At 33.0% G+C, this 142837-nt stretch overlaps 3 protein-coding genes across 4 annotated transcripts; 2 read left to right on the forward strand and 1 right to left on the reverse strand.

Annotated features, from left to right (window-relative positions):
• Positions 1-24677: 24677 nt before the first annotated feature.
• On the forward strand, positions 24678-88334 carry LOC129223750 (polyribonucleotide nucleotidyltransferase 1, mitochondrial-like). Of its 2 annotated transcripts, none has more exons than XM_054858110.1 (23): positions 24678-24934; positions 38556-38694; positions 43544-43649; positions 47558-47607; positions 51945-52008; positions 53532-53693; positions 56472-56658; positions 57242-57293; positions 57376-57433; positions 57853-57949; positions 58809-58911; positions 59919-59989; positions 60098-60134; positions 60236-60392; positions 65616-65779; positions 67877-67948; positions 69059-69122; positions 69980-70063; positions 74593-74676; positions 76499-76605; positions 80096-80151; positions 82533-82611; positions 88082-88334. In XM_054858110.1, the coding sequence occupies exons 1-23, from the start codon at positions 24747-24749 to the stop codon at positions 88277-88279; spliced, it is 2379 nt and encodes a 792-aa protein (XP_054714085.1). In that variant the 5' UTR covers positions 24678-24746; the 3' UTR covers positions 88280-88334. The 2 variants fall into 2 exon arrangements, with proteins under 2 accessions (XP_054714085.1, XP_054714086.1); XM_054858111.1 differs by lacking the exon at positions 24678-24934 and adding an exon at positions 37761-37799.
• An 8901-nt stretch (positions 88335-97235) lies between these two features.
• Positions 97236-98156, reverse strand: LOC129224380 (nascent polypeptide-associated complex subunit alpha-like). The gene has a single exon (XM_054858822.1). It carries the CDS (start codon positions 98051-98053, stop codon positions 97400-97402), a length of 654 nt encoding a protein of 217 aa, XP_054714797.1. The 5' UTR covers positions 98054-98156; the 3' UTR covers positions 97236-97399.
• A 334-nt stretch (positions 98157-98490) lies between these two features.
• Positions 98491-123768, forward strand: LOC129223902 (60S ribosomal protein L23a-like). Its single transcript, XM_054858279.1, has 5 exons — positions 98491-98597; positions 107304-107610; positions 116349-116525; positions 121594-121663; positions 123705-123768. The coding sequence occupies exons 1-5, from the start codon at positions 98564-98566 to the stop codon at positions 123717-123719; spliced, it is 603 nt and encodes a 200-aa protein (XP_054714254.1). The 5' UTR covers positions 98491-98563; the 3' UTR covers positions 123720-123768.
• The last annotated feature ends 19069 nt before the right edge of the window (positions 123769-142837 follow it).

Consider the following 142837-nt stretch of genomic DNA (forward strand, 5'->3'; position numbering starts at 1 on the left):
TTTGAAAAACGGTGTAAAAATTGCTTGATGCAAAAATAAATAAATAAATAAAAAATAATATAAAGTAATGTTGTGATACAATTTTACAGATAATGCAAAAAATTAAAAAATATCATCCATTGCTAGAAAGGAGTATTCCCCCCCCCCTCACGTGCAATCTTTTTATACAGTCACAGCAGCTTGTACATGAACAATACCTCTATTTTTAAATTTCTTAGCCAAAAAATTATATTTTAGTGGATATATTATGCCTTTTTGTTAAAATATTTTAAAAGTGTATTGTTTTTGTCAATTTAGTCCAAAACCCAAGAATTTTAAATAAAATCTCAAGAACCCAAAATCTTGAAGAAAAACCCAAGCTATGGCAGCCCTGGTCAGGTCAAAGCTTGTGTATGAACGAAACTCTCACTCTTGATTTCTTAGCCTAAGAATTATATTTTAAAGGACACATAGTATATTTTTTGTTGAAATATTTAATAATTGAATCGGTTTCATTAATTGAATCCAAAACAGTGGCGTAAGCGGGATTTCATTTCGGATAGGGTCCAATCAGTGGGATAGCAAGGATTTCATTACAAGGGGGAGGGGGATGTCTAAAGAAATTTGACAAATTAATATGGAGATCTTCTTAAAAATAAGCAAAATAGATTTTAGAGATGAAAATTTTATTTAACTATTATTAATGACAAGTAATAATTTTGAATGCATTTAAATTTAAAACAAGCAGCAAAGTTTAATGCAAAATAGAAATTTGAAAATTACAACAAAATTACAAGAGTAATTTTCAGTTAGACATACAGCCATATTTTTAATAACCTCATTGGGAATTACATATTTATTCAATACTTAGTTGCCCTACAAGAGTGAAGCAGTGTTGCCAGATTGGGGAAAATGTCCCCATTCTGGGGGAAATCTGGTGCTCTCTGGGGAAATTTTGGGGAAATGGCTTTTGAGGGGAATTGTTTGGGGAAAAAAATTTTTCTTGGGGAAAACCAGGGGGTAAAAAAACCTCAAGGAAAAAAAAGATTTTTTTTTGTATTTAGATTCGTGTCAAGAAGTAGTAGTTGCATTGTTTGTATCAAACAGTGTTGGTTTAGCTTTGCTCAACTTTATGGAATTCACATTTCGCATTATGTGGAATATTATGCTACGGAATTCGCATCAATGTTCTGCGTAAGTAACTAGTTGATAAGTGAGACGGGTAAAAATAAGTGTGATGAAGAATATTCTTGGATAAATATATACAACAATCAAAGTTTAAATGTACATACAGAAGCAGAGTAGTAAATGCAAGTAGAAAAAAAGAACACACATTTGGCTATTTCTTATCTCTCGTTCAGGCGCTTGTATTTATGACTAGTGGCACCCGCATGGCTTTGCTCGTAGTAGAAAATTAAAAGGTCTTTTGGTTCCCCTGTATAATTTACAAAAAATGCATGATGAATTTCTCGCCAATTGGCTTGCCCACGTTATGGTTCCACGTTATAATAGCTTGATAATTTACTCGTCCATCTTATGATAATTTTGCTCGGGAAAATGATCTTAAAATTAGAATAGAAAAAGAACAAAATCGAATTTTTGAAAAATCGCTTAAAGGTGAACACCTCCATGCTACAAACAGCAGCAGCTACATGCAACAGAGAGATATCCAGACAGAGAGACTTTAACTTTATTATTAGTACAGGTAAAGAATGATATAGTAGACAAAAAAAAAAAAGCGAAAATGGGAAGAAAAAATAAAGGTGGAGAATTTTATAAGAAAATTTGGCTATTTGGGGAGAAAAAATTTTTTTCAAGAGACAAAAATTTTTGAGGAAGTCGATTCATTTTCTGAAAATATTAGTGGAAAAAATAATTTTTGAATTTGGGGAATTTTGGTAAAAAACATCGCTTTTTGGGGAAAAATTGGAAGGAAATTGGGGAAATCTGGATTTGACCATCTGGCAACACTGGAGTGAAGTCGCAAATAAAAATATCAATATCGTTATCTTATTATCATGATGCACTACTCTGAAAAAGGTACCAGTGAAGCTAATCGGCTCACTAGCAGAAAGTTCTTTGCTACGACGGGGGTGCGCTGAAAGTAATTTTTTTTCCTGACCTCACTGGTTCTGTCTTGTTCCCAAGCTAGATTCTCCACTTCCCCACGAAGCCCATGCAGGGACTATATTCCAAGAAATTTAGAGGGAACTTAACAAAGGAGAAGTGCCTCTTGCTAGATTCTAAACAGATATATATGTTTTCAGAATTTGCATCTACGAGTACTTCAAAGATACAAGAGTAACCAATGTTTTGGAGACTGGAGAGAATATTTTGCACACTAGAGAAAAATTGAGAATCATTGCAATAAAGCTCAACGCCTTACTTCTCCCCCTCATTTCGTTTTCCCCTTCCCGTTTGGTTCATTTTACTACTTCAATACTCCTTCAACAAAAAATTTTCACTTATTGTACTGCAGACATGTAAAAAACATATTTTTCCTTGTTCCATTTCTTTACTTAAGTATAATGCTTGTTTTCAACACAAGGCATTTTTTTCTCCGATCATATATTTACACTTAGTCGTTTCTGAGGTGGTCCGCCCCCCCTCCCCCCTTGCTACACTACTGGTTCAAAACCCAAGAATTACAGGCGAAATCCGAAGATCTCCATATAAAACGAAAAGTTGGAGGGGGAGGGGGGGGGACCCAACATCTGGCAGCCCCGCCTGCCAAACCTTGTGTCTTGATTTCGTTTTAAAAAACGATTCTTCGTTATTTTGTAAGGCTTTTGTTGGTTATTTTCTGTGTTGGACTTTTTTTTATGTGGTCCCTATTCACTGCATTAAAAAAAAACTTTTTAACTGTGATGCAACAACTATTTTTGATAATTACTAATGAAGTTTTCAGTGATTTTTAAAAAAAAAACTTACTTTTTATTATTCCAACACACAGAAACAGGTTTGAGTGTACACCCTTTTTACTATTTGAATTTTAATTTCCTTTCATCATTTTCCATATAGGCTATTTTTTAAAAAAGGAGCAACTTAAAATATTTGAAACATCAACCTCAGTGTGATTGCATTGAAAAAAGAAGAAAAAAATTACTCTAGTAGAAATTAACTCTTGTTTCTTTTCTTCGTAGTCTTTCTGCATCCTATGAAACTTTGCATCCAGTAATTTGTACCGTCTTTCTACAAGTTTTCTCCTGTCATCCAACTCGCAATACATGGAATTTCCTTTTTTGTTAAAATCTACTCCTTGAAATCTCATCATTTCAATTTCACCTTGTAAATCAGCCATTTCCTCTCTTGATTTCTAAAAAATAAAATTTTAAGTATATTTTAATAGTGAAGTAAAATGCATTTACTTCAAACATGCACATCACATATTGTCTTGCACACCATCCTTTATTTTTTGGGGAAAGTGTTTTTAAAAATGTATTGACTCAAAACGTTACAACCTAAATCAAACTAAGAATATAGCAAAATACTAGTTGGCATGATGAAAACTTGGTCTGGAAAGCAGAATACCGAGAAATACTATGCACCTTTGTCCAAGAACAATCACTGATAACAACCACTGATTGACAGGATGAACAGAAGTAGCTTAAAACAATCTCAGCACAAAATGCCTAATTCTCTCCACAGAACATTATGAGGGGGAGTATAAGCAGTTGGATTACACTCAAAATATTTTTGCATTCTGTTACAAATTTATCACAAACTGCTCATGTATCACTGTCAGCTCGAAGTCTTTGCAGAACCTTGCGAAAATTTCTGTTAGCAACTTTTTTCATGCCCGAATGATGCACTATATTTTATCAAATTATAATAGTAATATTCTGCCAACCAGTGATTCAAGAAAACAATTGGCATTATACTGATTATTTCCCAAATTTTGAAACTAATACTCAGAATATATCTATATATCTGAACTTCAGAATTAGTTGTAACTGCAATGAAAATTAAAGCACTAATGATACAAAATAATATATTGGGCCCCTTTTCCTATTTTACTTTCAGCAAGCGTATTGTTTCATTACTTAAATTATCATTTGTTAGCTTGTTTAAATATATAGAGATCATTATTATGAAGATAATAGAACATGATTTATAAAAGCCAAAAAAAAAAAAAAAAAAAAAAGGCCAAAAAGACCGGCTTTTTTAATAAAAGCCAGCTGGTCTTTTTTGAAAAAGGTCGGTTTTTTTGCAGCCCTGGAAGATCAATATAAAAATAACTTCTTAATTTGTGTGAAGAACTACTGGAAGACATTGGTGCAGTTTTAGGTTGATCGTCACAAAAGTCAGGCAAAAGTAACCAGCAACACAAACCACTTGTCAGTGAAAATTATTGATAAAAGACAGTATTGTACTTGGTTAGAAAACAAGTTAAAGATGAACATTTTGCAAAAATAGTTACTGCACAAGCCACTATCAAATAAACATTAATGATACAGGCAATGTAATACTTGGTTAGAAAGCAATAAATAATGCACATTTCATGAACATAGAGTTATAAATTAGGTTTACCTAATCATATGAAAATTATAGATTTATTTCGTAAGAAAAAATACATTACCTTTCATAATACAAAAGGGAAATATCAAATGTTTTCTCACATTCAATTAACAAAAGCAAATGCCATGTTATGGAAAACACTGCATGCTAAAAAAGTTCCTAAACATTAAATTAAATTATGTTTCTAATTAATTTTAAAATCACTCAATTTGTGAGTTCTTATAAAAATAACTCAATTAAAAACTAACAGAGAAACTTTTGTAAGATTATTTTGGAAATGATTGCAGCAGCATGAAACGTGTTGGCGAAAAAGCTTCGTTGCGTGAAAAGAAGTCTGAGCAGGAATCGGAATGGCATACTAGGTTACAGGAGAAGGTAGTTTGAGTAAAATAACACTAGTAACAGAAAATAAGGCTGTCAAGAATGCAAATATGATAGGTTTTTTTTTAATTTGTAAAATGATGAAAAAATCTTTTTTTCGGCAAAGAGTCGATAATTTCATGCTATTTGAGGCACCTCTTAAATATTTTCGAACGAGCTAATATTTTGCACATATCATTTTTTTGTCCATTGAAACAAAACTGGGGGGGGGGGGGGGGGCGGGAGAGCTAACTTTTTACAAAGTTGAAAAATAATGGCCACCCTAGTGCCCACTGTACTATGTGTTCAGATAGAATAAGATTTTGAAACAAAACTGTTTCATACTGTATAACCTAATGTCTCCTCCATTAAAAACACAGGTAAAGGTCTAGTTTTAGGGACATTTAATATTTACATTATAAAGTTCAAAATTTTAAGAACTTTTTGACTAGCAGTCAAATTTAAATCAAGCAGTAATTTGTTCCTAAAAAGAGACACTATAACTAATATACTTGTATGGGAACAGTTTTAATAATTTTTAAAATCAGCTGCTCCATTGTCACTGGAATGTTTATAAAATTTTCTACGTCAATTGAGCAGTATCCTAATGCCCCGTTTACCAGCTGAAAGTGAGAGTGTTTTATATTTTTCACATTTGTACCTCAGAGTTAGAAAGACGCAAGTCACATTATGATAATTTTACTGTAGAGAGGAAAAACTATTTTCTGGTCCATGCAAAAAATGGGACGAACGCTCTTTCAACCTAGGTAAAAAATTGAAAAGATTTTTTTTTTTTTAAATAAAGAATTAGGTTCACATGGCTACGTTCAGAATAGGCATCTACATACAATGCAGTAATTAACAGAAAATCACAATTTTTGGACTTTCGTCACTCTGGCTTTGAGGTACAGATATTATCAAGTGCAAGCTTCACAAGAAGAAATTTTGAAAATGAAACTTACTTTAACTTCAACCGAGTAAGAAGCAATTTCTTTGTCCCTATCAGCAACATCATCTTTTAGATTCCTGATTACTTCATTTAATCTTCCTTCTTTAAGTTTCAAAGCCTCCAATTCATATTGACACTCTGAGAAAGCATCTTGAAGATCTTTCTGAATAGATCATGAAACAGTAAACAAGATACAAAATGAATAAAAATCTTTGTCTAACGAAGTAGTGGTAGTAAACACAACGTTAATAAAGCACAAATTCGACTTCACATCCAAAAGCTCACTTTTTTGCATTGAAAAAAGGGTTCCCTGAAACTTGTGTCTGGATTGATTGCTAATTTGTATTTCATAAACGTTGTGTTTGTTACTGTTACACTGTGCATGATATCATGAAAATGACTTAAAAGAATAAATTTGACTTTTATCAAAAAGAATTTAAACTGACCACCATTCATTGCAATCTTCATTGACATAATTTTTCAATAGTGACAACTGTCAAAGAAAAGTTCTACAATTAGATTTTCCATTGTAGAATGCATAACTCATCAAGAAAATGAAGGATGTTTTGTGGAAAACACCATTGTGTCGGAAATTTGCATTATCTGCTAAAGTTACTAAAATTTTGGTAAGTATCCCTATCTGTTGAGATGAATAAATGCAGCAACAACCAACAAAGTCGACATTAGTTCCAGATGTATACTTCCAATTGCAAAAATTTTCAAAATCAGATGCAGAGTTAAGACATTGATAGCTTGAAGCACAAATAAAAATGAGTCAAAAAATACAAAATTTAACTTTTTATACGGGCCCTAGGTCCCCTAACTAATATTTAGAGAAATAATCTTAATTGAAAACTATCACTGACACAAAAAACTTGACATTTGTGCAACCAAAACTGAAGGAGATATTCCAGTTCAAAGTTTTAAGGGATTATATGGAAGATGAGATTAGAACTTATCATCCTTTCCGAAGAATGACTGGTCGTCAAAGTAAGAAAAACAAGGTAATTATATTTTTCATTGCTATTCAAAAATAAATGCAAATGTCATGCCGTGATATGCAAAAACACACTACAAAACCTCGAACAATCTGAAAAACCAGTCTATGCACACATATAATTTTAAAAACACTTGTTAACCGCTATATTTTCCCCCAAGAGATGTTATTGACAGCGAGTGAAAAGTGGTGTAGACGCTGCATATATTGGTCGTACTAATTTGAAACTTTTTGTGTTGGAATTATTTTTCAATGGAGATTATTTCCCTAAATATAAGTTAGAGGAATTGGAACCCATATAAAAAGTTAATTTTTTTATTTTTTGACTTAATTTTATTTTCACTTCAAACTTTCAATATCTTAACTCGGCATCTGATTTTGAACATTTTTGCAATTGGAAATAAACATTTAGGACTAACAGTTGTGAAAATAAAGGCCTTACAGGTAAAATGGAACAACCTGTATAATAAACTAAGGAGAAATACCTTTTAACATAAGTGTGTGTGACGTGATGTAACCATATTTTTTTCAACCTGTATGAACATAGCATTTTACTAAACAGGGAAACAAATACGCTCAGATATCTGAATGGTCAAATTATCCAAGTGACGAGTGATCGTGGTTCCACCTAATTTTTGTGACCTAACCATTAACCAAGATGCTTCGCCTATAATTTTTTCAGTTGAGAAAAGGCTAACTCTGATTTTTTATATGTTTTAAAGAAGAATACTAACTTACCTATTTTGAAGATAATTGTCAATAGCCCCCCATTTTCAAATCTGATTTTGGGGGTGCTCCCGTGACTCAATTTTGGATATGTTAATCAGTATCAACTACTAACTCAAAAACCGTCAAATAAGCTTCTGTTGCAATTTTGCCCATGTTAAAGGTATTTTTTCCTTAGTTTGACTGGACTACAATCCAAGTATGGTAATATATATATCTATCTGTACTTTACAAATAAAAAAAAGATCAAACTGAACCTAGTGACAATAAAAAATATAAATAAAATGAAAAAGTACAGTTGCTTTTCACTTAAGTACCATTTTGAAAACTTACATTTTTTGTGATATACATGTTAAGCTCTTCTTTCAGTTGCAATCCATCATCCATAGTAACATCTAGTAGTGATACTTCAACTTGGTTTTTAAACGCTTTAATTTGCTCCTCTTGTAACTGGATTTTCTTTTTCAGAGAAGAGTTTTCAAGATGTTTGTCTTCCAGATCTTTCTTCATACCTTGATTCTGAATAAACAATTTCAAAAAACTAACAAGAAAACTAGTAAATTACCACTGAGTTCAATAAATATACAAAAAGAAAACCATAATCATTTGCTCTAACTAGCCATTGCTTTTAAAACCTATTACTTGGCCAGGGGTGGCCTGGCCTGCCGGGACATGTCCAAGTGCGCCCTTCAACAAAACGCACCCATCAGAGGAAAGGGAGAAGAAAAGAGCGCTCCTCTTCAAGGGCACCACCAAAATTTTGCAATAACCTCGTAAATAGTTGGGTACAAATAATGAAATCTTTCAATATTTTGAGACGCCCCTAGATAGAAAAGTCTTCCACTAGAGAATCAACTATATATCACTGTATTAAAAAGAATGTTCCCAGAAAAAACTACAATTGTGCGCGCTTTGGGATGTGTTAATGTATTAAGGACATATTTTAGCAAGCCTCTAGGTAATGATTCCCAAAATGTGCACCTCCTCGGGGAGCCACAAAGCCTCTACAGGCGCCCCGCGAAATTTTGCAATAAAGTCGCAAATGATTAGGGACTTATTAATAATGAAAGTTTTCAATATTTTGCTGCGCACTAAGATGGCAAAATCTTGCAATAAAGAATTGGCTCTATTCACTGTATTTAAAAGAATGTTGAAGAACTTCCCTGGCAAATCCTCAGCCCACATCTGTGACCGTTTTGGGATATAGCATGCATTAGGGGCGCAATTTAGTAGGGGTCCGAACAGAAGGTTCAAAACTAAAAGGTCCTTGGATAGAATATCCATGTAGGTCCAAAAGATCTGACCGACAAAAAATCCAGCGGACATAAGTTCCACAAATAGAAGGCCCCAATCATTGAACTAGAAGGTCCCGATTTCGGAAAGTTAGAACCAGTGTTGTTTGGTTTAAACCAATTGGTTTTAAAAAAAAAACTATGCGGTTTTTTTTAAAAATGTTTTTTTTAAAAAAGGCCAAAAAAAAAAATCCATTTTACAGGTTTACATTGATTTTCCCACACATATTGAATAAAAAACAAATTAGGATAGGAAAAAGCTTCAAAGCTAGTCTTTTTGTTCAAGGCTTTCAACTAAATGAATTTTTTCTAAAGACTGTTGGAGAAAACAACGTTCTTTTGGTTTAAAGCAAAATATTTTTAATCTGTTACAAACAAAAACTGTAAAATTACATTTATAAATAAATATACAGGGTGTCCGAAAAGTCCTTGACACATTTAACCTAAAATACCATTGTTATGTGTCGAGGACTTTTCGGACACCCTGTATATGTAATGTATTCAACTCATTTCAGAAATATGTGTATAAATCTTTTTACAATTACATAAAATCAACTTTACACCACAATAACATATGCATAAATACATAGCAACTTTTACGTTATAAATAAATATTATTTTTATGTTATTTAGTACTTTGAACAAAAAGCAAGTTTTGAAGCTTTTCCTGAGCCTAATCAATTTTTGAGTTATGAATGATATCTAAATGACGAAAATATATGCACTGCACTTTTCTGAAGCTGGTTTTAGTAATGTTGAAGACTTTTAAAGACGGTTGCATTGCATTTTTCAAATTCTTTTTCCTGACTTTTCCACCACTCAGTCACTGTTGCAGAAGATATAACGTTTTTGGCAAAAAAAAATTCTTGAAATAGAATTTACTACACATTTATTTGTTCTAAAGAGTTTGCATTTAATATTTTTTAAACTTCAATGCTGGATGCAAAATGTATGCCAGTAAATAAGCTGTAATTTAAGCCATGTTACACCAATTTTTGTATTTTTGATTTGGTTCTTAGTTGTAGCGATAGTCGATGTCTTTTCCAAGTCTTTCCAAAATAAGAATGGAGTCGAATATAGAGCAGCACTTTTTTTTGAAACTTTGTCAATACAACAGCAATCGATTTTTTGACTGTTCAATCATGTACTGTTGTACATTTTGCTTTACTTCAATATTTGCAACATTGTGTATATAAAAATCAGCGTTATGTAAGATCGGAAAGAAAAAATATGAAAATTGTTCTTTTGAAAAGATTATGCTTAAAAATATAACTTTTACCTTTATTCGATAATTATTCATATTACGCTGGTTTTATAAAGTTTTTTTCTTGGATCTTCATCATATTTTATAACCCGCATCACAACCACTTCTTGAAGTATTTCGTATCATAAAGGGTCTATATATACATGCATACTAATATGTTAATCAAGTCAAACATTTCAATCAATATTTCTCCGCAGAAAGCTATGTATATTTATTTAAATTATACATAGTATAATTAAATAAATAATTTAAATTATACATAAATAATTTAAATTATACATAGTACTATGTATAGTTATTTAATTTAGTCACAAGATTTTGTTCTTATCTCTTTAATTAATCAAGAAGTTAGGTATAATGTGACTATTGAATAACTGTTAATTACATGGAATCTTATTTACCTTCCGAAAATTAATTGTTTTTCTCGCAAATAATATTTAAACCAAAAAAACCCGGTTTAAACCAAAAAAGCCTGGTTTAAACCAAAAAAAAAACGTTTTTTTGGGGTTTTTTTGAAAAAAAAAAAACGTTTTTACCAACCCTGGTTAGAACACTAGGTCAAGTTTTCTGAGTAGGTTCGGCATGAGGTCCTGATTTTGAGGCTTAACCTTTGCTTCACACTAATTTAGTTAAATGTTAAATTTAATTAAAATTGATTTAGTGAGACTCGACAGGAAATCTTCCACAAAATTTTTGCCCAGGAGAGCCATAATTCAAAAAAAAAAAAAAAAAAAAACGATTGGAACAAAGAACCATTTAAACTTTATGTGTGTTTTCAACCTAATAACAGAATAACTAAGTTTATTAATCATAAATACTTATAAAGTAAAACTGTCTTTTCCAATATTCATGAAAATTTCTAAATATTGATGCTATTAGAGCATAGACACACAGTAGCATTAATAGCCTTTGAAGATTATCCTGTTCGAAATATGTAATGTCACAAAGCATCAAAGAAAAACAAATATATAAATTTAAGCCATTCTTATGAATAAAGGTCAAGATTCAGAAAATTTCTAAGTAGCCAGTGGCCACTAGACCCAAAAAACTTGGTGGTCACCACTGTGGGAGAGGTGTTCTTACTATCATGATAAAACAAAGAAATAGGACTTTACAGAATTACATTTTAAAAGCTATAAACATGCATTTTTTTTTTCAAAATAAATAGATAAAGAAATCAATGAAAAGTCAGCAGGAAATTACATTTTAGATGAAATATACAAAAAACACAATTTTGCTGATAAAATTTCTATTTTCCAGAAAATAACTAATTTAAAAAAACATTATTTCTCCCCCTTTTTATGTTATTTTCAGTAGTTTGCTCTGAGATAGGCATCCAATTATGTTTTCTAGAAACTTAGGCAATTAAATAGTCTTGTCTGCTTCTATCTTGCGAATGACCAAACATAGCGACTACGCGAAAAATTTAAGACAGGAAAGTAATTTTAATAATTAAAAACTCTCAAAAAACAATAATTTCGGTAAAAAAGTCGGTTTTTAGTGCATTAGCGTCTAAAGCAATATGGATAAAATAATATTTTGAAGATAAAATTTGAAGGAAAAAAATTTGCATTTTTCAAGACAATACAATAATTTATTATCCAGGGGGGAAGGGGGGAATACGGCACATTTTGCAGGATTGTTCAATAGTTTGCATTGTATTGCAATAGATATCCAATTCTATTTTTGGAAACTTAGGCACTTAAAGAATCTTGTCTACTTCCATCTTGCGCTAAAAATTGAGATTTAGGTTTTTACATTTGTAGCATAAAAAATAATCATAAAATGTAAAATCCTCATTAAACATCAATTTAATTGAACTGTTATAGCTTTTAGCACATTAGCGTCCATGCAATTAGGATAAGATGAAATTTTAAATACGAAATTTTTCATTTCTCAAGAAAACTGTTTTAAATAATAAAAAATAAATAAATAAAATGCTTTACAGCACATTTTGCATTTTTTTATTAGTTTGCGTTTGAATAAACATCAAATTTTGCTTTGTTTTTGCAAACTTAAGTACTTAGTTCTTTGCCTACTTCTATCTTGTGAGTGACCAAAGATGTTTCACACGTAACTGCAAAGTGTCCCCGTTCTGGTCAAAAAACTATCTTCCTAAATGTGTTTATCCTTAGGCGTATGCTTCCATAGCGATTTATTTTCTTCCATTCTCTTGCGTTTGTGCAAAATTCCTGTTCATTAAAATTTTTTTAAAACTACTTTTACATTATAATGTACACTTAGTACTATCTACTTTTACATTAATTTCTTAGGAACAAAAGGGGGGTGGGGGAAATGGCGACTGAGGGCATTTTTTTAGGTAGCCACTTTTTCAAACTAGGTTACCACAAGGCGAGTGGCGACTTTTAAATCTTGACCTTTACTTATGAATAAATATTTATTTAGAGCAAATATATAGTTAATATTTTAAAAAATGAAAAATTTCAGTTCGAGTTAAAATAGTAATAGTAACAAAATACTGAATTGGGTTGATAAAAATCTTTTAACATGGAACAAAAAAGCTTATAACTTGTTTTTTTATTCATCTTAGAAATTTTGAACAAATGTCATCTTTAGCAGAAAAATCATAGCTTTTGATGAACAAATAATGTTAATATGTGCAAATATTTTTTCACCCTCATATTAAAGCATTTATGTGAAAATTCTGTTTTATCCCCCCTACAGGAGTTTGCCCTCCATAATGAGATGAAAACTACCCTATATGTTATTCTGATGCATAAGCTATATTATTGAAAATTTTCATAAAAATTCATTCAGCAGTTTTTTCATGAAAAAGTGTTATTTAGATTTAAAAAATGCTCCTTAAAAAAATCCACCTGTTTATTTATTATTGTATAGTTTAGCATTTTTAATTTAGAAATTTCAATGCTCTGAAAAATAGTGGAAAATATTATATTTTGTCCACTATTCCGAACGGTTATTTCTGGTGTGGAAAAACCGAAAGAAATATTACGATGCAGCACTTATGTAGAGTGTGGCGTATACTCACAGAAATATGGTAAATAGAAATCAGCCTCGTCTTTAGTTGAACTCTGGGTGTGCATTGGGGACGGGGAGGGGGGGGGGGATGATTGAGGTTTATAAAGGTTTTCATCAAAGAAACTACTTAAATGCTCATTTTGATGAAAAAACTCACTTCTTTACTTAAATTTGCTACTTTGGCCAGAGTAACTGTATGTTGTCCTTGAAGATCTGCTTGTTCTTTTGATGCGTTATCCAGTTTATCCCGCAAATCATCAATTTCAGATGCATGACTTTTTAAACTTTGTTTCAAATTCTCCACTTCTATTTGTAAGCCATGTTTTTCTTGCTCGAGAACCTAAAAAATATTTCACATTAACAATATGATAAAATACAGCTAATTGACAATATTTATGAAAGTAGTGTGATATGAAAGTTCTGAAAATGACGCAGTCAAAAAATTTTATTGCCGGGGATTTTTAAAATTTAAAACTTCAGATTCCTGCAACATTTCTAATTGAAACTATTAACAATTTTAATAAAATTTTCAATGAAATAAAAACTACCCTGTCGCTCAGAGGGGTTTGAGTGGCGGCTCTTAAGGGTTGATTTAACATTGCACCAATAAGCCAATGTTTTGTGCCATATGAAACTGACTGATATCAGCAGTGGCTATTAAAGAAGGGTAGCCAGTTTGAGAGGTCTTACTCTACTAAAAAAAATTTTAAGGGTTGCAAAGCAAAGTTTAATCATATTTCTGATTGGATAATGTTAATTAGGGGCAAATCCAGGATTTTTTTCTCACTACCTATTTTTGTGAAAGTACTGTATCAATAATCTATTTTTGTGAAAGTTTTTTTTATTAGCATTGTGTTTGGGATCTTTCAAAGGCACATTCTACTTTTCGTTAAGAAAATTAGAGCAATTTAAATGGTAGTTATAAAGGTTCAAATGTTGTTTACTATTATTTCTAAAGACTTTTTTCTTGGGGGAGGTAGGGAAATTACCATTGTATCTCAGTTCAATAGGCTTTGTAGTGTGTACAATTCAGGAAATTATCATCCTCCAAAACTGATGCTACGTTGCGTAAATGCAATTTCGCGAAAAACAGCTAAAAATGAGTATAATACTATGAAAAAGTTGTTACCTAAGCGATTGTTCATATAAATCATCTTAGCATTTCATTTTATGAATAACGCGTGTTTTAAACAGAAAAACAAGTTTTCTATTTTAGAATACAGATTTTTGTAAAATTTTCGATTTTTTAATATTGTTTCTAGAATGTCCGGATTTTCAAAGTTAGTTTTGTGAAGCTGCTGATTTTCTAACTTGATTTTTGTGAAAGTACTGATTTTAAAATAAGATTTTTGTGAAGGTACCGAAAAACGGTAGTAAAATCAGCCTGTATTGGGCCCTGTTAATATTGTTTGTTTTCTATATATTTCCCACAAAAATGGCTCACATTGATTATTAGTACGGTGCAAATAGACCGAAAAAAGGCCTGACCTCAACATCCAAAGTAAAAGTTTCCCGTCAACTCCAAATTGTTGTATACTGTCCACATATTGTTTGGTAAAAAGTTACACCGTTTTCAGCGTCGGGTTTTTAGGGGAGGGGGGGGAAGAAGTTGGTAAATTAGTAGTTTTTATCAGTTTTTCCGAAATATTTAGAAAACTATGTTGTTTAGCGCGAAAAGTGAAATATATAAAATAATCTACACTAAATTACGAACAAAATGGTCCTAAACATTTTTTTGTAAAGTGAACGGTTCCAGAGTTACAATAGGTGAAGAATAGAAATTTTTCGTATATTTTTAGATTTTTCGGAAAAAAAAATCACTATCACTCAGGAAACTAATTTTTTGTATGAGGAGTGTTTTGTAAAAGCAAATTGCGATTTATGGGGCAGGTGGTATGTTTGTGATTAGCCCTTGAAGGAACGACAACCTCACCACCTACTCAAGAGGCTCTACTTTTAAGGGAAAAGAAACATTCATGGACCGTGGTTATATAAATCTGCGGCGGGGAGAAACCCAAACTTTCTCTAGACAATGCCGCAATAACAATGAATATATTTTAAACATAGATGATTTTAATTTATAAAAATTCATAACAATTATGATTTATAATTATATCATTTTTAATAATAATGTTTTTAATATAAGTGCAGCTTTTGAAGTTTTTTCTTTAGAAAGTAGGAATATTTGCCTGTATATTACAACCATATTTTATCAAACTTTTTGACATTCGTAAACGAGTTCAATACTAATGTTTAATAAAAATGTAGAACGTTCAATGTGACATATTGTGATGAAAAGTATTCACCAGGATTCAGTCCTCTTCAAGCATACTACCGTCCTCTTCTAGATCTTCGTCTATGATATTAGTGCCCCTGTTATTACTTCTTAGACCTGAGCAATTACTGCACATGCTTGAGCAGTTCAGACCACTACTTCGACACTCGCAGCCATGAACACATTCGGCTTTTTAAACGCGCTCGCGCACTATGAGGGAAAGTAATTCCTAGGGAGTTGCAGAAGGTATTGTTGTAATTGGTCTCAGGTATTCACCAATCTTCTTCCACTCCCACTGGAGGTAAATTCTTTTCCTCATCCAGCCGCTGCTGAACCTGGTATTAGATTCTATATGAATGCTGCCTGGTAGCTGTTGAAGTGAGGGTAAGTCAGCTTGAACAATGAATGTATGGGCTGCTTTGCAATAGCCTGCAAGTAACACTGGTAGCGACAGCTATCTAGATCTTCAGTATTCTTTGCTCCAAACATCGCAAGAAAGAAATACTTTCTTCCTTCAGCCACCGCACTGGGGTCAGCTTTGGAATCGTTAAAGATTTAGAAGCTTTGTACGAAGAGCGTTGTTGGCTTACACTTTCCTATACGGGGAAATGTTTCCCTTCTTGTAGAAAGATGGTACAATGTCACATCCTGTGAAGGGGTATATTGCAAAGAGCACACGTCGAAGAAACAAACTCAGAACATAGATGCAAAGGTTGTCTCAATGTTTAAATATGTATTACACAAATGTAATCCGTTTGATATGCATATGCTTCCTAATCCATTGCACAATTTGCTAACAAAAGCACTGGTTTCCCAACATACAAAGGAAAAGAATATTAAAATTTTTTAAGACCGGCTAAGAGATGTATTGTACATAGTGGAAAACATGATGCGAGGACAAAACAGTAAGAATATCAAGCACCATCCATAAAACAAAGTTGCCACCATTTCATTGCACCAAAGTGCAAAGTATAGCTGCTACGAAGAAAGTTACTAAAAAGATATCGAACCAGTCATCTCACCGAATGATACAAATAGCTCAGGCTCGTTCGTATGACATGCAAGAGCCCTTTCGTTATGAGCTATCTGAAAACTGTTCATTGTTCAATGACCAAGGGCTAATGGTAAAACCACAAAAAAGTGCATTGTTAAAAGAGCTGGAAACATCTTATGGTAGCACCAGTGATGATACCTGGTTCAAGTCTGACGATAAACCTGTTTTAAAGTCGACGTCATGAACTCTGAACGAAAGGTTATGACAAATGAAAATAAAACCTTTGGTGGAGCTGTTTCAGCTTTTTCATCATACATCGGGAGCATCACCAAGAACTGTGGAAGCGTTGATTACAATTTTGACAGTTATCGCAAAGTTTCTCCTAAAAAGTATGAAAGGGTGCAAAGACAAGGTAGCAGCATCGTTATAGATGTGGTCAAAATCTCAGGAGATATTCCATTGCCTGTCCAACTCAGCAGCTTTTGGGGATCTTCAAGAAACAAACTGATGTTGCAAAAGTTAATTGCTGATACAGTGACACCTTCTTTGACTCAAACACCACATAATACCAACCACACATTTAGAACTTTCATGGTGATGAAGAGGATGATGTAATAACTGTATATCTGTGCAAAATGGAAAACAGATAAATCACGCAGAATTAAACTGTCTGACAATAGAGGAAGCTGACTTCAGAATGTTGATTCATTCAAAACATGTGCATCCCTGTGTGGGTTCACTAAAATCGTTATTGTTAGCGTCGACACTGATATAATGGTGTTAGCTTTGTTTCACTATCTTATTCTTCAATTATTTGGTGTTCAGGAACTTTGGATGTGTACTGGAGTTGGTGATTCTACACAATTCTTATCTGTTAATGTTATTCACCGAAAAATAGGAAAAAACTTATGTTCATTGCTTCCTGCCATCCACGCACTATCTGGATCAGATTATATAAGTAAATTTGGTACCAAAAAATCTGCTCTTCATTGTACATCTGTAGAGTATTAGGAGAGTTTTGGCGTATCATCTGACTGGATTTATATAGAGCAAAGCCTTAAATCTGCAGAAGAATACTTAGTGCAAGTACTGCGAAAAGGGTTTCTGTAAATCTTTAGATGAACTTAGGTTATGGATATGGCTGCATCATCATGCGAAAAATATTGACACTAATAACTTGCCGCCTACTACCAGAAGTGCTAAGGGCCACTTATTAAGATCATATTTCTACACATACCTACAACGACATTGCAAAGTGCAACAAAAAAAAAATAGTTATTAAGTTATAGCAGTAGTAAAAATACATTGCTATTCGCCTTAAAAACACTAATTGTAACTTACTGGCAAAATTTTCATTTTTGTTGGTTAAGTATTAACATAAATTTGGGCTTATATGGGGACGAAAGCACGCGCCCGCCATCTTTGATGGCGTCATAGTTAAACAATGTACGAAATGGCAGATGTGTCCACATAAGCTCTAAATACTTTTTAGGACACCTACTAAACATTTCTAAAGAAATATTCTCCGTACTCAATCTTCCTATCGAAGTACTAAGCATTTATGAGAACGAGCGGCCGCCATCTTTGATGACGTCATAGCAGGAGAAGTGACCAGATGGCAGATGTCCACCCGAGTCCAAAATACTTTCTAGGACACCTACTAAACATTTTTGAAAAGAAACTCTCCCTACTCGAACTTTCCTACAAAAGTGCTGTCAGAACCTGTACTATCACAGGGAGCAATGGGCACGTAAAGGCAGGGCCGGACGGGAGGGGCTACTAACCTCTCTCCCAGTTTCTCAGAAAGATGCAGCCAATTTCAGTTGAGTGGTGAAAAAAAAGAAAGGAAACGTTGTTAGTATTAAAAAAAAGATAAATAAACATGATAGCTTCATAGGCACCGCCAACATACTTGAATCTTTAGTTTCTTTTTAAATATGTATCAGCATGAAAATTACAGCGAAGAGGCGAAACATACAGAAGCTTGCTGCGTGGAGAAAAAATATGAGCCGCCGAAGAAGTACGCTTTGAATAGAAAAAAGTTAAATGCAAAAAGCAAGATTTAAAATATTCAGGGGTGATTGTGAGTTCATCAAAAAATACCTGAAAGTTTCAAAGCGAGAACGGGTGGGGGGGGGGGGGGGGGGGTAATCACTTAAGTAAATCCCTATTACTTAAGTGCACCTTTGCCATAATATTAAATAGTTCTGAGTCAAAATATTGTTTGTACATTTGATTAAATTTTTAATGGGTTACAAAGTTACTTTTGAGCTGGTGTTATACAAATTATCTTGACATTTGTCCATCTTAAGGGATAGGGGTCCATCTTAAGGCTCTTGCAGGTATATTTGATGAGTGTTATATAATTTAAAAAAATTGCGGAGGTAGGAAGATAAAAGCATAACAAAAAAAAAAAAAACAATTCCGGTATTTTCGGACATAAAAATACCGGAAATACGTCCGAAAGTACCGGAAATTCGGTAAAATACCGAAACACAATCACCCCTGAATATTGTAATGAATTGTCATACCAGTACTTCTAAGTGTTTGAATGTAAAAAATAAATAAAAAAGGGGAAGTAAACCAAAATTCATCAAGAGATTCTGGAGGCATGATATTTAAAATGAAGTGGGCATAAAAAGGTCTCACGGTGTCACTGAAAAGTATCGCATCAGTTCAAAATATTAAAAGCTTTTTTTGATGAATCCCAAACGCTTTAATTTCAAGCAAACGTAAACATCAGGCTAGAAATTGAAAGTTTCACTACGGAAAAGTGAAAGAACTCAAATGGTCTTGTAAAAAAAAGCTGGTAGGACAGGTTTTCCAATAATTTTTTTTTATTAATAGTTTAATCAAATAACATATAGGGATTTAGCCAAAAAAGGGAGGGAGATCCTCAAACCTTTCCCTTTATTTTACACCAACAATGTAGCCTAGAAGTGAGTTTTAAAGCTTATATTTTTTAAAGCTTTCCGGAGAAGAGTTCCCAAAGCACCCCGTTCCTCATCGACTACCGTCATCAGAAACGGCCAACATTTCGTATTTTGGACTTCAATATTTAAAACCTTCAAGGAGAGTGCAAGGAGGATAGAAGGATTCTATCCTCCTTGGGAGAGTGCCCCTCATAAATCCTGGAAAAAACTCCAGATGGCTTACAATTCCGTTTTTCAGATTTCGATTTCGTAAATTTTCTAGGAAAGTATCCCAAAACCTCTTCAATCCTAACATTACCAAAGATTGTATGGAATGCACTTTTAAGATCAGTAATGCATACTACTCGTAAGAATGCATTTTTAAGGAAAATTTCCCAATTTACAAATTGGGAAATTTTCCGTGTTGACCAATGAATGTGGGTCATTCCATGTCAAATCAACCAATCACTCAAAATGACCATCTCAGATTTTCATGAAACTTTCAGGGATTATACTGTTTGACATTCTAAATTCAGATCTACTTTTTAAAAAAATCTATCTTTTTTGGTTAATGAGTTATTAATTTTTTTAATGAGTAAAAACTCAAGTTTTTTTTTACTCATCTGTTGTGCTTAAAAATGCTACAATTTTAGTTCTATGGGGTCAATACAGTTGGTTAATAGCTCATTTTAAAGAGAATTGCATGAGCTTTAATTTGACATGTAACTTGCATATTTCTCTTGAATTTTTAATATTTTTTTTAATTTTAAAATTTAAATTTTTTTTAAGTTAGTGTTTTTTAAAAATTTTGAAAAAAAAAATATGTTTTTTAATATGTTTTAATAAATACATCCTAAAAATTTCAGAGTGGGGACATGATGGGATCAGCAGTTATAGCAAATAATGCAACAATACTTTTTTTGTTTAAAAATATATATATATATATATATATGTTTTTTATTAGACACTTTTTTAGATTATTTTCTTTTACTTTTTTAAAATCATACTTTTTAAAATTAATCTCTTACTTTTTAAAAAAATTTTCCCCCGTCAATTATATGAATGGTCTAAAGACAATATTAAAAATATCGATTTCATATATTCAACAGAAAAAGATTACGAAAAAGAATTAGCATTTCTGAAAACAAGGTTTGAAGAAGCCATAACAGTGAAAGGAACTCAACAGTTCCACAATTACAGACCAAAAAACAAAAGCACAGTTTTCGCTAAATATTATTCCTTTTCACACCACACAAAAGAAGAGATAATAAGCAAACATGATGATACTGATGATTTGGATTTGAATGATATAGTTGGTTTTGTAACATGTGTATATAATAATGAATGGTGGCTAGGTTGTGTTTTAGGAATTGAAAATGAGGAGGTTAAAGTAAGTTTTTTACAACCTCATGGACCTTCTCCATCCTTTAAGTACCCTCATATTCCTGATGCATTGGTTGTAAATAAAACGGAAATACTAACCAAAGTTGACCCTACAACACAAACTGGAAGGGTTTATAATCTCTCAGAATCTGAAAGTTCAAAGGCGAGTAAAAAGCTACTTTCCAAACTGAGGAGATGAAAGACTTATCTGCCACAAGGTATTTTTATGTATCGAATTCTACTTTGTGTTTATACATTTCAAAATTACATCCTCGAAGTTTCTGTGCTAGTTCTGTTTACTGAACTTCAAAGGAATAAAAGATAACCAAAATTTAAGATTTTTTTGAAATTTAAAGGTTTTTTAATTAATTGAACTATTCATAGTTTTACTACAAAATGTTTATAATATTAGTAAAAAAAACTAAAACATGTATATTTTGAAATAAATTTAAATTGTTAAAAATAGTTTTGTGCACTTAAAAAAGTATTTTTTATTTATTTATTGTTTTTAATTTTTAAACAAAATACTAAGTAGCACCATTGCATTATTTGCTATAACTGCTGATCCCATCATGTCCCCACTCTGAAATTTTTAGGATGTATTTATTAAAACATTAAAAAACATATATTTTTTTTTCAAAATTTTTAAAGGACACAAACTTTAAAAGATTTTAAATTTTAAAAAAAATATTAAAAATTCAAGAGAAATATGCAAGTTGCATGTCAAATTAAAGCTCATGCAATTCTCTTTAAAATGAGCTATTAACCAACTGTATTGATCCCATAGAACTAAAATTGTAGTATTTTTAAGCACAACAGATGAGTAAAAAAACATGAGGTTTTACACATTTAAAAAATTAATAACTTATTAACCAAAAAAGATAGATTTTTTTAAAAAAGTAGATCTGAATTTAGAATGTCAAACAGTATAATCCCTGAAATTTTCATAAAAATCTGAGATGGTAAATTTGAAAAAAATTTTTTTTTTTTTGGTTGATTTGGCATAGAATGACCCATCTTTACTCCCTCAACAGCACCAAAGATAGTCTAAAACATCGTCTTTGGAGCTGTATTTTGAAAATTTTACAGGGAATCCCTTTACATAACTTTAACTTAAGAGATATAGCAAGAGCTGTCATAAAGTCTCAATTTCAAAAAATATACCGGTGGGAGCGCCTCTGAACCGTTTCCCCCTCCTAACATATGCAAAGACAGTCTAGAATGTATTTTTAAAACTATACAAATTAAAAAAAATTCCAGACATCGGCCCCGAACTTCGTCTTCCCTTAACATCAACGTTCGAATATTGAATAAAGCTGCGTTTTTGGAGCTTCAATTTCGTAAAATTTTCTCAAGAGAGCCACAGAACCTATTTTCCCCGTAGCATAACCAAAGATCATCTCAAGCATGGTTTTAAGACTAAGACCCTAGGAAAACATTCCGGGAAGAATCCCCCCCCCCCCAGACATTTCTACTTCTGAGTGATTATTATATTTACAATTAAGTTCAGATTATCAATACTTCTACTAATCACTCGCTCTGAAACCATAACCGTAATTCTATCCCTGTATTTAAATTATATTTGAAATAATTAAACGACCGTCCGTTTCATACAGGGGAGGTGTAAAAAGTAGGGGGTATTTTTTTTGACTTCATGACGGCCCTGCGTCAAAAAGACATTGGCTGATGTTCACATAGGGGATGGTGCCAATGTATCCATTATTACTTGTGGTTCACCTGAAGCCCTTCGAGATGAACCGTCTTTTCTGGCTAATGTAAGTAATACCCCTTCTGCTATATGGGAGATTCCTGACCATTTCCCTTTTTCTCCTGCCATCAAAAATAACCTACATGTACGTTTTGAGACCTTAGATTTAAAAAAAAATTCTAGGGGAGCGTTTCCTAATTGCTTGTTCCTTATATCATTAAGGATCATCAGAAATTTCGTTTTACATGTTCATCACAATTATATAGTATTTCCACTCGATATCACGTGAAAAAGTTCCTCCTCTTCAAACGGTATTGCATATAAGATGTGCCAGCAGAGATTGGCATAAGAGGGTAGGCGGGCAATTTCTCCTCAACAAACTTATCAAAGGACTTCAATTTCAAAAACCATTCCTAGAGCTTCGAATATCGTCTAAATTTGCTTTTTGGAAACTTTAATTGAGAAATATTGCCTGGAAAGAATTCCTGAATCCCATCCTGTCTCCTAACGTTAAGGACTCAAATTTCGAAATTTTTCCAGAAGAATCCCTTCTTCCCCAAATATGCCTAGGATCATCTAGAAATAGTTTATCACTGCGTTTTGGGAGCAACAATTTCAAAAAATTTTCGGGGAAGTACCCCTGAACCCCCCAATAATTGTGCGAATATTATACTTTTCACTAGATATTCGTTTTGCTAATCTTTTTTTTCCACATGTAAACGCAATTCTCCTTATTTGACTGCTCAAGTCTAGTGTGATGATCTTCCAAATTTTCCTCTTCAAGGAGCGACGCTTAAGGGGCCAGCTGGTCTGTAAATGCCAGGACCGGTTGATGCTTGGTCCATCCGCCACTGGGCGAATTAAACCTTACAGTACGCCAAGAGGCCATATAGCTGATGGAGTTCTACTGTATCTGAACGAAAAATAAAAACTGGAGGCCATGAAAGTGGAAAATCCAGAAATTAAAGCTACCAGCCAGAATTATGAAGATAATTTACAAAGAAATTGGCAACCACGCCAATTTCCTAATCACCAAAATAGCCATTGAACAGATTAAATAGTTCTACTCACATCGTTTTTCATTGAAAGATCATTCAGCTTCGCATCAAGTACTTGTTTTTCTTCCAGCAATTGTTTACCAAAAGTAGCAGCTAAATGTATATCTTTATCTCTTTTGCGAATTTCATTTTTGAGGTACGATATAATATCTGAATCACTTTCATCCTAAAAATAGTAAATAAATGAAAAAAATTAGAAAACTAAGAAAAAAAAAATATTAAATTGTAAAACTGCAATTGACAGAAATAATTTTAAGAGCAGCTTTACGTTTTGTAATACATTTTCAGCGTGTGACTCCATTGTTCTCAGAGTCTACATTCAAAAATAATATCTTGAATTTCTGATCATTTTACAATTCACAAATTCACCAAGACAAATTTGAAAACAAACTGAACTGCCACTGCTCGTAGGCTACGGCTACGAAAAGTTTTCAAACTCCCGCCATAAAGTTCTGTTTTGTGCGATGGCGAAATGGGATTGGGGAAGGAATTGGAACCAAAAGAAAATGTATCAAAAATAGTTTTAACGTGATTGACGAATATTTATAATTTTCTTAACCTGTTTTTCAAAACTTTTATACATGCTCGTTTGCTTACCTTCGACAAGCACGACCGGTAGCGACCGGTTGGCTGCGGTTAGTAACCGGTTGCTCACTGGTAGACTGGTGAGGTTCGTCGAACGCAGCCTTTGTATGCATCGTCTTATGTAATTGGTTGCGTTCGACGAGCTCAACCGGTCTACCGGTAATTAACTGGTGCTAACCGCAGCGTTCTTGAGAACTACCCGTTAACCGGTTGCTTCCGATGTCGTTTATGAGCCTCACCGATTGATCTACCGGTCGACCGCAACTCTAGCTGGTTGATTGGTTGATGGAACCACGTGTCATTTTTGACCAATTATATGTATTTTTCAAATGCGTGTTACTCGTCTGCGGTGATCAACCGAAAGCGTTCGATGAAGCATTGTTTACGTTCGACGAGCACGACTGGTAGCGACGTGTTAACTAATGATCACGTGCTCCAATCAACTGCTTTAGAATGGTAACCGGTTGATCATAGAACGCTGCGGTTAGTAACCGGTATACCGGTGAGTTTCGTCGACCGCAAGGATTGGTTCGTGAACAACCGGTTAATAACCGCTGACGTCATTTTTATCACGTGATCAAACAACCGGTCGCTACCGATCGTGCTGTCGAACGTAAGCATTCTAAATGCTGAGTAACATCTATGTTTACAATTTCTTTGAAAACCCATGTGCGAAATTACTAAACAACTGATTTTCGACGCATTCTTTATTCATTTATTATGCTCAATGTAACAGAACATTCTATATGTATTATTTATATTTCCGTTTAAATATAACAATGTACCGTAACTTAAGTTTTCTTTTTTCATGGAAATACACGATTTTTAATAATATCAAGTATTTGAAGCTGTACCATAGATTAACTTTTCGAAGAAAATGTCACACTCATTGGAGCAACAATAAAAGCAATGAAATTGAAATTCCTTTAAGCAGGTGAATCATGTTCAAAATTAATTTTTCAGGCTTTTCTTTTCTTTTTTTTTTTTTTTTTTGTTTATTGTGCTTTGAGTTTCCCTAACTTTAAGTGTTCAACTGTTTTGAAAGCTGTATATTGTATTCCAAACGCAACGCATAATGCAATTTTAATCTGATTCTGCAAATTATAGTACGTTTCAATCTTAATTCCCCCCCCCCCCCTTAAGTTCTCAAAGTGGTTCGGATAATTGGAGCTCTACTGTGCTTATTTAGTACAAAAATTATCATTAACCTGCTTAGTATCAGGTTCATTAATGTATGGAGTCATTGTAAATGGGATTGGATTGCTAGGGATGGCCTGTTTTTGAGCTCTACACGGGTCAAAATGGTTAGTGGTTTGACTTTAGGGGCTTTGGAGTCAAAAAACTAAGATTGAATGGGGGGCATGGTTCAAGCATCAGGTATTGAGAGGAAGATAATTTTTTGGGTATTGCTAGAAATGGAAATCAAGTGTCGAAGAAGAGTAGTAATTTTAACCATTGTGATTTAGGAAATTTCAGGTTTTCAAATAAAAGCAATTTGGGCATGCTTAAAGTTTACTATATTAATGCTTGCAGTATTAGGAACAAAATGGAAGAATTAAAAAGCATAATTATGGATGAGAAATTGGATGTTATTTTAATTACAGAGACATGGGCTATGGAATTTGATGTAGATTTATTAAATATACCTGGATGACCGAGCCTCGCTCGGCTTTAAAAGAATTATTTTTTGTCAAATCATGTTTTTTTAAGGTTCAATACTTTTCCAAATATACTTGAAAAGCTTCACGTTAACGAAATATTAAGCACTTGACCTTCTTATAACACTAAAGTACCAAACAAAGAAGATTCTGAATGTAATTAAAGGGCAATTCCATTGTGACGTTGAGACGCTATTTTTGAGAGTTGTATCTGAGTTTTACCCAGTTAATAACTTAGTAAACATGAACAAAGTTTTAAATGATGTTAACCTATGCATTTGCTTAAATAATTAAGCTAAAATAAAACTGGAAGTTTTCAATTAAAAAAAAAATATATTTTAAATTTTGTGACGGGTGTGACGTTTTCGGGACATGAGTTTTCACTTACCTTTGCATTTGTACAATTTCCTGTGAATTTTTTAATGTTTCATTTCTGTAGCTTTTTTTTTTTTCTATTGAATGAGATTCAGATGAAACTTAAAACACAAGATTTATATCACAATTAAATTTTTTTACCTCGTAGGAATTTTTTTTCTGGCGTGACAGGTGTGACAGAATTTGTGATGGGTGTGACAGTGTGCCAAGTTGGGAATTTGAGAAGCAAATTTTTGAAGAACAGTGATCAGTACAACTATTAAACTGGACAATATTTAACATATACTTACATTTTATTGGAAATAACACCTATATAAACATACATACAACTGTTTTAGAACTTTCAGTAGCCTGTATTTGTTACAAGGGCTTGTGAAGCAACTTTTTAAAGTAGAGTACAGACAAACAGAAGAGTACATACAAATAGTGAGCTTGACAATAGTTAATACATACTTACATTTTATAAGAAATTAAATCCTATACCTATGTGTACCATTGTTTTAGAACTTATAATGGCCTCTACTTGTTACAAGGGCTGGTGGAGCAACTTTTTTAATAATTACCGATATTTTTTCAGATGAAATATCTTCTTTTTCTGGCCAAATCCAATTGGGTCCACTAGCCTGCATATATTTTAAACTTACTTCTTCTTTCGTGATGTCAATGTCCAAAACAGTAGCATAATAAAATTTATTTATGCAGTGCTTCGTACTGCTGCCTGTAGTGGTAAGTGAAACCAAAACAAAATTACCAATTGTAAGCTCAGGTGGTTGTAGGATCCTGCTAGGAGGAAGATCTACTGTTTGAGTTGAAGTGACAGCTACTTTTTTCAATGTAGACTTAGCAGTCTTTCCAGTTAAAAGATTTGTAGAATCGCACACCGGAAAGTGGTGAAACGATTTTATGCCTTCTATTGCGCTAGATTTGTCCCATCTTGATGACAACATTGCCTTTGACTGTAGTATTTGATGAGCTGTGACGTAAAAAGATGTAATATTGAAGAAAAACAGCTTACTGTTGTAGGAAAGAAACTTTGATCTCTTCACCATCAGAATCACAAAAGAACTCTCACAAAGAGATAGAGTTATATGAGATAAAGTTACAGTTTAAAAATGTAAACCACATTTAATTCTATGGCACAGTTATGTCTATATAAAATTAATCTTATAATTTCTATTTATCAGAAAATTTATGAAGAATGAAAGAAAAATGAAATACTAAATAATTACAATTCTTGCCAAATTCAAATGTTTTGAATTTCAGGATTTATTACTATTTTTTAATCTTTTAATTTTTTGTAAAAAAGAAGTATGTAAACTGTTCTATTAAATTTAGGAATTATTTTGAAATTTAGAAAGTGTTTCGAGTGTTGTCACACCCGTCACAAACTTTTTGTCACACCCTCACGCCAAAATTTTCATATTAATTTTTTTTAATCAAATTTTTTTTGTGTCATACTTAATCAGAAGCACAATAATTAGACTTTTATGAAATTTCATGCTTTTTCATGGAATACTGCATTTGCTATGCTATATTAAGCATCTTTTCTGTAACGGGTGTGACAGACAGACCTTATGAGTATAGGGCAGTTCTCAAAAGGTGGGAGCAAACACAGACCTCAACTTTGAAGCTTCAACACCAAATAACTTTCATTTTAATTAGCTCAAAAATTTTTGAGTTAAATTATAATACTGTATAGAGACAAGAATTGATATAAATTATGGAAAAATGCTCTTTAAATGCCCTTAAAAAAATATTTTCTTTGCTAAAAGGCACAATTTTGGACATACCAAAACGTTAACTAAGCAAATGTACCATTAAAGAAATTTTTTTTTTTAATTATTTCCTTACGTTTCAAAAAAAAATTTAAAGGTATGAATCTTACACTGAATAATTTTTTGTTAATATTTTACACAAATAACAAAAGTAAAGACAGATTATTCACTTTGTAAACGATTTTAGAAAATAGTAAGTTTGAAATTTGATGCATGTCCAAAATTTACAATGTCCGATCTTTACAATGCTATTTTTTGAGAACTAAGTATATGATGTTTTCATTTCAAAGGTGTTTATCGAGCCTCAGAATCAATTTTTAATTGTTTAAAAGTGTTTTCATAAGCTTTTATGCAGTATCTTAGAAGAAAAATATTTTTTTTTAAACGTACATGTGAGATGTCCAAATGGCGTTACGATCTTGACTCCGATAATTCTGTCCATTTATTCATAATTTTTGATGATCTACTGTCTTCTAACCTCAATAAAAAACGTTATTATAATGTTATCTTCTTTAATCCATTGGTATTTTGCATAATTAATATGTTAGACATTGAACAATACATAAATTACAGTAGAAACATGGCTGGTTATGATCGAACCGAAAGCCATTTTGCGCTAAAATCGCCAAGCAAACCTCCGTTGGCGACAATACAGTATACGATAAGCTAAAGGTTACCAGAGGGGAATTCCAATTTGACAAACGTAGTTTATCGTCAGCTGTACCAGTTTTGGCGACTTTATCACCTGCGCTAGCATTTTTTTTTCCGCTTTTATTATTTTAGAATTTTTTTTCTCTTCTTTCTTTTGGAAACATAGTTTAACGATCTCCAAATAGAAATACGAATTTCATTCTTCAATAATTTTTTAGACATCATTTTAATTCTTATGACATTAGAAAAAATATTCATTATTAAAACTGATGTCACTTTTTACAATTGTATTATTTTTAATTTGAAGCTTTTTTTTTTAACCTTGCAACAATTTCTTCAAAATCATTCCAAAACTTTATTATATGTAAGGAGCAGCATGTATAGCCATTCAAGTATTTCATTAATATCCTCTTTATTATTAAATTGCAGAATTTAAAAAGTAGTAAATAAAATTTTCATTGGAAAAGTTAAAAATCTGATTAACAATTGTCAAAAATGGTGAAACTTACGTTATGATGATGTCCGAAATCCGTTACCTACAGGACAACAATGTCCAAAATCTGTTATCTACAGACTGCTGATTTAATTTGCTAATTAACAATTTTTACAAATACCTGCTGTCTTTTCATGTTCATATATTGTGTTCTAGGTATGCATACTATAGAATAAAAGCAAAATTGATGTCAAATTCGAAAATTTTTGAAATTGCTCAAAGTTAACTTTTTTGTTCCCACCTTTTGAGAACTGCCCTATATTTGTATTACAAATGTTCTTTAATGTATTTTTAGCAAATATTAAGTACTTTAAAAGATAGTCAAAGGTTAGAAATGACAATAAATGTACACAAAATAAAAATGCTACTGTTTGAAGTATTGTTTCAGAGAGAATGAAAATTCCCTATTTTTTCAAACTGAAAGTTTTTTATGTTGCACTAACTTTAAGCCCCAAAAAATGAAAAACAGTAAATATAATGAAAATATTCTTTATAGTTTCATAATCCTCATATTATTACCTTTAATTTGACATATTATTTATTGCAAAAGGACAATTTTGAAATTTTTACCCTCATGTCCACTTTTTCGTGGAAATGCCCTAAATCAACATTTTGCTTTAAACTATGTGTTACATTTGTTTCCACTAAACAATTTTCTTGTCAGTAATTAAAATATTTTGATCCTAGTTTTGCTATGGTGAAATCGGTTGTTAACTGAAATACTTCCTTTCATGCTATAATTTGTTTCACGATTTTATCCCGATCGAGGTTATCTTTTTGAATAAGTACTTTTAGTTTTTACGCTAGAAAATGCTACATACAGCACGATATCCATCAAAACTGGTGATCCACAAACCATTCCAATAAATGATAACAACTGTCTTAACAAAACATAAACAATCTCAAGACATACGCTTCTTCGAAGCAAAATTTAGATGCGTGATTTAAAAAACATGTTGAAACAACTATTTGAAGTGTAAAAAGGAAATAAATAAATAAAATAAAATAGGATGGTCAATCAATAGTTTCACTTAAAAAAGAAAAAAAGCCTTACATCGACTTACATAGTGCTTTTGAATTTGTTTTCAGCCAAGTGTATTTGAACTTAGCCAAAGTGGCCAATATCAGCCAAGCCTGGAAACCCTAAGCAAGTATAAAATTTTAAAGCAAGAAGAGACAAATTTTCATTGTTATGGTTGCAAATCGTCTGCCTGATGCGTCAATTCACAGTTTACTTCAAGACTCAACTTATTAGACTTTATATTAAAAACTGTTTTTTGTGAAAAATTGCATTTTTACAGAAAAACACTGATCTAGATGAACTTAGAATGCAAAACTACAATTAAATTCAAAATTTCATCCAAATTGTTAGAGCCGTTATCGAGATACGAAATATAAATATATATACATACCCACAAGAATTGCTTGTTTAAAGATGTAAGATTGCTGGGTATACAAATACAAATGTGACGACCACCAATAGGCTCTTGGCCCCAACTAGGCTAGTCCTAGTCAATTTATTAGTCCCCAATGAAGATCAATGGCCCCTCTTACAGCTATCCACCCCCTTGCTCATTACCACCTCTTACGGTAAGCTGTTCCAAGTGTCCACAACCCTACTAAAGTGGTAGTTTTTCCTTATTTCCGGGTTAGCCTGAGATTTGAATAGCTTAAAACGATGACCCTTCTTCCTGCTTTTGGTGCAAAACATCACATTCATTTTGATAAATTTAAAGATCTTAATCATGTCCCCTCGGATCGTCTTTAACTCCAGGCTATACATATTAAGCCTATTAAATCTGGTACCTATAACCTAAATCTGAAAGTCCCCTTACTAGTCTAATTACCTTTTTTGAACCTTTTCCAATACACGAATATCTTCCCTCAGATAAGGCGACCAAAACTGCACAGCATGCTCCAAATGGGGTCTTACTAAACTCTTATATAAAGTCAGAAGAAAGTTGTTTCGACAAGACAAGAGTCGGCAAAACAGTTGGTGGAGTTATATTTTATGTTAGATATAATTTTATTTGCAATGAATTGGTCTCAAATGATAAACCTGCTGATATTGATATGGTTTAGTTGGAGTTGATGAACAATAAGGGCAAAAATATTGCACTTTTTAAACATTCATAGGCCACCTAATTCAAGCCAGGGACAAGATGAACATATGTATCATACATGTCCAGTGAGGGATCCGTCATCATAATGGGGGATTTCAATTTTTCGGGTATTGATTGGAATAATTTTTATCCTAGTAATGGCACAGAAGAGGAATTTTTAAAAGTAATTGATGACTTTCTTAAATCAAGCTGTAACTCACAGGGGACTCGAGAGGAGGTGATTTTGGATCTAGTTTTCTGTGACGTAGGAAGTTCTGTTCAGGGGTTGCGTGTAAGGGATCACATTGGAGATACTGATCATAACAACATTAGGTTCTGGATTGAATTTGAAGTGTACAAAGTTGAAAATTTTATGTTTCTACCCAAAAAAAAGCAGAAATACATGAAATACACCGCCAGCTCAGTCATTTCCAGCCGATAGCTGCTTTAGCCATGGCTAATGGGCGGGTAATTTACTGAATATACCATTCCTTGCCTTCAATCTTCGAGTTGAACCGAACCATTGTTTCGGTCACTCGTCTGGTCTGTGCTAGTTCTATATTAGTTACCAGTTTGTTTGGCACTCTTGGCTTCCTTAAGAGGTTTTCCATCTCCAGCTCAGTCACTTTCCTATGCCGGGCTGATGAGTGCTAATAATCACAAAACTGTAGTCCTCGGCTGGAAATGACTAAGCTGGCAGTGTATTTCATGTATTTCTGCTTTAGCCCTGGCTGATGGGCGGTAATTTACTGAATATACCATGCCTTGCCTTCAATCTTCGAGTTGAACCGAACCATTGTTTCGGTCACTCGTCTGGTCTGTGCTAGTTCTATATTAGTTACCAGTTTGTTTGGCACTCTTGGCTTCCTTAAGAGGTTTTCCATCTCCAGCTCAGTCACTTTCCTATGCCGGGCTGATGAGTGCTAATAAGCACGAAACTGCAGTCCTCGGCTGGTAATGACTGAGCTGGCGGTGTATTTCATGTATTTCTGCTTTAGTCCTGGCTAATGGGCGGTAATTTACTGAATATAGTCTGTTGACTAGTTTGCAATATGGGTTCAGAAAAGGTAAATCGTGTGCTACTAATTTATTGCATTTCTACAACAAGGTTAGCTTGACTTCAGATAACAAAAAGTGTCTGGATGTTGTTTAGATTGATTTTCTAAAAGCTTTTGATAAGGTACTGCATGTTCAGGGTGGCGACAGATCAGGGAAAAGTCAGGGAACTTTATCACTCAGGGAAAAATCAGGGAACTTTGAAAAAATAACAAAAATTCAGGGAAAATTGATCAAAGAAAAAAAAATGAAGTACTTTGTTTCCCTGCGAGTTTTCCGCCAGTTATTTGTTTTAAAAAAGTTAAATTACTGAAGTGAGATTACACAGTGCCGCATATTTATGCATCGTTTTTCCTCGAGGTCAAAGTATTCAATCTTAGGATGAGCTTCCTAAGATTACTTCTGTGTCTGTAAAGTTGTTTATTTTACCTTGCTTGAATTTTTCTTCCACGCATTCCAAGCATTCCACGCATTCCATTCTAAAATAAACAACCCTACAGGCAAAGAGTAAGCCGTCATTAATGACTTTGCTCCCTTGCCTTTGCTTATTGTCTTGAAGTAATTAGCATGCTGTTATCACGAGAAAAAATCTTTGTTTTTTAAATTAATGTTGAAAAAATCTTAAAAGTTATCACTTGGCGTTTTTAATTTAATTGCTAAAATTGAATTTTGACTGAAAATCAAATTTGTTTTTTTGCCATGGTATTATTCGCTATCACTTCAGATTACACGAAGGGTTGCTTTTCAGACTTTAAAACTGTTTTACTTTAAAACCATATACATATACATTTTGAAATTAATAATTGTTTTTGAATTTCAATGCTGTTTTTTACTAAAGTAAGCTAAGATTTTTGAAATTGAGTTGTATACATAAGTAAATATTTTTATTATTTTTTTAATAGTTAAAATGCTGTATTCATTCATTAAAACCTAAGTTCTTGATTAGAGAATAGCTCAATATGGCTGGTTGGTGAAAGATATCAATTTGTTTTACATAAATATGTCTATTCTGCCGTGTGCAAGTAAAGACCAGTAACTGCACTTTTTTTTTTGCATTTTTGTCATTTGTTGTACATTATTGTACATACTCGCTCAATTGGTTTCCGCTGAAAAAGAGGCGCGAAAAAAACGTCTAATTCCAACATTTTTCCTATTGTTAGTACTGAATCCATCACACATTTCTTCAAATACCTCGAAAACTAATTTCTGCAAATACTGCCGTTTACCTGCACACGGCAGTATCATTTACATAGGTAAAACTGCATTACTTCTATTCTTTAAACTATCCCTTGTTATTCTTGCAAAAACAATTATACTGCTTGAAAATTCAGTTCAAGATTATTTCCATTTAAATTTTTTAGTTTTATCATGATTAGATATGTATTTAAGAGTGGTTTTAATAATTTCTTAGAATTCCTATGTTAACTGGTTCCAGGAAGTAAAGTATTTGTTTTAGATTTTGTACAGTATTTCTCTGTCGATAATTGAATATACTATTTTTACCAAAAAAAAATGAGCATCTGTTCAAAATATATTTTTAATTAGCAGCTTAAACTGTTCTAAACACTGCATTTTTTTTAATATGCAATCCTTTTCAGGTAGGCAAAGAAAAGAAACCGTTATCATTGGTAACGTAAATCAGGGAAATTTGGTGAACTTAATCAGGGAAAAGTCAGGGAACTTTTTTTCCCAGTTTCTGTCGCCACCCTGATGTTGCTCTTCTCAACAAACTAGCTGATATCAGAATAGGAGGAAAAACTTTACTTTGGGTTAGAAATTGGCTGACTGCAAGGAAATCAAAGAGTAGTTCTGATTGGAAATCATTCTAATTAGAGACGTACCGATTACTCGGTAACTACTCGGTACTCGGTATACTCGGCCAATTTGCCGAGTACTCGGTACTCGGCCAAATTTTGATCAGATACTCGGCCAATACCGAGTAGTTGCAAAAAATTGAATATTGTCCAAGACAGATATTAAAATTTATAAAAAAGCGCAAGCATATTTAATATTCTGCAATCATTTACAAGTCAATTTTAAATTTTGAGAATAATGAAGTTTTTAATGCTTTAATGGAATAAATCTTTAGTCCCCCAAAGTTAATGAAACTTATTTATTAAAAATTGTGCAAAAAAGGTAAGTATAGAAAATATGGAATTTTTACATAAACAATAGATTTTTGCTACAAACAAAAATTAGTTATAAGAAATATAAAAAATCTTTTGTTAAAAAAAAGGGAAATAAAACAACGTTAAAAGCATAGTGCAGGAACACTGCAGACACATGTTTTGGCGTTACAGGAAATTCCTTTTTCAATGCACAAAATGTGAGCTTGTAGATTTAAAGGCATCCGACGAAAGTCAGATTTTTTTGGCGAATGTCTTTACATTCTTTAGCTCACATTTTATGCACTCATAAAGACGTTCCTTTGTAGCGCAGAAACACGTGTGTGCAGTGTTCCTGCACATTTGCTTTATTTGCTTTTAAAAATTATTTATGTTTGGCGAACTAGAACTAAAATAGATTGGTATAGTTTTGTCTTAATTCCAACTTGATCAATCATACCTTTTATTTATTTATTTTTAATTTTAAAAATAATTTTTTTGTAAACTTTTTGATGTAAACAAAATTTTTTAAATAATGTGAAATTAAATTTCAGCAGGAATTTAGTTTTAAAAACTTTTATATGGACAAAGAGGTCTATACTACTATTCCAATAAGCTCAAAATTGATCACATGTGTGTCAGTGGTTCTTCTTAAAACATAATTGGTACTTGGTAACTCGGCCGAGTAGTGAAATGCCGAGTACTCGGTAACTCGGTACTCGGCCGAGTACTCGGTACTCGGCTACTCGGCCTAAGTGCTACTCGGTACGTCTCTAATTCTAATTGGAGTGATGTTTTAAGTGGGATTCCTCAGGTTTCAGTTTTAGGGCCTCTCTTGTTTATTATTTTTATGAATGACATCAATTAAAATATTTCTGGAAACATGAATTGTTTTGCAGATGATGTAAAAGTTATGGGGATTGTAGAAAATGAACAACAAGTAAAATAGCTTCAAGAGGATTTAGATCATATTACTAAGTAGACGGATAAGTGGGGTATAGCAGTTAATGCAGGGAAATGTCAAGTGCTACACTTTGGTCATGGAAATAAGCGTACAAGTTATAGTTTACAGGGTTCAATCATTAGTCAGGCTGAAAAAGGATATTGATCTGGCTATTTTAATAAATCAGGACTTCATGCTTAGTGAACAGTGCATCATCGCAAGTAACAAAGCCAACAGAATGCTTGGGTTTATCAATAGATCTATTTCAAACAAATCTAAGAAGGTTCTTCTGCCTTTATACAGGAGTTTAGTAAGACCCCATTTAGAGTATGCTGTGCAGTTTTGGTCACCTTATCCGAGGAAAGATATTTTTGTATTGGAAACTGTTCAAAGAAGGGTAACTAGACTAGTAAGGGGACTTTTAGATTCAGATTATGATACCAGACTGAATAGGCTTAAATTGTATGGCCTGGAGCAAAGGAAGGTCAGAGGGCACATGATTCAGTTGTTTAAATTTATCAAAATGAATGATGTTAATGAATTAAATTTTTGCACTGGAAGTGGGACGAGGGATCATTGTTTTAAGCTATTCAAATCTCAGGCTAACCTAGAAATAAGGAAAAACTACTACTTTAGTAGGGTTGTGGGCACTTGGAATAGCTTACCGGAAGAGGTGGTAATGAGCAGGGGGGTGGATAGCTTTAAGAGGGCCATTGATCTTCATTAGAGACCAATAATTGACTAGGACCAGCCTAGCTGGGCCAAGAGCCTGTTGCTGGTCGTCACAGTTGTATTGGTATTTGTCTCCTTCCAAGTCCAACCCCGATCATTGCCACTAAACTTTTTTCTTTGGTTTATTGGCTTTTCTTAAAGACTAGAAATAGAAAGTTGCCCGTCAAAGTATGACGGATGAAAATTGCTTCTACATTTAAAGCGATTGCCTGTTTGGTGATACACCGGAAGGGCTGGTAATGAGCAAGGGTTGGATAACTTTAAGAGGGCCATTGATCTTCATTGGGGACTAATAAATTGACTAGGACCAGCCTGGCTGGGCCAAGAGCCTATTACTTGTCGTCACACTTGTATTTGTATTGATTTCATTTTGCATGAACTGTGAGGAATAGACAGTAAAATTTCTCGGGAGCGACATTTCTCTGTTCTTGAAAAAAGAGGTTGTTATGAATGTGTTTTTTTTTCTTTCATTTTTCCCTTTTACTTGCTATTAGTGATTCAGTTAAACTGGTGGGAAAAATAGGAAAAAATACTGAATTTAAAATTTCTACATGAGTAGTGATGTGGATCGGGTAAATACCCAGTGGGTAGGTAAATATTTTTTGGGTATTTACCCAAGGTCTGGGTATATACCCAAAAACTGGGTATTTTACAAAAAAAAATGCAAATAGTGAGTCTGAATTTTTTAAAAAAAAAATCTAAATATGAAATAATCGGTGAAACTGATACCTACATATGTATTACACAGTTTATAATATTTGTTATTGGAAGACTTGATGAAATTATGAAAGAAACATATCGTGAACCAAAGAATCTTTTTTTTCAATGTCATAATTGGAAAAGTATAAGCAATTCAATGAATCTAGGTTAGTCATATCCAAAACGAAAAAAAAGGAAGCATGAGGGATGCTTGGAAGAATTTACAGAGAAGTTATTAAGACTATGATGTTGTTTATTTATTTATTTCATTGCTGTTTAAGTGATAACGTGGCAAATATAGAAACAGTTTTCACATTAATACGCAAAAAATATGTATATATCGTTTTCTGTTGCCTTGCTCATTTGCATTTGCTCCCCAGTACTTCATGATAAAAATTTATTCGAACTTTTTTTAATAGGCACAACTAGTGATGTCGGTGGGAAGGTAAATATTTTTTTGGGTATTTTTCCGAAGGCAGGGTAAATCCCCTAGTAATTGAGCATTTTGCCAAAAAAAACTTTAGGTGGTATCAAAAGGTGATGATTTTTTTTTTAAAACATAAACTGTAAAATGAAAGATTAAAAATATAAAAATTTATATATTATAATTTCTTTAATTAAAGGCATAATGAAATCTTATCAAAAAAAAAAAAAAAAACTTTCAGAATTTGGAATGAACTATTCTAAAACTTAAATAAGATGGCAGGATAATTTAATTTTTTATGGGGTAAAGCAAAGGGATTTAGGTTTAATTTTGTCACATAGATGGTGCTAGCACAACTTTTCATCTTTGATTTTTCATAATATCATGCTACTAGTTAGTTTTGGCTTTGAGTTGTAATCAATCAGTTAGTCCAAAGCCACCTAAATACTAAATGCCTATCACATTTGCTTTAAAAGTGATCCTCCGCAGGTGCACAAACAATGCTACTACCTGACGGCAATACATGGAGGGTGTTGCTATGACGATGGATCCAAACAATTCAAATCAAATCGTTAATTGGTTAATTTTAAAATTTAAATTTAGAAGTTAACCAATTGTTTTCTCCGCTTTTAATTTCTAATGCTTTCGACCTTTAATAGTTGGCAGTAGCCAGAAGACCGAAAATATGCTTACTGGGATCATTTTGCTCTATGTTGAAAGGGAGAATGCGATAGGCATTTAGTATTCAGGAGGCGTTAGTTTGTCACTCACTTTGTATTTCTATTGGTAAAACTTGAAATTTTGCTTTGAAAAGTGAAAAACAAAAAAGAAAGATGGGGACATTGATTAGGCATATCCAACACATTTAATGTGAATATCATATTAGATTGCTAAGTCGTTTCACACAATAATTCTTTAAATATGTGATCAAAATGCAATTTTGGGGCAAAAATTTATTGTTTTGTATATGGTTGGTTATATATATGCATAGTGGAATAGACAGAAAAGTATTTTAGTTGAATATAAATTTTTGAAATAAATACCCGGGTAAATACCCATTTTGGGTATTTACCCGGGTATATACCCTGGGTATTTACCCCTAAAAATAAATACCCAGGTATTTTACATCACTATACATGAGACTTCCTTTAAAATTCCCTTGATATTCACACTCTGTTGGGAGCCCTGAGCAGAAAGAAGTCAGTAACTAAAACTGTAAACAAGTCTTCATAGTACCTTTTGCTATTGCACTTGGTAAAGTTACATGTTTAAGCAATATAATGTTCAAACTTTCCTAGACAACCACCTCTCTTGAGGGTCCATCTTTCTCAGAACAGAGGGTCGTTTGTCGGTTCTGAAATGCCTAGAATTTTCATTGTGTAATAAATGATAAATTTTACTTTATAAGATAAAATATCACACTATAAGCATATTTGAATCATAACTGTTACAATTCAATTAGCTTGAACAAGTTTGTCTTTACATTTTGTCCTTCTACGTGAAATACGATTTTTTTTGTACTCATTATGGAATTTATTTCAGGGAACCATTGAAACTAAGTTTTGGCAATTTAGCTAGATTTACTGATGGCAACTGTGTTGCACAGTTGGGGGACACATCAGTTATGGTTACAGCCGTTAGTAAAAGCAAATCGTCATCTGCTGCTTTTGTTCCATTATTGGTGAGTATTACTCACATTCTCATGATTACTCACTAAGTTTTTCTTTTTCTTTCTAGGAATGATTAGTTAATTTTTAAGGTTGCCAAACAGTGTCAGAAATAAGTAGTCCTTGAGCTTGTTTTGCAGAAAAATATTCGATTCTGTCACCCAGATTTTTAAACCTAGTTGCCAAATTTGACACCTTAAATTTTGGTCTGTGCAGTGGCGTAGCTACACTTTCTGCCGCTTGGAGCAGTTCCTCAATTTGCCACCCTTTTTGATGGAAAATAGTTGACACATTAAAGAATCAAAAGTATTTTAATGTGATTTTAATAAACAAGAGAAACTTATTTTTTTTTCTCTCTTGTTTTTCTTGCAAAAGATATAAAAAGAAATTCAGAAACCCACCGAAAAATTCTGAAAGTTGAGTCAAAATTCGGAATTTTAAGCAATATTAAGATAGAAACTCTTATAAAAAAGATGCTTAAAGCTCCTTCCAGATTTTTTTTTCAAAATTGAATTTAATTTTATGCATTCTTTGATGACGTTTGAGGGTCGAGACTTCTCAAGGAAATTTTCCGTAACTGAAGTGTTAAAAAAGCAATTTTATGCTATCTTTGGATACGTGAAGATATTGGGGAAGGTTCGGGGGCACTTTTTGGTAAGCTTTTCAACAAAACTGAAAAACATGTAAATGTAGGCTGTATCTAGGGGTGTAAGGTCCTAACTCCAACAAAGACTGGATTTTCCTCCCGAAATATTTTCAAACTTGAAATCAATTTTAGTTTATCTTTAATGACGTTAAAGAGAATAGGAAACGTTCAGTAGCTTTCTGAAAATTTTTCGATACTGAAGTTTCAAAGACGAAATTGTAGACTATCTTTGATGGCACAAGTTTCCAAATGCTTCCAAAAATATTGGGAAGTCAGATAGTGTTTCAGCCTCCCCTAGAAACTTTTTGAAAATGACATCCTAAAAATGCCACTTTAGCTGTTGTTTGACGGACAATATTTTGAGAGAGAGAGTTTGGAGGAAGTTTCCCACGCGAAATCTTTTTCAAACTGTTGCTCATTTTATGCTCTTCACCACTGGGAAAAAAAGGATTTGCAGTCTTCCCTCAGAAATTTCTAAAAACGAAATTTGTATCCAACTGTATGACTTTAGTTGATTTCGTGCACATCTGGGGTCCTTACCTTAGAATTTTTTGGAAGTTTAAGTTTCAAAAACCCAACTTTTAGCTATTTTTGGAGACATTGGATGAGATGTGGATTTTAAAGATCAAATTTGATGTCCCAAACACATGCTTTAGACTATCTTTAATCATTATACTGGAAGGTTCATAGCTTAACTGCCCTCAGGAATTTGTTGGTATTGAAGCTATACAAACTCAATAATCAATATTAGTCTAAAAGATGGGATGTTAAAGAATAAGGTGGATGTCATCCCTTGGGAAATGTTTCGAGATTCAATGCCTAAAACTGCACTTTTGGGCTGTTTGATGAGGTTAAGGGATAGGAAGATTCAGTTAATGTGACATTTATTGAGGGTTTAACAATGCAATTTTAAGCTGTCTTCGGTGGGTCAAAATTCTCCGGGCCTCAAAACACATTTTGAAATTACCTTTGGCACGCTTTAGAAAGCGAAATGGGGGAGGGGGGGGGATGGAACCCTTCAAAATGCTGTTTTAGGCTATTTTTTGCCAAATTAAGGGAGGAAGGAATAGTAAGTGGCTCTCCTCCTCAAATTAAAGTCCTGAAAATGCATTTTAAGCTTTGTGCCAGTAGGAAGCAGCCTAAAGGGTCAATTTGGTTTCTAAAGGGAGTTAGACTCCCTTTTGGATCTGTGCTTGAGATACTCACCTAATGTTGACAAAACCAAAAGTTGCCACCCAGGATACAAGCAAGAATCACTCTCCTCCCCTTCTCTAGATCTGGTTCTGCTATATTACCAAATTTGGATAATTCTTTTTCACTAATAGAGGTTGAAATTTGAAAGCCTTTGCCTAGGATCATTTTACTAATTGAAAACCTTTCCTTAAAATGAATGACTGAATCCAAAACTCATTGTATAAAGGATTTAGTTGATATAATAGAGTAGCACAAGCAATTATTATTCGAGTTGTGAATAAGTTTTTTTTTAATGAAATGAACATAAAATTCATTCTGTCTTAGTGAAAATTTTGTAGTTAATGACCAATTAAAGCAATTGTTGAAACAGATAATGCTATCCTGAAAATGAGAAAAAAATCGCCCACCATTTAAGACCTCTCTCCTAGGCCTGGTCGGCTAGTCGGCGATCGATGAGGGCCCCCAGTCTAGGAAGGGCCTCCAAATGAAGCGGAAAAAAAAATGTAGCATAAAACGATTTTACAATTCTTTGATTTCCTTGTAACTATTTCAATCTGTTTCCTTATACTTATATCAGGGCTTGATTACTGAATAGACCAACTAAGCTGTGGTCTAGGGCCCTTGCTTTTCAGCCCCCCCCCCCATTCCAATGGCTAAAGTTGGTTTAGCTAATGATTAAAAGTAAGATTTGACTGTATAGTGGCCCCAAAAAATCTTTGCTTAGAACCTTCCTATATCTTAATCCGGCCCTGTCCGAGATGCTTTTGATCACTCTTTCTAGTTTTATACAAATAGCACACTGGGCCTAATTTAAGCCAGGTAGGGCCGTGGGGCGAACATTAATTTTAGGTTAGGGGCCCCTAGGGCTTTAATTTCTCTGAATTTGGCCCGTATAAACTGGGCCGTATCACCAAATAGGCAAATTAGGAATCTCCTACGGGCCCCAACAGAAATCATCAGGGCCCCTAACCGCCCACTGAATTGTCCCCGCCCCCTTGCTCAAAAAAAATTAGACAAGTGGTTGTTTTTTTGTATGTTTCAATATTTCTACCTAAGTTTTGAATTCATTTGTTTAAATATTTTTACAAGTTTATTATTATTTTAAGGTTTTGAGTAGTTATGTGGGACTTTAAATCCTGATTTTTTGGATGCTCAATTTATTTATAAGTTATATAAGCAAGTAAACAAGTTTCTCAAGACTTAACAATATTCTAATAATAACTGTTTTCCTCTGTAAATCTTGGTTTTGAAAAAAGTATTCACATTGTATGGAATTCATATTGATTTGGTAAATGGTTTAGCTTTCGTTCTGTATTTCTTATAAGTTTGAAGCATGTTTTTTCAATCTGAGGGTTTTCTTTCAAATATTTTACTTTCTGTTGTCTGCTTGAAATTTTCTTTGAATTCAAGCCTGATTGTGTCTCAATAATGAGTTAAACAGTGCATATTTTAGATATAAGTAAAGAATATATAAGATAGGTGCTCGGTAACAGAAACTGCGAAACGTGAGACGTGCGTTGCAGATTTTTCAGAGGCCTGCAGACAATTTTTCCAAAGAACAAAAAGAAAGAAAGATTTAAAAAAAAGTAAATAAATAAAAGAAAAAAAAAATCAACTTGGCAAAGATCGTTTTTTGACCGGAAAGGCAATAGATGCTTCAGCATTTCAGCTAGAAACAGAGTCACCATATTTGGTTATTCACAAGATCGAAGATGCCTAAGTTTTCAGAAACAAAGCAGAAATGGATGTTTTATTTAATTGCAAACTAATGAAAATAACTTTAAAATTTTATCTCATCCTCATTGTGACGCAAAAGTGCTAAAAATTTTTCAACTTAAGTGTAGTCTCATTAGGATTTTTATTTTTCAATTATTTTTTGCAAAAAGTTCAGAAATTTGTATCTTAATTTTTGGTATAGTCGCCATGTTTGGTCATTCCCAAGATGCTGGTTTGGTACGCAAGACTCTTTAATAGATCTACTGTCTGTCGTTCACGAGAAAAGGTCCTGCCGTTAAGGTGAGCCCGTCTACTTCCATAGAAACGAACTTCGTTCATTTTCTGCGAGGATTAGCAGGAGGGGTTTTTTAGCGCCATTTCGCCAATCGTCCTCTTGCCTTGTGCAGTCATACAGGTTTTTCCAACATTCAGTTTCCCTTGGGAAAATGAGACAAGCCTCTTTGTTATAGCAACAGACAAGTCAAGACATTTCGGCGGGGGCTTTTCTCCTGATGGTTGGACAGTACTTTTTCATAAACGGAATTGGATATTTATTGCCATTCAAACTGAAGAAAAGTATGCAAAATGTGCTATTTTTTTGGATAATTCTTAATTATATCCTTAAAAAATGCAAAAATTTATCTTTAGAATATTATCTTCATTGCTTTAGAGGCCAATGTGCTAAAAACTGACTATTTCATATAAATTGTAGTTTTTTAAGGATTTTGAATTTGTTACTACTTTTATGTAACAAATTCAAAAATCTATTCATAATCATGAATTTTTCGCGTTAAAGCTATGTTTGGTCATTCGCAAGATGAAAATAGACGAGACTATTACTTGCCTAGGTTTCCAAAGACAGAATTGGATGCGTGCCTCGATATAAACTATTGAAGATAATTTCCGAGTCTTGACCTTTACAAGGGACTTGTGTATTTTATGAACACTTAAAATAAAACTAGTAATAATGCTGCAGATTATTCTAAACTGCCTAAAATAATATAGCAGACTGGCTAGAAAGTTTCTGCTACTGGAGAGAAGTGTAAATTTTAGGTGTAAGTAAAGAATATATTAGATATAAGTAAAGAAGCACAGGGGTGCTTCTTTACTTATTTTATACAGCTATTAAACAATTTTGGTTGCATAAGAAATAAGTCATTATTTTATCATCAACTTGATTTAAAGATAAATTGATAAAATTAAAATATATTTAATTAAAAGTTTTATAATTGTGTTTAAAGCTATTAATTTATTTGTCTGTGTGTTTTATTTGGTGTTTGATTAAATTCTTTTAAATTTTAACTTAGGTGGATTACCGCCAAAAAGCAGCTGCTGCTGGTCGTATTCCAACAAATTATTTGAGACGGGAACTGGGACCTAGTGAGAAAGAAATATTAACCAGCCGTGTAATTGGTATTTCTTTGTTGCTTATTTTAACTGTGCTGTTGAATCATGGTTTTACCTTATAAAATGATACTTTGACATTGCAAAATTTATTCATTGAAGAGAGTAGTCCAAAACTTATTGCTGTTTGAACTCGAAAATATAAAAATGACTTAGATCTTCATTTAATGCTTTACAGTCTAATCTCAACTTAAGCGAGGGATCCGTTCCAAGACCGTTCACGTAAGTCACTTTAATAGATCTAGTAAAGATTCTCTCCCAAAGTAAAAGCTGAATCCACTCTATCTCTCTGTTTAAAATATATTAGGGGAAAAGGTGGGATGAGCTCTTGCTAAAACACATACCTTCCCTCTTAGTTTTTTGCTCTCACGACGGCCCTGAGAAGTTTAATATTATCATTATCTTAACTGGGATTTTTACATAACTTAATTTCACTGAGGCAGGCAGCAAATAGAACGAATCTGGTAGCCACAACACTCAAAAAAGTTCCGAACAAACAGCAAAACTTCTTGAGATCCTAAATTTATTGATTGCTTGTACTTGTATTTGCAGTCGTAAATGTTAACAATTCGTTTTCACATTTGTTGTAACTTTATTTTCCTCAAGCAACTCTAATTCTTGTATTTCTTACAGATATTTTTTTAATTATTTCAGAAAATTATGTGAATTTAACTGGAAATTTGTGACTCTAAAAAGTGTTATGTTTAACCTAATTTAAAAACAAGAGAGTTAGGATTTTTTTTTGGGGGGGGGATTTTGCTCCATTGAGCTTGGGGAGGGGGGAGGGGGGCACCCCTGCTATCCAACCTTTTAAGAATGTGAGGAATGTTAGTAGTGACTGTGTGCTTCATGTCTTGTACTCAAGTTTTGCACATAGCAACACTTGTATTTAAGGAAACAAGATTTTTTATTTTCTTAAATGCAAAATCCAAGCAGACCGAGTAGTTTGGTTTTTAATAAAAAGTAAAACTGAATTTACTGATTTTATGAATTAGGCTTACTTTTTGCGTTAATTTTCTATTTATTTTTCAGCAATATGTAATGTATATGCAGTAAAGCATTGTTTATACACCTCTCAATCATAGGTCTTTTACATTTATATATCATTTTATAATGTCCTAACTCATTCCTATTCATTTTGATGCAAAAATGTTTTGTTTACATGTCACAAAATAACATTTATATGTCATTTAAACACTAGTAAGTCATCAAAACAATAGTAAAAAATATTTTATGAGCTTAATTCAGTTTAAGAGACTCAAATGCACTTATCATGCCTGACCACTGCAATATATTTTTATAGCCATGTCTTTATGCTGAGCTAGAGGACCCGACAGATGTTGTTCTGTTCAAACTTTGTAAATTGAAAAGTTAAAAAAATCCGATAAACTATCAAGTGTTTGAACCGTTCTGTTAAAAAAAATTTCAGTGACTAAAAGTACTTCTTTTGACTGAAGGAAACAACCCCATTTTGTTTGCTTCTGCCACTATCAGCAAGGCCATGGCCGAAGAACTTTGGCCCTTGGTCTTTGGCATCCTCAAATTTGGCGACAATTGGGAAAATTGCTAAGACTCTTAGTTTTCAAACTCTTCCCGCAATTTCTACATTGTCTGCGGGAATTATCATAACGTAGATCGTAAAATATGCAGAATTGGCAAAAACGTTTCCCCATTGCTTAAATTCTATGGGGCCAAGTTTGTGGACCTTTAAGATATTAAAATGAAGCGAAGCTAAAAGACGTAACCATGGCAATTCGAAACAAAACATCAGTAATTTTAATGGAGATTAGATTTACTCAAACTTTATTTTTAACGGCTTGTAACTTTTTTTCCTTTGGAGATAGAAGGTTACTTTTTCTACCAAAGGTCGAGATATTTCTGGAGTAAAAAATGTCGCTATTTTCAACGGTGTCAAAAAGAAAACTCTGGGACAATTCCTTCACTTTTTATTGATAGATTTAATGAAGAAAGTATTGCCAAAATTTCAGCTAAGCCTAAAAAAGTTCGAGATTAAAATGCAAATTGCTCCCGTCGTAATGAAGTTAGAGCATTGAAACAAATTGCTTAGAACGCGGAAAATTCTACCCTTTTCAACGATATAAAATATTAATATGTGCAAGTAATTTTTCACCCTTTTAATAGCCAATAATAGGCAATTTACGTGAAATTTTGGGCCTAAATTGGAATAAAAAAAGAACTATATATCGGATTTTTCCGAATTATAGCCTATGTTACCCAGTAAGAAAGCCCCTTTCATGTAGTGAAAGAATTTTTCAAATAGGTGCAGTGGTTCCGGAGATTACCTCAAACATATAAACACACAAAAAACCGCCCTCTCTCTTTATAATATTAGTAAAGATAAAGGAGATGAAATCACGTTGGAGATATGCACTGAAAAGCTATGTTTTTCTTACAAATTCAATTGATGTTCATAATATAAAACTATGTATTACTGAGTAATCTATAATAGTTGCTTAAAAAGCTTTCTGAATTTTAAAACTTATTGTTGCATCAATTTGCATTATTAGAGTTAAATCCTTAAAAATCAAAGTTTGTGCTTTGTTTAAATGTTGTTTCATGCCAGTTCTTTGAAAAGATGTATAAACGATGCTTTACTGGATTAAATTCTTAAAATATGTCACATATGTTTTTAAATCATGAAGAGGTAGAAAATGAATAAATAGTTATCGCCCTCAGGATTATCGGGGTTCCTGTCAGCCAGTCTAAAACCCTAGATTATAGCTTAAGTAGCAACATGTCTGCCATCTTGGGGCTAAATGCCTCTTTCCTCCTAGATCTGCTTAAATGAAATAGCGTGTTTTGCTTCTTGATGGTGGATTAACATGTAGTGAATAAGAAACCGCAATCGAAGCAAAATACGCTACTTCACCAAAGCAGACATAGGATAAAAGCATTGTTTAGCCCAAAGATAGCTGATGTGTCGCTACTTATTCTGCGATTTAGGGACTTTAAGAGGGGAAACCAGTTTAGGAGGCTGAAATTTTAGTGTTTTTCACGATTTTTTTTAACAAGGAAGGAATAATCAAACTTTGTTCAAATTTGGAGCATTCTTTATTCATCTTTTGAAGCACACTTTGTATTTTTTTCAAGTCATTTCCACCAGAAATAGTGGAGTTAGCTGCTGTCCATGGGCTGTCGCCATCAGAGCTTGTTGGTGGTGGGAATTACCAAAGCTCCATTTTTTTTCTGTAATTAATTTTTCTTTTTTGTTAACAACATATTTCCTAAGAATGTAAACCTAATTGTGATCAAAAAAACAAAACAAATTGCATGTGTTTAGTTACAATGTCATGTGTTTCTAGCATTTTTTTCACATTAAAAAAGTTATTTTTTTTAACATTATCATCCCAGAGTTAGGTTTATATAGATTATAATTGCATAAAGAATATTCACACAAATTGTCAGGGCAATTGGTGAATAACTCTTCGAGCTAGAATGTCACCAGTTGAAAAAAAATTGTTTCAAGAAAAAACGTGTTAAAAAGAAAAAATGATGCTATGAACATTTTCGAATCTCCTCGGTCAATTAAGTACCCATAGCATCGGAATTTTCACTGAAAGTTTCCCAACATATTCTTGAATAGTTTTACTAACATTTTATGACGTAAAAAAGTGGATTTTTTGTTCCATCTAAACTGGTTCACCCCCCCCCCCCTTAAGCTAGTCTACTTTCTACCATATTAGGCCAGATAGTCTGGAGTTTACTATATTATGTTGTTGTTGTTTTTTAATTCACTCTTTGTTTCTTGCAAATTTAGTACTATAATAGAGGTTGCTTTAAAACCTCTATTTTATACTCCGTTTTTGCTTCATTATTTTTTCGGTGTTATACTATTTTAAAAATTTATTGTTTACCGAATGTCTTATGCTAAGATAACGTTATTTCTATTTTCTCAGACAGATCTGTTAGACCTTTATTTCCCAAAGGATTTTCATCTGAAATACAGGTAATTTCAATTCTGTGTTTTGTTCCATTGTCAAATTAGTGAAGCAAAGTTTATACGTTTCTCTTTTATGCGTTTTTATCATTCATACATTTTAAAAATTGGTCCGTGCAGAGTTGAATACACATTAACATGTACCTATTATATGGGTTTTCCTGTCTACACTTTTTCCATACAACCACTTCAAAAAGGTATTAACTGTGCTTCACTGTATTTGTTATTTCCTCAAAACTTTTTCCATTAATATCATTAAATTATTCGGTATCAAATTTCATGAGAGAATTAAGCCAATGTACAAAAAACTTGGTTATTTATAACAGTTGTTCCAGAGAGTTAGACTAACTTTTCTGTATGATATTTTTTTGCTTTCGGCTATTTTGCTAAAACTTTTATTGGTAATGGTGCTGCATAAATTTTACTAGATATTTAGCTGTATTCAACAATATTAATTCAAGTAAATATACTTTAGCTCTATTTTTTTACTTGAACTCATTGGTTAGTATGAATGCTCTTTGAACATTGTATATTTTTATTCAGAATTTTTTTTTGTTAAGTATCACACATTTGAACTCGGTTAATGCGAGTAGGGTTAATGCTTGAACATACAGTGGAACATTGCCATTCGTTCACCTCTCTATTCGCACCACTTGTTATTCGTCCTAGTTCACCTGAACTACTAGTTGAAGTAAAATTTAACTGTCAGTCGTACGCTTGTTTGCTATCCAGACAGTGTCACTTGAAGGAGTTGGTCGAAGAACACACGAAATGAGCTGGCAATTGAAGAACTTTAAGAACTGCACATGGAGTAACAAGAAGTGGTTAAAAAAAATTCTTGAGGTAAAGAGGAAACTGGAAGCATTTCCTCTGCAAAAATTAAAAAGCTGTACTACTACTGAGAGAGTATGGTGAGAGAATGACATTATAACACTACTGTGGTCCACAGGATCATCAACTTGTTCAGAGACAATGTTATTGGTCAAAAGCAGACAACACTGGACAGGTTTTTAGAGAAAGAATCCCAAGGTTCTTCTAGTGAAAAAAGACAAAATAACACCCAAAAAAGAGAAAACACCTAAAGGACTTATACAATACAGAAGGTTACTCCTCTTCCAAGTTGTCACACATCCTTCCTCCTCCCTGTATTCCATCTCAGAATGCAAGCAAAGTACAGCTAAATTTTTGTCAGGGTTGCCTACCTTGGAGAAACAATTTGAGGAGCATCTGTGGTGATGTTGCAGAGCAATTTAAAATTTTGCGGAGCAGTTCGATATTTTGTATAAAAGTCAGTAAAAATAACTAAAACCACTTATCTAAAAAATTTTTAGAGCTTTAATAATCATTTTAATCACTGGTATAAAAATAATTATTTTTAAATTAATAAAACAATGTTAAACACTATTTCAATTTTTGAATATAAAAATCTTTAATTTCCCATATTTCATGTTTGTTATTATAAAATAGCAGACTTTAAGCTTGATAACGTTCGGCCGGGAAATACAGAGCAATTGGCAACCCTGGTACTGTGGTACTGTATATTTATTATTTTCAAAGCTTTAAATAAGCAATCTGTGGTCTGGAATGAATTAATCAAGTTTACATTATATCTTATGTGAAAAAATTATTTGCCATTAATACAAATCGCATTCAAACTGCCTTCAGGAATGAATTGTGTACAAATTACGAGGTTCCATTGCAATATAATTGATATAAAGTTTTATACCAACTTCAATTTTGTATTTGAATATTTTGTGTACCATGTTTTTACAAAAGTACCCCAAAAAGTAGTTAATATGAATTTTGTTTTGATATTCTAACCTAGATTTGAACCTGCCTCCTAAAGTGAAGATATAACATGCTTTATGCAATGATTTCAGATTTATAAAAATTGATATCTTTAACCATTTTTTTCCTGGCCAATTGCAAAAATAAATAAAAAAAATAAACATTCTGTTCACATCAAAATCATTAAAATGTTTTTAGTTTGGGTGTGTATTAGAATTTTGTTAAATAATTAATATAAAGCTACATTTTATGCTGTAAAAAATAATTATTAAAAAAAATAATAATAAACAGTAAAAGCTAGCGCTGCAACTACTTTGTATTATTTATTTTTTATTTTATTTTGCCACATGTTTTATCAATAGAATAAAGCAGTGAAGTTGATGTTGTCTTTTTGGAATTTTATTTGGAACCAGTAGCGTAACTAGGGGTTGGCAGGAGTGCTGCCGTGTGCAGGTAAACGTCAGTCTGCAGAAATGAGTTTCCGAGATATTTGAAGAAACGCGTTTTGGATTCAATACTAACAATGGGGAAATGTTGGAGTTAGACGTCTTTTTCGCATCTTTTTTTCAGCGGAAACCAAATAAACGAGCTTATACCATAAAGATAACGCAAAATAGATGACAAAAAAATGAAAAATTTGCAGTTACTGCCCTTTACCTGCACACGGCAGAGTGGCTCTCACCAGGAGCACAGCAGCCAGGGGGGCGGCAATTCGACTGATTTAAAAAAAATAAATTGTGAGACTTGAAAATTTTTTTTAAAAAACTCGCAAGAAAAAGAGCTAGAGGTGCTTATATATTTATATATACAACACACATACATAACATCAATTGAGAAGGAACATTGGGCATCATTGAAAACAATTCTAAAAAAGAAAATGAGAAATAAAATTACAATGCTGCCTCCTATTTGTGAAAACAATTAATCAAAATGTGCAAAATTTTTTTTTTTTTTTTTTTTTTGAGATCCGGTGACTTCCCATATGGGCGACCCTGGGGGGGGGGGCAATTTCTTCAGTTCGCCAAGGGTGCTAGACCCCATAGTTACTCTACTGTTTGGAACATAGAATTTTTAAAAAGCATCTCCTCCTATTTAATAATACTAAGGAATGAATAACAACACTAGTCAACCAAAAATAGCTTTTTGTCTGCATTCTGGTTTTAAATAACCAATTCCTACTAATTTTGGGTCGAGAAAAACGAATATGGTAGAGGATTTTTTAAAACCGTTTTCAAGATACATAAAAGATGCACAGCAACGACACATTGATTTAAAGGTAATGTTAAAAAGAAAAAAAATCCTGGGCAATAAATGGTTTTAAATAGGTCCTGTTTCATTAAACAATGCTTATTTTTCAGAAAGCAGAGGTTGCTCTTTGGCTTATTGCTGTTAACGCTTCATTTTCAATTGCTTTTTGTATGTCAAAGAACCATCTCTTGTTCATCAGCATTTGGTGAGTGCTAACTCAGCCCAATGACCCTGATATTTACGTTCTATTGTAACGTGGTGAAACCTTTCCTCATGCTCACTGCTCATTGCTTTAACTTTTAAACAAAATATTCTGGAAGAAGTGAACAAAATAGAGTTTCAGAGACACATCATTCATTAATGGTCACACAACTTCCATAGGGATCGTTTGACTAACAATTTTTAGTTCTTGTCTTCTCTGCTGCTTAGAAATAAAAGGCTTCCTTGGTGGTTTTTTCTCCCTTAGCATTTTTTTTTTTCTTTTTTTAAACAGTGATTTTTCATAATTGCTCACATTTGAAGAGTTGTTAAAAATTCTCTCCTTGATCTTAACTTCAATATATCTTGGAAATTTTCCTCTAAGGTATTGGAAAATTATCTTTGTTCAGGGCTTTCATGAAGTTCTTCATTGTTCCCTGCAGAATGAGCATGGGTGGAAGCAGAAATGTGTGGATCTACTAGAGGCTGATTTTAGGCATTTCACTTCCCAGAGTTTAAATTTCTTGATGTCCATTTTGGTTTTCATGGATAGAGATTTTCTATCCCATGCTAGGGTTGAAGTTTAGAAGATAGTCAGTCCCATGGAGGCTGTTTCTATCTCCCAGGGAAAAAGAGCATTAGTGAGTATTCACTATCCTAGTTGGCTCTGTATTTTGAAAACTAGAGCTAATCTCAACTTTTTATGGTAATTTTCGTGTTTAGCAAGGCAAAATACTTCGGAAAATGCTATTTTTTTTTTGAGTGGATACATTTTTGGTGTTGACTAGTGTAATCATCATAAATAAAGCAGAAATTGTTAAAGAAAAGAATCACATTTCCTCTCAATACGTTTAAATTTCTACTTAATAAGCCCTTTTAAACTGTGTGATGTAATTAAATAAGGCTAACTTCTGAGACCCAAAAAAATGTAAGCAGCCTTGTCAGTCAACATGTTAGCAAGGCTGGGGGGGGGGGGGAATTCCACCCTGGAATACATAAAAGCAGTTTTTGTTTCTTTTGTTTAATGAACACAAATAGAATTTCATTTCTTTAATATTATATGTGTTTAAAAAAGTTACCTTAGTCAGCAAATATTATTTTTATATTTTCAGTTATCATGTAATCTTCTAGCCGTTGATGGAGTCAATGATCCAGATGTAGTTAGTATAAATGCTGGTATGTCTTAAAACTTTCAAATCTTCGCTTAAATCTTTTTGTGAATAGTATACATTTTCTGCATTATTGTAGTTTAAATTTTTGGAAAGTAACCCCAAAATCCTAAGCTACCTTAATACTGTACATTTGAGGTAGTGAGAAGCAAAGGGATGCAAGTGGACATTTTCAAGTTTGGAGTAAAACTTGTTTAAAGATAAGGTCCTAGGTAGGCTTTCATTGAAATTTTTTAATAAATCATGCTGTATAGCAGCACCTACCTCGCTACTAGTACTATCTCTTGCTCCAAAACAGAGGAGAGGTTCACCCACCATTTGTACTGATTATCTCCAAATTTTTGAATTTACATCCCTTTGCTTCTCACTGCCTAATTTGTCATCATTGCCATCATCAACTTTGTTGCCAAATCAATTTTTGAATGGCACTTCAATCTTAATAAAGTATTTTTCATCAAATAGCTATCAGTTGGTTTTGTAATTTTTTTTTAAGTATAAAAAATGAACATTTTAGAGTGAGGGTATAAAATTGCTTTTTTAAATTATTTTAAATTTAAATTAGGCATTTATATTTTCAATAATACCTTTGTTCGTAAGCACAAACTTATCATTTTTTTTTCCAGATCCCTCTCTAGAGAGGGAAGGGAATGGGCTCACAAATTTTTTGAACCACTGTTTAACACTGAATCTTTATGACCGTAAACAAAACTTATTAAGCATGATGCATACCTTATAAAAAGGTGCATCCCCTCAAACATTTTTTCCAACTGCCTATAGCATGTGTAGTAGAGATGAGACGAGCTCAGCCTGGGCCAGACAGCGGTTCTCGGTCTCTAGAACCGAAAATAGGTTTTGGGCTCGGACTCAAGCAAAGATAGTCAATTGTCAATCGCCAAACAAATTCAAAGCAAATAAACATTTTCCTTCTGTGAGAAAATGATAGGAACATTTAAATCAGTTCAATTAATGTGAAAATTAAACCAAAAAAAGAAAAAAACCCAGAAAATAAATTAACACATATTTATAGTGTTTTTTTTTTTTTTTTGCAATTACTATTGCAATATGTCATACAGTAATGCATTTGAAGTGGAGCATTTTGAGAAAATTGAGAAACTTCTGTTAATGAAAAACATTTGACATAACATTTTTTGTTAACAGGAAGATCATTTCAGACTGTAGAAGGCTCGGTTTTTGTGCAATTAAGTTTCCTTCGGTGGGCTAAACTAATGTTAGCTGCCAGTTTGTTAGTAATCTCAGCTTCAATGAGAGAACACCTGCCTCCAGTTCGGTTTTTAATTATACAGACTGCTAAGTCCATGACAAGGAAAAAACTGCAAGTCTGGATGGTATAACTGGGCAGCCTGTTATGCATGTAATTAATAATACTAACTGCAATTCCTGTGAGGAGAGTCTAGTGTTGTATACTCTGTTTTAAATGAATGTATATTGTTATTTACTTTGGATTCTTATTTCAAGATATTTAATACCCAATGTTTTGGTAGTCATTAAAAAATTAGGCTTTTGTTGTAGCTTCTGCTGCTTTGGTATTATCTGATATCCCATGGAATGGTCCTGTTGGAGCTGTTCGAGTTGGATTAATTGATGGTGACATCATAATAAATCCCACAAGAAAAGAAATAAACCAAAGCTCATTAAACCTTGTTGTTGCTGCCACAGAGCATAATCAAGTTGGTATGTTCTTTTTGCTTTATTGGAAGTTAAAATATTTATTATTCTTTTTTTTATTATTATTGTTATTATTTTGAGCATCTATACATTATTTGTTTTTATTTTGTGTGTCATTGTATTGTTACAGTTCTTGGGATATTAACATGTCACAAACCTGACAAACATATTCAATATTTTTGCAACTGGAAAACTGGTTTTAAATACTTTTCTTGGGAAAAGAAAAATTTTATCTTATCCTCATTTCTTTGGACGCTAATGAGCTAAAAACTATAACATCTCAACTAAATTGTAGTTTCACGAGGATTTTTTATTTTTTAATTCTTTTTATGCCACAAATTCAAAAACCTATCTTGACATAGTCGCAATATTTGGTCATTCGAAAGATAGTAGTAGACAAGACCCAAAGGAGCCTAACTTTCAAAAAAGGAATTAAATGTTAATGCAATCCAAACTGTTAAAAATAATGCAAAATGTGCTGGTTTATTTATTTATTTATTTTTTTTAATTATTTTCTTAAAAAAAGGCGAAATTTTATCCCCAGAATATTTTCTTTTCGTCATTGCTTTGGATGCTAATGTGCAAAAAATTGACTTTCATCTTAATTGTAGTTTTTCAATTGTTGTATTACTTGCATGTAATGTTACTTGCATTAAGAAATCATTTGCAAGATAAAAGTAGACAAGATTCTTAATTGCCTAAGTTTCCTGAAACAAAATTTGATGTTTATTGCAATGGAGAAGGTTGAAAATAACGTAAAATGTGCCAAAAATCAGATTTTTAAAAAAAATTGTTTTCTTGAAAAGTATGAAATTTTATCTGCAAAATACTGTTGTACCCTCATTGCTTTGAAGACTGCTATGAACGAGAACTATTTCATCTAAAATGCAGCTTCTTCCAGATTTTCATTATTCTTATTGATTTTTTGGACAAAAATGAAAATGCTATTTTAGCTTAAATTTTCAAAATTACATGTTTATGTAAATAAATCAGTATTGAATATATATTTTTTTAGAATGTACAGTGCAAAATTTTCATTATTATTATTTTTGTGTGTGTGTGTGAAACTAGTAAAAAAATACCTCTCCTCCCCCCCCCCCTCTTACAAAATTTCTGAGTCTTGACCAACATGAGATCAAATATTGTGTTAGGGGTTTAGAGTTTGAGGTCACTGATTTGCTTTAAAATATTGTAATATTACATTGCAAAATTATTACTTTTTTTTTTTTGTAATTCCATGTAGAAAGGCATGTTTTGTAAGCTGCAAAGTATTTCAGTTTATAAAATATTTTGAATGTTTTTTCTTGTTAAATATTGTACAGTAAAATTTTGCTTATCCAAAACTCTATTATTCATAACTCTCAGTTGATCAAACTCCATTTTTAAAGCAGTATATATAGTAAAATCTCATTTCAGTGAATACCAGTTCAGTTAAATATATACGTTTCAGTGATATAAATGTTCCGTTCAGTCCTGTTTCAATTGCTTGAATTCTACATTGACAAAATTCCTGTTGCAACAAACAAAATTTGTGGTCCCCTAAAGTTTGCTATTAGAGGAATTCACTTGTACATTTTCCACTTTTAAGTGTGAAACTTCAATTTGTTTTTGGCGAAATTTTCTCCTGTTTAAACTGAACCCATTGCAAAATTGTAACTGTTTCTCTCTGATCCCTCTTCATGTCCAGACGCATGTTCCACATTTTTTCCTTGCTTGTTTGGCCTTCATAATTTTAATATTTCAAGCAAATTTTACTTAATGTCTACAAACTTGACGTTTAAAAAATTTCAAAGCAGCCCGTAGAACACAGAACCATTTTACTTTCATATCATCGCCTCAGAGCAACAGAAGAACATCTTAGTGTTATTCCTGGGATTAAATGTCTTAGTGTTGCTCTGAGGCGACAATAGTCTTCTCCAATTGATCATCCACTCTCACTATTGCCAATCTGTTGTTGCATTGTTAGATTAGTAATATTGCACATGGTATTATTTCCTTGATCAAAACATGCACAACAAGTTAAGAACCTATTACTTCCTTTTACAAAAAAGGAAGTATTGTATTTGCAAAAAAATGTTCACCTAAAAATCGGCCTTAATTTCCATTTTGCTTTGTTGCAAAGTTGAAATTTGGTACATAGACTTCTAGTGGGGTCTAGTTGTGCACCTTCTTTTTTAATTGCATTCGGATGCTCCAAAAGGGGTCTTTTGCCCTTTTTTTGGGGGGGGGGAATCATTGTTAATTTGGATGTAAACTCAAGTGGTGTTATAATTTTGGTGGAATGTCCTAGAAAGTTGAAATTTGGTACATAGACTTCTAGTGGGGTCTAGTTGTGCACCTTCTTTTTTAATTGCATTCGGATGCTCCAAAAGAGGTCTTTTGCCCTTTTGGGGGGGGGGAATCATTGTTAATTTCGATGTAAACTCAAGTGGTGTTATAATTTGGTGGACACTTGGCGATTGCCAGTCTTTTGGTCGCCAAGTTTTGTCGCCAGCTTGGCGACAAATTTGGCAGATTTTTTTTTTTTTTTAAATCTGGTTTCAATTTGGCCACTCTTGGTGATATATAGAGAGAAAACTATTGAATCATATTAAAACTACCATTAATGAGAAAATGACATTAAACTGGAGTAAAAGGAAGTCATGTGATGCACACATCAGCTCGTTTTTTTCCTTATTTAATCTTTAATATTTTTAAAAACTTTATTTTTAGCTTATTGTGAAATGGTTTTTTATTTAATTAAAATTGTTCCTTACACTTTTACTTTTTTTCTTTTTAAAATAGTCATGTTAGAAGCTTCAGCTGATAATGTTTTGCAGCAAGATTTCATGAAAGCTTTGAAGGCAGGAGTGAAAGAAACACAGCACATAATTAGAGTCATTAGTGAACTCCAAAAGAAATATGGTAGACCTAAAAGGCCTGTAGAAGAGTCTTTAGTACTTTCTGTTGAAATGATTGATTCTGCAAAATTGTAAGCAACTGTTACCTTTCTCTCTCAATTGATTAAAGCACTGTAAAAACATTAAACCCTTTTGAGTGTACACAATAGGGTGGGCCGAAAAAAATCGGCCTTAGCCTTAGTGCAGAAAATTTGAAACTGTTTAACACTAATTATTGTGCAAAAGTTCAGGATTCTGAGTTAATGTCTTTTGCTCTTGCAAGAGATTTGAAGGTTTGAGCTTTTTAGAAAGACATCAAATTAAGAGAAAATTTATAAAATATTTTAAACTCCACTGAACTTTAATCTTTATTGCGGTAATTTTTTAACTTCTTAGCACAAACTACTGCAAAAAATTTCAAGCCTGTGAGCTATTTTTTCCTGTTCTGGCAAGAGGACTGGAACTGGAGAAGGAGAACTTTTAGCCCACTGAGGGTTTTTTTTCCAAGTATTATAAAAGTCCTTTATAACAGAAGTAAAAAGCAAAATAATTAAATGTATCTTCCTCATTTTTGTAAAGTTATAGTATTTAAAATTATTAGTGTCTGTTGTTCCTAAGTTTTTTTTTATAAATGTTTTACTTACTGATCCAGTAGTTTTCTCTTTTTCATTCAAGAATATGTGAAGCCAAATTAACTGAAATCTTGACTGATTTTTCTTATGATAAGGTAATATATTCTCAATTCATTGAATCGATCCTGTATTCAATCCGTAAATGGGCTTTTGATTTTACTATTTTTATATTTGTAGGTTGGGAGAGGTCTAGCTATTGATGCTGTGATACAAGAAGGACTAGAAAAACTGAAAGGTATTCTTTTCATCCCTTTGTTACCAGTTAGCTGTTATTTACCATCTGATCTATGCATTATTTTTATATTTTTTTAAAAAATGTTAGTTAATTTGTTGAGCAAAGGTACATTTTCAGTGCAGTTGCTTTTGAAAGTCTTTCTTGGGGTTTTTTTTTCTTCTTCTTCTTTTCTTTTTCCTTAAATCAATATTAACTTTTCTTGGGGCTGTATTCTTTGTTGTTTTTTATCTATAGTTTCATTATCTTTGGTTTTTTATCTATGGTATGACCATCAGCTGTGAAGCTGATGAAATATGATGAACATCATTATTGAGTTCAAGATTTTACCAATTAAAAACTCTTCAGTATCAGTGAAAAAGTTATGTATTAACATTAAAAATTCCAACTTAGCTTGGTACAAAATATTTGTGTTTTTATAGAAAATTATCCAGATGCTGATGTAGCAGTGCTGTATGAAGCTCTAAATATGGTTTCAAAATGTACGTTTAGAAACTTGGTTTTGAGCACAGAAAAAAGGTAAGTTAATACTGCAATAAGTTAAAACTAAGGGCTGTCCGTAAATGGTGTACACTTTTCAACAATTTTGACTGTCACTAAGTCACACTTCACCTTGCCCCCTCCCACTCCCACCCTCTTTGTCACATGTCACGCTATTTTTCACAAACTATGCATGATGTCACTTCTTCTTGCCTCTGCCAACCCCTTAGTCATTAACTCACATTTTCATAACATACCCTGCCTCCTCAAAGCATGACATCATTTGTGAACAGCTCCACACCTAAATAAATTTAAAACTGTCTGAAAACTCAAATGAGTTCTTAAAAATTTTCTGCTTAGAAACACTCCTCTCAAGTCTTATATTGCAGCCACAGCAAAAATTTTAAATTAAAAGTGAGTTGCCACTATGCAACCAGCATGTTTTTCCAATTATATTTACTCCTTTTTTAATGCTATTAATTGGGGCCCCTCAAAATTGGCGGTCAACATTTGTTGCTTGCCCAAAAAATGTCAAGATTGTCTGAAAAGCTTGAAAATTTTCTACAAATGGTGTTCGCATGTTTATCTATATTATCTGGTTCTAGACAGCTCCATAGTGTTTGTTGTTATTATTTATTTCATTACTTTGTTTTTATTCTGTATTTTGATCATTGTTAGTTTTAATTCTGTATTTTTGATCATTATTATTATTTAGCATTCATCCTTTATTTGTTCATTCATTATTGTTTTTCTTTTTTTTTTTGTTTTTTTTTACTTATTTATATTGATTGTTATTAACTATTATTTATTTATTATTATTTAGTTATTCCATTATTTATTTTTATTATTATTTGTTGTGTATATATCTGAAACATATTTAAACCACAACTGTTTCCAGGTGCGATGGGCGTAGTTTGACTGATTTGAGGAACATTTCATGTGCTGTTGATGTATTCAAGCCACTTCACGGGTCTGCCGTTTTCCAAAGAGGCCAGACACAGGTATGTGTAAAATATTGAAATGTAAACTGTAACACTAATTCATTTAATGAAATGGATCCAAAGCAAAGTGAGGTTAGTTTCAGGTTTGAAATAATTACTGACTTAAAAGACAATGGCTTAATGTGTATATTTTTGAGTAAAAGAGTGTTCGAGAGGATATAATTCAGTTTGTTTAATTTATGAAATAGAAAATGTTGATGGGTTATTTTTGGCAAATGTGGTTGAATGAGAGGTCGCTGTTTGAAGCTGTTCATTTTGTAATATAATTTTGAAATTAAACAAAAAATTATTTCAGTAGGGATGTAATAGATTGGAATAAGTTTCAGGAAAGTGTTATTATTTTTGATGGGAGAACAGTTTTAAAAAAGCTCATGATCTTCACGAGGGAGTGATTAGCAACAAAAGCACAGCCTTGTTGAATTCAGAATTTAGTTGATTCATTTGTATTTGTTTATCTTTTCTTTTCTCTTTTTTCGATTTCGAAAAAAATATTTTCAAACAACTGCTGAAAATATTTTTATAACCATCAAATAAAAGGTTATTGCTTGAAAAAAAAAAAAAAAAGGTTTTTTCATAAACATGGCCTTAAGTTCATTTAGGAGAGATTGTGAAAAATGTTTTTAAGTTTTTCAAATATTCAGCTTTAATATGTGTTTTCTGTTGCATTGTAACTTTTTCTCCCAAAATGGCTTCTTTTATTTCCTGTTCCACAAATTCTAAAAGTATGATAATCTATTGCAATTTTAATTTTCTTCGTACACATTTCATAGTATCATTAGTATTGGAAAATTGTGTCAACTCACAGACTTACTGTCTTAATGATAATGACAATTCATCACCCAGCAATCGTTAGATATAACCACTCAATCAAAGCTTTTGTAATGAAAGTTAAATACTGTGATTAGAATCTGTTGAGTTGTCACAATGCTGACAGGTTAGATTTGCCCTGATTATATATATTTCATGAAAACATTAAATGATAAAAAATCAATAAAAAAAATTTCTAGGTCCTGTGTACAGTGGCATTTGATTCGTTAGATTCAGCTTTTCGTAGTGATCCGGTTTCTGTAATTACAGGGTAAGTTAAATAGAGCATCTTTAATTATCCTTGTAAAATGTTTCAAATGTTTTTAGTTTTGCAAATTGTTCTGCGAGTAATTGTATTCAAAATATATTGTATTTTTAGTGGAGTGAAGGAGAAGAATTTTATGCTGCATTATGAAGTAAGTACGCTTAATTGCTTTTTGACATTACTTTTAATTGAGATCAGTTTTAACAAATTATGTAAACATTTCTCTTTTGTTTATGAAACTTTGAATTTCAGTTTCCTCCTTATGCAACAAATGAAATTGGTCGTGTTGGAACATATGGTAGGAGAGAACTTGGTCATGGGGCATTAGCAGAAAAAAGTCTGAGACCAGTTGTGCCATCCGATTTTCCCTTCACCATACGTTTAACTTCTGAAGTACTTGAATCAAACGGTAATTCTCTTCAAGAGGAGATGAAACATTACAGCATAAAATTTTTAACCTTTTTGGATTGACGTTAAAATGAGAAAAAAAAAGTTCATTTTTTAACCTAATTATTCTTTTGTGACTCGGTAGCTTTGTTTGATTTATTTATGTTTGTTGGTTTAATGAAACCACTATTTAACTTTTTTTCAGGCAATTGTTGAAGCGTTTGGGTCAGTTGACTAAAAAAACAATTTTAAAAAAATGGTGGTTTCAAACAAAGCTACCATGCATCAAAGGGTTAACTGTTCATTTTTCTCCATAATAAAAAAATATATTGCTTTCTTAGTATGTTCACTTTACTTCTGTACCCCAGGGTTTTCGCCAAGAAAGGTGTCCCCCCACCCCTTAGTTTTTCAGAAATCGGATCACCAATTTCGTGATTTAAAAAAAAAAAAAAAAAAAAAAACACAGAAAGGAAACTTTTGCGATTTTAGGAAAACGGAAAATGGAATAGAAATAATAAGTGAAAAAATAGAATAGAGGTTTCAAAAAGGGGGTTTTCTTCGGCAAAATTCTGAAAGCAAATGCAATCTTTGAATATTATTTAAAAACATCCAAGGTTCTGCATTATGATTTACCTAACTGAGAGCCTTTGAAACAAATGTTTCGAAAAAATTTTTAACCAAGCTTCAATCAAATAAGAAATGAATTGGTGAATAAACGTAACTTCATAGGGGGCCACTGACATAATTACATTTCTATCTTTTTTTTTCCTTTTACCCTTTTTTTTAATAAAAATATTATGGAAATCGCAGTTAAGTGAAGAAAAATATATGTGCCGCCAAAAAATGTTTTAAATAGAGAAAAAGTTGAATCAGAGAAAGTGAGATTTGAAAAATGTCATGACTAGTTACATCAGTAGTTCTAAGTGTTTAAATATAAAAAGCGAAAAAAACCCAGAATTTAACAGCGATATTCAGCAGGCATGACATTTAAAACAAAAGAAAGTGAAAAGTTTCTCACTGAAAAAAACCATATCAGTTTTAAATCTTGAAAGTTTTTTTGATGGGGGCCGCAAATGCTTGTATTTTAAACAAATAAAAATATATAAGGCTGGAAATTGAAAATGTCATTATGGGAAAACCAAAGGAGTCAAATAAGTTTGGGAAAGAAAAACTGATGAAGAGTTTTTCAGAACATTTTTATCAATGATTTAATCTGATAAAAGATAGAGGTCCCAAACTCTATCCCTTCAACTCACGCTATCAAACCTAGCCTAGAAGAACAGTTTTGAAACTTTGACTTTGAAAAAGTCTCCGAACCCTATGTCTTCTCCTATTGCCATCAAAAGATGGTCTAGTAATGGACATTGATTTCAAGAAACATCTAGGAAGTGCGCCCCTGCCCAAACTCCCGAAAAAAACAGCCCTCCCCCATTCTTAAACATTGTCTAAAATTCCATTTTTGAGTAAATTTTGACAGTCCCCGAACCTTTCCTACCTCTAATATCACCCAGGACATCTAAAATTTTGCATTTATGGCTTAGATTCTGATAATATTTTTGGGAAGAGTCCCCGAATATAGCCTGATAATATCATTGAATATTTCATAAATGAGTCTCTAGCCTGTTTTTCTGTCGCTACAGGAGATCTTATTTATTCCTTCATTGAATTCCATGACTTACTACTCATTTCAAAGCTTACCTTGTCTGCTAATGATGAAAAATGAATCCATGGTCTAAATATTGCCTTTTTTTTTTTTCTTTTAATCAAAAATGTTCTTTCTCCCATTTTTATTGCACATTACTTCACAGCCAAGAGCGAAGACACATTGGCTCGGTCGGATAAAGTAGCTTGCTAATAAGGGGAAGGGCTTGGGTTCAAATCTGGGTCAAAAAATATTGTTTTAATGGAGTTTTTTACTTGAGCAGAGTTCTTATCCAAGTTTCTATTTATATGCAAACTTATACTCATAGCAGAGTTTTAAGCATCAGTTCTGTTGTTGTTCAAATCAGGAAACAAAACATTGGTTTCAACTCTGTCAATCGCAGTTTAACTTTTAAAATGTTTAAACAAAGTAAAAGCGTAAATTTCAATTTAATTTGCTGCTTTACTCGCACTGGATTTGTCTATAGTATCTCGTAGTTGCATTGAAATCATAAAATTCTTCTTTTGAGTACAAATGTTTCACATGGGTCAGCCAGTCATCTAAAATTGTGTTTCTATAATTTTAATATCCGAAAATTGGTGAAGAGAGGCCTCGAACCTCTTTTCACCCTAACATTACCAAAGATGGTCTAAAACCACATTTTAACAATTAACTTCGAAAATTTTATGAGGGAGCGTCAGCCTCTCTCCACTAGTGCCAACATCATTTAACATAGCCTTAAATTTCGTTTAACGGCTTGAATTCCAATTAATTATAAGGGTAAATTTTCCGAAAACTCCCCCTAGCATTATTGAAAGTCAAATAAAATTGTTTCTGGATTTCCAATTTCGACAAATCGTCGGTCCTCATGAAGATATCAAACATGGCCACAATGGCATATTTAGAATGTTTATCTTCGAAAAAATTCTTGGAGTAGTCCCCCACATTATTTCTCCCCTAAACATCATTTAAGATCGTCTAAAACTGTTTTTGAACTACAATTTTGAAAATTTTTCGGGACAGAACCCCAAAAGCCCTTAATGTAATTAGAGGAAAAATATAACAATTGTGTTTTTCAAATTTTAATCTAAAAAAATGGCCGGGGAAACGCTTCCAAACCGCTTTTCCACCCTAACATTAGCAAAGATTGTCTAAATGCATTTTTAAGGCCATACAAATTAGAAAAAATAGATACTCTTCTTGATTTTTGTGCTAATTTCTTAATAGTACAGTAAAAATAGGGGTTGGAACCAAACATCCAAAAAAAAAAGTTTAAACCAGTTGCAAATTGTTTATTACCCTCTCAATAAGAACAGGTAAAAAGTCCCACCCTATTGTGCGTCGGGTTTTTCAATGGAGGGGGGGGGGGAGCTTCTAAAAATTGCTATATTGAGTATTTTTCCGGATTTTTTAGAGTGCATTTCGAGTGGGAATATTATATCATACTAAATTTAAAAGCATTAAATTAAAGATTTTTACTCCTCAAGAGGGATGACTCACCATTGCTGCAGAGCTCCCCTCTCCCCGTAAAACGAAGCAGTACCCCTGAACCCCCTCCATATATTTCAAGTAGAAAAATTATTTCAAGCAAAGTTAAAGTTAGAAATCAAGTGTGTCTATTCTCAAAGAGCGATGGTGCACCTCCTCCCAAAGTGAAAGCACCCCATCTCAAATAAAATAATACTCCAATGCCCCCCCCCCCCTTTCTGTTTCAAATTGAAGTATATATCAAATTTAAAATGCATTAAATCAGGTCGCATCTCGCAAGAACAATAGCTCACAACTCCCAAAACAAAATAATATACTTACAGATTAACCCCCCCCCCCCCATCGCTGCTAACACATTTGATTAAATGGTCAGAAAAATTATGCTGAACTGTTTTCACTTTCCCTTCTACTATATTGCTTTTTTGCAGTATTTAAAATCAAAATTTTTAGTTTACATAATATATACAGGGTGTCCACGCTTAAAGTGAACCAATAGCTAATTCCTTAACTGTTAGAGATAAGCGTATAGTTCCATTTTGAAAAAATGTTTAAATTGCGCAAGAACTTGAAATTCATGAAATTTTTGTCAAAAGCTCGCTTAGATCATTTTAGTATGAACCTTCTGACATTATTATATCATTGAGTGGCATTTTGTACTTTGGAAAAGTTTAAAATCAGTCAACTTTCTTCGTGAACTTCACTGCAATCGTTGATTTCAGAATGCAAATTACAGCCCCTCCCTGCCCTCAAAGCTATGGCAGACCCTTCAAGTGTTACAAAGAACCCATCTAGAATAAAAGCTCTCAAAAAAGAAAGATATACACCTTGAAAAAACTGCCTTAAAAATTCCAATGACAAATCTGCGCCTAAAATCACCCCCCCCCCCCCCCCACTCTCCGCCTGTGCACCCTGGTTAATTAGCATTTTTGTCAATGAGAGTTTATTGTATTACTATTATAGAGTGGTTTCAGCGATTTTTGAGTAATTTTTTTGAGCAATAGAAATTATTTTTTTTAAAAAAAGAGGATTATTTCATCCCCCTCTTTCCCCTCAAACCCGAGCGAAAAATTCTGGGACTTTTTACCACTTCTTGCTGGTAGGATAACTTGCAACAGGTTAATTTTTTTTTGATGTTTGGGTTTGGCCATTTTTTGTCCTAATTTACTGTACTGGACAAAGGTTAAATATTCAGCAAGTTGGGGGCACGTCCCCCCGCCGCTACGCCTCTGTTAGTGGCTATACCCAGCAAGTACACGAACTTGTTTCGCATAATGAATTCTGGGTATAAACTCTGCATTTACTACAGAAGGAAGCTGGAGGGGGGAAAAATCCACATTTCTCCTGTAAATAACCAGAATGAGATGAAAAGCAGGTTATTTGCATGGTTGAAAGTGTCCATGTAAACACAGCTAATAAGTCTGATGGAAAGGGGGGGGGGATTTTCTATGCATATTCAAATGAAAGGAGTACTGAAAGTTTTTGTATGTTCTAAAACCCAATTTTAAATAAACTGTTTAAAATGTTTAATAAATATTAGAGAACATAATGATTTATTAAATTTTTTTTTACTTTGTCGCTGATTTACTTTAAAGGCATCCCTTAATGGATGTGTAATTTGAGTTTTTAATTTGTTTTCAAGTAAAAATATAATTGTGTGTTTGCGTAAATTTAATGTGTTAATCATACAATATTTTTTATCACCAATTGATTAATATTACCAAATTGTTTCATTTCCAAAGCGATCATATGAGTCAAAGGAAACTTAAGGATGCAACGGAAAAAACCATATCACCCTAAAAAAGCTAATTTTGAGAAAATTGCATTTAAATGTTTTCCATTCATAGAGTACTGCCTATTTTCAAACAAATATTTCAGTTGACTGACAAGGTTTTGTACAAAAAATGATAGACTATTCAAAAAATATACTTCAGCAGCCACTAAATGGCATCATTATTCCGTTTCTCTGAAAAAACTGACTGACCTGTTTTTCCCCTGTACCCTCCTACTGTATCTCGAACTTTAAATAATTATTTCATAATTGTTTAAAACAAATAATTCAGTCTCATTTTTTAATGTTCGAAAAGTTAAAGGCAATTTCTTTTTCATTTAATAAAGGATCTTCATCTATGGCTTCGGTATGTGGCGGAAGTTTGGCTCTCATGGATGCTGGTGTTCCTATTTCATTGCCAGTTGCTGGGATTGCTGTTGGTTTAATTTCTGTTCCGAACGAAGAGAAGCCGTATGAAATTGAAGAATATAAAATATTAACTGATATATTGGTAAGTTCTGCGAAAAAGAAGAAAGTTTGTTTAGTTTATCAATATTTATACACAATGCTTTAGTTAGGTAGGAGAGATTGAAACATTATTTTCATGCAGTTTAATGATACATTTATTATTACTCTCCCATCGGCAGGTTAGTGGTAGCATTTATAAAAATTAATTTTTGAGTTTTAGTATAGTCTCTAAAATCCGAGTTAATTGGGGCTCATATCACCATGTATTACTGAAAACTCGAATTATCCGGAAAATTCTGCTAGATTGAAAATTGACACTATTCAGACGACATAGGAACGACACATTTTACTTCTTTGTACAAAGAAAAAGAAGTATTTTCTTCACGCAAAATTTATTACTCAAATTTCAACATAAATTTGCGCTTTAATTGCGTCTAAACGAATTATGATTTTAATTTTTCGCTATGTCAGTGCGTAGACGTGCTCAGCTTTAAACTACCAAAATGTGTATTTTGACAGTGCCCAATATCATTTCGACCAGTTTTCTGCATCTATCAGGGTGCGCAAGACATCATGTGTATACAAGATGTATCTTGCATAACACAAAAACTGCTAGTTGTGAAAAATTTCCTTTTTGAAAATCATGTGGCGTTGAGTTGTCCACCTACTTTTTAATTGCAATCATTCTCCAAAAGGAATGTTAACACTTTCTTTGTCAAAAATCAATGTCAATTTTGCGTATCAAGTTATTATCTCCAAGGCATCTTTGAATACATATCTTGTAGTCATAGTACATATCTTTCAGTCGAATATTTCGTCTCTTTTTGGGAGTTGTTGAAACAAACTTCTCAATGTCTTTTCCTTATTTCCTGTTGGAAGTTAATTAGTTTTACTGTAGCAAAATTTCTATTTTCAGATTTTAATGAAAATGTTTTTTGAGCAACTAAAAAATTAAATTTAAAATATGAATGAAGCATCTCGAATTAAGTAGAACCTTGAACTTTCGATACTCGGGTTTTTGAGACTCTACTGTATTTGAAAAAACCTGTTCCTGATTCCATACAAATAGTAGGGGAAAATTTGGAATTTGATGCTCTCTTCACGCTTTATTTTCTGTGGAAAACGAACATGTTTGTACAGTAAAACTGAAGGAAAAAAAAAGACAAAAATTAAAAAAAAAATTTAGATACTGCTGTTTACATGTCCCGAGCAGTATAATACAATGTATTTATAAATACAATGCATAAGTGTAAATTCTTTTGTATATAATGCAAAAATTATTTGAAATTTGTGTTACAATTTCTTCAAGGGTTGACAAGTTTTTGACAGTTGGTGGCTTTATCCAGTTTTATAACCATAGTTTTTAACGTCATGTCAAAGCCCCTTTTTGACATGGTTTTTGATATAATCATCAAAAACTTAAATTTCTGTCCAAACCTATAAGACTATAACATTGGCAACAAAATTGCCTTAAGAAATGAACCTTAGTTTTATAAATTTTGATTTTATGCACTGAAGTAAGTTGAAATATATGAGTTGTATTGGTTCTTTAGAAACTTAAATGAGTTAGGACATTTCAAGCAAGTATTAGCTCATTTATGAACCAAGAATATTTATATCAGTTTATAGAAAAAGTTAATTACAAAGGGTAATAAAACAGTGTTGTCGTGTGCCAGCCAGGCTGGCAATTTGGGATGTGCTGCTTTTTTTTTTCCATCTGTACTGTAAGTTGGTGTGTACTTTTTCTTTTCTTTTTTACCCACTTTGCTGAGCTTGCTTCACTTGACACATCTTTTATTTTTGTAGCAGACCGTGTTATGCCGGGCAATTACAGCTAGTTATGTTATAAAATTATAAATCTGCTTTCTGTAACTTCAATTGCAATAATAAGTTAAAATTCAAAATTTAGAACAACATGCTATTTTGGCCAAATAAGTGTGTAAAAATTCTTCTGAAAAATAATTCACAAAAAACTACAAATATTGTACATTTGTTTCCATTACAGTTTTTTTTTTTACTTATAAAACATGAAAACAAAATTGTATCTCATTAAACAACAAAATTGTAATCAACAAAAATCCACACACATGAACAAAATTGTATCTCAATTGTTATCTCATTACACTTTAAACAATTACAGGGTTTGGAAGATTATTTAGGAGATATGGATTTTAAAATTGCTGGTACAAAAAAGGGCATCACTGCTGTTCAGGTAAGTTTAGAATAAAACTTATTTGTTGACTAAACACATGATACTACTGCTATAGTATTTATCCCCCCTTCTCCAGGAAAGTTTTGAATTAGAGAAATAATTGTATATATTATATTTGGAAATGTTTTCTGTTGTTTTTCGATGTAATATGCTCTGAACTGTAACCCTTGCAACCCCCCCCCCCCCTCGCGAGAATATATCAAAAATATCGACATTTGGAGATCGATATATGGCGGTATTAAAATTCTGATATCGCTCAGCCCTAGCTATGACAAATTTTTTTGAAACTTTTTTAATTTAAAAATTGCACACCTAACATTTTAACTTGGTTTGTATTATAAATATGGAGGTTGAATTATATAATCTTATAAAGTTGAACTTATAAGTACATCCTTTTCTTTATGTTACATACCTTAAAATAATTAAGGTATGTAACAGCGGAGATTGTGTTTTGGTTATTCACTGGAAATCCAGTAGTGTTTGTTATGCTTTTACCTCCCTACTTCCAATTTTCCCCCTTTACCTCAAATGTTCAAAATTACTACTCTTATTTGGTTGTGGGAACTCGAAACAGCTTACAGGAAGAGGCTATAATCAGGAAGGGGGTAGATAGCTTATGGAAAGTCATTGACAGGGCTGGATTTAGAAGTGTGGAGGCCCCTAATCAGGGTTCGAAAAGATCATCATATTTTCTAAAATATCCGATACTTTGATATATATCCGAATATTATGATATATATGTATATATCCCATATTTTCAACCCGTGAAAGTTAGGATATTTTGTTAAAATTTTTATTGTGGGGGCCCCTTTGTTGTGGAGGCCCTGGGGCAGTAGCCCCACCTGCCCCTCCCCTAAATCCGGCCCTGGTCATTGATCTTCATTGGGATCTAATAAATTGACTAGGACCAGCCTAGCTAGGCCTAGTGCTTGTTGTTGGTTATCAACATGCACTGAGCATGGTATTTATATGCATGGTATTATCACCTGCCCCCCCCCCCCAACTCCCAGTGCGCACATTGCCTTTTATGAATAATTCCCAGTTTCAGCTTTAATTACGTACATTTATTTTCCCTTATGTCTATTTGATTTGTTTCATTTATAAATTTAGCTTGATGTTAAAGTGCCTGGTTTGCCTCTGCGAATCATTATGGAAGCAATACAGCAAGGAGCAGGTAATATTTTTTTTTCTATAAGGTTCTCATTCAAATGAAACCAGGTCAGTGCATCTAACTTCACATTAGACGTTAGACGATGCCACACAACTGCATGTATGGAGACACCATCTATTGGTAGAGACTGACTCATGTGCAATGTTTCATGTTGCACAGTGACAATGTAGTTTAACGCCAAAGAGAAGGTGTTCACACAAGTTATCGTCCACTACGAAACATGTCCTTTTTTGACTACAAGGGCCCACTCAGAGGGAGGGGGCCCACTGCTAGTCGAGCTCCTGAAAAGGGAAGCACCATCAGTGCCCAGCGTTATCAAGCCACTTTACAGAGCCTTAGACGAGCCATTAAGTCAAAACGGCCAGACATGTTGTCCAAAGGCAACCACATATGGCCAATGCGGTGAAGACGACATTGCAGTAGTTCCGGTGGGAAGCGCAGGTGCTGGAACATCCTCCGTGCACCCTTTTACCGTGCAGACCTTTCACTGTGACTTTCATGTTTTTGGACCTCTAAAACAAGCTATTCGCTGATGACACACCGGAGATTGCAGCTATCACAATAGATGACAAAGTATGAGACTGGGTTCAATTCTGGATCCGATAGCAACCTACTACCTTCTTCAAAGAGGGAATCGACCGATTAGTGCCGCAATGGGATAAATTAATAAACTCGTAACCGTTACTTTAGGCTTGTGACCAGGTTTCATTTGAATGCCCCCTATATATTCTTTAGGACTCTCTTTTAAAGTTATGCTTACCATTTTATTATCTGTATTTATTTATTTATTTATTTATTTTAATAATCCATTCATTATTTAAATGTTACCTTGCAATGCTATATTTCTATTTTCTCTACAGATGGCAAAAGTAAAATACTAAGCATAATGAATGACACAATTTCAAAACCAAGGGAGCAGAAAAAAGAAAATTGGCCCTTGTCAGGTATTTAAAAAAGTTTTATTTTGAGTTATGAAGTAAATAAAAAGTATACATAATACTATGTTTTGATAATTGTATGAAGCAAATAGTGGCGACATTTTAAATGATAGAACTAAACCCTTATATTTAGCTGAATTTTTGTTCCTTTACGAAGGGAAAGAAAAAAGATGGAAGTATAATGTATGGTAGTAAAATATCCTAAATATTAAAAAGCATTTTCTTTAAATTTCTGTTTGTAGCAGTTAAAAATTTCAGTGACTATTCAGAAAGAGAAGTTTGATTTATTTGATGTTAAACATTTATATGAATACACTGATAAACAAGCCATTCTGGCATGATGTTTACTTTTTCTGATGCGGTGTTTCATGCTGATTGCAAATCTGAAAACTATTTTGCTCTATTACATCAGGTTTTCGAGATATCAATAAGGATATATGTAATCCCCTCTCGTTGGAACTTTTTTTTTAATGCAACGCTGAAATTTCCCATTGACTGTGAGTACGGTTCAGCCCCCCACCCCACCCCACCCCGAATTTAAATGCTCCAATAAAAATACATAAGTTACAATGATATTTAAAAATGTTTAGTCCCCATTGCTTCCTAACATGCATATCTATCAGGAGAGAACTATACAACAATTCAGATGCTTTTCAGCACCAATCCGACAAGTTTTCAGAGTTGAGTTATGCGAACGTGAAAGAAGGTGTGTTAATAGGTCCACAAATAAGAAGAATCGTTGCAGACAGTCACTTCGAAGGCTTACACAGCAATACTGAAATAGATGCATGGTTGGCATTTAAGCCTGTTGTAGCTAATTTTCTTGGAAATAATAAATCTCCGGAATATGTAAATGTTGTGCAGAAGTGCATTAGTGCGTACAGCTTGATGGGTTGCAATATGTTCCTCAAAATTCATCTCCTTGACTCACATCTCAACTTCTTTCCCAAGAACCTAGGTTCTGTCAGTGATGAACATGCCAAACATTTTCATCTGGATATCTCGGCGCTGGTGTCATGCTATCAGGATCAATGGAGTGCAACAATGTTAATTGATTACTGACAACATTGCTGCCCTTCTATTGCTGCTTGTATTTTGGCTGGATGCGTCAGCGCAACATGCCAAATGCTCAGCACAATCACAAATCTACAGCCTAAAAAATTCAAACCAAACTAACTTCAAATTAAGGAACTTTTATGTCATTCAGTCAAACTTGAAAGCAAGGGGACACTGCAAAACTTCGAATTATAAAAAAAATAATAATAATTTTTATGACTCAAAATAATCAATCTTAACAGAAATTGCAAAAATAAAATATGTTTATTAGTTTTAAATTAAAAAACTACAGCTTTTTAAAATATTGAGATATTTCAGATTGCTTTAAAGAGCTTACTTGATTTGTTTTAACTAAATCTTCAAAAACATCTACTGCTCGAAACACAACTTCAGTCACGTTAAATTGTCCTTCGACATAATATAGCGATATTCCGCTAGATGAAAAAATGCTTCACTTGGAAATCGGCCTGTGTTCTTCTACCTCATCTTCAAGCTCTTCTTCGTCTTCTGTTGCAATGTTCTTATTGTTTAAAACTCTTGGATAAATATCTGCATCAGATAGCTCTCCACAGATCTCAATGTTTTCATCGATGTGGACATAATCATCAAAATCAGTGCTTTCTTCCCATGCAACTGGGGGAAGAAAATTTTCGTTATCAAAAAAGTTGCAAGGGATAGTGCTCTTGATGAATCCTGCCTTCCGGAAACAATTTGTTATTGTTTTTTGGTTTGCTTTGGACCATGCATTTAAACACATTCTTGATGCATTGGGGGGTGATGAGAAGCTTTTGGGAAGATTCAGTAAGAAGGTGTTGAACGACTAGACTTCTGTAAAAGTTCTTCAGGTTTTTAATTATGCCTTTATCCATTGGTTGTACCACTGAAGTCATGTTTGGAGGAGAAAAAAACAACCTCGACATTTTCCATAGCTGATGTTGATTTATGAGCCGAACAGTTATCAATAAACAGAATGATTTTTCTGTTTTTTCTTTGGTATGTGCAATTGAGATCTAGCTGCCGTTCTTCAAAAAGCTGCGCTGTCATCCATGATTTCATATTCGAACGTTATTTTACAGACTTAGTTTTGACATTCTTAAAACATCTTGGATTTTTTGATTTTCCAATCAACAGTAATGGTAACTTCTCACTGCCGTCCATGTTTGCTCCCACAAGTAGAGTTATTCGGTCTTTACTGTGTTTTCCACCGCTACATTTATCACCTTTAAATGCCAAAGTTTTTGCAGGGGTACACTTGTAAAAAAGTCCAGTCTCGTCGACATTGAAAATGTGTCTTTCTTGTGTGTGCTGAATGATTTCAGCAACTTCTTCTTTCCACTGATTTGCTGCACCTTGGTCCACACTTGCGCTTTCTCCACACACTGACTTGAAGGAAATTCCATTTCTTTCTCTAAATCCGTCTAGCCATCCAGAGCTTGCTTTGAAGATGTTGTTTCCTAAACTGACAGCAAATTCTTCAGCTTTTGCCCAACACAACAAATGTTTTGAGCAAGTGTTCCACTCAGAGGGATGTTTTTCGTCCCACGTTTGTTTGAACCACTTCAAGACACACTCATCTACATCAGGATTGTCGGGTTCTCTAGCTTGTTTGCGATTTCCATTAGATTTTAAATTTTTTTTCTTTAGTTTTCAAAAAGGTTGAGAGCGTGTTAAGTGCTATTCCATACTCTTTTGCGATGATGGATTTCTTCTTTACAGCCTTTTCAAAATGCTCTCACTGAACTCGCACCACAAAAACTAAAAGCACAATAAAGAAAGTTCAAATGATATGGACTGCAGTCCTAATGGTTTCACGTATGAACAAAAAGAAAAGGCGCCTTTGCTACAAAATGCGTCTAGACAAGATGGAAGGAATAAGCACTGAAACGCAAAATTTTTTTTGGATGATTCCCCTTCCCCTTCTCTTTTTTTATGATTTTGCTTGCTTTTTTTTTGCTCTAACAAGCAGAGCTGAAAATATTCTCTGGTTTTTTTTTTGGGGGGGGGGGGGGAGGAGAGTGGGAAATGAAGAAAGTTTTTTTTTTTTTTGGACATTCAGCATTACAGAATGATCTTGCTTTCGGCGAAAAAGGGGGGGTGGATTATAATTAATGGAAGGATTATTTTCAGGATTTTACAATAATTTTTTTCAATAGGATAAGTAACGGTTCATTTTTAAAAAAAATATAACTGCATTGAAACAAAGTTTCGGCATTTTTGAAAGGGTAAAAGCTTTGAATTAAAAGAAGTTGGACTTCGAAATAACCAAGATTTTGTAGCATTAACTGCATACAAGTTTCAAGGGCCAATAAAAAAAAATTTGAATTATCCACGAATTTGAATTAAAAATGTTCGAATTATCCAAGTTTGACTGTACCTATGTATTTTATATGTGTATTATACCTTAAACTAGATGATGCTATATAGCTTTATGTTAATTAGTATGCTATTCAGCAATATGTGCTCCACTGTAACTTGTCTGCAAGTTGCTTTCCTTGAAATGTTAAACATATGTAAATGGTTAATGTGAGATATCTCAAAAACAGTGGGTTTTAGTGACAACCGGTTTGCATATTTTAATCAGCATGTCTTAAATATCTTAAAACAAGTTTTGGATACCAAGATATTCGTCAAAACTTTTTTTGTTGTTTATCATTGATATCTTCCAAACTTCCAGATAATATGTTTTACATAATTCAAATAAATATCCCGGTTCACACATATTTACAGATGCATCAATCAGCTCAAATCATTGTCAAAAAGTTCAACAATAATGTATTTGTATTTAACTAAATTTGTTAAGCAAATTTTTCTGTTATTCTTCAGCTTATAGCTTTCATCTCATGCATCCTGGATGTGTAGCAGCCAATAATGTGTAATCAAGTGCATTGCAAAAAAAAAAAAAAACTGTCAACAGTTTTATATTATTTTTGTTCTTCCTGCCCTAAGGTTATTTTTCACCGCTCAATTACATAGTACTATCTTTGTTTTATCGGTTGGCACGTAACATGTGCTCATTCATTGTTTAAGCTTCCAGCTTTTAGTTAAAAATATATTACATCTTGATTTTAACAATAACATTCTTTAATTTGAATTGCACAGCAATAAATTCACATAAAAATACAAATATTGAATGTTTTTGAATTTTCTCATATGAGGCAGTGAGAAGCAAAGGGATGTAAATGAACATTTTCAAGCTTTGAGTAAAATGCATTTAAAAAGATAAGGCTACTGCATCATATATTCTTTATAAAACGAACATTGTTTTGTCATGGAAAATCTGTTTTACAAAATTATATGAAACAATTTCACATTTCAAAAAATTAATGTATGATTGCTTTATGTTTTCTTTGTTTCCATTAAAAATGAAAATAAATAAATTATGGCTATTATTATTTTTTTATGTTGTATTCATATACTTTATTGCAACAAATTAAATAAATTTAATGACTAGAAAAATATTGATCCCTTTTTTCTCCCAGAAAAACTTGTAGTACCTATGCACAAGTTATCTCATTTTTTTGGATTTGGAGGTCACAATATCAAAAAACTAAGAGCAGAAACGGGTAAGTAATTACTTGAACTCTTTGAATATACTGCTTGATTTTTAAGTTGCAAAAAAGATTGTTTTTAAAAGTAGTTTTATTGTTTTTAAATGTTTCTTGTATTGTTGAAAATGTGAAAGAATTTGTATGGTGATGAGACCATTTAGAGGATAAATGCGATAAACCATGCACCTTTCATAGTTGGTGCTTAATTTATCACAGTGGCTTGAGTTGAATGTTTTTACACTGCAGTTGTTACTGGATATTGTAAATCTTGAAATAATATAACACTGATGCACCAACGTTTTCTAAATCATGCTCTATGTAAAGTGAATGTGGTGAAACGCTTAAAAAAAGTAAGAAAAAAGAAGAATATTAGTAGCAGTTTTTAACAACTTAGATCAAACAAAAACATTTTTAATGCAATATCAATTGGGAACATTATTATAAGATAGAAATTGGTTATAATTAAGTCTTAAATGATGAAATTATCTAACAAAATATATTTACTGCCTAACCACGGATTTTATGGAATTGACAAACATCCAGTTAAGGCAAGTCTATCTGAATAAGGGAGAAAAGTAAAAATTTGATGATCACGTTCCGCTCATTTTAATGAAACTTTGCATAATTTAGAGGTTAACATACATCTATAAAAGGTGAAATCCCTGAAAACTAATAGATGCGTCCATTTCAGCCTGTAAAACGGATGTTAGCCTTTCCACACTATCTGTGGTCAGACAGTATGAAGTTTTCATGTATTTATTTACTTTTGTTTTACAAGATACCATCTTTTGGAGGGGTGTTAAAACTTGTAAACTTTTATTTCAAACTTGAATTTTTGTTAAAATTCCCTAATTTTCAAATTAAAAAAAAAAGTAGGGTTTTTTTTTTTTTTGTATCATTCTTTGATGCTATTCTGATATACTTAATACTTCATTCTTCCCCGTTGTGCAAATCTCTCTATAGCTTTAAAGGAAATCCATTGTATTAGTTTTATAAGTACAGGGTAATTGAAAAGGAACTTCCCCTATATGTGAGAGCCTATCATCTGAACCTATCAAACTAAAAATATCATTTATGGTTGTTTGAAGGTGTGCACTGGGGATTGTGATAATTTTAAACAACAGAGTGCTCATGGTTACGATTTCAATAAGATAATTTTTAAAATTTTCAGATGGCAACAGCCACTTTTTCCTTGAACATATCGATCAGTGTTAAAATCACGCTGATGATCTTTGAACGATTAGAGTGTGACAAAAATTGCTATCATAAAGAACATTATAAAGGACTTATGGTGGCACAAAAGAAAAAATCTTTGACTTTCCATAATTCAGGGTTGAAAAGTAGAAGCATCAATTTCAGATCACCATGTGCAAAGCATTACTTGTGAAAAGAAAAAAATTAAAAGCTTGTGTGGAAAGAGCTTCTTCAGTCTGGTGCTCAAATATGCCAATGAGTAATTTTTATTTCACACTAATCATGGATTTTTAATTAACCATAAAGTACAACGACACTAAAGTTGTAACACAAAATAACTTGGACTTAACTACGCTTCAGTACAACAGCTGTACCAGGATTGGTCTTTTCCCCCCTTAAGGCAGGTTGCTCCCGATAAGAAATTACAATAATTTTTGATTCCATATTATTCTGTTTCTTTCATATTTAAGTTTTTGCTCTCATTTTTCAATATTTAGTTGTAAGTTTTTTCTGCTATACATTTTTCTTTTTGGACAATCAACTTCACATTTCCTAATAATTATCAATTTTGTTGACAACAATTATTTTATTATGATTGTGCTAGAATAATGTATTCTCTAAAATTTGCTTATGAATTTTACAGGTGTTCAGCTTACATCTATTGAAAATGGCGTGTTTTCTGTTTTTGCTCCTAATGCTGCAGCTATGTCTGAAGCAAAAGAAATTATTGATCAACTTTTGACAGAAGAGGTAAATGTTATTGGTATACAATCTAAGCAAAGTCAAAATTAAACTTCTGGGTCTGGCCCGAATTTATAAGTTTTGGGACCCCCCCCCCCCCCCCTGCAGTTAAAGCTGTAGGGCCCTCCTCAGAGGAGAGCATTGTATATTTGCAACATTAATAAGTCTTAGTGCGAATTTATTTTTCAATTTCTTGGGCCGTTGGACTCTTTAAGGGTGTGCTCCCTCCCCCCCTGTGCTGGTTCGCAGATCCGGGCCTGCTTCGGGGGAGAGGGGGATTCTAACAGTCCTTACATGTATCTAAATTACAGTATTAGAAATAGCAATGCAAGGTAAAACCGAGACCTCTGGAGGGATGAGATTGGCCTCCCCTTTGGTGGGCCACTGCTTTGCCATCGCCTCAGAACAATGGTAAGACATTTGCTCAAGTCCTACATTTGTCTTTAGTTGATGTTATGGTATAGCTGTATGACTTCGAATAGTCTGACTATTTTTTAAACTGGTTCTTGCAGAAAATCATTAAACATGATATAGTAGAAGACCATTGTAACCCACAACCTGTGACTAGAGCTTTTGTGTTATACAGGTTTTGGCGTTATACAGATCTTTTCACAAATTTTCAGAATGATACTCAAATTGTATGTATATATTTGCAATTCAGAATAAGTGTTAATTGCAATGATTATTAAAGCCCTAGCAATACAATATAATATATATATATAATGTCATTCACAAATACATATGTTTCACAGTCAAACAAAATCCTCCACTTGTGCTATCTTCATGGTTTGCACAACAGCTGCATTTTCAAGAGCAATCTGGTGCTGTTTTTTCCTCTGTGAATACTAGTTTTCAATTAAAATGTTTTGAATTAAGATAGAAAGATGAAAAACTGACTCAAAATTTAATTTGCCTTAGAATTTTTATCTTTGAAAGGCAAAACTGAGGTTTTTTTCTAACTGCAAAATTTCTGACTTTACATCTGAAAAGTTGTGTGTTTTATAGAGAATTGTGGTATATAGGTCGACGTCATAAAGGTATTTGATTGTATGTCTTAATTTTTAATACACCTGAACCTAAATTGCTATTCATATAGTGAACTCCTGATTATCCACGAGTCAGTCAACAATCAAGAACATGATCTGTTTTTTGTCGAAAAATTGCAAATTTAAACTCTGTTGTTTTTGTTTCTTTAAATTATTTTTTTGTGCTTTCTTCACTGTACTTGTTCTTTAATGATGCTAATTTCTGTTGTGCAAAAATACATAACATTTTTACTGTACTGTATACATATTCACTGTTTGAAGAAAGTATAATGCATCAATACAGTTACATTTTTAAGGAAGGACAATTTTTAACCTTATTTGTCCCTTTGTGGTTTATCCGCGATTTTTATTATCCGCGGCAGTTGTAGCAGCCATATTAGAACACGTAAAGATCGATCACTCTGGTAGAAACCTATGTTAAACACTTCATAAGCCTGGTTGGAACTAATTCTTGACAAAAAAGCCAACATCTAGGTATAGCTTGGCGAGGCAATTTTGGCGAAAAGCATGCTTGTGTAATTGCAAAGGCAATAAATCGCCAATGTTGATGGCACAGCATTTACGGTGCAAATTGGTCGTTTCTTTACTTCCCTCTGTGAAAATGCCGGAAAGGAAGTAATTAAACTTCAAGCCTTTTTCTGCAGGGTCGGAGGAGGGTTCGTTCGGCTTCGCTACAAGACAGGAGACTTTCAGAATCGGCACGTTGAGTTTGAAAATACAAAACTTCTGCTACCGCTAGAAATTTCGATTTGAAACAAAAAGAAATTTAAGTTTTGTCATGAGTTTCTCTTTACTCTTTTCTATCATTTTTAAACGATTTTAAATGGAAGATTTTTTGGCTGAAAGATATTTTGAGAAAATTAGCAGATTTTGTTGAAATTGAAAAAACATACACATGTATTATAGTAACACAAGCATGAATAACACATTTTTACATTTTCTTTATTCTTACATTCTACGCAATCTAGAGCCCCGTACAGTATTAGACTATTGTAGGTTGGAAAAGGGCAAGGTTTTGGAAGGGGAACTTAGCTTTAACGCCCCATTTCCATCCCCCTTCTCCTTTTCTTTCAGTTTTTGACAGTTTTATGGCCATAAATGTGAACGGGAAGGGAGTATTATAATAACCATTAACATTCTTCGGAGGGTTTAGAGAGGTGCACTGTTCAAAAGCATGCGCATTTGGAGCAAGGCGAGAGTCTCGTATAGGCATTCCCTCTAAAATATTCAAATGATCATGAAAAATGTCTTTTTTCTAGGGGTTTGTTTTACAATTCTTTCACTTATTAATTCTTTGGTGTAAAACTTGAGTATCGGACTCACTTCTTTGAGCCCCATGTTCAAAAAATATGTTTTAATCAAATCTTGAAAATATTGCACAGTGAATACGAGTCATATCTCAGATCATTAGTTAAGAAACTTCCCTCAATATTTATGTGTATTCAAGTTACATTCTCAAATTATTAAGATTAAAAATGAAAAAAGTTTTCGTGCAGTATAATATTACTGCAATATTATATCCATAGCTCACGGATTGCCTTCACTGTCACTGTCATGGACCGCCTCTTAACACTTCTTGATATAGTGATAAAAGATGGGGGCGGTGCATCCCTTTATTTGAAGATCTGTGGTGTGTCTCGAATGCAACATGTAGCCCTGTGTGCGGACATGTAGCCATGTCCAAGCCCTATTTAAAACATTTTTTTACAACGAAAAACATTTTTCTCACATGGGGCTCATAGGAGTCCAAAATCCTGGTTTTACCTTGAAAAATGAAAAAATTGTAAAACAAATCCTAGGATAAAAAATATAGCGTTTTCAATATATTTTTAATATATTAGGGGAATACCATTTTTTGATTCTTATGTAAAACGACCCTCCCTCTGATCCAAATATAACCACTGTTTTCTTCCATCACCCGCACTTTTTTATTTATTTATTCACACAGTGTAATTCGTTATTTTCTATTTTTCGCTCCCTCCTACTCACAGTTTGTGCAAATGAGCAGCATATGCAGCAATGGATCATATCCCCCACCTAAAACCTGGTGACAGGAATATTAATAAGGCGAACCACCTTCTTATATGGCTACAATCTACTTTCTTACTTAAGTTTATCAAATCACTGTAAAAATGATTATAAACCGCATTTTTCTTTTTGAATTCGTCAGCTGCATAAACTAGTCTTCAAGAACAATAAACAACTTTTTTTCATACTGCATAATGAACTGCAGACTACATTGAACCATGGAGAAACAAAACTTAAGTCTGATTCTAATATTCTGATAATTCAGTGTTTATTCCAAAAATTTAAGTCTGCAAGGAAATAAAATAAATTTCAAAATCTTAAAAAAGCTCTCGTAAATTGTACCATTCTTTAGATATAAATTTATGTATGCATGTGTGTGCCTAAATGCTTTTTAATTTTTTTTGTATTTTCTTATTATATTTCAGAGAGCACCAGAGCTAGAATTTGGAGCCATATACAAGGCAAAAATTGTTGAGTTGAGGTAAATAATTTTAATATGCACTTCTTATCTTGTAATTTTAATTTTCCTTTTTTATTAGGGGAGAGGAGGGAGGATTGGGACACTTTCCACATAAATGATTCTTCTTCATAATCCTCTACTTATTCATAAATGCAAAAGCTCACACAATAAAATTGCATACTATAACTACATTTTAAAAATATACACAATGTTTAAACATGTTATTATTTTCACACTTGACTAATTACAAATTTCAAGAATTTTGTGTCATTCCTCCCTCCTGGGTGGGAGGAGTGGGACATGAGTATGGGAGGAGTGGGACACATTTGAAATTTACAGAAAAATTAGCGAATGTCATAATTAGAAAGGTCTACATTAAAAGAAAAACAAGACTGTGCTCTACTAGACCCACCAACCAATTGTGGTGGCAGTAATTTCATGATAATATCTGTTTTATCTATAATGCTACTGTCCTCCTGTTGAGGAAAATTAAAATTTCCTTTCATGACCTTTCTCATAAATTTTAAATTGTAGCTTTCAGTGTCATAAATACTCTCCACCCTTGCAACATAGTAAACAATTGACCGTTTGGTAAGGAATTTGACAAGCACAAATTCATTTTCTCCTATGTTTGGTTTGTCCTCCATCCAGTCAGTCTCTTGTGCTATTTCCACGTCATCATGCATATGAGGATAAAATATTTCTTCATCTGAAGTGTCGTGTAAAGAAATTGACCCTTCAGTATCACTGGATTCATCTTTAAACTCAAATGTTTTTTTAACTTTTAGTTTTTTGTTTTTTTGCATACAGGTTCAGTTGATGCTTTTTTTTTTCTAGTCTGGCAGCTTCTGCTTCTTCAATTTTCTAGTCTGGAAGCAGCTTCTGCTTCTTCAATTTCTATCTTCTCTGGGGTATCTGTCAATATCATTGTTCGTCCTTTCTTCTTTCTTTTATTTTTCTTCAGGGAATTCCTAGGTTCTGCTTTGGGAAATGGCCGTATGTCTGCAGGACTAAGCGACAAAATATGAGATGAGGATAGCATGCTAACAACGATATTAACAGGATTGTCAGGTGGGCTAGATGGTGAAGGAAACTACTGTTATTATCATTATTTATCAGCAAGGGATGGTCTGTGACATACGATGTCAAAAACTCTTCATCTCCAAACGGCTCGCTGTTAAATGGATATATTCCAGGTTTTTTAAATCCGGAAGTAATATTTTTTGGTGTGAATGATGCCTGGTAGGAAATCCCAACAAACTTTGCTGTGTGGTAGATGTTAATAGTTTTTCCCGGATTGTTTATCAACCAGTCATTGCAAGCTGCATTATACCGGCTTTTAAATGAGGAATATACCGATATATCTAGTGGTTGAAGCCTATGACTGCAATGAGGCGGAAACGTTAACATAAAAACACCATTGTCTCTTGCCTTGTTGATTATTTCAACTGTAACAGGGCTGTAATGGTTGTCCAGTGTTAACAAAATTGGATTATCTTTTGAACTGTTGGTTTGGTGAATTAGATGGCCCAGTGCCTTTGAAAAGATTTCTGCATTTATCCAGCCACTGGGATTGGCAAAGCCAATGCTACCAACAGGTGCTCCTTCCATAAAAATATCTTTGAAATTTTTTCGTGGAAAAATAAATACAGGGGGTACTGCATTTCCTATTGCATTAATGATGCATAATACAGTTACAAGCTCTCCACGCTCTGCTGAAGTTGCTTGTCCTACTTGCTTATTACCTCTTGCAGCCACAACTTTTGGTTGCTATTAGCTCATGTTATTATTAATGGGGGTTTGCGATTTGCTTATTTCTGCTGACAAGGGGGAGGAGAGGTCAAAAATTGATAAAAACATGCTTATGTAATATTTGAACAGCCCCTTTACAGAAGGGACATATTTATGGGGCATGTCCCATTCCTCCCTCTACACATTGCTTCTAAAAAATAACTTGTCACATAAACCATGCTGGTTTTAGGCTTAATTAAATCCTAGATAAGCATACATTATATACTTAAGATTACAATGATAGTATATTATGTTAGTTTTACAAATTACATAAATAAAGAAATAAAACTAAAAATAGATTAGAAACTTTCTTTGGAGGTGAGAAATTTAACTTTTTCCAACTATTAACTGAAACTTCCTGCTGGATAAACTGCAAGTATGAAACAAAAAGAAGCTATAAACAGGCCCTCTGGTGGTCAAACTGGCAATAAAATAAAGTGATTTATTTTGCCATAATTTTAGCTGTCCTACTCCTCTCACTATCCCATTCCTCCCTCCTCTCCCCTACTTGTAATTTTTAGTTCTAATTTTAGTTTTCCTTTTTTATTTCCTGTAATTTTTAGTTCTATGTTTTTTGAAGAGTAAATGTAAAACTTATTTGCTTGTTTTAGAGAAAACGGTGTTATGGTCACATTATATCCAAGTATGAAACCTACTTTATTGCATAACTCTCAACTAGATCAAAGAAAAGTAAGTGATTTTCTTTCTTTTCTATAAATAATATTTTAAATGCCCATTTTGATTCTATTAACCCTCCATCAATACCATGAATAAAGTAACTGACATTGAACCATTGATGCAAATATTGTTGTATTAGTTTATAACTCTTTTAAAACAGCATATTATGTTAGATAAAGGTTTGTAAATCTATGTATTTTAGCTATTGTAAATGAGAAATATGAATGAAGTTTGTTTTTTACAGGGCTAATCAATCAGGGATTTCCCAAACTTTTTTGGGAGAAGATAGATTCTAAATTTACTGAATAAAAAAGTTTTGTCACTCAATGACAAAATGTGGGCTTGCATGCAAATCCATTTAATGAGAAAGAGACACTATGCATTATTAAAACCAAATTTTAATGTTTTAATACTGTCACCTAACTTACCTAATCATGAAAAAAATATTGCAGAATACGGACATTTTGGGAGAGTCACAGTGACCTCCCATCGAGGCACCCCTGATATCAGTACTGCAATTAAACTTTCAAAAAAAAAACTCATTGCAGAATCAGAAATGCATTCTGCAGGTGTTCTATAGGAGTTTGATACGGCAGAAGTTTCCTCTTGAGGGCAGTGCATGCAATAGAAAAGTCATATTTAAATGACAAAATCAATGTTAATAAAGCTAAAAAATTGACTAATTGTTGCATACAAGAAATTTTTTTCAATGAAAAATGTCTTGAGCTTGCAACACTGAACAGAAGCCACTAAAATTTTTTTTTTAAATATTATTTCATTGAAAAAGGTTTTTTGGATATCTTACTGTTATTTCTCGCATTTGATGTCTGTCTTTTGCTCTGAGGCAGCGATGTGTGATGTGAGAAAAACAATACATGCATTAAACAAACATGCAATTCAGCATCTAAGGGAAAAACTTTTGTTCTACCAAAGCTTCATTGAACACCCAGGAAGTAAAAGTTTACTGTCTTTTGACTGAGTTCTATCTTTTTTTTTAATTGAGAAGAAGTGAATACAGAACAAGAGAAAAGTTAAAAAATAATAAATAAAAAGTGAATGAGTCAATTATGGGGGAAGTTCAGATGAATTACCCAACTTTTTTATTTAACTTATATCATGATCATATTAAAGTGAAATCTGCAACTCATTAGTAAATACAGGGCCGTATACAAGGGGGGGGAAGGGTTCTTAGAGTTGAGCCCCCCCCCCCTTCCCCGAAAACTTCGGTTTGACATTTAATTGTTTGTTTGTAATTAAAAAATTTCAAAAAAATAGTTTCAAAACTCAAATGTCTTTCATATGTATAGTAATTGCATAAAACGCTTTCATAATAGATAACCCGACGACTTGAACATTAGCACAAAGCTCCGTATGAAAGTTTTTAAACCCTCCCCAAAATTAATTTCTGGTTACGGCCCTGAGTAAATTACTCATAAATGAAATTAAGGAGATATTATTTGTTATAATTTTATTTTTTAAGCAATTGTTTTATTCTTTATGCATAATGTTTCGTTAAAAATACTTTTACTAACTTGTAAACTGAATTTGGCATTCACATTTGTCACTTTCACGACATTAATGAGAGGGATGACATAGTTACTTAACGTTTGCAATATGACCAAAAAATTTATTTTTTCTATTATGCACTCACCAGGGTTGCCACACACTTGGAAAACCTGAAATTGTCAGGTTAAATTAAAATTACCTAAAATGGTCAGGGAAATGTCAGGAAAAATCACAAATTATTGAAATTTCTGGAAATGTCAGGGAACTCCTTCCCAATTTTTTGATCTGATAGGTGAAACTTCTGCGCCATTTGGGCAAAAATGCTGAAGTAGGGTAAATGTCTCGTTCAAGATATGTAAATTTTCCTGATAAGCGAGAGAAAGAAAATTCAAGCTCATTTTTGAAGACTGAATGCTATAAGGTTACAAAAAAAAGAAAAAAAAAGAAAAGAAATGTCCCCTATATGAAAATCATAAAGTTCTGATTTATATCTTTACATTTTATTTTGCTTCTTTTGAAAGAAAAAAAAATCCAAGCCATGCTTAGCTAGAAATTGTGAGTATTTTCTGCAATGATCTGTGGCCTTATTAGTATTTTAAGGGCCTTTATTCTGCATTTTTTCTTATGAAATAAATGATGTTCATAAAAACTTAGTCTCAAAATATTTCCTTTTATAGGTTAAAACTTTTTGGGTGACATGACAACATTGAAACTGTGGGTGTGCCAAAAATTTGCTTAGTGTGTTTGAGATTTCAGTCCTTTTGTAATCAATGTAATTACATTTTTAGTTTGTCTTAATTTACCCAAATATAGATTACAATTATTGATACTTTGTAAGCATTATTTGGTTCATAAAGTAGTTTTACTTGCATTAAAAATACGTTATATTGGTATTTAACAATGCAAGTCGGCATTCATTAACCTGGATTTTTTTCTAAAAGTGACTGGAAAACCTGGAAATGTCAGGGAATTTCATTCTTTAACTTTTGTGGCAACCCTGACTCACGCTTCCCAGAATCGCTGCAGTAGCAGATAAAGAGTTTGTACAAACAAAAATTGATAATGTGACTAGAGATTTTTCATTTACATCATGCTTAAATTTTGTCTTCAAACCACTCTTAGTTAAAGAATTTTTAATGCATGAAATTGATTAATCATATCATTAAGAGCCTTATGATAAAATGTTGATTTTTTAATGATATTTTTTGAAGTATTCTATAGTATCACAAAATGCATATTTTATTTTTATTTATTAATTTAATTTATTTATTTTTATAATATTCTACTCTTTTCTTAGACTTATTGTTAAAATTCATAAAATTGATATTTCTATTGAAATAAATGCCCAAGTTTTCTGAAAAATTTATTACATGATCTCCTATTTCGAAATTCATTTTCTAACACTGCTAATACTGGGTCACAATGCAATTTTACTGTCATAACTGCAACCATGTTTGATCAGTTTATTTTTATTTGGTTGAAAATTTTTCTGAATTAATTTGCCATATGTAAAATATCAATGTATACTTAATAAAATGATTTTGGTTGTAACTAGAGACGTACCGAGTACTCGGTAATTACTCGGTACTCGGCATACTCGGCCAATTTGCCGAGTACTCGGTACTCGGCCAAATTCTGATCAGATACTCGGCCAATACCGAGTAGTTGCAAAAAATTGAGTATTGTCCAAGACAGATACCAAAATTTATATTAAAAAAAAAGAGCAAGCATTATATTCTGCAATAATTTACAATTAAAATTTATAAGTCAAATTTAAATTTTGAGAATAATGAAGTTTGTAATGCTTCAATGGTATAAATCTTTCTTTTACTGTCCCTAAAGTTTATTAAACTTGTTTATTAAAAATTATGCAAAAAAAGGCAAGTATAGAAAATATGGAATTTTTATATTAAAAATGGATATTTGCTACAAACAAAAATTAGTTATAAAAAATATAAAAATACCTTTGCTTAAAAAATTAAAGGAAATAAAACAATGTTAAAAGCACAGTGTAGGAACACTGCAGATACGTGTTTTGGAAGTTACAAGGAATTCCTTTTTCTATGCACAAAATGGGAGCTCGTGGATTTAAAGGCATCCGACAAAAGTTGGATTTTTTTGTTGAATGTCTTTACCTTCTCTAGCTCACATGTTATGCACTGAAAAAGACATTCCTTGTAAAGGAGGGGGGGGGGGCGGAAACATGTGTCTGCAGTGTTCTTGCACATTTGTTTTATCTGCTTTAAAAAAATATTTATGTTTGGCGGACTAGAACTATAATTGATTGGTATACAGTGAAACCCCTCCTAACGGATACCCCTCTTATGCGGACAATTTTTAATTCCCCAGTTCCAATGCAAATAACATTATTAACCCCCTGTCCTGCGGACACCTCTCTATTGGGTACAAAAAAAATTGTCGTGTTAGTGTCCGCGTTAGAGGGATTTTACTGTAATTTGTTTTAATTCCAACTTGATTAATCATACCTTTTATTTATTTATTTTTAATTTTAAAAATCATTTTTTGGTAAAATTTTTGACAAACAAAATTGTTTATATAATGCGTAATTAAATTTCACCAGGAATTTAGTTTTAAAAACTATTATATGGACAAGGAGGTCTATACTACTATTCCAATAAGTTCAAAATTCATCACATGTGTGTCGGTGGTTCTTGTTAAAACGTAATTGGTACTTCGTAACTCGGCCGAGTCGTGAAAGGCCGAGTACTCGGTAACTCGGTACTCGGCCGAGTAGTGAAAGGCCGAGTACTCGGTACTCAGCTACTCGGCCAAAGTGCTACTCGGTACGTCTCTAGTTGTAACATACTTGCCATCTCTACTGTTTTTAATGGGAGAGTCCAGTTTTTTGCTTCCATCTCCCGATTTCCCCGTTTTTTTTGTCAATCATCAAGAAGTTTCTTTCTTCTCAATAAATGGCGCCCTTTTCTAGTCTACCAATGTTGGGGGATAAGAATTTTTCCAATTAATAACTCCATTAGTAAAAATTAATTTTTTGGAAGCTTTCCACATTACATGTTTAACGAAGCACGTAATTGCAGCAGATTTCCATCTTTTTGCATCTTGAAAATTTTTATTTTGAAAGTTTGAAGTTATTTTAACAAGGGCTACCCCTATAAATACTTTTATATTATATTTATATTATTTTCACTATACAGTGAAATACGATTAACACGAAAACGCTTAGCATGAAAAATCGGTTTATGCAAACTGGTATAGCGATCCGGACCGTATACAGCGCACTTAAATATAAATCTTTTAACACGAAATACGTTTATCATGAAATTTTTTAACGGCCCTTTCAACTTTGTGTTAAACGTTTTGCACTGTATATTGATTTTTTTTTTTTCGGATTTTAGTAATTAAATTTTGGTAGTTACTTTTCTGGAAGAGACTGAGGAATGTATAAAACTTTAAGCAAGTTCACTACTTATTATTAGGTTTTCCTTTGCAGTATGTTTTTCTTGCTGCTACCAATTAGCTTACATCTGCAAAAATCCCCATTTTACTTTAAATTTAGTATTCATGTCATTTAAAAGCACAATTTAATAATTATGTTGTGAAGATATGTCGCTGGTGAATCACCTATATACCTCTAGTGGAATCTCCTGTTTTTTTTCTTTGAAGGTTGGCAAGTATGTTATAAGTAAGAATGAATTGCAATCAAAATTATCACAATGAATTTAATCAATTTTAGCAAATTCTCTCGATACATAAATTAAAAGAAAAAACTTCCCCAGAAATTTTTCAAAATTGAAGTCTTGAAATAGCAATTTTAAATTATCTTTGATGTCCTTTGGAAAGAACGTGGGATTCAGAAGTTCTCTTCTAGGCAGAGAGGGGCAGTTGCCCTCCCCGCTCACCTGTGAGTATATCCATGGTTGCTTTAAAGGTTTCACTGTACTACGCTTATCATTATCGCTTCAGTTTAAAATGTTAATGTATTTTTCACTTTTAGATCAGTCATCCATCTGCCTTAGGATTGGAAATTGATCAAGAAATTCAAGTAAAATATTTTGGCAGAGATCCTGCCAGTGGCAACATGAGACTTTCACGCAAAGTTCTTCAAGCAATTCCATCACAAATTGTACGCAATCTTGTAGGAGAAAATGTATCAAAAGTAGAAAGCACAAATTCGGCAGAAGCAAAGAGCTGAAAAGTGTAGACAGAATTTTTTAAATATTTCTGTAAATAAATCTGTTTTTAGTAAATTATTTTTTTAAGTTTTCCTTTCCAAATTCATCTGAGAACAGAAACAAATATTTAAAATTGTTATAAAGTTTCTTGTAACTTTTTGAAACATATCAATCCTCAGTGCTGGATTTACCTATAAGCTGAAAAAGCTATACATTAGAAAAGATTTTGATTAGAGCCCGTAATTCCCAAAAAAATTGCATGGTTTGTGCCTGAGAAAAAAAAAGTAATAAAGTTACTTTTAAGTGCTTAAAAATGTAGTTATATTCTTTAAATTTTAAGATTTTTAACAAATGCAGGGGTAAATATCTGCTAAAACTGCCAAATTCATTCCTTGCTACAGCAAAAATGTCAAAAATAAATAAATAAAAAATAATAATTTTTTTTTGCTTGCTTTTTTCTTCTAAAACATTGTCAGTTTTTTTAAGTACAAGAAAACATATTTTACTGCTTTTGTTTTCTGTACTACTTGTAGTTGAAAAATTTATCATAATGAGAAGTCTACAGCTTATTTTTTAAACTTAAAATGGATGATCATCACGGCGTTAAAGGTTATTCCATAAAACCATACAATTCTAGTATTGAACTGTCAGACTGTAATGTGCCAATAACATGCTTTAAATAACATTAACTGTTCAATTTTTTTAAAGTAATTAAATCTTTGAAAACTCTTGAAAAATGCTCCTAATTTATTTATCAAGTGTACAAATCATGAATAGCTACATGCTGGGACCAAATATGGCAAAGGGGGGTGGCGGAGCAAAACAGAAAAATGAAAAAAATTTAAGAAGAAAACAAAGAAAGGGGGCATGCGGTATTATTGGTTGTTGTTGTTTTTTTTTTTTAATTTTTTTTCTTTTGAGCAGTATTTTTACTGAATTACCAAGAGTTAAAAGTTACTTTACGAAGATGTGAGCAAATGTTTTCTTGGATAATTAAAATTCATTATTATAATATTATTCAGTCAAAATAGGGAAGTTTTCGATTTTTCATTTTTGCATGACAGAGTAACATGTATGAACATTAGGGTGGTCCAAAAAAGGCCCTTTTCAAAAAATTCCTGATTTTTATTGGTCCTACCCCCTCATTTGGTTCCATTTAAGTAAAAAATAATTATTGTGAAGTTTGAGCTCAAAATTTTAACATTTAGAGGTAGCTCAACAGCCTCAAAGTTCCGCGTTTTACCATTTTATGCCATAAATGCAGATAGAAATAAAATTGACGCTAGGAAAAGTATATAATTTATTTAATTAAAATTGCCAGCATTTTGTAAGTTAAAAATGGTTACATAATAATAATATTTCAAAAGTTATGTATATGGCTTTCCTCAGTACACATTACAACCTCTGCTTTTTACATCTGGGATAAGCTCGTCAATGTTCTGTGACAACTTGCAACAAGAATTGGAATGGTCCTTCATTGTGTGTCATTTTTCCATTAAACTTTTTTTATAAGGGCTATACCCCTTTCAGCATTATCATTAACCACTGAAATTCCTTGAATAATCCTTTTTGCTTTCTTAAAATCCTCCGGAAGCTCCCAGATTTCTGGATCTACGGGAATGTAGGTATCAGGTAAACCCATGCTTTGTAAAAATTAAATTAATCCCTTTGTCACAAGTTCTTCAAATTTCATATCCGTAAAATGTTTTAGCAAAATCTTAGGGCGGTTCACCACATTTTTTTCCCCGTTTACTTTATTCATCGCCTTCACCATCTGACTTTTAATGCAGTCTGGCACTTTATTGGCAAAAAGGGCTAATGCCACGAGCTCTTCTGACAAATACCACAGCTGATTGGCAAATTTCTGCGTTGCAGATAAGGGCTAATTCCATGCCTGAAAAAGCGGTCAACTTCACAGGTTTTACTGTATGTACAATAAAGATAATGTGCAATAGATCACAAAGATGCAAAAAAATGAAAAATGTTCAGTTACTGCTTTTTACTTGCACACGGTAGAATACTCATATTTATGTAAAACAAATTGAAATCTTTCAACAGCCAGTCATATTGAGCTATTTTCTAATCAAGAACTTAGGTTTTAATGAATGAATACAGCCATGGGTGAAAGTTTGGTGACGTGTTCAAGACGGAAAATATTTTGAGCTCCCCCCCTCCCCCCACATGCGTGCTTAACGAATTTTTTTAAAATTTTAAGGTTGGCAGTTTTTGAATCTTGTGTTTAATCTAAATTTTAAACTTTTGTCTTTTGTAACAACATGGACCCATTTTAAATTGTAATGCTTAAACATTTTGATACCATAGTCCAAAAATCTAAAAACCGTCAATAACGGGGGTCTGGGGGATCTCCCCCAGTAATTTTTTTAAAATTGAAGTCCGAAAAACACAATGGTAGGCCATTTTGGTAAAGTTCAGGAAAGGAGGGGTTCAGGGATTCTCTTACATCAAATTTTTCAAACTGATAGTCCCAAAATCACAATATTGGGCAATCTTCAAAAATATTGGAGAAAGAGTGAGAGGTGAGGGGGGCGCTGGCTCTCCTCCAAATTAAAGCATTGAATATTTTGTAATTGAAGCTTTAAAAACGAAATTGTACTCCGACTTTCATAACCTTTACACGCTTTTTGAATGCATTTGAAGGGATGGAGTTCAAGAACTCTCCTTCGGCAATATTTCGAAATTGAAGTTCCAGAAACGCAATTTTAAACGATGTCGGATGATGTTAGGGGTAAAAGCGATCGGGGCTCCCCACCATTAGTTATTTGCTGATCGTAAACATTTTTATTGCAGCAATAAAATCGCTTGGGACATAAGATTTCCGTTTTTGTACCATAAATCAATTCTGATCGGAAAGTCTACCCAAGATGGCGTGAACAAACCAGAAAAGAAGGAAAGGTGGGGGAAGGGTATGGGCGATTATGGTAAAAAGAATTCTCTAATAAGATAGCAGGTGGTAAATTTAGCAATAAAAAACAGCTGCAGGGAAATAGATATATTTTTTAAACGAGGAACACTATCCAATATTCAATAATTAAAAAAAACAATAGGGGACCTGATTCCTTACCACAGAGAGGGTCCCCGAATCATATCCCTCAAAAGGCTACAGACTAAAGAAGCGTTTTAAATATTTCAGCATCAAAAAATTATATAAAAATATCTCCCGAACCCCTTCCTCTAAGTTCAACACAAACGCCCTTAATTTGAGTTTTTAAGGCTTCAGTTTCTAAATTTCTTTTTCGCCTCCTTCACCTATATACATGACTTATGACCGCATAAAAGTTTTAATACTTTAATTTCGGAAACTTTTTGACAGAAGCTTCCGACTCCCTTCCCACTTAAGTCAACCAATAATAACGCAAAACAGAATTCTTAAAACTTCAGAAACGAAATTTTTTCGGGCAGGGTGGCGGAATACCCCCTTCTCCTTGTGTGAAGCAGGCACACTAAAGGTAGTTTTTTTAAGATTTATTTTTCTATTGAATGAGCAACTCCCCTTCCCACATCGCCAAAGACAACCCTAACTTTTAAGACTTCAATTTCGAAAATGTTTCAAGAAAGACCCCCCGAGTTCCCCAACTCTTAACTCACTCAAAAATAGCAAAATAGTATTTCAATACTTCAGCATTGAGAATTTTTCGTGGGAGAGGGAACCCCCCCCCTCCCCCCGAACTCTTTCTCCTAAATTCACTAAATTTGACTTAAATTTGCGATTACCCCTTTTCATTACCGAAGTTTTAAGAATTTAATTTCTAAAATTTATAGAGAGAAAGCCTTTGAATTCCCTCTTTTTGAATCACCCAAAGATTACCTAAATGCAGAATTCTGAGTACTGCAGCTTTAAAAGGGGAGGGGGACCCCAACCCCACCCTCTGCCTCTATGTTCATTATAGATGGTCTAAAGTTGCGCTTTTAAGACTCCAGTTTCGGAATTTCGCCTAAAGAGAGCCCCCCCCCCCTCTTGACATTGCCAAAGACAGCCTAAAGTTTTAAGACTTTAATTATAAACGTTTTTCTGGAGAGCGTCCCAAATACCCTTTGTCTTGAGTCATTTAAGTATAGCCTCAAAGAGTTATTAATACCAGCTACAAAACATTTTCAGGTTAGAACACCGAAACCATCTCTCATAAATTCACCAAAGATTGCCTTTGTTTTTAAAACTCCAGTTTCCAATTTTTTTTTAAACCTTACCCTCCCCAATTTACATCATTAAAGACAGCCTAAGATTTTTAATCTTTTCTTTTTAGAGTTTGCAGAGGAGAAAGATCCCCGAACCACCCCTTAGTTTCAAAAATGGCTTACGATTCAGTTTTTCGATTTTTTGTTCTGGTGCCCCTTGAGTAGCTCCCTCCCTCCCTCTTAGATTCTCCAAAATATAAATGTTTTAAGTCCTCAGTATCGTGGACTTCCCCTCTTTGCAAGAGCAGCATTTTTTTCGCAAACTCATGCTGCCGTTTTTTTTTCCGTTTCTTTTCTCTCTCCCCCCCCCCTATATTTCCATTCTAGCGAGTATTAGATTGAAAGTCATTGGAATTTAGTGATTCCTTAAGTCTTAGAATGATTTACCAGAAACATGTCAAAAATGCAGGAACAGATGCCCATCGGTGTTTGAAACCAGCTTGAAATTTGCCTCCGTTTCTTTCCAGAACTCCCATTCTTATTGAAATCTTCAAAATACCTGACAGTTCCAGTTTTACCTGGTATGTGGACGCCCTTTGATGAGGCATGAACATTTCATCCCATCAGCAATCCCTCTCAACCGGTGATTCAAATTCAACTCTAAGACAATTTAAAAATCGATTAATTTTAATTTATGCGTGTAAAGTTTGCGAGAAAAAAAAAGAAAAAACTAAAGGATAATCGAAAATAGCAAGTGAAAAATAGAAACAAAAGACGATCAATTCGAAAAATTAGCGAAAATAGCAACCAACTCCGCGGTTTGCAATGCAGTGAGTTGGAAATAACAAAGCTACCTAAAAAAAGTCAAACGGCTCGAGTTTAAAAGCCAGTCCTCCAAAAGCATGTTGCAAACAAAACAAGCCCATGGCGGAAAATAGAGAGATTGTTGATGAAAATTCGTGGTTATAGAAAGGTCCAGTTATTAAAGCGTATTTTTCAAACACACAATTTTTTTTCTAGTAAAAACTGAAGGATAGTCATCAAATTTCTTTCCCTCCCGACCTCCGTCTCGGGAAATTTTGTCCAAGACGGAAGGTCTTGCACCCATGAATACAGCATTTTAACTATTAAAAAAACTAATAAAAATATTTGCTTACGTACACAACTCAATTTCAAATGATTTCATTAGTTGTCGAAAAACTTTAGATTACTTTTTAGTAACAAACAACATTGAAATTTAAAAACAATTATTAATTTCAAAATGTATATCGTTTTAGAATAAAAGTTTTAAAGTCTGAAAAAAAAAAAAAAAAAAAACATCATGTAATCTGAAGTGACAGCAAATAATACACTGGCAAAAAAAAAAAAAAAATTTTCAGTCAAAATTCAATTTTAGCAATTAAATTAAAAACACCAAACTATAACTTAAGATTTTTTCTTGAAATTGTGATAACAGTATGGTAATTACTTCAAGACAATGAGTAAAGGCAAGGGAGCAGTCATTAATGACGGCTTCCTCTTTGCCTGTAGGATTGTTTATTTTACGTAGCTTGGAAGGAAAATTCAAGCAAGGTAAAATAAACATACAGACACGGAAGCAATCTTAAAAAGCTAATCCTAAGGTTGAATACTTTGACCTTGAGGGGAAAAAAGATGCACAAATATGCCACTGTATAATTGCACCTCATTAATTTTACTTTTTTAAAACAAATAATTGGGAGAAAATTCGTAGGGAATCAAAGTGCTTCATTTTGTAAGGAAAAACTTTTTTTTCTTCATTTGATCAATTTTCTCTGAATTTTTATTGTTTCAAAATTCCCTGATTTTTTTCCTGAGTGATAAAAGTTCCCAGACTTTTCCCTGTAGTTTTCGACAATGTTTGGTAGTTAGGGAAAAGAGAGATTTGGAACCAATCCCCAGGAATTTTTTGTAATTGAAATTCTCAAAACCCGGTTGAAGACCATCTTTGGTGACGTTAAGGGGGCTGACAATCCTTCCCAATTGAAGATCCAAAAATGCAGTTTTGGTTGACTTTCAATGACGTTAGGAGGAGGAGTTTTTGAAATTAAAACCCTGAAAACTAAATTTAAGATAATCTTGTATAATGTTGGCAAGAGAGGTATATTAGGGGGGTTATTCTCAAGTAATGATAGTGGGAGAATAAGTTTGAGGGCCTTCTTTTTGGTAATTTTTCAAGCGATCCAACGGAATTTTTTTTACAATCGACTTTTCAAAGTTGAAGTCCGAAAAACAAATTTTTGAGCTTTTTTATAGTATGTTAAACCGGCCTTGGCTGAGACCCTAGATGAGGAATTGGAAACTGGGAAGAATGAATTACTTTTCAATGGCCAGAGCGCCGCCTGGCCATCGAAAACTAATTCATTTTAGTCTCTTCACACAGCTGCTTACAGTGAATGATGAAAATTTGGAAGACTGCAAGTGTACAAATTTAGCAGCAAATATTTGAGTGCAAAAGGCTTTTTTATGATGAAAAATGATCTGAGATGTACAATTTTCATCCTCGTGTATGAATAGGTTTAGTTTTTGCAATCCCGGTTGTTTTACCGTAGAGACTTTTCTGATCTTCGAATCACTGAAAATTCTCTTCTGGAGGAGAATTCAGTTGTTTTGATAATTTTTTGGAGAAATTTACTTTATTAGGGAGTTCAGGAGAAGGCATCAAAATTCAGGAGTCTAAGCGGATCAGGAGAATTGGTAGCTTTGTCTTTACCCGGAAACACTAGCGCAGCCAGAATCATCTTCTGGAGGGGGGGGGGGGGTTCATCAAAACACTTTTTACCTGTGCACTATATATAAGACAAACTACTACATTAGGATTGGCAATAATGTTAAAAACAAGGGCTCTGGAGAGAGGGTTAACCCCAAAAACCCCGTTACAATGAACAGAACGTTTGGTCCCATTTTTAACCCCATAAAGATGTTGATGTAGAAAAAATCTTGTTTTAACGAAACAAATTTTTTCGAAAATTCGTTACAACAAAATGTTTTGCTCAACGTCAGTTTTGAGTATGTTTTTACTTAAAGTTGTTTTCGGAAACTAAAAAACTTTCACAAGTCGTAACATAAAAATTCTATTTGTTCTTTCGAAATAGTCATTTAATTTGGATATCCACTCATGCTGAAATGTAAGCTTATGTGTGATAACAGAAGCCATGCACAATCAATTTCGGTGCACCACACGAGAGGCACCCTGCAAATTAGGGGGTCAGCAAGTTATCAACTTTTCTTGTGGTCAGCATAAGTGACGTGCATAAATTAGAATCTTTTGTAATATCCTTTGGGACCAAATCTCTTGTATAAAAGAAAATAATACTTTTTGAGAAGACAACCAAGTAATACAAGGTCAATGTTCAACATTTTTCAATAAATAATATGTTTCATTATATTATAGATAGTTAGTAATGGTAAATGTTGCAGATTTAATTATATTAGAGAATAGATTAATAAAATTAACACTTTTATAAAAATAAAGTTTTAAGACAATTCCGTTACAACAAAATATTATAGTACCTTAGAGTTCGTTGTAAAGGGATTTTACCATTTTGATTCTCAACAACTTTTTAAAAAAATATTTATGGCAATCAGCTATTCATACAAACAAACTCACTAAGGGGCGCTCTAAATTTAGACAAATCTAGGGCAAGAAAAACTAGTATGTTTTGGCCATGGGTATCATAAAACTTTCTTCTACCGTGATGTTATCTTATTTGAATCATGCTTGTTTAGGATAGTTTTGATTCAATAAAGCAGAAATGTGTAATTATTTTTTCCAAACGTGGAATTCTACGTGCTTATCAACTTTGAAAAATGTGTCTGCTGTTGATTGTTTAACATAGTTAGCAATTTATTAAATTAGACTTTTTAATGTCACGAACTCTCCTTCAGTCCTCAGAAGCTGCATTTCGTCAATGTTATGCTATCGGCAAAAAAAAGGTTACACCACGCTCGTTGACAGTATCTCACGCTCCCTAGTTTTATCAAGAGAAATATCGACAAGAAAAAAAAGCAAAGAAAAAAATCCTGCGTTGATGCACAACTTCATTTGCGGGAAATGGTCTGTCACATTTACTTGACTCATTTCAGCAGAAGGTTTGATTCAAATATCTGGTAGTTGTTTGAATTTCATTCTGTTTTTAAGGATTTGAGTCATTAAAACTGCCGATTATATGGCATTCATTCACTACATATCTATCTAATGAATTCTTGCAAAATTCTAATTGCAAAAACGGGAAGATATTGATAATTGGGAAATTTGCGATATTAATTCATTGGCATTAAATTTTAGACGAATTCCTGCACAAGGAATGTTTGTCCTGATAAGTAAAGAAAGAATAAAGGCAATTTCTATTTGCATAGGATTTCCAAAAAAAAGTTAACCATGAAAATTTTTTTGACCCAAGCTCACTTCCTGTTTACTGACATATTCCTGCAAAGGCAGAATTAGAGCAAAAATTGAAAATGAATTTAAAGCCTTGCTCATACTTGAATCTTAGAAGGGAAAAAACCAGAAGATGCAACTACAATTACAGTTTAACTCCAATTTAACGATTGTCAGGGACTGGAAAAGGTTAAACATAAATCGAGAAGCATATACATTTAGTGCAGTTAAATCCGGACCAGTGAAATGTATCATTAAATTGAGGAAATGGTTAAATTGAAGATATTCTGTATATAGATGATTCACCAGTGAAATAGTTCACTGGTTCAAAATTATATTCTGCTGTTAAATACCATTAATGTTAAAATTTAAATGAAATAAGGGTTTTTTTAACCAAGATTTATGCTATTTTATTCCACACCACAGCTGTCGACGAATAAAAATATTAACAGTGAAAAGAAACCCTGTAATATTTTTTATTTAACAGGCGTAAATTAGGTTTATACACACGAATTGGCTTAGAACATTACTGAAATAGACAGATTATAACAGATTATTTGTCAAAGATGGAGCTGAAGCCATACCTCCTTCTTAAAATATTTAAAAGTTACATAGTCAATTCCATAATGGCATTCACAATATCATTGCTATTATTTCGGAGAGCTTTGATGGCTTTACCACGGGAAACATTAGCCTGCGACATGACAAGCTCGATATCTTTACTTTCCACCCCAGAATCATCAATTTCACCTTCCTCCTCAGACTCCTCTTCGATAGATTGGGATGCGATCGTTTGTGACGGCCCGTCACCAGCCAGTCCTGCGCCTTCAGGGGCTTTAAATTTTTCAGCCGCAGCCATTTGAGCTTGCTGACTTAAATCTTCAATTTTAGCTTCGCCAAACACGATGTAAGTATCGCCAGCAGGACTTTTATAGACATCAGGCTTAGTGATCACAAACAAGATATTTTTAGACTTCCGGATGGTCACTCTGCAAACACCTTGCACTTGTTTTAAGCCAAGCTTTGACATCAATTTTCTTGCTTTTTTTTCTCCGCGACTTTGTTTAGCTTTACTGACCAACTCTTCGCTCAAACCAGCCATTTGAGCCATCTGACTCGTACTTGACTGGGCTGCATTGTCTCCCTCATCTGCTTCAGGTGAAGATTCATCACTTTCGGATTCTGTGCCAGATTTATGATCACCTTCGGTTTTTTCAACTTCTTCAATCGATAAAACTTCCGACACACTCATTTGAGGCATGATGATACAATTCAAAATAAAGACGGACTCGCTGAAGCCAAAATTACAATAACACGAAAACGTGCTTCGCACAAATGGAGACCGGAATCGGAAAAAAACAGGTGCTGCCACAACGAGATCATTCATCAGGCAAATTTTATTGCGCCATGGAGTGAAGAGATGTTTACTCCAATGAATGGCAGACAAAAGAAATAATCCACAGCTGGATTACAAATTATACAATACATTTATCTGATAATTAAAAGGCGTTGAATTAAAATATCAATTAATTTTCACCTAAAATATTTGAAATTTCGAACATATTCTTTGTCTCCAACTCTAATAATAAATACGTTATAAATAAAAACAGGTTACATTTTTCTTTTCATTTGAACGAATTACTGCATTATTTTAATTTTAAAGGAAAAGACATATTTTTTTATTGAAAATTACACCTTTCACAAACAGAAGTTGGCAATCAGCACTATCATCTGGTTTGGAAAACGTGGTAAAGACGCGGCGGTGAAAAAAATGGGTCCGAAATCTAAAAAGGGAGCTGAAAAACGTACTGTAATCTTTTTAATATGTTTCTGATACATTTTTCCTTACTTAGAAAACTTGAATGTTCTATGATAATGTATTTTAATGCTATTTTTCGTCTTTGAAATATCTGTAATATGGCGCACTAGAATCATCACTCTGCCTCGTGGTTTATTGTTAAAAGTTATTGGTTATTTTTTCATTAGTATGCTTTCGATTGCTTATTTTCTTGTGACAAATCTTTCAATCAATTTGTGTAGTAACATTTCGTTTATTTAAAAATTATATGCACTTCTAACAGACATAATCAGTTTTAGGCTTAATACATTTGTATAATACAAGTAAAATGTGCCCCTTTTCTTCTGCTTACCTTGTGCGTTTAACGCACAAATTAATTTGGGGGACTTAACGAACAACAATTTTTTAACGTTGTTTTTGAATCTCATCAGATTTTTTCGAATGCTTGGACTTAAACTTAAATTTTCAGCTCAAAATCGGAATTATTAGCCGTGATTAAGTGTCGTGCAATTTTAATTGTGTTCAGAAGTTAAAATGCTTTCCGTCACAAAAGAATACATTAACCCAGAAAGAAACGAGCGGTCTTCACGAAACCTAAAAATGGATGTGGCCTATGACAGGATGAGGAAATGATTACAAATTCGGAACAAAAGATTGTTTTATTAAGAAGTTATGACACAATAAAGGTTACAAAACTGTAAGTTGTATAGCCTCCTCTAACAGCTATACAAGACAAAACACTGCGTGATATGGAGTGAAATGGGTTATCTATGACCACTAGGACTAAATCTGGATTTATCATTGAAGATAACATGCCTCCTGTCTGTCAAAACCCAGCTAATCAAGTGCAGCGAAAATCCAATCCATCGCAATGGAAAGCCGGTTCGAGATACCAGCATCTTTCAGTCTACTCGGAATTGTTTTTCTTGATACCAGCAGTTTCTTCAAAGGTGTCCAACGGCATGGAACTAATGCAATCTCCGCGCTCATTTCTATTTCTAGAATACCTTAACCGTCCGCAATGGAGTGATTCATTCATTTTTACCTACACTCATGTTACTACCATGTCGCTCCGACTGAGGTGGGCGGCAGATACGCGCCTGCAACCAACCTGCTTCTCTGAGACCTACTGTACATTCCTTTGAAAAGTCCAATAATTGTTTATATACCTTAACAGGTCGTCCTAGTCACAATAGCGTCCTTGCGACTCGACAGTTTCGTTTGAAGTGCCCTTTGACACAAGCTTTCACACTTTCAATCGTACCTATCTGAACATCTTGCATGCCCATAGAGCACTTATCTCAACAATTCAGATTTTGAGCTCGAAATTTAAGTTTTAAGTCCAAGCATTAGAAAACATTTACTAAGATTCAAAAATAGTGGTAAAAGATTGTTGTTCGTTACTCCGAAGTCTAAATCGCCCTCTAACGGAATTTCTGAAACTAAATTTTCAAAATTTATTTTCAAGAAAATACTGATAAAAAAAATATTTTAGCAAAAACCGCAAAAGAATAGACCAATTTTTCCGTTGATAACGATCATTTGAAATTTTGGACCCTAAACTTTAATGGCGTCTATCTCCTTCGAAAGAAGTTTGAAACCCTTATTTTCGCTACTATATTTTGTCCAGATGTGTACTATCCCTCCTTACCCAAAAGTTCAGGCACACCCTGTATAAATATTTATTTTTAAAAAAAACATCCCCTCCCCTTCAAACGACTCTCTGACTGCGCCACTGACTCATCCGCCCCCACAACAAAATCTTGGATTCGCCACTGATATCATTGATTTGTAGTGTAAAATATAGTTGAATAATTTTTGAGAATTAGGAAACCTTATGTGTTTATAAAAATGATCAATTTTCACTTGTTGAGTTTTTGACATGTCATACTGAAATCATGCTTTTGACATCAAAAAACCCAAACTTGTATTTAAGTCATGAGTGACGGTAAGGGGATTGTATTTTAAAATTCTGAAAATTGTTTATAATAATAATTAAATAACAGAGAATGGGAATTCATTTTAAGTGAAGGATAAATTACTTTTAACTACAAAGTATATAGTCTCATTTTCATACTCTCAGCTACTTTTAAATAAGTGAAATTAAATTTATAATGACTAATTACAAAAATATGGCAATAAGTGGAAAACTAATTTGTTGAAATATTTCAACGAAAAATGAAAATATATCTCAGAATTTAAAATAAATTCAAGTATGAAGCAATGAATTTTTATTTCTTAAATCGGGTCCGATCTATCGCAGCGGCACGGGGTGGAGGTCAAATTGTCGGTGCTCCATTATAACGACCGATGATGTCGACATGTCGCCCTGAATAACTAAATTCTCATTAAAGTACAATTATATATCATGTACTTTGTTTTTAGTATCCATTTTATTGTCAGAACCATCATTTTGCTCGGACATATTTTTTATCTGGTATTTTGCTCGGTTGGCCATATATTAAGAACGACCGCCGAGAATATCGATTGATATCCGATTCGAGCTATCGTGACTTAGTCGAATCAGATCCAACACCTCTTTGAGCATGGCTCGGGTGGGTCAGCCAGATCCGACCCATCGGAGGCAGTTCAGCTCTGCGCATGTGCCGAAACTGGTCGGTGCTCCGTTACGGAGCCAGTGTGTAACACCTGCCTTTTTAAATTGCTCGGGGGCCTCCAAATTCTTCTTCTTAAGATCACCATGTCTGTAATTGCCTCTTTTTTAAAGTGCAATTCAGAAAAGTTTTCCGATAGGAAGATTAAAAACCACATTCCTTCCCTTAAACCTCATCGAAACAACTATTTTAGATCTTGAATTAGAAAGATTTGCTGGTGCAGGGTCCCTCAAGGGAGGGGCATGCTATTGTCACTCCTTTGTATTGGTCCTTGGTCTCGTTTCGATTGCCATATTAAGGTATTTGAGTTTTGTGTTCATCTCCAAGTACTGCTGTTCATTTTTTCTCTGAGACATATTTATGGTGTTTAAACAAGTATAGTATTTAAATTCCGAGAAATTTTGCAAACTTAATTGTGGTATAGTTTTTTTTTTTTTTTTTTTTTTTTTTTGCATTTTTTAATATCTTTTATGTATATCAATTCTGCAAAGAATATGTTAAGGATGAAATTATTGCTCTGATTATTATGATGAGCATTTTTCCCACAGCGTTCTGAAGCATGTTTGCAGTATATTAAAAAAAAAAAGATGAATTAATTTTTTTTTCTGACATTGTTAATTTAAAACCTTGTGCCTTTAGGTATACAGTAGAGCCTGCTATTGGAATATCAGGTAAAAAAAATATCCCGCCATATGTATTAATGCTTTCAATGTACCATTTGGTGGCAAATTAGCCTTTTGATCCTGGATAATGGAATATCCCGCCTAGAGTAATTCAGGCTAATTGGCTGTTTCATCGCGTGAGTTCAACTGTAACCGTTTCATCAATAGATTAGTATCCTGTTAAAAAGTATTTATGATTATGATATTAGTCTGATAAATGTGATAAGCATCTTACCCATAGTGTTTGAAAAACATAATTATGTAACTTGCATTATATCAATTTTTTCCAAACTTAATGAAAATTTAAAAAATTCTAGATTTTAAATGTAAAACACTATTGGCTACTTGGTGTAGAAAAAATTAGGGTTGTGTGTGTGGTAAAGGATGTCAAAATGATGCAGTTTAAAATTTTTAAGTCAAGTGAAAAATTGACTTACATACTTAAAGAAATATGTTTATGATGAATGATATTGCTCTGATTGTTGTGATGAGCATTTTTCCCACAGCGTTCTGAAACATAGTTTCCATATTTTCATAGCTACCAACTCTCCTGGATTCATTCGGGAGGACTCATGAATTTTGATACCTTCTCCAAACTCCTTTATAAACTTAAATATGTACCAAATGTTCATCAAAACAAAGATATTCCCTTTAAAGAAAAGTTTTTTTTTGTAACATTAAAAATTCCAACGAAAAAAACGGAAGGTTGTGAGCACAGTCCCAAAAATGAAACCTTTTTCTTACACATATATATGTGTAAATTGTGTGTGTGTCCAATCATTTTTTGAAATATAAGTATTTCATTTTCCTTCTTTGAAAAAGTTTTGTCCTAAACTTTTACTTTCAGCAAGAAATGTTAAATTTCTGGCTTTTCGAGTTTGATATAAACTTTATTTAAGAAATTGTGATTTGGTATTTGAAAGATCCCTTTTGCACTCGAAACGTCTCGCTAAATTTATCCATGCAAAATTTCCCAAATTTTTGTCCTTCAATGTTGGTAACTATAGTATTTTAAACTTGTATGTGTATAAATTTTTTAACTTGACTTAAATATTCATATCTTGTTGTATTCTATTTTTATTTTAAAACCATAGGGGAAAGTAAGGACCTTGGGACACTTCATTTTGGTTTTTAGAAATTTAGTTTAAATCAATTTTCAACAAATTTAGCTAAAACATGTAATTTAGAACATTTTTGCTTAAATGAAATTTTATTTAGCTATTATTTCATCAAATTAAATTTTCATACAAAAAAAATTAAAAAGTATTACAATGTCTCAACCTGCTGTCCCATTAGGTGGGGTACTTTAGAACACTAGGAAAAAAGAACTTAAATGAATAAAAAAAAAAACTAATCCTAATTGATTTAAAAAATCTGTATTTACATACTTACAGCCTAACAAAATTTTTATTTATATATATAATTTTTATTATATATACTATGGCGGTGTATTTCACGTAAATTTTATGTTGAATATTCATTTTAAATTTTCTTACATACCATCTTAAGAGTTCTTTTACTCAATCCTATGTTTTAGATACTCTCTAATTGAAATCTTACTACTAAGAGCCATTTTCTGCTACTGTTTCAAGAGTGGAAGCCCTTTTTCTCAATTTTAGTACATTTAAAACCCTTTATCCACTTTTAGTACTAGTGAAATAGGCTTTTTTCTGAACTGTACACTGGTGGGACAGTGTCTCAACGTACCCCACTGAGGTTGTTATTATACAGGGGTCTGTCCAGGATTTTTTCACAGGGTCCGTTTTTTGTGAAAAATCAAATAATTTTTGTGAAAAATGAATTAATTTTGTGAAAAGTCAAAAAAAATTTTCAAAAAAAAAAAAAAAAAAAAATTTTTTTGTGTTAAAACGAAATTTTAGAATTTAGAGATGGTACAAACTGCATCAATTAAGCTTAAAATTGAGTGTTTTTCCTCTTCTATGATGAGAAAATCATTCTGGATTTTTTTTTCTGATATTTTGGCGGGGGGGGGGGGCATCGCTCTTTCAAGTATCAATATTTATCTACCATTCTACATTATGTTAAATTATACTAGATATATTTCTGTACAGTATTTAAAATAATTGTAACAAAAATATAAAATAAATAAAATAAAAATTCAGAATAGGGTTCAGCATTCAACTTTTTGACCCAAGACACTCTTAAAAAGCACAGAATTTCGTTTAAAAACGTTCGTGATTATTAACGAAAATAAAAAGATATTTCAATTGTTTACCTCTTAACAAAGCGTAATAATCATCAAAAATTCGAAAAATCGTATTCCCATAGCGGATGCAAAGAAGATCGCAATTGTCAAAGTGAAGGCATCAAAAGTATAAAAAACGGCTTGTAAAAGAAATATTTTTGATAAAATTATTTTAAAAATTGCATTTTTAGAGTCCTATGATAAAACATATCATTAATATCTGTGGACACAGTTGACCCCCCCCCCCCCCCCCCCAAAAAAAAAAATAATAATAAAATAAAATAAATTTTTGACTCATAACAGAAAATGGAATTTTTGCTTTTAAAAACTTGAAATGAGAGTTCTAACAGAAATAAAGAGATTTCATTTATTTGAATCCTAATAAAGCGAAGTTAGCTTGAAAAAAGAACAAAATATAATTCTCATATCGGATGTTAAAAGATTGCATTTTTCAAAATGTAGACATCTAAAGAAAAAAAACGGTAATTAAAATAGTTTATTTAAAGTTAATCATCCTTGTTAGCATCGAAAAATCAAAACTCATATAATTTTCTCCCAAAATAACAATTAAACATCTCACCGCATAAAAACGCAAATATTGACGAGCCCACAAAATGATGAGAATATTTTCTAAGCAAGTCATTATAAAGGTTCAACGCCAGACACTGAGTGGGGATATTTTTAAAGTTGGTAACCCTATTTGAAGCGATCATATTTTTTCCTCACCCTTACTATCCCTTTGCAGTTCTAAATTCATTTCGCAGATATATATTATTGTTTATTAAATCATGAGGGAAAAAAGTGCTTACTAATAAGTTTACAACAACAACACCGCTATTAATTAGCTGTGATAAAACAAACAACCATTATATTTATTTGGCAGTAGCAATTATTTATCACTTGCAGGAGCATCGCAAGAGTGCCCCCCCCCCCCCCCTTTTTTTTTTTTTTTTTTTCAAAATTAGCCGATTTTGTATAAGCTGATCCCTCTAATTTGACTTAAACAAAGGTTCCAAAAATTATCTGTTTATACACAGAAATATGCGTTATTTTGCTTTCAGATTTGCTCTTTCAATAAACAATTTGTGACAGATCCGATCTTGTTTATCAGAATTTTGTGAAGGGTCCGTTTTGTTTGATCGGGATTTTGTGAAAGGTCCGTTTTGGTTGATCGGATTTTTGTGAAGGGTCCGTTAACGGACCCAAATATCCTCTGGCCAGACCCCTGTTATATATCAACTTTTTAAAAGTTAGCCTTAGCAGTACAATACAATTTTTAACCTTTAAATTATTATGAAACCACCCATTGATGTAACTCTCAAAAAATGGAGGATATTATATTAGTGTTTAACTGTGTTAATGAGAGATAGATCCTGCTGTCATCTATGATGTCCCAAGAAAACTAATTTCTGTTTACAAAGTTAAGGCTGAAATGTGAGGTGTCTCAAGGTGCCCCACCATTCATATACTCCTAGGATATTTCTTCTGCAGATCTCCATTTTGCAAAAAATGTGTTAATGATGACAGTATTGCTGATTTGTTGTGATGAGCCTTTCTTCCCACAGCGTTCTGAAGCATATTTACAGAAGTTATACTTGTTTTAATAAAGTAGAACCTCATTTATCCAGATCTATAGTTGATCCGGGTTAAATTTGTAGTTTTTATAAGGTATATTTTATAAATACATTTAAATTATGAGGGCTGAAGTATAAATACGCCAAACATTGGCTTTTTATTTTGATAAGATTGCAGATGACTCCTGCATAGATTATGCAAAAGTTCGTTGTGATATTTCTTCTGTAGATATCCATTTTGCAAAGTTTATGATGACGTTATTGCTCTGATTTGTTGTGATGAGCCTTTTTTCCCACAGCGTTCTGAAGAATATTTAAAGAAGTCAAACTTATGTAACAGAGTAGAACATCATTTATCCAGATCTCTGGCTAATCCTGATTAAATTTGTTAATGTTTTTAAAAATTAAATTATAAGGGCTGAAGTATTAGCTCGCCAATCATTCGCTTTGTAATTTGATCAAGTGTATGACTCCTGCATAGATTGTGCGAAAAATTGTGATATTTCTTCTGTAATTGTGTTTATGATGACATTATTGCTCTGATTTGTTTTGATGAGCCTTTCTTCCCACAGCGTTCTGATTGAAGCATATTTACAGAAGTCAAACTTGTGTAATAGAGTAGAAACTCGCTTTTCCGGATTTCAGGTTAATCTGGTTAAATTTGTAGTACTGTCTGTCGATCACCAGAAAAGCCTCCACCGAATTGTTTGCACCTTTCTAATATTATAGCAACTAGGTGTGTTTCGTTTTTCTAAGGGAAGCTTAATGTTCGAAAAACCCTAGAAAAGGAATGGTGAAATGGCGCCAAGAAACCCCATCTGCTAACCCTTGCAGGAAATGAATGATGTCCGTTTCTAATGGCAGTGACTGGCTAAGTCTTTACGGCAGGAGCTTTTCTCATGAAGGACAGATAGTATTTAAAAAGTATATTTTATAAATAATTTTCACTTATGATGGCTGAAGTATAAGTACACCGTACATTTGTTTTTTATTTTTATTAAATGTAAGACTCCTGCATAGATTATGCAAAACATTATCAGGGGTCTGTCTAAAATTTTTCACAGGGTCCATTTTTTGTGAAAAATGAAATAACTTTTTTCGTTAAAAGTTTTAGAATTTAGAGTTAGCACAAATTGCATCATTTAAACTTCAAGTTGAGTGTTTTCCTCTTCTATGTTAAGAATATCATTCTGGGGTATTTTTCTAGTATTTGGCGAAGGAGGGGGGGGGGGGGGTCTCCCTCTACTTAAATCTTCGCACCTTAAATTTGGATATATTACTTTCTCTTGATATACGCAGACTTTATTGACTAACTGTATATCATGATATATATCGGCAAACCCTGGTTATGCATTTGTATGTAATGCATCAAGTTACTTTGCCCCCCTCCCCCTCCAGAAAACCTTGAAATGGTGTAAATACCTAAAGTTATTTAATCATTTCTGATGAGTCCTTGAAATTTTTGAGAGTTCTTAAAAAGTCCTTAATTTTCACTTTTTAAAATGAGTATAAAACTTGTAAATATTCTTTGTTGTAGTATGATATGTCTGTTTTATAGTATTTTCCCGTTCAATGCAAATTTTGAATGTCATTTATGTTTGCTATCATGCTGTGTGGATAAAATAGTTTGCTTATTGAATCATTTTCTCTCGACAGCCAAAGGTGCAGCAGCTGCTGCAAAGCCAACTAAAACTGAAAAACCTAAAGAAGAGAAAAAAGATGTTCCCGCACCAGTCCCTAAAGTTGTTGCTAAAGGTACAGAAAAGGTTGTACCTAAGGGTAAAAAAGTTGGAGGTGCTCAGGCAAAGGCTAAAGCTTTAGTTGCAAGGAAGAAGGTGGTGAAAGGAGCTCATGGAACCAGAACGAGAAAAATCCGAACAACTGTACAATTCCGACGACCCAAGACTCTTACTCTCCAACGAAAGCCAAAATATCCCAGGAAAAGCTGTCCTAGGAGGCCAAGGTATGTCTAGCGCTCAGGCAAGCTTAAGGGGGTATTCTAGTCTAGAGGCTTGATTTTAAAGTGATTTTACCAGCATAGTAGAAAAAGTTTTTTATTGATACTTTAAAAGTATAAAAATGCATAATACAGGGTTCTCACGGTCCTTAAAAGTCCTTCGAAACTCCTTATTTTTCAATTTCAAAAATAAGAGCCCAAAAAAGTTTTTGCTCAAGGTCCTTAAAACCCTTTGAAAGACCTTATTTTTCACTACTGCTGGCAACTTTTTAAACAAGGGCACTTTCTAAAGAAAAAATTCAAAACTGTCTATAATCGTTCAAGAACGAGATTGTGTAAACGTGAATGCAGGCAATTTTTGAAGTAAGGAGAATTAAGAGAAATGGTTTAAGAGTTCTTAGGAATGTTTGAACCCTGCCCTTGGAATGTTTTGAAAGATAATGAAGTTGAAAAAAAAGTTTAGGCTGTCTTTAGTGGCGTAAAAATATTGGAGAGGGGTCTTTTTTTTTTTTTTTTGGAAAAAATACAAAACTGGAGTTTGGAAAATTCTGAAGTATTAAAAGCTATGTTTTGGGCTATCTTTGGGTGAATTAGGGAGAGGGGGTTCTGAGGCTCTCTCCTGAAAAACTTTGGCAACTGAAGTCTTAAAACTCTTAGGCTGTCTCTTCTCTTGAGTAATACCAAGGTAAAAGGCAGAGGAGTTCTTTGTAGAAAAAATAAAAATCAGGAGCCTTAAAGACTGAACTCTTGGCCATCTTTCATGAGTATAGAGGAGGGTTTCGGGGCTTGCCCCTCCTCCGACAAATTTTGAAGCTGGATTAAAACTTCTCAGCTGTTTTTAGGTCTAAGCTATCTTTCTATAACTTACAGAAAAGGGTATTGGAGGCGGTCTCACAAATGTACTCTTAAAAATTTGAATGATCTTTGGTAGTGTAAAAATAGGGTGGGTGCTCTCTTCAGAATAAAATCTGAAACTGGACCGTTAAAAACGCAAATTTAAGCCATCTTCTGGTGAATTTATCTCAAGGGTTTAGGGGCACTCTTTCAAAAAATTTTTGAAGCTAGTATATTTAGAACTTTGCACCAAGCTATCTTTGGTGATTCAAGGGTGAGGAAAGTTTTGGGCTGTCGTCCGAAAAATTTGAAGTCTTAAAACTTTTAGGTTGTGTCTTTGATTATGTAAATATAGGAGGAAAAAATTCTGAAACTGGAGTCTTAAAAACGCAAATTTAGGCCTTTGTTAAATGTAGGGGTAGGTGTTTGGTGATTCTCTTCTAGCCTCCAGAAATGTTTCAGAAATGATGATTTTTCGGTCCAATTTTAAGCTGCTGTCTTTTGTTAAGTTAGGGGTTGGTGAGATTCTCCCCGAAAATTTTCCAAAGCTGACCTATATGTAAGGAACAACTTACGTCTTACACTGCATATCTGATTTACACATGCTTGAGGGAGGGGGACTGCAGCATTTTTTATCTGAATTCTAAAACAACTAAAATAAAGAGATTTACCCATGGAGATCTCTGAATCTATACCTTCCCTTTTCCATTGAAAGAGGTACTCTAAAATTGTGCTTTAGAACTTGAATTTCATAAAAATTCCAGGGGAATGTTTGAAAACCTGTTCCTTCTAACATCATCAAACGTCACATAAACTAGTGCTCTTTGGAACTTTGGTTTCAATAAACAACAGTAGGAAAGTAGTTGAACTCATTCCTTCTCCTAGCTCTACCAGAGATGTCTGCAATGGCATCTTTAAGACGGAAATTTTGAAAAATACCTAGGGAAAGACCTTCAGACTCCTCCTCTAAACATCACCGGGGATCGTCTGAAATCTGCCTTCTGTAACTTCAATTCTGAAAAATCTCCGGGAGGCAGTTTCGAACCTTGTCCCCATTCCTTTCCTTAATGTCATTAAAAATTGCCTACACTTTCGTTTTAGGACTTCAATTCGGGGGGAAATGCCAATGTAGAGCATAGCTTAGACACTCAATGCAGTCAAATGAAATGCATCATTTAAGAGGAAATCCTTTACTTCCCTTCTCACTGGAGTCTGGACGATATACCATCAATGCTCCTGCTAACGGCCACTGTTGTCCAAACGAAATCTATCACTGTAAGGAGAGGTCATTAATATGTATTGCGTGATATTTTGTCATTTTTTCAAATGCAAGAATGATTTCTCAAAGTTATGTTTATTTTCAAAAGAGAGTAAAAAAACCAACTAAATGAGAAATAAATTTAAAACATGTTTTATAAATTTTTTTCTCTTTTTGAAAATTTTATAAATCAGTACTATCCATTAATTACACAACTTTAAAATACTCTTGGTGACAAAAGCATTGAAAATAACAGAGAGAAATCATTTATTTTTAAAAGTAGATTACTCCTTTTAGATGTTTCTTTTCTTTGTTTCAGATTTATTCCAAGTGTATTTTCTCCTCCCAGACATAGTAGACGTTTTCCGTATTTTAAAATTTTTCAAAAAATATAATGGTAAATGTTTAACCATTTGTGTGTGGTTTTCAGCACTTGTGTTACCATATACCAACAAACAATTCCTTACAATGGAAATATTTTACCTTTAAAAAAAAAAAGGTTTTAATATTAATTTTTGAATAGTTATTCCTGAGGATATTTTAAAAAACTGAAACTTAATTTTGGACCTTATATTGGAATAAATCGTTCAGTTAGGACGTTAAAGTAGCATTGCATATGAATCGATTATTGCAGAAAGGGCATAAGTCACTTTTTTTTTTTTGAGCAATCACGATTGCTTATTACTTTCATTTGACTGTTTTTGGCGCCCTATCATGTTATTTTCCCACCGCCACCCTCTGTACCATCACCGTCGATGGGCTCCTCACACTGCTGCTCCTATACCAAAAGCAGTCTCCAGGTTGCATCCATGTCCTACGCACACACGCATACATACACAACTACACACATGCATACATACATACAGACACCCCACACATACACACAACTACCCACACATTTATGCCTGCACGCAGACACAAACAAATATGCCTACTCACACATACAAATACCCCCCCCCCACACACACATTCATACATACAACTATCCACACACTTATGCTGCGACACAAACACACATGCCTACATACACATACCCCTACACACAAACACCCACCCCTACATACACACACTTGTGATTGCGAAAAACATAATTTGAATTCAAGATGTCAAAATTCAAGTTTTTTTTTTTTTTTTGAGTTAGCAGTGGTGTTCCCATGCTTGTATGTAGAGACATCGACTATTGTGACAGGGAAGTCAATTCTTGTGCATTAAAGCACTTCATTAAAGGGTCACATTTTTCGTTTAGTGCAGAAAGGGAGTAAGTCCGCGAACTTATGCCCTTTCTGCACTAAACGAGAAGGAAGAAATATTAAGACGCAATGGCAAGATCATAGAACTAAATTTTTTGGCATAATAAGGTAAAAAATAACTTCTTAGATCTAACATAATTTTGGTAATGGTATGTTCTTCAGCTGGTTAGGGTTAGGGGGGATTCGAAATCACAGTATCCGAATGAAATTCGCTAATTTCTTGGGTTTTGTTAACATCACTATTATCACTGCGAAAAAACTGTATGCTTTCAGTGAGATGTAGGCTGGTCAAAATAAGAAGAACACTGCAGGAGACTTCCTAGACATAACACCAAAGAAATTTAACAAGGTTGCTGATGACTTTCCTCTGAGAGGACATTCGTTTGTCCTTTGAAACCGGGATCTTTGGACAGTAAAGTGAATGTTCAACAGAAATGACAGGTAACTAGGGATGCAACAAATAGTAATTAGGCCGAATACCGAATATAGTTCACTTGATTTTGTCTAAAAGCAAAGCTCAGATTGCATTTAAAGCACATTTCTATGCATTAAACAGCTTAAAATACTATATCACAATGTTAAGAAATGTTTCGGTACCAAATTAATTATTTTTTTGAAAGCATTAGCATTAACTTAAAAAATATTCGGCTAAATAATTACTAAAAGAAGGGGGGGGGGGGAACGTTTTTGGAACACTTTCTAAAGAGCTTTATTTCTTGGCTTTTGAAATAGCAATATCTTTCTACTAGAAACATCATTTCACTATGCTTCTCAAATAAATGAGGGGGGGGGAGGGCTAAAGAAACCTGAATTGTTGTAAAGTTTTCCGCTATCTGATGCTCATTTCTTAATCATTAATATATTTTTTTGACTTCTAATTAAAACTATTTAAGTCATTGATTAATCCTATTCACCTTATCTAAAACTATTTAATTTTCTTTTAAACTGGCAATCTAAAAAACATAAGAATCTATTCAAATAAGCTTATTTTTTTACCTCCCTTTCATAAGAACTTCCTTTTTCAACATTCTTTTATTTTCAAAATCTGTTCTTTTGACACCCTACCAACACTTGTTCTGCATCCTTTCCCTCTTAACCACTTTCAACCAATGGGCTGGTTCTAACTGATGAGAGTTATAAATCGCTCTGTGCAGTTCCAGGTTTTGGTTTAATCTGGTATCACATTGTTTTTTTACTTTACAATACCTGTTCTTTCAACAGCTTTGTAACAGCTACCTTACGCAGTGATAACAACCGTTCAACAAACAGTTTTGCCTAACATTTCCTGAGTAATTACTTTCAAATAAAAATAATTATATATTTTTTACCTCGATCTCAGTTATAAAATAGTAAAAGGAATGTATGAATCACTTAAGCAAGTCGGGAAACTGCCGATGGTGCTTTGTAAATTCAAATATAAAGACTTTATCTAAGAAAGCTTGGTTATCACTAAATAGTTCAAAATAAAATCAGTACATGATTTCTTGGTTACAACACTCAATATTTGTAGTTAATCCTAAAATCTTATTAAGGTTAATTCTAAATCTTCCAATAAAACTAAAATTTAAAATTGGGCCAAGAAATGTAGTTATAGTAAAAGCTATTCGTAAAAAGCTGTACTTTGGGTAAAACTTGCTCCAGACGTGTACCCGACCTCTCTCCGCAATATATTTAAATATTTTCGTTGAAATTTTTAGGGGGATATTATTGGGAAACTTTTTCAGAATTAAAGTACAGTAACCCCTCGTTATATCGCGCATTTCGGGGGACAAAGAAAAAGAGCGATATATCCGAAAGCGCGATATAACAGAGGGCATTAAAAATAGTTATGTCTAATACACAAGTAAATTAGCATTTGTTCTTTTTGACATTAGTTTCTAATGGTTTCGATGTGGGTACTATCACACCTATTGAAATTTAAACAAAATTGAAATTTAAGTAAATTTTCACCGTCAGAAAGTTAAAATCATCAAATGGCGAATGAAGACGATCTTTCTGAGCTACCGCGAGATAAGAATGAGCATTCCAATACCCTCTTGTTCCGAGTAGGTTTTCTAATCCGTTTTACTTGCTGTAGAAAGGATGTGAAAAGTAAAAGAAAACAGATTGTTTACAAGAAACTATTTCGCCTGTCCAGATCATTATTCGCTTCTTTGATGCAAATCCTGGTTTGTGCAACCAAGTACAAATCTTTTCTGTACTAAAAGAAAGGCGTATGTTCTCTTCTACATGGGCTACTATGACACTTGCTTGATGTTTCTCACTCCTTGTAAAGGCAATGTATCAATACAAAAGATGTCAAGTAGTTTACAGACCATCTTAAACTGAAATATACTGTGCGGGTATGTACATTTGGATGACAGGAATTGCTGCTGCTTTTCCAGCTAATTCGGAAGAATTGCTTCCTTTTGTTCATTGACAAAATAGAGAAGAAAGAGACCTTCTCTGTGCAATACCATATGTTTTCAGAAATGGTTTCAAACTTAAAGCAAAGTTTTTTTCTTATTTTAGGCTTTAATATTTCGGGAGACGGAAGAAAAGCGATATATCCGAATGAGCGATATAACGGGGGGCTACTGTATTTAAATTTTTATGAACTCTGAGATTCAGTGGAGGTGGTACCCACCAGATGGGTATCGCCCGGGAGGGGGGAGTACTGTCCCCTGTCAAGAAAAGTTTTTTGACTAAGCAAAAAAAAAAAAAATCCCTCAAGTTACAGAATTCAAAAATTGAAAGCACAGGATTTGATCTACATCTGTTAGTTTCACATTAAAGGGGAGCAAATTAACCCTATTCATTTTTTTAATGGAATTTTTAAGTAATCTCACTTTAGAAATCGCATCTATTGGATAATTTGATTTTCAAATTGACTTTCTAACGTTGGTATACATTTTAGGTTTACAATAAAGTACAATGTAAAAATTTCAGAAAAGAATATTTCAATGCCAATGATGAGTACAAAGGAAAAATTTTCATATTGTTGAAAGAAATAACAAATATCAAGATGATTATTCAGTGCAATTCTAAACATAGTCATACTAATATGTACATTGAACTTGGTACAAAAAATTAGACAAGAGAAAGATAGGAAAAAAGATTTCCATGGAGGATGTATTTGATGAATATATTTTTTCACACATGTAAAACTTTTGCTGTTTATCTCAATTTGTTAGTTTTTGTATTTTGTTTTTATTTTTTTACACTAGACTTTATTAATTCACTAAAACAAGACGAGAGAAAGAAGACAATACACGTTGTATATTTTCTTAAGATAATGAATTTTTGAATACAGACTTCACTAATTATTTTTGTCAATTTGTGATATTTTTTATTATAAATCAGCTTGAAACAAATCTGTTTCTCTTGATCGACAGTTTCATTACTTTAAACCAGTCTTTCAGGATATTTATCAGGGGTCTGTCCAGGATTTTTCACAGGGTTCGTTTTTTGTGAAAAATAAAATAATTTTGTGAAAAATCAAATAATTTTTTTTTCTTGTAAAAACGAAAGTTTAGACTCTTGAGATGATGGAAACTGCATCATTGACACTTAAAGTTGAGTGTTTTTTCTCTTTTCTGTTGAGAATATCATTCTTGAGTGTTTTTCTAGTATTTGAAGAGAGGGGGGAGGCATCGCTCCCTGGGAGATGGGCACCCCTCAAGTATCAATATTTATCTACCATTCTACATCATATTAAATTATACTAGAAATGTTTTTTGTATAGTATTTAAAATAATTGTAAGAAAAAAAAAATAGGCAGGGGTTCAGCATTTAACTTTTTAACCCAAGACACTGTTTAAGAGCACAGAGTTTCGTTCAAACCTTATAAACTCCGTGATTCTCACAAAAATAAAAAAATATTTTATTTGTTTACCTCTTAACTAAGCGTATTAAACATCCAAAATTTGAAAAATTAGGTTTCCACAGCGGATGCAAAGAGATTGCAATCCTCAAAGTGAAGGAATCAAAAGTATAAAAACGGCTTGTAAAATAAATATTTTTGATAAAATTACTTTTGAATTGCATTTTAGAATCTTATGATAAACATATCATTAATACCTGGACACAGTTAAAGCAAAAATAAATAAATAAAATAAAAAATAAACCATCGATTCAGCATTTTAATTATTGACTCATAAAAGAAAATGGAATTCCCCTTTAAAAACTTGAAATAAGCTTTGTTACAAAAATAGACTTTTCATTTATTTGCATCCTTATAAAGCGAAGTTAGCTTGAAAAAAAGAATAAAATATAATTCTCATATCGGATGTAAAAAGATAGCGTTTTTCAAAATGTAGACATCTATAGAAAAAAAATAACGGTAAATAAAAGTTTATTTAAAGTTAATTATCCTTTTTAGTATTGAAAAACCAAACCCATTTAACTTTCTCCCAAAATAACAGTTTAACATCGCACCACCAGACACTAAGTGGCGATAAGTTTAAATTTTGTAACCCTATCTGAAGCGATCACAGATCACATCCGCCCCACCCATACTATCCTTTGTAGTTCTAAATTCATTTCGCTGTATATTATTGATGATTAAATCATGAGTGGGGAGAAAAGTGCTTACTACGCTATTCAGAGAATGTTGCCGCTTTTCCAAAGAAGTTTACAACAACACCGCTGCAAAAAATAAAACAAGCAAAATTATAAACCAAACTGACTTTCAGCTGTTAATTTCTTTCAAAGAAACCAACAACAGGCATTATATTTATTTGGCAGTAGTAATTATTTATGGCTTGCAGGAGCATCACAAGAGTGCCGATTTTTTTTTTTTCCTTTTGCAAAATTAGCTGATTTTGTAAAAGTTGATTCTTCTAATTTAACTTTGAATATGCTGTATTATTTTAATTTGAGATTTGCTCTTTCAATAAACAATTTGTGAAAGATCCGTTTTTGATTACCAGAATTTTGTGAGGGGTCCAGTTTGGTTGATCGGATTTTTGTGAAGGGTCCGTTAACGGACCCAAATTTGCTCTGGCCAGACCCCTGTTTATCTCAGAAAGGGAAAAAGTTCAAATTTAAAAAATAATAATCAAATTCATTGAATAAATGAAACGTAATTTAAGGTGAGGTAATGATCCTACTTGTGACTATATTAGTCATTAAAAATTTTGGTAGAATTTAGTTCTTTTCTGAATGAAATCAACACTTTTTATTGATTTCTGAAAAGTTGCATTTGTTGGACTTATGCCAATCGATTCATATGTGGAATAGGAAATGAAACTTTATGCACCGGTCGTTATAATGGCAGGATTGTAATAATAGGGGGTCATTCTATAGAACGTTGACTGTATTCACTCTTTTTATCAGCATAATTTGTTGGGGCCCCGTTTCATGAGTGTCAGCAGGACCCCTGAACACTGTTCTACATTCTTATGGTTTCTTTTCTTTTATAGATTTGATCAGTGGTCAACCATTAAACATCCATTAACAACTGAATCAGCAATGAAGAAAATTGAAGATAATAATACATTGGTATTTATTGTGCATAAAAGAGCAAATAAGCCTCAGATTAGGAATGCAGTGAAGAAGTTGTATAATATTGATGTACAGAAAGTGAATACTCTCATAAGGTAATGTTTTCCCTTTATCCCTTTATTGATTTATAAATACTGATTATAGTTTGATTATTTTATGTTGATATTGGAATAATTCTATGTCAAGTAGATCAACGGCTCCTATAATTTTTCGGACACATCGGAAAGCACCAGCAGGGTGGCGACAGATCAGGGAAAAGTCAGGGAACTTTATTAATCAGGGAAATATCAGGGAATTTTGAAAAAATAACAAAAAATCAGGGAAAATTGATTTTATGAAGAAAAAAAATTTTTTTTTTTGCTTTACAAAATTAAATACTCTAATTCCCTACGCATTTTCCGCCAATTATCTGTTCAGAAAAGTAAAATTAATGAGGTGCGATTATACACTGCCGCATATTTGTGCATCTTTTTTCCTCAACGTCAAAGTATTGAATGTTACTTATTAACCACAGGATGAACTTATTAAGATTGCTTCTGTGTCTGTTAGGTTGTTTATTTTACCTAGCTTGAAATTTCCTTTTACACTTTCAATGCTACGTAAAATAAACAACCATACAGGCAAAGAGGAAGCCTTCATTAATGCCTTAGCTTGTTGCCTTTATTCCATTGTCTCGAAGTAATTAAGTACTGTAATCACGATTTCAAGAAGAAATCTTTGGTGGTTTTTGAATTAATACTATAAAAGCTTAAAAGTTATTACTTCTTTGGGTTTTTAATTTAATTGCTAAAATAGAACTTTCAATTAAAAAAACTTTGCTTTTGCCGTTATACTATTTGTTGTCGCCGTAGATTATAAAGGTTTTCTTTTCAGGGAAGGGTAATTTTTTAATTTTATAACCAAGTTGTATTCTTTTATATATTTTGATACTAACTAATTGCTTTTTTTTTTCCTTGCATTCAAAGTTGTTTGTTAGAAAAGCAATCTAAGATTTTTTTTCGTTACATACTGAAATCATTTGAAATAGCGTAAACTTGTGAACTTAAGTAAATATTTTTATTTTTTTTTATTGTTAAAATGCTGTATTCATTCATTAAAACCTATATTCTTGATTAGAGAAAAGCTCCCTATGAATGGATGTCAAATGGTTTCATCTATTTTGCATAAATATGTCAATTAGTTAGATAAGAATAACTACATTACTTCTATTCTTTCACTATTACTTGTTATTCTTGCAACAGTTGTTATACTGTTTGAAAACTTAGTTCAAAATAATTTCAATTACTTTTAGTTCTATCATAAATACACATATGTTTTTAAGAGTAATTTTAATAGTTTCTTAAATTTCTTATGTTAAGTGGTTTCTGGAAGTAAAGTATTTTTTTTTTTTTTCGAATTTTCTATAATCTTTCCATGTATAAAAATTTAATATACTGTTTTGTTGGTTTTTCTTTCCTTCCAAAAACATTTTCTTTTTTTTTATAACCATTTTATTGAAAATGTAGCATCTTTTTAAAATATATCTTTAGTTCAACAACTTTACACAACTTAAAACGTTTAAAATACTGCATTTAATACAAACATACAGTGGATTTTAAGTAGAGCAAAGAAAGAAAACCATTATCATTGGTAACGTAAATCTGGGAAATTTGGTGAACTTAATCAGGGAAAAGTCAGGGAACTTTTTTTAACAGTTCCTGTCGCCACCCTGACCAGGCTGGCCTGGTTCCTGGGGTAGGCTGCCGCCTAGGGAGGCAAATTTCGAAAGTGCTTGAACATGCAAAACATTGTTCAAAATTTAACTAGAAATTCAGTTTAATTTGAGGGGGTGGCAGATTACGTTATTTAAGTCTTTTGAATATACAGTGAACACCGTTTAATTGAAACAACCGCTTTAATGAATCAAAAACAAAACAAAATCTAGCTTTACTGAATCAGCCGCTATATGGAATCAAACATGTTTAGAACAAATGTGGTTCATATAAGCGGCAGCCACTGTATTAATACATGTTTCAGTGCCACAAAATGAGCTACTTTAATGTTAAAAAAGATAGTTTAAACTGTGTACCAGTGCTTGGATATGCAAAACCCAGTTTGAAATTTAACTAAAAACTCATTTTAAGGGCGGCAAATTATTTTATTTATCTACTGGCTTCTAAGTTAAAGGTACTTTTAATGCACTGGTCTGTTTGGAGTATTCAATCCCGGACAGTGTTAGGGCTGGGATATAAGTGAGGATTTTATAAGTGAGCAATGGAGGAGGGGGGGGGGGGGGGGCACTTGTCAACCTCGCCTGGGGCAGCAAAACTACTTGGGGCACATTTTTACAGCTGGGATATTATACTTCAAATAAAACTTTTGCTCCAAAATTCATCCATTAATAGTGCATTTATTGCAAGAATGAAATTGCTTGCAGCTTCGGGGTACTGGTGACTGATAGCGAGCAGAGAGCCGTGACTCAATATAATTCAGGTACACTTAAGCAGGTGTATAGTAAGTATTGTGAAGGCTATGCAGATCCTAATCACAGCATTACAACTCTGCGAGGGTAGGTTTGTCTGAACCATAGTTAATAATTAAAATCCTAATAGGCAATAAAAATACAACTCATATGAAAAATTAACAGGCTAACGGCGTTTTGTTCACAAACTGCAAAAGTTCATTTTTATTAGTAAACTTGTTGTAGAAATTTGGTGATAACATTTTTATTCCTAATTGAGTTTCAAATAGAATTTTACTTCCATAACCAGGGGTCTGGCCAGAGGATATTTGGATCCGTTAACAAACCCTTCACAAAAATCCGATCAACCAAAACGGACCTTTCACAAAATCCCGATCAAAGAAAACGGACCTTTCACAAAATCCCGATCAAAGGAAACGGACCCTTCACAAAATTCTGATAAACAAGATCGGATCATTCACAAATTGTTTATTGAAAGAACAAATCTGAAAGCAAAATAACGCATATTTCTGGTTAAAATTCTGATAAACAAGATCGGATCATTCACAAATTGTTTATTGAAAGAACAAATCTGAAAGCAAAATAACGCATATTTCTGGTTATAAACCGATAATTTTTGGATTTTTTTACAAGTCAAATTAGAGGGAACAGCTTATACAAAATCGGCTAATTTTGAAAAAAAAGAAAGAAAATCGGCACTCTTGTGATGTTCCTGCAAGCGATAAATAATTGCTACAGCCAAATAAATATAATGGTTGTTTGTTTTATCACACCTAATTAGCAGCCGTGTTGCTGTAAACTTTTCTGAAAAGGCATTGGCAAGCACTTTTCTTCCCTCATGATTTAATAAACAATAATAATATATATCTGCGAAATGAACTTAGAACTGCAAAGTGATAGTAGGGGGGGGGGGAATATGATCGCTTCAGATAGGGTTACCAACTTTAAAATTATCACCACTTAGCATATGGCATTGAACCTTTATAATGACTTGATTAGAAAATATTCTCATCATTATTACCAGATGGTCAATATTTGCGTTTTTACGGTGTGGTGCGATGTTTAATTGTTGTTTTGGGAGAAAATTATATGGGTTTTGATTTTTTGATACTAACACAAGGATGATTAACTTTAATTAAACTCTTTTAATTACCGTTTTTTTTTCTTTAGATGTCTACATTTTGAAAAATGCAATCTTTTAACATCCGATATGATAATCATATTTTGTTCTTTTTTCAAGCTAATTTCGCTTTATTAGGATGCAAATAAATGAAAAGGCTCTTTATTTCTGTTAGAACTCTCATTTCAAGTTTTTAAAGCAAAATTCCATTTTCTGTTATGAGTCAAAAATTAAAATGCTGAATAGATGGTTTATTTTATTTATTTTTTTGCGTCAACTGTGTCCACAGATATTAATGAAATGTTTATCATAGGACTCTAAAATGCAATTTTTAAAATAATTTTATCAAAAATATTTCTTTTACAAGCCGTTTTTATACTTTTGATGCCTTCACTTTGAGAATTGCGATCTCTTTGCATCCGCTATGGGAATCCGATTTTTCGAATTTTTGATGATATTTACGTTTTGTTAAGAGGTAAACAATTAAAACATGTTTTTATTTTTGTTAAAATCACGGAATTTATAAGTTTTAAACGAAATTCTGTGCTTTTTAAGAGTGTCTTAGGTCAAAAAGTTAAATGCTGAACCCCCCTATTCTGAATTTTATTTATTTATTTATTTTTGTTACAATTATTTTAAATACTGTACAGAAATATTTCTAGTATAATATATTTCTGTACAGTATTTAAAGTAACCCCCCCCCCCCCCCCCCGCCAAATGTCAGAAAAACACTCCAGAATGATTTTCTCGAAATAGAAGAGGAAAACACTCAACTTTAAGTTTAATTGATGCAGTTTGTGCAATCTCTAAATTCCAAAATTTTGTTTTAACAACAAAAAAAATTTTTTGCGAAAATTTTTCATTTTTTCACAAAATTAATTCATTTTTCACAAAATTATTTGATTTTTCACAAAAAACGGACCCTGTGAAAAATCCTGGACAGACCCCTGATAACTCAAAATAATAATGTTATAAATAAAAACCAGACAAGAGCTCTGAAAAATATACAGAACAATGAATAAATAAAGAAAAAATAAGAAAAAATGTGTTCGAAAAAGTAGAGATTTACTATTAAAAATGTATATATGTAGGGTCTACGGAGGTCTGAAGTTTGGGAACCTCTGAAATAGGGTTTTAAAAGTTATTTATGTAATTTTTGCTACAAATATTTTATATATGCTTCAAATTGTGTATTGATCTTATTAAAGAATAAAGATAATGTTACAAAGCAGTGGGTTCACCTGGAACAAAACTGATCTTTTTGATACGAAATTGACGTTTTTACTGATACGAAACTAACACAAAAATGAATTTTTGGTTTTCCACCCCTGCATGTTTTATTAAAATCAGCGCTTGGGGGGGGGGATCTTGTGCATTTTCCTCGGTAGGTTAGGGGTTAAATTTGTTGTTAATCTATGTATATTTTTTTTAATTTATACACATGTTTTTAAAACCTGAATGGTTACATTTTTTTTTTTTTTTTTTTTTTTTTGCTGAATACTCATTTATTCAGAAAAAGGAGAAAAAAAAAGTTCTATTATGTAATTTATGTGTTTGTTACCAATTACATTTTTATTTTTAGACCTGATGGGCAAAAGAAAGCTTATGTAAGGTTAGCTCCTGATTATGATGCATTAGATGTTGCTAATAAGGTAAGAATAATTTGTACTGTAATTAGTAATAGTTGCTGGGGCACTCCACGGTATTATTGACATTTATGTCGAGTCCGTAACGTGACCTTTTTTGCCATAACTTTTTAATTTACTGTTTGATTAGCATATTATTTTATTTTGATCTTTTCCTACCAACACACCAGCTAATATTAAAATAATTTGCAAATCAAACGGTAAGTTAAAAAGTTATGGCAAAAAAAGCTCACGTTACGGACTCTACATAATGTCAAAAATACCGTGGAATGCCCCTGCTACTTTCCAAAAAAACATTTAATTTATAGAAACAAGCTTATCATAATTTTTTCCTAAAGCTTTTTTTTTTTTTTTTTTTTTTGCATGGAACTTCACTTCTAATTTATTTGCAAGTTTGATTTTGTCGCAATTATATTAGTTTAAAAAAAAAAGAATACTAAGAAACATTTATTGTTTTGTTACTTTTAAATAATCAGTAATCCAGGCATTGGTTACAGTAATTATGGAATTAGAAGAAGTGTGAAAGTCTCGCTGAATAGCCAACTTTGCGTTAAGTTCTCCAATGAAATGTTTGCATTTATTCAGTTCACCAAAAAACTGCATCAGGAAAAAATTTTTTATCCAAAATGTGTTGTTTCAAAACTCCTTGCTTTTTTTTTTTTTTTTTTTTTTAATAATATATAGTGAAGCTTTTCGGATTTTGGTAAGAATAGCAACTTAGGGGGGGGCGGGGGCTAAAAATTGGTTTCACATGAAAAATTACACGAATTTGCTTTCCTTCATATTCGTAATTTAGTGTTTTTGCATTTTGCAAAGCAACCATTACGGAAACCCTACTATCTGATAAGAAAATATTGTGAAAATATGTCAATTTATCTCTAAACTCTATTTTCACTTGTGCTGTTCATATTTGTTCCTGCTAAATTTCTCAAATCAAAAACATATTTGGTGAATTTGAAGCATGTAGACACTAAATACCGCTCAGTTTTGAACACACTTTTTACCCATCATTTTGAAGAGAAATGAGATGGTGAGAAGCAAAGGGGTGCCCGTGGCAAAATTAAAAATTTGAAGATAATCAGTACAAATGGTAGGTGAACCCCTCCTCTGTCTTGAGGCAAGAGATAGTACTAGTAGCCCTGGTAGGTGCTGCTGTACAGCATGATTTAGAAAAAAAAATCATTGAAGGCCTACCTAGGATGTAATCTTTATGCACGTTTTACCCAAAACTTGAAAATGTCCTTAAATCCCTTTGCTTCTGGTTGCTTCAAATGTTAATCCAGTAGAAGATCGTCATAACGCACACCTTGGGACCGGAGCTTTTGCGTTATATAGGTTATTTTACAAATTTTGGAACTATTATTCAGAATATATCTATATTTGCCAATTTAGGATAAGTTGTATCTGCAATAAACATATTAAAGTACTAATTATACAATTATTCATTCACAAATAAATATGTTTTACAATCAAGAGAGTGAATTATCCAGCAGTTCTGCTAGTTTTATGGTTCGCATAACAGCTGAATTTTCAAGAGCCATCTGGGACTTCTTTTGCTGTGAATACTTATTTTCATTTAAAAACTTTGAATTAAGGTGGAAAGATAAAAAAAACTGTTTCAACATTTAATTAGCATAACAATTTTTATGTTTGCAAGACAAAACAGAGGTATTTTTTAAACTTCAAAGCTTTTTGTTTACTTCTGAAAAGTTGTGCGGTTTATAGAGAATTGCGTTATATAGGTCGGCGTTATAAAGGTATTCTACTGTAATAGCATGCATGGCAATGTTAAGGTTTCTTTTATGGTAGTTTTGTCTAATTTGGCTAGGGTAAGTTAAGTGTTCTTTAATGTTCCTCTAAAATATTTTTCCGCACCTTGAAACCAAATAGGAAAGATGGAACTTAAAAACTAAAAGCAGTTTCACTTTTTTGATGCTTTGTACCACCCTTAAAAAAATAGTTTTTCTTTTTTTTTATGCTATGCAAATGTTTAAAATATAATTAAACTAAATGTGTTCTAATTTGTATTTTTTTTTTCTTCTTTCAGATTGGAATCATATAAATGGACTTCTTTAATTTTGAAATAAAAGTTTAATTTAAAAAAAAAGAAACTTGTGTTTTGTTTGTGTCCTGCGTTAGTGTTAAGGAATGTGGGACAAAGTGAAATTAGGAAATATTTACCCCGTATTTAGTGCCACTTACCTAGTAATATTCTTAGTATGTAGTCACATCTGTATGGTATTCCAGTCAAGAAAAAATTACTTCTGAAAATCAAAGCATATGATAATACCAGGGCTCCCAAATGGTCCGCTTTTCCCGCCAAAGTCCGTTTTTTAGGGTAAAGTCCGCTTTAGACCGCTTTTTAACATTTTGGTCCGTTTAGTCCGCTTTTGTATTGTTTTTACTAAAAAATCAGATTTTAAAAATTTTCATTACATTAAAAGATACTGTGTGCGGACTTATGTTAAGCTCGAACACGCTGCCGCGGCGCCGTTTTTCTATTGAACTTGACTTTCTGGTATTATTTCGCTACAGATTGACATCATTACTCCTCCTCCCACCGCTGTTACATGGAAATCTAGCAAATGGAGAAGTTTGGGGGAAGAGTTATGACGTGAAATAAAAGCATTTTGCTACCGATATTTTTCACGGGTTCGTATGCACTTGAAAAAAATCAAGAACGTTTCATCAGTGCAATTTTCGGAACTTGTGTTCGATATGTAGCATCGGGAAAAATTACTTCCTGTGTTTGCGAGTTCAATCTTTTTGCATCTTGTTAATATTTTGATGTTTTTGACAATCAGAAGTTTCTTTAACATTCATTAACTTAGATTAGCTTATTTTATGTTTAATTACAATAGATAATAAACTTTTTTTTCGGAACCATGATAACATCAAACTTTCTTGGACTTCGCCGAAAATTGCTTGCTGGGTTTTGAGATTTTAATCTCGTTGCTTCTTGTAAATATTTTGATAACTTTTGGCAATCAAAAGTTATTTTGACGCGCTCCACCATAGATTAGCTTATTTTTTGTTTAATTTTAATAGATAAGAGACTACTTTTTTTTCGAAACCATGGCAACATTGAACAACTTACTCGCACTTCACGATCTTTTTGCATCTTGTTAATGTTATGATATTTTTGGTAATCGGAAGTTATTTTGACATAACACCTCCTTAGATTAGCGTATTTTTTGGTTAATTTTAATAGACAATACATTTTTATATTTTTGGTACCATAGCAACATTGAACTTTCTCGCATTTCGCGGAAAGTGCTTGTCGTGTTTGAGATTTCAATCTTTTTGCATCTTGTAAATAATTTGATATTTTTGTCAATCGGAAGTTATTTTGACACACTCCACCATAGATTAGCTTATTTTTTTGCTTAATTTTAATAGATAAGACTACTTTTTTTTTTCAAAACCATGGAAACATTGAACTTACTCGCACTTAGCGGAAAATTACTTGTCGTGTTTGAGATTTCAATCTTTTTTGCATCTTGTCAATATTTTGATATTTTTGGCAATCAGAAGTTATTTTGGCATACGCCACCATAGATTAGCTTATTTTTTGTTTAATTTTAATAGGTAATAAACTACTTTTTTTTTTTTTCGAAACCATTGCAACATTGAACTTACTCGCACTTCGCGATCTTTTTGCATCTTGTTAATGTTATGATATTTTTGGCAATCGGAAGTTATTTTGACATACGCCATCATAGAATAGCTTTTTTTTTTTTTTTTTTGTTTAATTTTAATAGATAATAAACTTTCTTATTTTTGGAACCATAGCAGCATTGCACTTACTCGAACTTCGCAAAGAATTGCTTCTTGTCTTTGAGATTTCAATCTTTTTGCATCTTGTACATATTTTGATATTTTGCGCAATCGAATGTTATTTTCACATATGCTATCCTAGACTAGCATATTTTATGTTCAATTTTAGTCATGTTTAGTTTTAGAGATTTTTTTTTTTTTTTGAAATTATGCCAACAGTGAACATACTTCGCGAAAATTTGATTATCTTGCGCAAGATTTCAATCCTTTTGCATCTTGTAATTATTTTAATATTTTTTAAAATTGGAAGCTGTTTTGACATGTGCTACCTCAAATTTTTTTATTTAATTTTATTTTTAAAAACTAAAAAACTTTGTATCCTTATTTTTTTAGGTACTCATAATGAGTATTTTCAATTTGAAAATATAGCTCTATGAATCTAAACTTACACATTTATTTATTACATTAGGTTATCCAGTAAAAGCAGGCTCAAATTTACATTCAGTGTATTTATCGCTTAAGCAGCATTTATATTTTGGGTATGGTGACTTTAATAAAAAAATTTTCTTTCTCACAAATTTTTATATGTACTTGAAGACAGTTACAATATTTTTTTGGTTCCCGAACAAATAATACATACATATGAAGAAATGATTTGGATACTTAGCATACTAATAAATGATTTGCAAACCTCTAATATTTTTGAACTTAGTCAATTAGTAGCGTAGCCAGAAATTACCTCCTGCTTCGGTATTTGGTCATAACTCTCATATGTATATAAACTTACCATATTTTGGCTGGAAATATGTGTAAAAACCAAGGGCTGTGGAGGGGGACCTCCTGGCCTCCAAACTATATCTTCTTGTTTTGCGGTACCTTATATCAAAATGAATTCTCTTTAAACTGGTTATGTGAAAAATTTTGTAAACTACTATGTACTAAGGTGTTTATTGTAATAACTGTATCTAAAAGGTCTTTATTAGGTATGCACTGATTGATCGGTCACTTGGGTGATTATTTTTAACTACCTAGTTTTTACCTGTTAAGTAGTAGAAAATTTATTTTACAATTAAAGTTACTCTGTAAGATTGTCACTCATATGCTTGCTTGTCACTCCCCCCCCCCTCCATCCAAATGTTTGTGTGAATAATATAATTCAATGGATAAGAAGTTCAGATGTACAGAAGGTGATAAGGATTTCTCATTAAAAATCATTATTTTGATTAATTAACGAATTATCTTCATGTATTTATTGCCAGGCAGCTAATTTGCCTTTTGGTGCTACCCTGGGTTTAACTATGAATGGTCCTCCCAAGGTCCTCTTTTTAATCCTAACTGGTCCTCTTTGGTCCCCTTTTTGATTCAAAGTGGTCCTCTTTTACATTTTCTATGGCTAAAATGTGTTGGGAGCCCCGTAATACAAGCAATTTTCAAAAATGGATACATAAATTGTAATATTTGTAAATCAAAAATTATTTTAATATTATCAAAGATAAAAGATTTTTTTTAAACATTTATTGTAACCTTTTAATAGTCAGTGCAGTATTTATTTAGTTAATATTTAGCTTATTTGTATTTTTAATGTTTTTTAGATTTTTTTTCCGATTATTATTATTAAGCTTTGTTAGAAGGCTTGTAAATAAAATATGCATAGCTGCCAACTTGTACAATTTAACCGTACATTGTGAGATTTCGAAATTTTTGTACGATTATACTGTCTTATGGCAGATTTGTACGATTTTTAGGTTTTTGGTTTCAATTTTACAATAAATTGCAAATGGTTGAAGTTTTCTTTTACTTCTAACACTTTTGAGAGCAGAAAAAACTATTGTTTTGGACAAGTTTTTGATAGATGATTCTTGAAAGCTTCAAAGTCAGCAACTTTTCAAAGTTTAAGTTCAAAGAAATAATTTTTTTTTTTTTTTTTTTTTTTTTGCTTTTAAAAGCACAGATTAAGTCAAGGTAAGTATTTGAAAATATAATGCTTTCATAGCTGCCAACTTGTAAGATTTGGCCTTACACTATATGATTTTTGGAGGTATTGTAAGTTTGTAAGATCTAATGGCATAACTGTAAGATAATTAGGTTTTAGATCTCTGGGGGGTATTGCTGTGTTTTTTTTTTTTTTTTTTAATGTATTTCCTGTTATGTTGCTTCAGAAGAATAGAGAAACTGCAGATGAAGAGCCTAAGATAAGCTCCAAAGTGAATTTCGCTCTGTACAAATAGATGATTTGCCTGATGTTGTGCTAAAAAGGGAGAGGATGGATAAAAAATAGGCTTCTTTGAAGAAATTACTTGATGTAAATGGTTGAAGTATGAAAGGCTCTCCTTTTCTGTGCTTTCCATTATAGCCATACCTCACAGCAATGCAGAGTGTGAAAGATTATTCAGTAGTGTCAGAAAGGCAAGGACAGAGCTGTGCAGTTCTGTCTGATAATAACCTGGACAACATTTTAATCATTAAGAACTTACAAAAAAAAAAAAACTATTGTTTTGAATTGAAATAAAATTTTTGAATGTTGCTAAATCAGCAACTTAAGAAAGCTTGTTCCAGTGAAAGTTTCAGCAAAAGCACCTGACTGCATTAATTTACGAAAGAAAAAGTAAGATAATGCAACGAGTTATTAGTTTCTTCCAAAAGAAGATTTTTAAAGATTAATATTAAATGATGCATCTTACAGAACAATATTGGAGAATATTTTTTAAAGTGCACACTTGTATTCTTAAATTTTTTAATGTGCAGGCCTGCCATAGAAAAATAAATCTTTAACACAAACTTACACTCTTACACTACCTTTAGTGTGCCTGCTTCACACAAAGAGAGGGAGGTATTCTGCCACGCGGCCCGAAAAATTTTCGTTTCTGAAGTTTTAAGAACTCTGTTTTGGGCCATCTTTGGATGACTTAAGTGGGAAAGGAGTTGGAAGATTCTGTCTTAAATTTTCCGAAAGTAAAGTTTTAAGAATTTTAGGCGATCATAAGTCATGTATTAAGGGCCGTGGTAGCCTGATTGGTAAGGCATTGGACTCGGGACCGGAGGGTCTCGGGTTCGATCCTCACTGGTCGAAGACCCACCGTCGTCATTAATGGTGACTGGGGGACGTTAAATATGCTCGTGGTCACAATGTCCTCCAAGTGAAACGATACCTCTGGGGGTGCCAGACTAGGAAGTTATTCGGCTCCTGGCCTGGGAGGTCATTCCAAGCTCGTCAGCTTGCGAGATCGAGATTTTGAGCTCCGATAGCCCGGAGGCTAGAGCGGTGGACTTCTATACGAGTGGACCTAGGTTCGGATCCCAGTCGGAATGAAAATCTCCAACGTGCTTTTTCAAGGTTACCTCAGCTTTAGATAACAAAAAATGTGTGGATGTTGTTTATATTGATTTTCAAAAAGCTTTTGACAAGGTACCACATGTTGCCCTTCTCAGCAAGTTAGCTGACATTGGAATAGGAGGAAAAACTTTACTTTGGGTTAGAAATTGGCTTACTGGTAGGAAGCAAAGAGTAGTTGTGAGGGGAAATCATTCTAATTGGAGTGACGTTTTAAGTGGGGTTCCTCAGGGATCAGTTTTAGGGCCTCTTTTGTTTATTATATTTATGAATGACATCAATGAAAATATTTCTGGAAGCATGAATTGTTTTGCTGACGATGTAAAAGTTTTGGGGATTGTCGAAAATGAAGAACAAGTAAAGCAGCTGCAAAAGGATTTAGATCATATTACTAAGTGGGCAGATAAATGGGGTATGGCAGTTAATGTAGGGAAATGTCAAGTGCTACACTTAGGTCATGGAAATAAGCGTATGAGATATCGTTTACAGGGTTCAGTGATAAATCAGGCAGAAAATGTTATGGATCTGGGTGTCTTTATAAATCAGGACTTCAAGTTTAGTCAACAGTGCAGTATTGCTAGTAACAAAGCCAACAAAATGCTTGGGTTCATCAATAGATCTATTTCAAACAAATCTAAGAAAGTTCTTCTGCCTTTATATAGGAGTTTAGTAAGACCTCATTTGGAGTATGCTGTTCAGTTTTGGTCGCCTTATCTGAAGAAAGATATTTTTGTATTGGAAAGGGTTCAAAGAAGGGTAACTAAATTAGTAAGGGGACTCTCAGATTTAGACTATGATACCAGACTTAATAGGCTTAATTTGTATAGCCTGGAGCAAAGGAGAGTCAGAGGGGACATGATTCAATTATTTAAATTAATCAAAATGAAAGATGTAAATGGATTAAATTTTTGCGGGGAAAGCAGGACAAGGGGTCATTGTTTTAAGCTATTTAAATCTCAGGCTAACTTGGAAATCAGGAAAAACTACTACTTTAGCAGGGTCGTGGGCACTTGGAATAGCTTACCGGAAGAGGCGGTAATGAGCAAGGGAGTGGATAGCTTTAAGAGGGCCATTGATCTTCATTGGGGACTAATTAATTGACTAGGACCAGCCTAGCTGGGCCCAGAGCCTGTTGCTGGTCGTCACATTTGTATTTGTATAGGTAAAGGGGGCTTTATTTGAGTGCCTTTTGAGGGACATGATTCAGGGGCTCTCCCTTGGGTGAAGATTCAGTTCTCCTATTTTTTTTTAATTAATAAATATTGGATAGTGTTCCTCGTTTAAAAAATATATCTACTTCACTGAAGCTGTTTTTTTATTGCTTATTTTACCACCTGCTATCAAATAAACTACAAATGAAGACTGGGAGGGGGGGTGCCAGTTTCTTAATCGCTCATACCCTTCTTCCACCTTTCTTTTTTGGTTTGTTCTTCGCGCTATCTTGGGTAGACTTTCCAATCAGAAATGATTTATGTTGCGAAGGTGAAAATCTTATGTCCCAAGTGATTTTATTGCTGCAATAAAGATGTTTACGATTGATAACAACTAATGGCTTGGAGCTCCAAACGCTTTTACCCCCTAACATCATCCAACATCGTCTGAAATTACGTTTTTGGAAGTTCAATTTTGAAATATTGCCGAAGTAGAGTTCTTGAACTCCATTCCTTCGATAATGCATTCAAAAAGCGTATAAATGTTCCGAAAGATGGAGTACAATTTCGTTTTTAAAGCTTCAATTTCAAAATCTTCAAAGCTTCAATTTCGGAGGGAGCCAGCGCCCCCCCCCCCCCCCCCACCTCTCTCAATATTTTTGAAGATGCCCAGGACTATCATTTTGAAAAAAATTGACGTAAGAGAGTTCCTGAACCCCTCCTTTCCCTGAACTTTACCAAAATGGTCTATCATTGCGGTTTTTTTTTTTTTTTTTTGGACTTAAATTTAAAAAAAATTCTGGGGGACAGCCCCAGACCCCTTGTTGTTGGTGGTTTTTAGACTTTAGGAACTACAATATCAAAACACTTAAATATTACAATTTAACCTAGGTCCATGTTGTTGGGAAAGTCAAAAGAGAAAAATTCAAAGTAAACACAAGATTCCAAAATGCCATAGTCTAAATCTACAACCTTTATTCTTAAAATTTTCCTTCAGCACGCATGTGGGGAGGGGGGGGGGGGGTAAAATATTTTCTGTCTTGAACACATCACCAAACTTGCACCCATGGGCCTGCCTTACTGAAACTAATTGTTTGTTGTAATCCTATGTTTCTCTTTTGTGAATCCAGTTTTTACTTTCTTCTACATCTAATATATAGAAGAAAGTATTGGATTCGTGCAAATTTTCGAATTTTGACGGATTCGAACGTTTTGAGGTGTGCTGAGTTCATTTCGACTATTTTTGGAAAATGTCTGTCTGTGTGTGTGTGTGTATGTATGTGTGTATGTATGTATGTGTGTGTGTGTGTATGTATGTGTGTGTGTCACGTCTGTGTGTGACCAGTTTTTTGTGGCCGCTCTACAGCAAAAACTACCGCATGAAATCGAACGAAATTTGGTACACATATGTGCCCGTATGTGAACTTGTGCCCATTAGTTTTTGGCGCGAATTCCTCCAAGGGGGGTGGAGCAATGGGACGTTTTTCGAGTTACGCGTGCTTGCTATTCCTCAGGAAGTAACTGGCGGAATCAAACAAAATTTTGTCCATATGTTGCCATTAACAGGAACAGGTGCTGATTCAATTTTGGTGTCAATAACTCAAACGGGGGTTGAGCTATAGAACGTTTTTTGTCGTCAATTGTGACTGCTGTATCTCAAGAAATAATGAACGGAATGAAAGAAAAATTTATCGGCAAGTAGCCCTTAGTAGGTATAAGAGCTGATTTTATTTTGGTGTCAACAGCTAAAAGGGGGGTAGCGCAATCGCCCGTTCTTTTTTTCCATTGTGAGTGCCCTATCTCAAGAAGTAATGCTACGTTCTGGTTGAAATTTGGAATATATGTGAATCCATACGTAAACAGGCTTTGGTTCAATTTTGACTCCAATCGCTCCAAGAGGTGTTGATTTTTTTTTTTTTTTTACGAATAAAAATAGTTTTATTAATGCAACAATAAGAAAGATAAATCGTAATAGATTGTCGTCTGCGTATTTCTCGTGATTTTAATTGTATGGAAATGATCGGAAATATTATCTCATAGACTAAAAATAAGAGTAGACCGAGCTATGGCAACCCTTTTGCTGCTCATAAACCAAACCATGTGACTGGTGGATATCCTAGCAACAGCGGGCGTTAATCGTAGCAGACGATCAACGCCAGCGCGAAATAAAATAAATAGAATTTATGCAACACGGAAGAATGATCTTTTATGGAGTCCGATTTGTAAATTTGTTATTCTAAGTTGTAAATATTTTGTTAATATAGTGAGTTTTTCGTTTAGATAGTACTGTGCATTTTCTTTAGTCAATTTCAATAACTCTCTAAGCAATAAAAGATGCAAGCGACCAAGAAGAATCAGCAAACGGTAAGATTTTTACCTACAGTTTCAATTTAAGATACCGATTAGTACATTTTTGCGTTAACGCAAAACGTTTACGCCATTTCGTTCACGCCAACGCTGACAGCTCCAAATAAAATAAAAGTTACCGAAAACTGATCAAAAACTATTACTAATGTCAAAATAATGCATAACTAAAAGAAAAACAGTTCAATCTCTGCACCTGGAAGTTTTTTTTAATGAAAACACATTGTCTTAAAATACCTGTCGAGTGCCAAACTGTAGATAATGCTGCCATCTAGCAACCATGCTGCCAAAGTCTTCGCCAAGCACTTCCACTAGTCACATGATACATCGATGAACCAATTTTCTTCATCAGCAAGAATGAGAAAGCTCGGTCTACTCTTATTATTAGTCTATGTATTATCTCAATGATTTAAAATTTTTAACTGTTGCCATCTTATGTTTGTTAATAAATAAAATATTTAATTAATTCAAGTAAGGCTTTTAAAGTAACTTTCAATTTTCGCTCTTTGTTTTGTTTTTACAATAATTCAGACATTGGGATGGTCGTCAAGTTTTTGCATGTGTAATTTTGTTTCTGTTAGGAATATTGCTTCCTCGTCAAGCATGGGGAGGGATCAGGAAAAGGAAAAATATAGAAGAAAGTTTCGTAATAGCCACAACATACTAGTTTAAATAACGTTCAAAGATTTCATATCTTTATTTTTTCCAACTTTTTTTTTTCTGGACGTTTTGCTATTTTTATTTTTCGTCAAATATTTGTGCGCCTTTTAATTCAATAAAAGCGGTCATTTTTTTAATCTTTTGAGTGCTGCTTTTTGCACACTACGGGAAATATAGAGCCTTTTTTTTTTTGCATGCAATTTTAAGTAAATAAATAAAGCCCGCGGTTTTTTGCATGATTTTTGTAGGGTTTGTGGTTAGGTTTGGTAGATAGAGAGATGATATTAAGTCAGGGGCCAAAAATGATTTTTTCTACATAGAAAAGGATTGTTAATTACTATCAGACGTAGATGTGCATGGATCGTATAGATAGCTAGATAGAGAGAAAGAAAGTTGGACAAATATAGAGGTGGATACAGTAGATGGACAGTAAGAAATAGAGGAAATTCAATGGGGGATCAATAGCTCCCTTCCCCCTACACACAAACACACACCATGAGTTTGAAAAAACAATGCTTTCACATAAAAGTGGAACTGCTTTTTGTTATTTTCCGACAAAATTTGCATAAATAGTATGCCCTTTGTTCCTCCCCTCCCCCACCCTTTAAAAATATTCCAAAGGACATAACTGGAGATAGATCTAGAAAATACTTTATTCAACACAAAATTTATTTAAGCAGCCGCCGATGGCGGCAACCTTGTCGTAAAAAGGTGAAGGATAATATTGATGTATAGAGAAAAAGATTGATTAATACCATCGATAAATTTTTTTTAAGCAGCCGCCGAAGAAGCCAACATTGGCGTAAAAAGGCAAATGATAAAATTGATATATAGAGAAAAACATTGATTAATACCGTCGCTAAATTGGCTAAGCAGCCGCCGAAGGCGGCAACCCTGGCGCAAAAAGGCAAATTGCGTAAAAAGGTGGACCAGCTGATCGCCGCAGTTGGCTAGTACATATAAAATAAGATGTTTGTGTTTGTGTGGCGTGCTTCCCGGGAAAACTTTAAGGCCTAGAAAGATGAAATTTGGTATACAGGTACAGTTTCTGCTGAAGATGTGCACCTCGGACTTCGATTTTTGATATTTTAATTAGAAAAAAGTTATTTAATGTTTTATGTGTTTTTTTTGCATTTTTTAGTACTTTTTACCTCACAAACCCTGAACCAATCGCACCACACAAATATTTTTTGTACTATAGTGTTGGAAATTTAATTTTAAATATGATGAATGAAAAAATTTCTAAGACAGAGCAATTTTTGTATTTTTTATGAATTTTTGAAAAAACCTTCAATTAGAATTTTTTTTCTAGGGTTTATATTTTTCTATTATATCATCCTGCGAGAAGTATCAAAGCTTCATTTCTAAAATTTAAGTTGGCAATAGTAAAAACATTTCGCCCTCTTCAGAAGAAAAAAGTTCTTAAAAATAAGCAATAGTTTTTTTTTTTTTTTTTTTTTAACAATTTTTTTAATGCTGAACACATCATGTCTTTCCCCGCATCGGTCGAAAAAAGGGTTCTTCAATCTTTTATGCTCTGATGTCACTACTTGGATTTCGATTCGATATTTACGACGGAATCTTAATCGCAAACAATGTTAATCTTTTTTTTTTTCTATATAGTTTATTTCTACATTTTATGACGTGATGAAATCGTGTTTTTCCGTTCAGCGCTTGCTTTTTTTTTTCTTTCCTTTTATTTAAAAAAAATTTAGGGATTGCATTTTTCTTTTTCCATCCCCCCCCCCCCCCCCCCAAGCTGGACGTTGTGCTGCATCTATATTACGTTACATTTCATAGTTGTGCGCATTTAATTTAATAAAAACAGCGACATTTTTTTTTTCTTTGTCAAACGTTACTTTTTGCACACTACAAAGGGTTTTTTGAGTGATCTTTGTTTTTATTAGGAAATGGGCGGGGATGTTAAAATAAATAAAGATGGATAAAAAAAATTAGAGATAGATCGTAAAGGTAGATAGCCGCCGAAGGCGTCAATCTTGGCGTAAAAATGTGAATGGCACAAAAAAAGATATTGATGGATTGATTAAAACTGCTGCCAAATTTAGGCGGCAAACTTGAAGTAAAAAGGTAAATGACAAGTTAGTCAAACAGCCGCGGTAAGTGGCTGCTTGCATAGAAAGGCGAATGGCGTAAGAAGGCGAACCAGCAGGTCGCCGCAGGCGGCTAGTATTTCAATAAAATATTGCAGATATACTCCACAAAACTAATCAAACAGAAAAATCTTTCACAACAAAATGTTAACAAACCATTTAAATACTTGGCATAAAAATTTCAGCAAATTTAAATAATAATTCGTTTGCAAGGAGCAGTTTGAATTTTGTAATTATGTCGAAAATTAGGTTTTGAGGAAATCAACATTTTCTCTTTTACTACTGCAAGTTTCATTATTGAATAAACAATAATGTACAGTGGCTCAACAAAAGTCTTCGTACACCTACGACTTTCAACGAAATAGGCCCCAATCCATTGGTTAGAATCGGTATTTCGGAATAGGTATTTAACTATAAGCTCTATGATCAATTTTTAACAAAACTACATGACAAGTTTTTAAAAAATATTAAAACTTTATTTTTTAAATATCAAAAACCAAAAAGTGCCGGAAATTTTATCTCACAAAAGTCTTCGTACACTTTATAAAATGTCTATATATTATTGAATAATCTAACTTTTGATTAAGTTATTAATTAGTAGAATATCATACAGTATTCATAACACCTTTTAAACGTCCGGGAATATATTTCATTCTTTTTCTTTCTTTTTTTTTTTTTTTTTTTTTTGCGTAATTTCTGAGTAAGTGTTAAACCTCACTTCGAGTCTTACTGTTTCTAGCTTTATTTTCGTTTTAAAGCCCAATTTTCGTAATCTAGTCTCCAGATATCTCTAAATACGTTACATTAAGTTAAAATCTGGAGATTGAGAGGGTATTTTCTAAACTTTAGGACAATTTTCGAGGCACTAGACGCAAACGTTGAAAACCGTGTGCTTCTTAGCGTTATCTTGATAGAAAAACAAAGTTGCTTCCAATAACCAAATTTTTGGCTAAGAGTTCAAAATTGGTTTTTAAAATATTTAAAGGAACAGCATGATTCATTATTTCATCAAAAAATTACAAACTACCAAGTCCTGATGCTGATATGCACCCTCACACTAGAGCACCTCCACCGTCCTGATTAACTGATTCAAATAAGTTCTTAAGATTAAATTCCTAATTTTTTCTTCTACTTACAGTTATACAACAATTTAACCAAAAATGTTAAATTACTTTTTATCTGTAAGTAAGACGTGATTCTAAAACGTTTTTAGCTTATTTATCATTGATTTTTGGGACGAAAAGCGTAAGCTTTCTGTTTTTCGCATGACCAAGAAAATTTCTGTGGGAAGAGGTCCCATTTAATCCAGCTAATCAGAGAACTTGACGAACAATTTTAGGTGAAAATTAAATGTAAAATGTTTCATTTAACTCTGCAGAAACTTTTACAACACTCAAATGTGTATTTTCATAATTTTTTTAACTTTAAATCTCCGGTCACGTTTTGTAAACTTTGCTGGTTGACCTTTTCTTACCTTGTTTTCGGTCCGATTTCTTTCTTTAAAGCATTTTATCAAGCACTTTACTATACAAACAAATAAATTAACTAATTTAGAGACATTTCAAACCAATTTACCACTACTGTGGGGAAAAAATTCAAATTTTGAATGGTGTTTGCGGTTTTTTACGAATACCAGCCATTTTACAGTAATAAGCACAATATTAAGGAATAAATAAACAAAAAATTAAAACCAAATGACTTATAAGGGTCAACACAATACAAAAATATAAATAAAACGGCATATGATAATTTTAATCATGAATTTATTCGAAAATATTTGAGTGTACGATGACTTTTGCGGCGTGTTATTTCTCTGTCTCTTCGTTTTCTGACCCATTTCAAAAAGAAGATCCGTCAATATTTTGAAAAAAACCAATGGGTTGTATTTAGAATGACATAGGAATGATGTGAAAAAATATTGGATTTCATATTCGAATTCAGTTTTGAGTTATTTTGGTTTTACTAAAAAATTTCAAAGTGTACGAACACTTTTGGGAGCCACTGTAGTTTTCAATACAAATTCACCACAAATAAGATCTTATGATTCATTTGAAATGGTATTAGTATTGAAAATTTAAATATTATATGCTTTTTTTTTTACTCGTGCATTTTATATGCATTTTTTAGTAAAAAAAAAGGAGGGGCATGGCTCCCACAAAAAGCGACATAACTTCGCCAGTTTTCCACCGATTCAGTTCTTTTTCTTTTTAAACGGTTCAGCTAAACGTGTATTTTTTCGAAATATAATGAATAAAATAACGTTTGACCAATTTTTACTCATTTGAAAGCCCCTTATCGCCTTAAGCTCGAAAGAAGGATTTGATAACATTAGCAGAAGAACGTTAGAGCTTAAATCTCCGCCTATTTTTAAAAGTAATTAATGTAACTAACCTTTATTTTACTGCAGCATTTAGTTGGAAAGCATAGTACTATACAAAATATTTTGTTGAATACATACATTATCGTAGAACGAAACAAAAAATGCTTAACCGAGAAAGAACGTTTAGAATTAACAAAAAGAAAAGCTGGGAATTTTTATCGCCAAATTGTTTAGGGTTTTAGTTTTAGTATTGTGCGAGCAAAGAGTTCTTAGCAAGATTTTGCGTGTCAGTTAAACCATTTTTATTTTTTATCATGAGTGGATTAAAATGGTAGAAAGAATAACAGAATTCGATAAGTTTAAAGAAATAATGAAAGATCAATTAAAAAGAAAACTACCACTATGTATCCGTGAGAATTTTATTGATGATTTGCATAGCGTGACGGAATTAAATCATTTAACCGACAAATTAAAAACTTGCGGAACGGAAAAAAATAAAATTTACTGATTCGGCAGTTTGAGAAATTACTCAGTTGCAAATGTCAAACAATTAACGCTTGCCAAACAAGACAACGAAGTATCATCTTCCTCTTTTGATAATCAATCGTAATATCATACAATTAAATTATCTAGCATTAAATCTTGTCACAATAAAAATGTAGTCCAATCAAGAATTGATAAATATCGAATTCAACATCGTGGAAATGGCTGCTTAGAACTACGAACTACGCAATTTGCATTAATTTCTGACGTTTAGTAATGCTTCTTGAATTCTCATTTCTTTCTACGTGGACCAGAATATCCACAAGACTTTAAAAATTAGTTACTAGGCTTATTAGCATTTTCTACGCCCGGCGTGCGTTTGTTTTACCTTTTTCATCCGCCATTTGACGGTGGCTGCAGTGCCTAGTTTGTTATAGTGCTATGTAGTTTGTTGGAGTTGAGAATAAACTAATGCATACAAATTGAAATTTTAATCAATAATTCAACTTCTCTGTAAGACCATGTCCCCACTGAATACTTAAAAGGCCGTGGCAATCGCTGAAACTCATGGCAACAAAGAGGGCGCCACTGGCTACCCATGTTTTTGTTTCCACTTGGCGTGATTGTGAGCGTTGGCGCTTTGGCATCTGTAAATACGTGATTTCTCGACTTATTATCGGGCGTACGTCATTTGACGAAAATTTTAATTTCAAAAGAAGGAATGTAGAGAAAAAGTGCTGAATAAACATTGTTTTACAATGGTGAAGAGCATTTTTTATTGTTATTTTAATATCATATCAAAAATTACGCGTAATAAAAAATTTAAACTAAACGCAGAAAACATATAATTTTTTTTAATATTAATGCGTAATTCTGAATATATTTTTTAAACGCTTTTTTTTCTTTTCTTTTTTTTTTTTTTTTGAAAGCTTTGCAAATAATTTTCAAATTTTTTATTGAAAATCCCCTGGAGTTTCCTTTTTGGATACAACAGTTCTAAGATTGATGATATATGGTAGGCAGCCCTCATTTCTAATTTTACATGCTCATTTACATACGAATTTTTTCTGCTCAATAAATTACATCGAAAAAAAAAATAATAATTTGAATTTTGTCATCTTGAATTCAAATTATGTTTTTCGCAATCACGAGTGTGTGTGTATATGTAAGCGTGTGTTTTTGTGTGGGGGTATGTGTGTGTGTAGGCACGTGTGTTTGTGTCTGTGTGCAGGCATGAGTGTGTGGGTAGTTGTGTGTATGTGTGTGTGGGGTGTATATGTGTGTATGCATATGTGTTTGTAAGATAAATAAATACCTTTGTGCCAATAGTAAAGTCAGACCAAACAACGTAAGTAGAAGCACAAATTTGTAAATTACAGCAGACACGTGTTTCGGCGTTACAGGGAACGCCTTTTTCAATGCAAAAATAATGAGCTTATGGATGAAATTGTGTGTGTGTAGGTGTATATATGTATATGTGTGTAGGTGCGTGTATGTATGCGTGTAAGTGTAGGATATTGATGAAACCTGGAGACGGTTTTCGCTAGAGGTGCAGCATTGTGAGGAGCCCGTCGACGGTGATGGTGTGGAGGGTGGCGGTGGGAAAAATCAAAGGAACGTCAAAAACAGTCAAATGAAAGCAATAAGCAATCGTGATTGCTCAAAAAAAGAAAAAGAAAAGAAACACGCTCCGCAATCTGTAAATACATTCATTTCTCAAAACTTGAGAGGGTCATTCATTGCCCCTTTTGACCCTGATGAGGTTAGAGAGGTATAGGAATTTACGTTAACAATTGCCATTCTTTTCGCTCGTAATGTAGTGTATATTTTACAACGAATAGAATTTAATTAAAAATGTACGCTTGGGAACAGGCCCGACATTTAAAAATTTCCGGGGGGGGGGGCAAAGGTTTTGTGTTCGGGAAAAAAACAACAAAATACGAGCAAAATGCCCAATTTTAGTATGTTTGTAAAATTTAGGGGTGTCATAATTGCCCCCTTCCCCCGTGATATCCCCACTTGACAGGCATGGTTAGGAATATTCTTTTTCAAATGAAGAAGAACAATAGAAAAGTTAAAAATATGATGGCAATTTAAGAAAATGAACCATTAACATAATTTTAAAAACATTTAAAATCAGAGTGTGACTAATACATGGTTCTACGACGGGTCCGTGGTTCTCGCACCAATAATTTACGGACACCAAAATAATGTCATTTATCTTTTTCCCCTTCCATTTTTAGCACATCTCATGTTATAATAACTTTAGTGTAGATTTTAGTAGTATATTAGTGCACAATACGCATAGAAATGCACAAACGTTTAGTGCACAAGCGCTATTTCGAAAAAGTGCAGATTTTTTTTCCTTACGAAAGGAAATTCATAGAATAATTAAAAAATAAATAAAAATAACATGGAGCTAGAAAAAACTTTCATTTTCCCGACGCTTAGTTTTTAATTAATTTTTTTAAATGTCGATTTTGAAAATAAGGCGTGGTCTTTAAGACGTCCCAAATGATATACTTTGGCGCATCTGTCTACCGCGTTTCTACGTTATGATGATCAAGAAGCGAATTACATATAGCACTCTACGCTTATAATCAATCATATATTTGCCAGCACATGTGAGTAAAGAAACTAATTGAATATTGTGCTCTGTGAGTGGCATCAGTGAATGGCATTTCATCACTTGTGATATCATCGGCAGAAGCGTAAACAATGAAAGCGCCCCGATTAATGCTTTTTTTTTTAAATATTAAACTTAGTCAAGTTATTTTAGAAAAATGGTCAGATCCTATGATTTTAAAAATGTTCTTTCAAAAAAAAAAAAAAAAAACTTAAAATTTCGGAAACAACCCTGTTGATTCACACGCTTTGAGCATTAAAAAATGTATAGGGGAGACCGGGGCAAGATGACTATGTTAACAATTTTCGTTGTTTATTAATTTATTTTTAAGGATTGTAAAATTAATTTTACATGAGCTGTTACAATAGTCCTTTGCAGCATTAAATATATTACCATTCAGTTTTTAAGATAAAAATAATGAGGGATATTTTTAGTTTTTCATAAGATTAACAGATCGTCATCTTGCCCCAGTACTGGGGCAAGATGACTTTGACGTTGGGGCAAGATGACAACATTGAAAAAGGTTGGACATAGTTTATGATTTGAATATGTTATTTAGTTTAACGAATGATAACTGTGTTTTTACATCTTACAAAGTATCAAATTAAGCGTAATACAGTGCAGCGTAATGTTGAAGTATTAAGTTGTGCAGCTAACAATGGGCACAACAGGGCCGATCCTAGGGTGTCGGCCGCCCGTGTGCAAAGACCTAATGTGCCGCCCCTCAAGTGTAATTTGCATATTTTGTCTAATCTTTAACGTCTATATAAATATTTCTTTAAATTTCTATGCCAAGTTCGAATTTAAAAAGGGGAGGGGGGAACAGAAGAATGATCTTATAAAAAAAAAAGAAATTTTTTATACTAAGATACTTCTTAGGTAGTATTCATATTTTTGAAGAAAGTAATAGATACCAAAATTTAATAGTCGTAAAAACGCATTTTATGGTCTTTCTTCGGTGAGATCAGAGAAGGGACGGAGGAAGGGGAAGCGTGGGGGGAGGTGTCAGGGGTTCAGGGGAGGAGGATTGCTCCAAGAAAATTGTCGAAATTGGCGTATGAAAAATATTTTTAGTTAATCTTTAGTTGTGTTTGGTTGCAAGGACAAAAGAGTCAAGTATATTCAAAGTGCATGAAGAAATTTTCGAAATTGACGTCAAATATCGCAATTTTAGGAACTTTTTCGAGACTTTAGGTGAAAGTAATGTTGCATTTCTTTCCTAAATTTTTTTCAAAATTGAAATCAATTTGAAGCTATTTTTTAAGACCGTAACTTAGGAAGGACCGGCGTCTTTTCGAAAAATCTCCGAAACTGAAATTTTAAACCCGCAATTTTGGGTTACCTTTGTTGACGTTGCAAGAGGGAGGGAGATTCAATCGTCTCCCATCGAAAGATTTTGAAATATAAGTTTAAAACGCAAATTTAGGCTGTCTTTGGTGACGGTAGGGGATCTGGCGGCTATCCTCCGGTAATTTCTTGGCACTATTTTTTCAAAAACCCGTTTTCGGCTAGATTTGACAACAATACGGGAAACGTGAAAATATTCCGAACCAAAATATTTTTTGGAACTGAAATCCATTATGGGCTTTTTTTGGGAAGGAAGGGTTTTGGAGCTCTTAAGCGGATATTTCTAAAATCGCAATTTTATATTATCTTTGGTGACGTTAACAAAACTGGGAAGCTTCTACGGATCTTGCGGATATTTTTCAACATTAATATCTGAAAAATATAACTATAGACTTGTCCACCTCACCTCGACGATTGATGGATATGCCCTAGCACCGTAAAAAGTTACATAAGCCTGTCAGTTCTCCTTCTGAATTCTTTAGAAAAATAAGTCCCAAAATCGTATTTTAAGCATTGTTTGATAACGATGGGACGAAGAGCGGACGGGGTTTCAGTGTGCCCTCACGAACTGTGTTTTTGAAACTGAAGTCAATTTCAGGTTAGTTTAGGCAGGAAGCTGTAGCTCCACGGAACCGTCTAAAAACGAAATTTTCAGGTATAGTGATTGCGTTGGAGAAAAGGGGGATCCGGGGTCTTTCCCCAAAAGTTTTTGAAACTGATGTTTGAAAAACTCAATTTAGTTTGTTTTTCAATACGTTAAGTGAGAGGGGGTGGAATTAGGGACTTCTCTAAAGACGCTAATTGAGACTGTCTTTGGTAGTAATGTTTGGGAATGGATTTTGGGGTCCTCCACCGCAAAAATTTCTAAAAATGCCAAAGCAATTTTATATGACTTTTGATGATAGGAAGGGCTGTCGTCTGAAAACACGTTTTGGATTTTGGAGTCAACATTTTTAGGCTATGTTTGATTAAGTTAAGGTGGAAGAGGTGAATCAGAGATTTAATTGGGT

Source organism: Uloborus diversus, chromosome 6 (genome assembly GCF_026930045.1).
Source record: "Uloborus diversus isolate 005 chromosome 6, Udiv.v.3.1, whole genome shotgun sequence".
NCBI lineage: Eukaryota > Metazoa > Arthropoda > Arachnida > Araneae > Uloboridae > Uloborus > Uloborus diversus.

Bases quoted from the DNA above. Each gene is read 5' to 3' on its own strand.
- LOC129223750 (XM_054858110.1), top strand. From the start codon at position 24,747: ATGTATTATTTATATTTCCGTTTAAATATAACAATGTACCGTAACTTA. The intron at 43,650-47,557 runs GTATTTCTTTGT...CTATTTTCTCAG, and splicing joins ATTAACCAGCCGTGTAATTG to ACAGATCTGTTAGACCTTTA. The intron at 57,950-58,808 runs GTAAGTTAATAC...AACTGTTTCCAG, and splicing joins GTTTTGAGCACAGAAAAAAG to GTGCGATGGGCGTAGTTTGA.
- LOC129224380 (XM_054858822.1), bottom strand. From the start codon at position 98,053: ATGCCTCAAATGAGTGTGTCGGAAGTTTTATCGATTGAAGAAGTTGAA.
- LOC129223902 (XM_054858279.1), top strand. From the start codon at position 98,564: ATGGGTCCGAAATCTAAAAAGGGAGCTGAAAAAC. The intron at 107,611-116,348 runs GTATGTCTAGCG...TTTCTTTTATAG, and splicing joins AGCTGTCCTAGGAGGCCAAG to ATTTGATCAGTGGTCAACCA. The intron at 116,526-121,593 runs GTAATGTTTTCC...TTTTATTTTTAG, and splicing joins AAAGTGAATACTCTCATAAG to ACCTGATGGGCAAAAGAAAG.